Below are 144,179 nucleotides of genomic sequence, written 5' to 3' on the forward strand. Positions count from 1 at the left end.
AAATTAGGGGCAAATCTGCAGATGGATATGTCTTATGCTACTATTCTTGTATATGGGGGTGAACATCTTAGGTTATACAGAGAGGTAATATTCATTAATACTGTTATAAGGTTACTCAAGCAATAAATCATCCAATTTATGTTGTTGATAAGGATTTTGGATGTTTCACATTATCATCTAATGATCTCCAAAATTCCCAACTTAGCATTGATCATATCGTGAATAAACCTAAATGTATAAAAAAATTGTATGGAAGTTATAGTTTGATGGGGTTTTTCTAAAGATGGGGTTGGAGCAGGAATTATATTAATTTCTCAAGATATAAAACATAACCTAATCCTTTAAGTTAGACGTCGATGTTACTAATAATGTAGCAAAATATGAAGCCTTACTTTTAGGCCTTGAGTTAGGTAAAAGTACGAAAGTTCAAAACTTAAGTGTTTTCAATGACTCAAAATTGATTGTAAAACAAGTAAGAAATCTATGCCAAGCAAAACATCCTAGGCTTAGATCTTACCGAAATGAGGTATGGGATTCTGTAGAGAACTATTTTCTAGCCTTCAACATTACAACAATCCCAAGAGATGAGAACATTTATGCAGACTCTTTAGCAGTTTCTGCCAGCTCCTTTAAAACTCCTGATCCAATGCAGCTACAATATCAAATTCAGGTAAAATATAGGCCTTCAATCCCTGACAATACATTGGCAAGTGTTTGAAGATGATGAACAATTGAAGATTTTCCTGTAGGCAATTGGTGAATTTTCAGCCTTACAAATTGAGGAAGAACAAATTATTGATCATAAGTCAACTCATGAAAATGAAGCTTCACAGTTGAATAATAAGATAGCTGATCATAATATCCTCCAATTGCCAAATAATTACATTCCCAAGGGTCTAATTCCTCTTGAAAATATTTTTGACAATAATGATGTTCTAAAAACTTGGTTATTTAATACACAACAAGAGGATGTAGAAGACTGTAACATTGGAATTCATGAAGAAATTAAGAATGTGAAAATTTCAGCATCATTACCTAAGGGCATAAAATACAAGTGTATCAATCTTCTAAAGCATTATAAATATGTCTTTGCTTGGTCCTATGAAGAACTCAAAACTTATGACACAAATATTATTGAGCATAAAATACCTCTAGAACCAGAAACTAAACCATTCCAACAGAAATTAAGAAGAATAAATCCAATTTTGCTTCCAACCATTGAGAAAGAACTAAAGAACTTGTTGGATGCCAAGATTAATGTTCCTGTTAGATATTCTAGGTAGATTGCAAATTTAGTTCCTATAAGAAAGAAAAATGGTGAAATTAGAATGTTTGTGAATTTTAGAAATCTAAACACATTATCCTTAAAAGACAATTATCCATTGCCTAAAATGGATCAATTACTCCAAATAGTTTCAGGTTCTAATAGAATATCCATGCTAGATGGTTTTTCTGGATATAACCAGATTTTGGTAAGTCTAGAAGACAGAGAAAAAACAACATTCACAACTCCCTGGGGTACATTTATGTATGCTAGGATGCCATTTGGCTTAACCAATGCAGGAGCAACATTTCAAAGAGCAATGGATTTAGCTTTTGTTGGTAAAATTAATAAGTTTATTGTGATTTATCTGGATGATCTAACTATGTTTTCAAACTCTGATGAAAAGCACTTAAAGCACTTGAGAAAGGTTTTTGACAGGTGCAAAAAATTCAGAATCTCACTCAACCCAAAGAAATATTTGTTTTCCATAAAGGAAGGAAAGTTACTTGGCCAGATCATCTCAAAAGGAGTGGTAATTGATCCAAAACGAGTCTCATCCATTGAGGTAATTAGCCTACCCAAAAATAGAAAATAAATTCAAGCCTTTTTAGGAAAAAATAAATTTATAAGGAGATTTATACCAAACTATGTTGAGATTATTAAAGATATTATTGATATGTTGAAAAAAAGATCATGAGGTTAAATGAACAGTGCAAGCTAGATATGCATTTACACAAATCAAAAAAGTTATTTCTGAAGCCTCAGTACTAGCCGGTCTTGATTATACAAATCCCTTTAGCATTTTCTCTTTTCCCTCTAATACCACTTTAACTATTGTTTTACTGCAAAATAATGGTAACCAAGATGACCTACCAATTGCCTTTTTTAGTAAAGTTATGAGAGATGCGGAGCTAAAATATGACATCATTGAAAAACAAGCCTATGCCCTTCTACAAGCTCTAAAAGCTTTCAAAACTTATGTCCTTAATTCCCCTATTATTGCCTATGTCCCAAATAATGTTTTCAAAACCATTTTGACCCAACTTGATACAGACAGTAGGAGAGGGAGATGTATATCTAAAATTCTTGAATTTGATCTAGACATCAAATCTACTAAGCTTGTAAAAGGACAAGTTTTAGCCAAGCTATTGGATGAATTTAACTATAAAGTTATGGGAATAAGCACTACCATTCAAGTATCAGGAGGAAAGAATCCACAAGAACCTTCCTCTACTTCAACAGAGAAGAATCCACAAGAACCTTCCTCTAGTTCAACAGAGAAGAATCCACAAGAAACCTCCTCTAGTTCAACAGAGAAGAATCCACAAAAACCTTCTTCTTCTACAGACTTAGCTCATCTTACACATCATATTGAGCAAAAGTTCATGTTATCTAAATGGTATGTTGATATTGTGCACTTTCTTCGTGATTTTGAGTACCCTCCTAATTTCACAAAAAATCAATGCAAAAATCTTAGATTAAAGGCTATGAAGTATTGTATCATCAATGCTAACCTATATTGGAAATATCCATTAAATATCTTACTTCTATGTCTGACTGAGAGTGAAACAAAAGGTGTTATTGATCAGTTTCCTGAAGGAATATGTGAGGGTCATTATTGCTTGGAGAGCAACAACACAAGATATTGAGAGCAGGTTTCTATCGGCCAAAGTTTTTTTCACAGGTTGGAGTAAAAGGCAGAAGTTGTATTCCATGTCGGATTTTTGCTAGCAAGAAAAGATTAGCAGCACTCCCCCCTGTTCCAATTTTGATTGAGGCACCCTTTTTACAATGGGGACTAGATTTCATTGGAGAGATACATCCAGCATCCAACAATCAACACAGATGGATCTTAACTGCCAGAAATTACTTTACAAAGTGGGTAGAAGCTATCCCAGTAAAAAATGCTACAGATATTGTTGTCATTACGTTTATTAAGGAAAATATATTATCTAGATTTGGTTGTCCTCAACAGATAGTCACAAATAATGCACAGCCATTTAGTAGTGTTAAAATGATAGAATTTTTCCAAAAATATCAAATTTTATTGCATCTTTCTACTCCATACTACCCTCAAGGGAATGGATTGGTAGAGTCATCTAATAAGAGTGTCGAGTCTTGAAAATGTCATTCATTTCCATTACACTTTCACTATTATGTCCATTATATCACCTCCATTTCACCTCTATTTCACTATTATGTCACCACATTCATCCCACTTTTATTATCATTGGGCCACATTTATGTTTTTCCAAACTTTATTAATTCTAAGCTTTTTAAGTGAATTTGTGGTTAAAAATTAGAAAATAATGTGCATATGCTTATACCTAACAAATGGGTTGAGATTGTTGACATGTGTAGGTTGAAAGGAGGCTTTTGGAAGACCCTTGTGTGGTACTCTAAGGCCAAATTCGAATTTGAGTGAAAAGAATCATGGGATCATGAGGATATGTGTCACATCTCCTAATTATATTGTAACTCTAAGAAGACATGTGTCTTATCAGTTCTTATTTTGATTAGGACTCTAGAGGTAGAGGGAGAGATTCATGGACTCTCATTAATGAGATGGCTTCTCATCTTTTTGTATAAATAGGAGATCTTTCTCCTTCATTTGTTAGTTCTTAAGTCTTAGCTTGTTAGTTCTTAAACTTGTTAGCTTGTGAGATGGCTTTGGAAAGCTTTAGAAAGCTTTGTTGTACTTTGTAATTTTGAAGAATTTGAATAAAGCTTTGATGTTCTCAACATGGAAGGAGATGTGAAGTAGATGTCATGGAGCATATTAGAATGTAAGGTAGAGTAGATTTCATTTTGTAATTTTGCTTTGATTTCATTATGTCATTTGATTGCTTTCAAGTTTGATAAATTAGATGTTTCCATTCATGCAATTTTAATTCATGTAAGTGTGTTCAACCGGTTGATTGTAGATTAGTTTTTCTTTACATGTTTTTGCATCAACTAGTGACATGAGATTAACCTCTCTGCTGACTTTTCTTTTCTTAGTCTTTTTAATTCCAATTCTGTTTTGATTTCAGTCTTCTTTACTTGCTTTGTTAGTAAGTTTAGAAATCAACTTGCTCATGTCATTGACGGTTACCTCCGAAAGCCATAGCTTGACTACTGGCGAGGGATCGAATTATGAATGTGTAATTTGATTTTAGTTTTACTTTTCTGCGATTAGATATTAAATTGCTCATATCATTGACGGTTACCTCCGAAAGCCATAGCTGGACTACTGGCGAGGGATTGAATTATGAATGTGTAATTTGATTTTAGTTTTACTTTTATGCAATTAGATATTAAATTGCTCATATCATTGACGGTTACCTCCGAAAGCCATAGCTGGACTACTGGAGAGGGATCGAATTATAAATGTATAATTTGATTTTAGTTTTACTTTTCTGCAATTAGATATCAGATTGTTCATGACATTTATGATTACCTCCGAAAGCCATAGCTGGACTACTGGCAAGGGATCGAATTATGAATGTATAATTTGATTTTAGTTTTATAAAGGACATAATTGCCTTAAAATCTGTATCCATACTTGTCTTCTAGAGACTTAGGAATAGGATTTCCATTTACATTAAACACTTTAGGAGATCAACAAGAACAAAACCCCAGAACAAAATAAAATCTATAAAACAACGAAGTAAGAAAAAGGTTAACTAAGCACATATGGTGCACCACACTTCATCAGTGTACAATACCAGGATTGATAGTTTATGTAGAGCAATTTAAGACGTTAACTTGACTAAACATTTTGGCACCGTTGTCGGGGAAGTGTAATTAGGAGACCTTATTTTTTACATCTAAAAAAATTAATAATTCTTGAGTATGCTCTCCTCTTGCACTTTGTGTGATCTGGAGGATCAAAAAAAGGATTGTTATGTAAAAAAAAATAAAAAATTAATAATTCTTGAGTATGCTCTCCTCCTACACTTTGTGTGATCTAGAGGATCAGAAAAAGAATTGTTATGTTAACAAAAAAAAAAGGAGACAAAATAAACTTCATCATTTCAATTTATTCAAAAAAAAAAAACCCCAACTGCTTTGATAGGTTCAACTATCCAAGATTGACCGGTTATGGTTTGTAGTGGTCCTCAAAACACTGTATCATGTTTTAATAAGGTTTTGAAACTTAGCTACGGATGTAGCCTGATTCCACAACTAGTTGAGAATTCCGCAGCTGATTTCAAGGTTTAGCAAGTTACAGGCGTCCAATGAAGAAACCGACCACATGAGCATCTCTAGAATTGTTCCGACATGGATCCTATCCTAGTCACCCAGCTCAGATCGATAAAAAACCAGCCTAAGACCTCAGTCAAAGTCCTGTTTTTAGCATATTTTCCTTGAAGCCTTTACTGCCTGAAATTGAAAATCATTAATCCTTTTTATAAAATTTCACAATTTCAGAGAAAAAAAGGGGAAAACAATCTATGGTTATCTTGAATCCTAGCTTTCACTGTGGCCTCAGTAGAAAAATTTGCATTCTTGTTTGAGCTTTGGCCTTGAAATAAACCTGCAATATGAACGCAGAACAGGTTTAAAAAATAAAAAAATAAAAATTGTTCTAACTGTTTTGACCGGTACCTACTCAAAACTCTCGTGATCCAAGAGAAAATAGACCTAGGAAACTTGTTCGTGATAATGCTAAGGCACCAAGACATGTGCCATTTGTTGATTAGATTCCCCAAGTCCCATTATATCGACCTGACATAGTATGCACCATTGCTTGATGCTTATGCTTTGCAAGCATCAAATCTGTATGCTTTTGTGTATTAGAGACAAGCCTTACTGTGAGAAATGTGTTGTGATTATCATGGGGTAGATCCAGGGGTTGAATATTTACACTGTCGGAGAATAAGAGAATGTGTTTTAAGAGCATAATTATCTCAATGAGATTAACAGGCCTTATGTGCCAAGAAAGATTGACTACACTGATGTTGCCCTTTGTAGAGCTGACTTCACACCTCCTGGACGTTCATATCCTTCACTCTTAGAGTCATCTTCAGTGCTCGGGTCATCTTCACTGTATTGGTACTGATTCGAAACTTTACAGCGGAATGCAACAATTAAAAAAAAAAAACGCAGAATAGAGAAAAACTTCAAACTTTGAGAGCACGATTTAGCCAAACGGAGACGAATTTGAAAAAAATAAAACATGGGCTTTTTCGCCATTACGGTCAATTAGATAACCCAGAAATCGTTTTAAGATATTTGTGGCGGTCTGTGAGAATTTCTCGGTTATTTGGAGCCCATTTTTCCCTACCGCGTGTAGAAAAACGGATCTTAACGAACATGTTCTGATTTAATTCGGCGTGCCTGAGGAAGGGAGTCCTAATTAGGAATCAACTGTGTGTTGGCATCTAAAACTTGATTACACGCCTCCCATCTTTAATCAACTCATACTTCATCACACCTGTCAGACGTGTCCGAATCCACAAAGACTTCCATAACCGTTCCACAACCTTTATATGATTCCTCCACAACTCTTGCATTTATTTTCAAACGGCTTCATGATCAACCACCGGATTTAATTCATGTTGGTTATACTTTGACACTCCACCTGTAATTATGGGGACGTAATTGATTTTATCACGGCTCTTCTCTGCCGCACCAACTCCACAGCCGTCCAGTTTAAAACTCTATCAGGCTCACTTTACTCCCCTACTATTCTATTGAAGTTACATTTGCATTTCTACCCTGTTCACATAAGCCTCCACTCCGCTCCGTGAATTCATTCCTGCCAATTGTTCTCTATTTCTCCATTTACCATCACTGGATTTTTCTCCATAAAACCGTGTCAATTCCCCGCTAACACATAATGGATTTTTCTTCATCCATTATTCACACAGACGTATTTTAAAATACACTTAAAGGCTCAATAAGTATTATCTTACATTTGTTTTTCAAGTGAGATTTTGGGACTGTTTGCATGCTAATTGTGGGCTGATCTGAATCATATCAAAGTCTGGTGCATTATAATGGTATTCTGGAAATCATTGGTTTTCGTTTGATCTTGAAAATAATCTATCATTTCTGCATACTAGCTCTTGCATATTTGCACTCTTACGTAAACATCTTTTTGATAGTCGAAATGCTCTAAAATTGTTCCCATGCCTAATTATTAAGTAACCAAAAGATTGAATTCATCTTCAAGGTTTATGATTCAGAAGGCAGTAGGAAAGTGACACTTCGGGTATATCTTAAAAAAAAAAAAATTTAGCAACACAAGAGTAGGTACCCTGGTATTCCATTTCCATCGCTGAAACTGTTTTGCTTCATATGCCACTACCATTCACAGAGTTCCTACATGCAGACAATGAAGAAAATAACTAAATCAGAAAACTAATGGTTGATTGTCTTTTAGCTGCGGAATGCAGCCACTTTCCGCAGCTGATTCAACTTTCCGCAGTTGTTTTTGTTAAACTCTAGGTTGCAGGTGTCATCAAGCAAAACAAGCCACATGGGTAGTTGGGAAAATTCCAGTATATGGATGGTGTCCTATTCATTTGATCCAATTCGATGAAAAAGACCCCGGTCAAAGGGAAGTCAAGTTGTGTGTTATCACTCAGTCGCCACACTAAGTCGTTGCATGTCAAGAAAAAATAATAATTTTGAATCAATGAAATGAATAAGTTATTTGCTCACTTTTCTGAAGGTATTGATTAATTTTGGACTGATGATGAAAGATGAATGGCTAACTTTGTATTCAAGATTTTTAGCTACATAAACCGTGCACATTCTGCAGTTGAAATCCAATTCCGCAACCAGAAAAACCTCATTGTTCAAATCAGCCTATCATTCTCATACAAAATCAGATTTTGATGATTTAAGTACCGTTGGAAAGATCTCAAAAAAATCTACACAATGAAAAATCCATCATTACAGTTTGAAATGGAAAATAATGAAATAAATTGCTGAAAAAAAACAACATTCAACTTGGAGCACCTATTCCAAAGCAAGTATAAATTCTTTTGATTTTTCCTTTGAAGACTTGTTTCATTAATACAAATTCTTAGTTTTGTGTGTAAATATCATAACTAGAGAGATTGATCACCTCTCTCCTTTGATAACCTTACATTCCATTGCAGAAGAAGTATTAGTTTTTTTGCAGGTTCCAGGAGGAAGGACAAATGACTACAAGAGAATGGTGTCTCTCTAAGAGACCAATTTGTTTCATAAGAGGATGATCAGCAACAAAGAGAAAATATGTTGATGTAAAATCAGATCTAAACACTTGAAAAGCTTTCAGATTCTATTGTCTCCATCACATCCATACCTCACAATAAACCATTCATCTCATTTTCCTCCATATTTCCCATTTACATTCACATACACTTTCCATCTCTTTTTGTCCATTCATAACCCACAAATAAAAGCAAGAGGTTCATTCACATGTTTATTGCCCATTGTCATTTCTGCTCTCCATTGCCATCTTCCATTTTCATCTTCCATTTCTTGTCATTTTCATTCCGCAAATAAGCCTTGCTTCAATGTAAATTATTGAGTCCATAGTCCTTTGAGTCTAAGTTCCTTGTAAAGACACCTTGAGGCTTGCATGCCTTAATGGCAAGTCCTCATGCTGACAAACAATGGGAATACATTAATGTCTCTTGTTCATCAGATCTTCTACGTGATTCGACATCGGCAAAATCATTCGAACCTAGCAAGATGTGTTTGGGCATCTTGACTCTCATTGTCATCAATGGTGAGAGTTCTCGTGTTGACTAGTGGCATCCATTAATGGACACTAAGTCAACAATTTCCTACTATGTTCGACATCAGAACATCTTTTCACATAGTAGGAGTTGTGCCAATGAGTTTTGAAGACATGAAGACTATTGTTTTCAGCATTTTGGAGCAAATTCAGCAAGTTTTAGTAGAAGCAATAAAAATTCATCTTAACTCTTTATCCATGAATCCTCTTGTTCAGCCACTTGAAGAAGAATATGATAAGAATTTTGCAGCCACCACACATACAACTCATCCATTCCAAAGGGTAAGTTAAGGTATGTCATTTTCTAACTTTTGACCATATAATTCCATAAAAAGCTAGAATGATAATTGTTGGAAAAACATTTCTCTTCCTCATTTCATAAAATTGCTAATACCATCAGTTTGGGGGGGGAATACATTCATATTCATATCTTGTCATGTCCATACCATACTCAGAAGCCCACATACTTCCAACATATATTAACTATTACATTGTTATTCTGAGCATACAATGGCTTTTGAAAAAGTGCTTAAAAGATAAATTGGATATAAACAAAATCATGGTTGTCACACAAGAACCAACCATCATGCAATCCAACAAAGATATACTTTGCAACAATAATCAAAATATCATTATGCAAAGTTCAAAGATCAAAATAAAATGCAACAAAAAAAAAAATTGGTTGTAACACAAGAACCAACCATGTTGCAATTCAAGTAAAACACTTTGCAAAAATATGAAATTATCAAATGAATCATGCAAAGTTAAGCCAAAGCTCAAGGATCAAAAGAGTTAATGTAATATATATTGCATGAGGACATGCAATAGCTTTAGTTGGGGGGTATGTTGAGTCTTGAAAATGTCATTCATTTCCATTACACTTTCACTATTATGTCCATTATATCACCTCCATTTCACTACTATGTCACCACATTCATCCCACTTTCATTATCATTGGCCACATTTATGTTTTTCCAAACTTTATTAATTCTAAGCTTTTTAAGTGAATTTGCGATTAAAAATTAGAAAATAATGTGCATATGCTTATACCTAACAAATGCGTTGAGATTGTTGACATGTGTAGGTTGAAAGGAAGCTTCTAGAAGACCCTTATGTGGCACTCTAAGGCCAAATTCGAATTTGAGTGGAAAGAATCATGGGATCATGAGGATATGTGTCACATCTACTAATTATATTGTAACTCTAAGAAAACGTGTCTTATCAGTTCCTATTTTGATTAGGACTCTAGAGGTAGAGGGAGAGATTCATGGACTCTCATTAATGAGATGACTTCTCATCTTTTTGTATAAATAGGAGATCTTTCTCCTTCATTTGTTAGTTCTTAAGTCTTAGCTTGTTAATTCTTAAACTTGTTAGCTTGTGAGATGGCTTTGGAAAGCTTTAGAAAACTTTGTTGTACTTTGTAATTTTGAAGAATTTGAATAAAGCTTTGATGTTCTCAACATGGAAGGAGATGTGAAGTAGATGTCATGGAGCATATTAGAATGTAAGGTAGAGTAGATTTCATTTTGTAATTTTGCTTTGATTTCATTATGTCATTTGATTGCTTTCAAGTTTGATAGATTAGATTATTCCATTCATGCAATGTTAATTCATGTAAGTGTGTTCAACCGATTGATTGTAAATTAGTTTTACTTTACATGTTTTTGCATCAACTAGTGACATGAGATTAACCTCTCTGCTGACTTTGCTTTTCTTAGTTTTTTAATTCCAATTCTGTTTTGATTTCAGTCTTGTTTACTTGTTTTGTTAGTTAGTTTAGAAATCAAATTTCTCATGTTATTGACGGTTACCTTCGAAAGCCATAGTTGGACTACTGGCGAGGGATCGAATTATGAATGTGTAATTTGATTTTCGTTTTACTTTTCTACAATTAGATATTAAATTGCTCATATCATTGACAGTTACCTCTGAAATCCATAGCTGGACTACTAGCGAGGGATCGAATTATGAATGTGTAATTTGATTTTAGTTTTACTTTTCTGCAATTAGATGTTAAATTTCTCATATCATTGACGGTTACCTCCGAAAGCCATAACTGGACTACTGGCGAGGAATCGAATTATGAATGTGTAATTTGATTTTAGTTTTACTTTTATGCAATTAGATATCGGATTGTTCATGACATTGATGATTACCTCCAAAAGCCATAGCTAGACTAATGGCGAGGGATCGAATTATGAATGTATAATTTGATTTTAGTTTTACTTTCCTTGCAATTTTTAATTTCTTTGAGTGCAGTAGCTTAAATCATTTTTATGTATTTAGACAGCAGCAGAGACAATAGTTTGATGTTCAGTAGTACATTATTTACTTGTTTTGATAGCATCGCATTTTCATTCTTATTCTAGTATTACTTTCATCACTAGTATGTTCTAAGACCTTCTGAAGTGTTAAGTTTTGGGAACCATTATAAAGGACATAATTGCCTTAAAATCTGTATCCATACTTGCCTTCTAGAGACTTAGGAATAGGATTTCCATTTACATTAGACACTTTAAGAGATCAACAAGAAAAAAACCCCAAAACAAAATAAAATCTATAAAACAAGGAAGTAAGAAAAAGGTTAACTAAGCACATATGGTGCACCACATTTCATCAGTTTACGATACTCGGATTGATAATTTATGTAGAGCAATTTAAGACGTTAAATTGACTAAACATTTTGGCGCCGTTGTCAGGGAAGTGTAATTAGCAGACCTTATTTCTTACATCTAAAAAAATTAATAATTCTTGAGTATGCTCTCCTCCTGCACTTTGTGTGATCTGGAGGATCAGAAAAAGGATTGTTATGTATAATAAAAAATAAAAATTAATAATTAATAATTCTTGATTATGCTCTCCTCCTGCACTTTGTGTGATCTAGAGGATCAGAAAAAGAATTTTTATGTTAAAAAAAAAAGAGGAGACAAAATAAACTTCAACATTTCAATTGATTCAAAAAAAAAACCCAACTGCTTTGATAGGTTCAACTATCCAAGATTCACTGGTTATGGTTTGTAGTGGTCCTCAAAACATTGTATCATGTTTTAATAAGGTTTTGCAACTTAGCTGCGGAATGTAGCCTGATTCCGCAACTAGTTGAGAATTCCGCAGTTGATTTCAAGGTTTAGAAGGTTACAGGCGTCCAATGAAGAAACCGACCACATGGGTATCTCCAAAATTTTCCCGACATGGATCCTATCCTAGTCACCCAGCTCAGATCGATAAAAAACCATCCTAAGACCTCAGTCAAAGTCCTGTTTTTAGCATATTTTCATTGAAACCTTTGCTGCCTAAAATTGAAAATCATTAATCCTTTTTATAAAATTTCACAATTTCAGAGAAAAAAAGGGGAAAACAATCTATGGCTATCTTGAATCCTAGCTTTCACTGTGGCCTCAGTAGAAAAATCTGCATTCCTGTTTGAGCTTTGGCCTTGAAATAAACCTGCAATATGAACGCAGAACAAGTTAAAAAAAAATAAAAAAATAAAAATTGTTCCAACTGTTTTGACCGGTACCTGCTCAGAACTCTCGTGATCCAAGAGAAAATAGACCTAGGGAACTTGTTCGTGATAATGCTAAAGCACCAAGATGTGTGCCATTTCTTGATCAGATTCCCCAAGTCTCATTATATCGACCTGACACAGTATGCACCATTGCTTGATGCTTAGGCTTTGCAAGCATCAAAACGTATGCCTCTGTGCATCAGAGGCAAGACTTACTATGAGAAATGGGTTGTGATTATCGTGGGGTAGATCCAGGGCTTGAATATTTACACCGTCGGAGAATAAGAGAATGTGTTTTAAGAGCAGAATTATCTCAATGAGATTAACAGGCCTTATGTGCCAAGAAAGGTTGACTACGCTGATGTTGCCCTTTGTAGAGCTGACTTCACACCTCCTGGACATTCATATCCTTCACTCTTAGAGTCATCTTCAGTGCTAGGGTCATCTTCACTGTATTGGTACTGATTCGACTCTTTACAGTCGAATGCAACAATTTAACAAAAAAAAAAAATGTTAAACTTTGAAAGCACGATTTGGCCAAACGGAGGCGAATTTGAAAAAAATAAAACATAGGTTTTTTTGCCAGTAGGGTCAATTAGATAACCCAGAAATCGTTTTAAGATATTTGTGGCAGTATGTGAGAATTTCTCGGTTCTTTGGAGCCCATTTTTGCCTGCCGCGTGTAGAAAAATGGATCTTAACGAACAGGTTGTGATTTAATTCGGCGTGCCTGAGGAAGGGAGTTCTAATTAGGAATCAACTGTGTGTTGGCATCTAAAACTTGATTACACGCCTCCCATCTTTAATCAACTCATACTTCATCACACCTGTCAGCGGTGTCCGAATCCACGAAGACTTCCATAACCGTTCCACAACCTTTATATGATTCCTCCACAACTCTTGCATTTATTTTCAAACGGCTTCATGAACAGCCTCCAGATTTAACTCATGTTGGCTGTACTTTGACACTCCACCTGTAATTATGGGGACGTAATTGATTTGATCACGGCTCTTCTCCACCGCACCAACTCCATAGCCATCCAGTTTAAAACTTTGTCGGGCTCATTTTACTCCCCTACTGTTCTATTGAAGTTACATTTGCATTTCTACCCTGTTCACATAAGCCTCCTCTCCGCTCCGTGAATTCATTCCTGCCACTTGTTCTCTGTTTCTCCATTTACCATCACTGGATTTTTCTCCATAAAACCGTGTCAATTCCCCGCTAACAAATAATGGATTTTTCATCATCCATTATTCACGCAGACGTATTTTAAAATACACTTAAAGGCTCAATAAGTATTATCTTACATTTGATTTTCAAGTGAGATTTTGGGACTGTTTGCATGCTAATTGTGGGCTGATCTGAATCATATCAAAGTCTGGTGCATTATAATGGTATTCTTGAAATCATTGGTTTTTGTTTGATCTTGAAAATAATCTATCATTTCTGCATACTAGCTCTTGCATAAGCATCTTTTTGATAGTCGAAGTGCTCTAAAAGTGCTCTCGTGCCTAATTACAAAGTAACCAAAAGATTGAATTCATATTCAAGGTTTATGATTCAGAAGGCAGTAGGAAAGTGACACTTCGGGTAGGTACCCAGGTATTCCATTTCCATCGCTGAAACTGTTTTTATTCATATGCCACTACCATTCACAGAGTTCCTACATGAAGACAATGAAGAAAATAACTAAATTAGAAAAAAAATGGTTGACTGTCTTTTCGCTGCGGAATGCAACCACTTTCTGCAGTTGATTAAACTTTCCGCAGATGTTTTTGTTAAACTCTAGGTTGCAGGTGTCATCAAGAAAAATAAGCCACATGGGTAGCTGGGAAAATGTCAGTATATGGATGGTGTCCTATTCATTTGATCCAATTCGATAAAAAAGACCCCGGTCATAGGGAAGTCAAGTTGTGTGTTATCACTAAGTCGCCACACTAAGTCGTTTCATGTCAAGAAAAAATAATAATTTTGAATCAATGAAATGAATAAGTTATTTGCTCACTTTTCTGAAGGTATTGATTAATTTTGGACTGACAATGAAAGATGAATGGCTAACTTTGTATTCAAGATTTTTAGCTACAGAAACTGTGCACATTCTGCAGCTGAAGTCCAATTCCGCAGCCAGAAAAACCTCATTGTTCAAATCAGCCTATCTTTCTCATACAAAATCAGATTTTGATGATTTAAGTACCGTTGGAAAGATCTCAACAAGATCTACACAATGAGAAATCCATCATTAGAGTTTGAAATGGAAAATAATGAAATAAATTGCTAAAAAGAAGCAACATTCAACTTGGGGCACCAATTCCAAAGCAGGTATAAATTCTTTTGATTTTTCCTTTGAAGACTTGTTTCATTAATACAAATTCTTAGTTTTGTGTGTAAATATCATAACTAGAGAGATTGATCACCTCTCTCCTTTGATAACCTTACATTCCATTGCAGAAGAAGTATTAGTTTTTTTGCAAGTTCCAGGAGGAAGGACAATTGACTACAAGAGAATGGTGTCTCTCTAAGAGACCAATTTGTTTCATAAGAGAATGATCAGCAACAAAAAGAAAATATGCTGATGTAAAATCAGATCCAAACACTTGAAAAACTTTCAGATACTATTGTCTCCATCACATCCATATCTCACAATAAACCATTCATCTCATTTTCCTCCATATTTTCCATTTACATTCACATACACTTTCCATCTCTTTTTGTCCATTCATAACCCAAAAATAAAAGCAAGAGGCTCATTCACATGCTTATTGCCCATTGTCATTTTTTCTCTCCATTGCCATCTTCCATTTCTTATCATTTTCATTCCGCAAATAAGCCCTGCTTCAATGCAAATTATTGAGTCCATAGTCCTTTGAGTCTAAGTTCCTTGTAAAGACACCTTGAAGCTTGCATGCCTTAATGGCAAGTCCTTATGCTGACAAACAATAGGAATACATTAATGTCCCTTATTTGTCAGATCTTCTAGGTGACTCGACATCGGAAAAATCATTCGTACCTAGCAAGATGTGTTTGGGCATCTTGACTCTCATTGTCAACAATGGTGAGAGTTCTCGTGTTGACTAGTGGCATCCATTAATGGCCACTAAGTCAACAATTTCCTACTATGTTCGACATCAGAACATCTTTTCACATAGTAGGAATTGTGCCAATGAGTTTTGAAGACATGAAGACTATTATTTTCGGCATTTTGGAGTAGATTTAGTAAGTTTTAGTAGAAGCAATAAAAAGTCATCTTAACTCTTTATCCATGACTCCTCTTGTTCAGACACTTGAAGAAGAATATGATAAGAATTTTGCAGCCACCACACATACAACTCATCCATTCCAAAGGGTAAGTTCAGGTACGTCATTTTCTAACTTTTGACCATATAATTCCATAAAAAGCTAGAATGATAATTGTTGGAAAAACATTTCTCGTCCTCGTTTCATAAAATTCCCAATACCATCAGTTTGGGGGTGGGAATACATTCATATTCATATCTTGTCATGTCCATACCATATTCAGGAGCCCACATACTTCCAACATATATTAACTATTATATTGTTATTATGAGCATACAATGGCTTTTGAAAAAGTGCTTAAAAGATAAATTGGACACAAACAAAATCATGGTTGTCACACAAGAACCAACCATCATGCAATCCAATAAAGATATACTTTGCAACAATAATCAAAATATCATTATGAAAAGTTCAAAGATCAAAATAAAATGCAACAACAACAACAAAAATTGGTTGTAACACAAGAACCAACCATGTTGCAATTCAAGTAAAACACTTTGCAAAAATATGAAGGTATCAAATGATATCATGCAAAGTTAAGCCAAAACTCAAGGATCAAAAGAGTTAATGTAATATATATTGCATGAGGACATGCAATAACTTTAGTTGGGGGTATGTTAAGTCTTGAAAATGTCATTCATTTCCATTACACTTTCACTATTATGTCTATTATATCACCTCTATTTCACTACTGTGTCACCATATTCATCCCACTTTCATTATCATTGGGTCACATTTATGTTTTTCCAAACTTTATTAATTCTAGGCTTTTTAAGTGAATTTGTGATTAAAAATTAGAAAATAATGTACATATGCTTATACCTAACAAATGGGTTGAGATTGTTAACATGTGTAGGTTGAAAGAAGCTTCTAGAAGACCCTTATGTGGCACTCTAAGGCCAAATTCGAATTTGAGTGGAAAGAATCATGGGATCATGAAGATATGTGTCACATCTACTAATTATATTGTAACTCTAAGAAGACATGTGTCTTATCAGTTCCTATTTTGATTAGGACTCTAGAGGTAGAAGGAGAGATTCATGGGCTCTCATTAATGAGATGGCTTCTCATATTTTTGTATAAATAGAAGATCTTTCTCCTTCATTTGTTAGTTCTTATTTCTTAGCTTGTTAGCTTGTGAGATGGCTTTAGAAAGCTTTGTTGTACTTTGTAATTGTGAAGAATTTGAATAAAGCTTTGATGTTCTCAACATGGAAGGAGATGTGAAGTAGATATCATGGAGCATATTAGAATGTAAGGTAGAGTAGATTTCATTTTGTAATTTTGCTTTGATTTCATTATGTCATTTGATTGATTTCAAGTTTGATAGATTAGATTTTTGCATTCATGCAATTTTAATTCATGTAAGTGTGTTCAACCAGTTGATTGTAGATTAGTTTTTCTTTACATGCTTTTGTATCAACTAGTGACATGAGATTAACCTCTCTGCTGACTTTGCTTTTCTTAGTTTTTTTAATTCCAATTCTGTTTTGATTTGAGTCTTCTTTACTTGCTTTGTTAGTTAGTTTAGAAATCAACTTGCTCATGTCATTGACGGTTACCTCCGAAATCCATAGCTGGACTACTAGCGAGGGATTGAATTATGAATGTGTAATTTGATTTTAGTTTTACTTTTCTGCAATTAGATATTAAATTGCTCATATCATTGACAGTTACCTCCGAAAGCCATAGCTGGACTACTGGCGAGGGATCGAATTATGAATGTGTAATTTGATTTTAGTTTTACTTTTCTGTAATTAGATTTTAAATTGCTCATATCATTGACGGTTACCTCCGAAAGCCATAACTGGACTACTGGCGAGGGATCAAATTATGAATGTGTAATTTGGTTTTAATTTTACTTTTCTGCAATTAGATATCAGATTGTTCATGACATTGATGATTACCTCCAAAAGCCATAACTGGACCACTGGCGAGGGATCGAATTATGAATGTATAATTTGATTTTAATTTTACTTTTCTTGCAATTTTTTATTTCTTTGAGTGCAGTAGCTTAAATCATTTTTCTGTATTTAGACAGTAGCAGAGACAATAGTTTCATGTTCAGTAGTACATTATTTACTTGTTTTGAATAGCATCGCATTTTCATTCTTATTCTAGTATTACTTTCATCACTAGTATGTTCTAAGACCTTCTGAAGTGTTAAGTTTTGGGAACCATTATAAAGGACATAATTGCCTTAAAATATGTATCCATACTTGTCTTCTAGAGACTTAGGAATAGGATTTCCATTTGCATTAGACACTTTAAGAGATCAACAAGAAAAAAACCCCAAAACAAAATAAAATCTATAAAACAAAGAAGTAAGAAAAAGGTTAACTAAGCACATATGATGCACCACACTTCATCAGTTTACGATACCCTGATTGATAATTTATGTGGAGCAATTTAAGACGTTAAATTGACTAAACATTTTGGCGCCGTTGCCGGGGAAGTGTAGTTAGAAGACCTTATTTCTTACATCTAAAAAAATTAATAATTCTTGAGTATGCTCTCTTCCTGCACTTCGTGTGATCTAGAGGATCAGAAAAATGATTGTTATGTAAAAAAAAAAAATTAATAATTCTTGAATATACTCTCCTCTTGCACTTTGTGTGATCTAGAGGATCAGAAAAAGAATTGTTATGTTAAAAAAAAAAAAGAGACAAAATAAACTTCAACATTTCAATTGATTCAAAAAAAAACCCCAACTGCTTTGATAGGTTCAACTGTCCAAGATTGATTGGTTATGGTTTGTAGTGGTCGTCAAAACATTGTATCCTATTTTAATAAGGTTTTGCAACTTAGCTGCGGAATGTAGCCTGATTCCGCAGCTAGTTGAGAATTCCACAATTGATTTCAAGGTTTAGCAGGTTACAGGCGTCCAGTAAAGAAACCGACCACATGGGCATGTCCAGAATTGTCCCGACATGGATCTTATCCTAGTCACCCAGCTCAGATCGATAAAAAACCAGCCTAAGACCTCAGTCAAAGTCTTGTTTTTAGCATATTTTCCATGAAGCCTTTGCTGCCTGAAATTGAAAATCATTAATCCTTTTTATAAAATTTCACAAGTTCATAGAAAAAAAGGGGAAAACAATCTATGTCTATCTTGAATCCTAGCTTTAACTGTGGCCTTAGTAGAAAAATCTACATTCCTGTTTGAGCTTTAGCCTTGAAATAAACCTGCAATATGAACGCAGAACAGTTTAAAAAAATAAAAAATAAAAAATTGTTCCAGCTGTTTTGACCGGTACCTTCTCAGAACTCTCGTGATCCAAAAGAAAATAGACCTATGAAACTTGTTCGTGATAATGCTAAGGCACCAAGACATGTACCATTTTTTGATCAGATTCCCCAAGTCCCATTATATCGACCTGACACGGTATGCACCATTGCTTGATGCTTATGCTTTGCAAGTATCAGATCTCTATGCTTCTATGTATTAGAGGCAAGCCTTACTGTGAGAAATGGGTTGTGATTATCGTGGGGTAGATCCAGGGCTTGAATATTTACACCGTCGGAGAATAAGAGAATGTGTTTTAAGAGCAGAATTATCTCAATGAGATTACCAGGCCTTATGTGCCAAGAAAAGTTGACTACGCTGATGTTGCCCTTTGTAGAGCTGACTTCACACCTCCTGGATGTTCATATCCTTCACTCTTAGATTCATCTTCAGTGCTAGGGTCATCTTCACTGTATTGGTACTGATTCGAAACTTTACAGCCAAATGCAACAATTAAAAAAAAAAACGCAGAACAGAGAAAAACGTCAAACTTTGAGAGCGCGATTTGGCCAAACAGAGGTGACTTTGAAAAAAATGAAACATGGGTTTTTTTCGCCAGTTGGGTCAATTAGAGAACCCAGAAATCATTTTAAGATATTTGTGGCGGTCTCTGAGAATTTCTCGGTTCATTGGAGCCCATTTTTCCCTGCCGCGTGTAAAAAAACGGATCTTAACGAACAGGTTGTGATTTAATTCAGCGTACCTGAGGAAGGGAGTCCTAATTATGAATCGACTATGTCCTGGCATATAAAACTTGATTACATGTCTCCCATCTTTAATCAACTCATACTTCATCACACCTGTCAGATGTGTCCGAATCCACGAAGACTTCCATAACCATTCCACGACCTTTATATGATTCCTCCACAACTCTTGCATTTATTTTCAAACGGCTTCATGATCAGCCTCCGGATTTAACTCATGTTGGCTGTACTTTGACACTCCACCTGTAATTATGGGGACGTAATTGATTTGATCACGGCTCTTTTCCGCCGCACCAACTCCACAGTCGTCCAGTTTAAAACTCTGCCGGGCTCACTTTACTCCCCTACTGTTCTATTGAAGTTACATTTGCATTTCTACCCTGTTCACATAAGCCTCCACTCCGCTCCGTGAATTCATTCCCGCCACTTGTTCTCTGTTTCTCCATTTACCATCACTGGATTTTTCTCCATAAAACCGTGTCAATTCCCCGCTAACACATAATGGATTTTTCTTCATCCATTATTCACGCAGACGTATTTTAAAATACACTTAAAGGCTCAATAAGTATTATCTTGTTTGTTTTTCAAGTGAGATTTTGGGACTGTTTGCATGCTAATTGTGGGCTGATCTGAATCATATCAAAGTCTGGTGCATTATAATGGTATTCTTGAAATCATTGGTTTTCGTTTGATCTTGAAAATAATCTATCATTTTTGCATACTAGCTCTTGCATAAGCATCTTTTTGATAGTCGAAGTGCTCTAAAATTGCTCTCGTGACTAATTACTAAGTAACCAAAATATTGAATTCATCTTCAAGGTTTATGATTCAGAAGGCAGTAGGAAAGTGACACTTCGGGTATATCTTAAAAAAAAAAATGAGCAGCACAAGAGTAGGTACCCTGGTATTCCATTTCCATCGCTGAAACTGTTTTGCTTCATATGCCACTACCATTCATAGAGTTCCTACATGTAGACAATAAAGAAAATAACTAAATCAAAAAACTAATGGTTGACTGTCTTTTCGTTGCGGAATGCAGCCACTTTCCGCAGTTGATTAAACTTTCCGCAGTTGTTTTTGTTAAACTCTAGGTTGCAGATGTCATCAAGCAAAACAAGCCACATGGGTAGTTGGGAAAATGTCAGTATATGGATGGTGTCCTATTCATTTGATCCAATTCGATGAAAAAGACCCCGATCAAAGGGAAGTCAAGTTGTGTGTTATCACTAAGTCGCCACACTAAGTTGCTGCATGTCAAGAAAAAATAATAATTTTGAATCAATGAAATGAATAAGTTATTTACTCATTTTTTTGGAGGGATTGATTAATTTTGGACTGATGATGAAATATGAATGGCTAACTTTGTATTCAAGATTTTTAGCTACAGAAAACGTGCACATTATAGAGCTGAAGTCCAATTCCGCAGCCAGAAAAACCTCATTGTTCAAATCAACCTATCTTTCTCATACAAAATCAAATTTTGATGATTTAAGTACCGTTGAAAATATCTCAACAAGATCTACACAATGAGAAATCCATCATTAGAGTTTGAAATGGAAAATAATGAAATAAATTGCTGAAAAGAAGCAACATTAAACTTGGGGCACCAATTCCAAAGCAAGTATAAATTCTTTTGATTTTTCCTTTGAAGACTTGTTTCATTAATACAAATTCTTAGTTTTGTGTGTAAATATCATAACTAGAGAGATTGATCACCTCTCTCCTTTGATAACCTTACATTCCATTGCAGAAGAAGTATTAATTTTTTTGCAGGTTCCAGGAGGAAGGACAAATGACTACAAGAGAATGGTGTCTTTCTAAGAGACCAATTTGTTTCATAAGAAGATGATCAGCAACAAAAAGAAACTATGCTAATGTAAAATCATATCCAAACACTTGAAAAACTTTCAGATACTATTGTCTCCATCACATCCATCCATCACATCCATACCTCACAATAAACCATTCATCTCATTTTCCTCCATATTTTCCATTTACATTCATATACACTTTCCATCTCTTTTTGTCCATTCATAACCCACAAATAAAATAAAGAGGCTCATTTACATGCTTATTGACCATTGTCATTTCTGCTCTCCATTGCCATCTTCCATTTCTTTTCATTTTCATTCCGCAAATAAGCCCTGCTTCAATGCAAATTATTGAGTCCATGGTCCTTTGAGTCTAAGTTCCTTGTAAAAACACCTTGAGCCTTGCATGCCTTAATGGAAAGTCCTCATGCTGACAAACAATGGGAATACATTAATTTCCCTTATTCGTCAGATCTTCTAGGTGACTCGACATCGGCAAAAGCATTCGTACCTAGCAAGATGTGTTTGGGCATCTTGACTCTCATTGTCAACAATGGTGAGAGTTCCCATGTTGACTAGTGGAATCCATTAATGGCCACTAAGTCAACAATTTCCTACTATGTTCGACATCAGAACATCTTTTCACATAGTAGGAATTGTGCCAATGAGTTTTGAAGACATGAAGACTATTATTTTCGGCATTTTGGAGCAGATTCAGCAAGTTTTAGTAGAAGCAATAAAAAGTCATCTTAACTCTCTATCCACAACTCCTCTTGTTCAACCACTTCAAGAAGAATATGATAAGAATTTTGCAGCCACTACACATACAACTCATCCATTCCAAAGGGTAAGTTAAGGTACGTCATTTTCTAACTTTTGACCATATAATTCAATAAAAAGCTAGAATGATAATTGTTGGAAAAACATTTCTCTTCCTCATTTCATAAAATTGCTAACCATCAGTTTGGGGGGGGGAATACATTCATATTCATATCTTGTCATGTCCATACCATACTCAGGAGCCCACATACTTCCAACATATATTAACTATTACATTGTTATTATGAGCATACAATGGCTTCTGAAAAAGTGCTTAAAAGATAAATTAGATACAAACAAAATCATGGTTGTCACACAAGAACCAACCATCATGCAATCCAATAAAGATATACTTTGCAACAATAATCAAAATATCATTATGCAAAGTTCAAATATCAAAATAAAATGCAACAAAAACAACAAAAATTGGTTGTAACACAAGAACCAACCATGTTGCAATTCAAGTAAAACACTTTGCAAGAATATGAAGTTATCAAATGATATCATGCAAAGTTAAGCCAAAACTCAAGGATCAAAAGAGTTAATATAATATATATTGCATGAGGACATGCAATAACTTCAGTTGGGGGGTATGTTGAGTCTTGAAAATGTCATTCATTTCCATTACACTTTCACTATTATGTCCATTATATCACCTCCATTTCACTACTATGTCACCACATTCATCCCACTTTCATTATCATTGGGCCACATTTATGTTTTTCCAAACTTTATTAATTCTAAGCTTTTTAAGTGAATTTGTGATTAAAAATTAGAAAATAATGTGCATATGCTTATACCTAGCAAATGAGTTGAGATTTTTGACATGTGTAGGTTGAAAGGAGGCTTCTAGAAGACCCTTATGTGGCACTCTAAGGCCAAATTCGAATTTGAGTGGAAAGAATCATGGGATCATGAGGATATGTGTCACATCTACTAATTATATTGTAACTCTAAGAAGACATGTGTCTTATCAGTTCCTATTTTGATTAGGACTCTAGAGGTAAAGGGAGAGATTCATGGGTTCTCATTAATGAGATGGCTTCTCATCTTTTTTCATAAATAGGAGATCTTTCTCCTTCATTTGTTAGTTCTTAAGTCTTAACTTGTTAGTTCTTAAGCTTGTTAGCTTGTGAGATGGCTTTGGAAAGCTTTAGAAAGCTTTGTTGTACTTTGTAATTTTGAAGAATTTGAATAAAGCTTTGATGTTCTCAACATGGAAGGAGATGTGAAGTAAATGTCATGGAGCATATTAGAATGTAAGGTAGAGTAGATTTCATTTTGAAATTTTGCTTTGATTTCATTATGTCATTTGATTGATTTCAAGTTTGACAGATTAGATTATTCTATTCATGCAATTTTAATTCATGTAAGTGTGTTCAACCGGTTGATTGTAGATTAGTTTTTCTTTACATGTTTTTGCATCAACTAGTGACATGAGATTAACCTCTCTGCTGACTTTGCTTTTCTTAGTTTTTTTAATTCCAATTCTATTTTGATTTCAGTCTTCTTTACTTGCTTTGTTAGTTAGTTTAGAAATCAACTTGCTCATGTCATTGACGGTTACCTCCGAAAGCCATAGCTGGACTACTAGCGAGGGATCGAATTATGAATGTGTAATTTGATTTTAGTTTTACTTTTATGCAATTAGATATTAAATTGCTCATATCATTGACAGTTACCTCCGAAAGCCATAATTGGACTACTAGCGAGGGATTGAATTATGAATGTGTAATTTGAATTTAGTTTTACTTTTCTGCAATTAGATATTAAATTGCTCATATCATTCACGGTTACCTTCGAAAGCCATAACTGGACTACTGGCGAGGGATCGAATTATGAATGTGTAATTTGATTTTAGTTTTACTTTTCTGCAATTAGATATCAGATTGTTCATGACATTGATGATTATCTCCGAAAGCCATAGCTGGACTACTGGCGAGGGATCGAATTATGAATGTATAATTTGATTTTAATTTTACTTTCCTTGCAATTTTTAATTTCTTTGAGTGCAGTGGCTTAAATCATTTTTCTGTATTTACACAGCAGCAGAGACAATAGTTTAATGTTTAGTAGTACATTATTTACTTGTTTTGAATAGCAGCACATTTTCATTCTTATTCTAGTATTACTTTCATCACTGGTATGTTCTAGAACCTTCTGAAGTGTTAAGTTTTGAGAACCATTATAAAGGACATCATTGCCTTAAAATCTGTATCCATGCTTGCTTTCTAGAGACTTAGGAATAGGATTTCCATTTACATTAGACACTTTTGGAGATCAACAAGAAAAAAACCCCAAAACAAAATAAAATCTATAAAACAACGAAGAAAAAGGTTAACTAAGCACATATGGTGCACCACACTTCATCAGTTTACGATACCCAGATTGATAATTTATGCAGTGCAATTTAAGACGTTAAATTGACTAAACATTTTGGCGCCATTGTCGGGGAAGTGTAATTAGGAGACCTTATTTCTTACATCTAAAAAATTTAATAATTCTTGAGTATGCTCTCCTCCTGCACTTTGTGTGATTTGGAGGATCAGAATAAGGATTGTTATGTAAAAAAATTAATTAATAATTCTTGAGTATGCTCTCCTCTTGCACTTTGTGTGATCTAGAGGATCAGAAAAAGAATTGTTATGTTAAAAAAAAAAGAGAAAAAAAAGGAAACAAAATAAACTTCAACATTTCAATTTATTAAATAAAAAAAACCCAACTGCTTTGGTAGGTTCAACTGTCCAAGATTGACTGGTTATGGTTTGTAGTGGTCCTCAAAACACTGTATCCTGTTTTAATAAGGTTTTGCAACTTAGCTGTGGAATGTAGCCTGATTCCGCAGCTAGTTGAGAATTCTGCAGCTGATTTCAAGGTTTAGCAGGTTACAGGCGTCCAATGAAGAAACTGACCACATGGGCATCTCCAGAATTGTCCCGACATGGATCCTATCCTAGTCACCCATCTCATATCGATAAAAAACCAGCCTAAAACCTTAGTCAAAGTCTTGTTTTTAGCATATTTTCCTTGAAGCCTTTGCTGCCTGAAATTGAAAATCATTAATCATTTTTATAAAATTTCACAATTTGAGAGAAAAAAAGGGGAACTGTGGCCTCAGTAGAAAAATCTGCATTCTTGTTTGAACTTTGGCCTTGAAATAAACCTGCAATATGAACGCAGAACAGGTTAAAAAAAATAAAAAAATAAAAATTGTTCCAGCTGTTTTAACATGTACCTGCTCAGAACTCTCGTGATCCAAATGAAAATAGACCTAAGAAGCTTGTTCGTGATAATGCTAAGGCACCAAGACGTGTGTCATTTGTTGATCAGATTCCCCAAGTCCCATTATATCGACCTGACACAGTATGCACCATTGCTTGATGCTTATGCTTTGCAAGCATCAGATCCGTATGATTCTGTGTATCAGAGACAAGCCTTACTGTGAGAAATGGGCTGCGATTATCATGGAGTAGATCCAGGGCTTGAATATTTACACCATCGGAGAATAAGAAAATGTGTTTGAAGAGCAGAATTATCTCAATGAGATTAACAGGCCTTATGTGCCAAGAAAGGATGACTACGCTGATGTTGCCCTTTGTAGAGATGACTTCACACCTCGTGGACGTTCATATCCTTCACTCTTAGAGTCATCTTCAGTGCTAGGGTCATCTTCACTGTATTGGTACTGATTCGAAACTTTACAGTTGAATGCAACAATTTAAAAAAAAAACGCAGAACAGAGAAAAAAGCCAAACTTTGAAAGCAATATTTGGCCAAACGGAGGCGAATTTGAAAAAAATAAAACATGGGTTTTTTCGCCAGTAGGGTCAATTAGATAATTCAAAAATCGTTTTAAGATATTTGTGGCGGTCTGTGAGAATTTATCGGTTCTTTGGAGCCCATTTTTGCCTGCCGCGTGTAGAAAAACGGATCTTAACTAACAGGTTGTGATTTAATTCGGCGTGCCTGAGTAAGGGAGTCCTAATTAGGAATCAACTGTGTGCTGGCATCTAAAACTTGATTACACGCCTCCCATATTTAATCAACTCATACTTCATCACACTTGTCAGACGTGTCTGAATCCACGAAGACTTCCATAACCGTTCCACGACCTTTATATGATTCCTCCACAACTCTTGCATTTATTTTCAAACGGCTTCATGATCAGCCTCCAGATTTAACTCATGTTGGCTGTACTTTGACACTCCACCTGTAATTATGGGGACGTAATTGATTTGATCACGGCTCTTCTCCGCCGCACAAACTCCACAGTCGTCCAGTTTAAAACTCTGTTGGGCTCACTTTACTCCCCTACTGTTCTATTGAAGTTACATTTGTATTTCTACCCTGTTCACATAAGCCTCCACTCCGCTCTGTGAATTCATTCCCGCCACTTGTTCTCTGTTTCTCCATTTACCATCACTGGATTTTTCTCCATAAAACCGTGTCAATTCCCCGCTAACACATAATGGATTTTTCTTCATCCATTATTCACGCAGACGTATTTTAAAATACACTTAAAGGCTCAATAAGTATTATCTTGTTTGTTTTTCAAGTGAGATTTTGGGACTGTTTGCATGCTAATTGTGGGCTGATCTGAATCATATCAAAGTCTGGTGCATTATAATGGTATTCTTGAAATCATTGGTTTTCGTTTGATCTTGAAAATAATCTATCATTTTTGCATACTAGCTCTTGCATAAGCATATTTTTGATAGTCGAAGTGCTCTAAAATTGTTCCCGTGCCTAATTACTAAGTAACCAAAAGATTGAATTCATCTTCAAGGTTTATGATTCAGAAGGCAGTAGGAAAGTGACACTTCGGGTATATCTTAAAAAAAAATGAGCAGCACAAGAGTAGGTACCCTGGTATTCCATTTCCATCGCTAAAACTGTTTTGCTTCATATGCCACTACCATTCATAGAGTTCCTACATGCAGACAATAAAGAAAATAACTAAATCAGAAAACTAATGGTTGACTGTCTTTTCGCTGCGGAATGCAGCCACTTTCCGCAGTTGATTAAACTTTCCGCAGTTGTTTTTGTTAAACTCTAGGTTGCAGGTGTCATCAAGCAAAACAAGCCACATGGGTAGCTGATAAAATGTCAGTATATGGATGGTGTCCTATTCATTTGATCCAATTCGATGAAAAAAACCCCGGTCAAATGGAAGCTAAGTTGTATGTTATCACTTAGTCGCCACACTAAGTCGTTGCATGTCAAGAAAAAATAATAATTTTGAATCAATGAAATGAATAAGTTATTTGCTCACTTTTTTGAACGTATTGATTAATTTTGGACTGATGATGAAATATGAATAGCTAACTTTGTATTCAAGATTTTTAGCTACAGAAATCGTGCACATTCTGTAACTGAAGTCCAATTCCGCAGCCAGAAAAACCTCGTTGTTCAAATCAGCCTATCTTTCTCATACAAAATCAGATTTTGATGATTTAAGTACCATTGGAAAGATCTCAACAAGATCTACACAATGAGAAATCCATCATTAGAGTTTGAAATGAAAAATAATGAAATAAATTGCTGAAAAGAAGCAACATTAAACTTGAGGCACCAATTCCAAAGCAGGTATAAATTCTTTTGATTTTTCCTTTGAAGACTTGTTTCATTAATACAAATTCTTAGTTTTGTGTGTAAATATCATAACTAGAGAGATTGATCACCTCTCTCCTTTGATAACCTTACATTCCATTGCAGAAGAAGTAATAGTTTTTTTGCAGGTTCCAGGAGGAAGGACAAATGACTACAAGATAATGGTGTCTCTCTAAGAGACCAATTTGTTTCATAATAGGATGATCAGCAACAAAGAGAAAATATGCTGATGTAAAATTAGATCCAAACACTTGAAAAAATTTCAGATACTATTATCTCCATCACATACATCCATCACATCCATACCTCACAATAAACCATTCATCTCATTTTCCTCCATATTTTCCATTTACATTCACATACACTTTCCATCTCTTTTTGTCCATTCATAACCCACAAATAAAAGCAAGAAGCTCATTCACATGCTTATTGCCCATTGTCATTTCTACTCTCCATTGCCATCTTCCATTTTCATCTTCAATTTCTTGTCATTTTTATTCCGCAAATAAGCCCTGCTTCAATGCAAATTATTGAGTCCATAGTCCTTTAAGTCTAAGTTCCTTGTAAAGACACCTTGAGGCTTGCATGCCTTAATGGCAAGTCCTCATGCTGACAAACAATGAAAATACATTAATGTCCCTTGTTCGTCAGATCTTCTAGGTGACTCGACATCGGCAAAATCATTCGTACCTAGCAAGATGTGTTTGGGTATCTTGACTCTCATTGTCATCAATGGTGAAAGTTCTCGTGTTGACTAGTGGCATCCATTAATGGCCACTAAGTCAACAATTTCCTACTATGTTCGAAATCAGAACATCTTTTCACATAGTAGGAATTGTGTCAATGAGTTTTGAAGACATGAAGACTATTATTTTCAGCATTTTGGAGCATATTCAGCAAGTTTTAGTAGAAGCAATAAAAAGTCATCTTAACTCTTTATCCATAACTCCTCTTTTTCAGCCACTTCAAGAAGAATATGATAAGAATTTTGCAGCCACTACACATACAACTCATCCATTCCAAAGGGTAAGTTAAGGTACGTCATTTTCTAACTTTTGACCATATAATTCCATAAAAATCTAGAATGATAATTGTTGCAAAAACATTTATCTTCCTCATTTCATAAAATTGCCAATACCATCAGTTGGGGGGGGGGAATACATTCATATTCATATATTGTCATGTCCATATCATACTCAGGAGCCCACATACTTCCAACATATATTAACTATTACATTGTTATTATGAGCATACAATGGCTTCTGAAAAAGTGCTTAAAAGATAAATTAGATACAAACAAAATCATGGTTGTCACACAAGAACCAACCATCATGCAATCCAATAAAGATATACTTTGCAACAATAATCAAAATATCATTATGCAAAGTTCAAAGATCAAAATAAAATGCAACAACAACAAAAAATTGGTTGTAACACAAGAACCAACCATGTTGCAATTCAAGTAAAACACTTTGCAAATATATGAAGTTATCAAATGATATCATGCAAAGTTAAGCCAAAGCTCAAGGATCAAAAGAGTTAATGTGATATATATTGCATGAGGACATGCAATAGCTTCAGTTGGGGGTATGTTGAGTCTTGAAAATGTCATTCATTTCCATTACACTTTCACTATTATGTCCATCATATCACCTCCATTTCACTACTAAGTCACCACATTCATCCCACTTTCATTATCATTGGGCCACATTTATGTTTTTCCAAACTTTATTAATTATAATCTTTTTAAATGAATTTGTGGTTAAAAATTAGAAAATAATGTGCATATGCTTATACCTAACAAATGGGTTGAGATTGTTGACATGTGTAGGTTGAAAGGAGGCTTCTAGAAGACCCTTATGTGGCACTCTAAGGCCAAATTCGAATTTGAGTGGAAAGAATCATGGGATTTTAAGGATATGTGTCAATCTCCTAATTATATTGTAACTCTAAGAAGACATGTGCCTTATCAGTTCCTTTTTTGATTAGGACTCTAGAGGTAGAGGGAGAGATTCATGGACTCTCATTAATGAGATGGCTTCTCATCTTTTTGTATAAATAGGAGATATTTCTCCTTCATTTGTTAGTTTTTAAGTCTTAGCTTGTTAGTTCTTAAGCTTGTTAGCTTGTGAGATGGCTTTGGAAAGCTTTAGAAAGCTTTGTTGTACTTTGTAATTTTGAAGAATTTGAATAAAGCTTTGATGTTCTCAACATGGAAGGAGATGTGAAGTAGATGCCATGGAGCATATTAGAATGTAAGGTAGAGTAGATTTCATTTTGTAATTTTGCTTTGATTTCATTATGTCATTTGATTGCTTTCAAGTTTGATGGATTAGATTTTTCCATTCATGCAATTTTAATTCATGTAAGTGTGTTCAACCGGTTGATTATAGATTAGTTTTTCTTTACATGTTTTTGCATCAACTAGTGACATGAGATTAACCTCTCTGTTGACTTTGCTTTTCTTAGTTTTTTTAATTCCAATTCTGTTTTGATTTCAGCCTCCTTTACTTGCTTTGTTATTTAGTTTAGAAATTAACTTTCTCATGTCATTGACGGTTACCTCCAAAAGCCATAGCTGGACTACTAGCGAGGGATAGAATTATGAATGTGTAATTTGATTTTAGTTTTACTTTTCTGCAATTAGATATTAAATTGCTCATATCATTGACAGTTACCTCCGAAAGCCATAGCTGAACTACTGGCGAGGGATCGAATTATGAATGTGTAATTTGATTTTAGTTTTACTTTTCCGCAATTAGATATTAAATTGCTCATATCATTGACGATTACCTCCGAAAGCCATAACTGGACTACTGGCGAGGGATCGAATTATGAATGTGTAATTTGATTTTAGTTTTACTTTTCTGAAATTAGATATCAGATTGTTCATGACATTGATGATTACCTCCGAAAGCCATAGCTGGACTACTGGCGAGGGATCGAATTATGAATGTATAATTTGATTTTAGTTTTACTTTCCTTGCAATTTTTAATTTCTTTGAGTGCAGTAGCTTAAATCATTTTTCTGTATTTAGACAGCAGCAGAGACAATAGTTTCATGTTCAGTAGTACATTATTTACTTGTTTTGAATAGCAGCACATTTTCATTCTTATTCTAGTATTACTTTCATCACTAGTATGTTCTAAGACCTTCTGAAGTGTTAAGTTTTGGGAACCATTATAAAGGACATAATTGCCTTAAATTCTATATCCATACTTGCCTTCTAGAGACTTAGGAATAGGATTTCCATTTACATTATACACTTTAGGAGATCAACAAGAACAAAACCCCAAAACAAAATAAAATCTATAAAACAACGAAGTAAGAAAAATGTTAACTAAGCACATATGGTGCACCACACTTCATCAGTTTACGATACCCAGATTGATAATTTATGTAGAGCAATTTAAGACGCTAAATTGACTAAACAAAGAGTTTGGTAAAAGTGATCAAAAAGTTACTTGCAGATCATAAAAGAAATTGGGGCAATCATATCAAGTATGCAGTTTGGGCCAACAAGATTTCACCCAAAAGATCAACAGGTAAATCCCTTTTCAGCTTGTCTATGGCACTGAGGCCATTTTTCCTACATAGCTAGCTTTTCCTGTCATGAAGTTTTTACAAGAGTCAAATGAAGAGCCTGATGATTTTTCTAGAAGAATCAATCAGATTATAGAATTAAATGAAGATAGAGATGAAGTTCAGTACAAACTTCGTCAATATCAAAACAAGATGAAAAGTTTGTTTGATAGGAAAGCTAGAGAAAGAGATTTCAGGGAAGGAGATTTGGTTTTGAAATGGGATGCCCGAAGAGAAGAAAAAGGGAAACATGGTAAATTTGATAATCTCTGGTTGGGGCCATTCAACATTGCAGAGGTCAAAGGAAACAATACTTTTATTTTGCAGAACCTAGAGGGAAGATATCCTTCATTCCTTTGTCAATGGACAGTATCTCAAGCACTATATTCAGTACTGAAAGATGTTACAATGATAGTTCATTGTATATTACCAGTTTTATTTACATTTTCATGGAAAGTGTGATTTTCACAGCAAAGACTCCATAGCCTGAGGAGAAGGCACATGGATCTGCATGTTCTCTACATCTCACAGGGAAACACAGTCCCTAGATGGAGCTAATGTTGTAACATTCTTTTGTATTTTACATTTACATGTCAAAAGGAAAAGAAAGAAATAAAAAAAATAAAAATATATAAAGAAAAGAAAATGAAAAATAAAAAGGGATATAAAAAAATGAATATGACAAAAATGACAAAAATATGAAATGAATCCCTAGAAAAATAAAACTAGCGAGCAAGTTGAAATACCGCTTTCAAAATTTAAAAATGCTAATTTTTCAGTTTTAAAACTTAGTTATTTGATTTTTATTATGTATTTGGTAAATTTATAATATGATAAAATTATTTTTTCGTTTGCAAATAAAGGTTGCGCTAAAATTAACAGTGGTGATTTGTCCTGCCAAGATATACAACGGACAAGGCATTTCAGCGCGCCCCCGCACTCTCGACAGTTAACATGGGGACCGTGAGGGGGCGGGGCGAAAAGTGGTTTCTCCTAAAACTACCAACAAAGAAGTGGCAGCCATTGGGCCATTTCGGGGGGGTTACCTCCCAATACTTCTTACTGCTAGCACACCACCCCCCCCTGAAAAACTACCTACGTCTCTCGCCAACGAATCATCCTTCCACGACTTCGCTTATGCCACATGTCTTCCCCTTCGCCACTCCTTCCCCGCCATATAGACCATTACCCCTCGCCATTCTTCTTCTACCATTTTTCCTACCACATCACTCCCTCCACGTCATCCCCTGTTCAACGTTCAAAACTACTGCCAATTACTAATTGAACGTTATGTCGTTAAATCCCCACACCTTACCCATTTTACAAATAAATCTTCTCTGCTCCATAGTCATTAATGAAGCCATTATGCAGCTAAATCCATCGTTATAAAATATCCTTGGGGCCAGTACTTCATTTCATTTTGCTTTTTGTTCATCTCGAAGAACGAAGGATGAAACTACTACCATCTGCCAACTTTCAACAACTACTTCCTTGCATCAGATAATAATTTTAAGGGTAACCTTGTCCTCCAAGATTTCTTCGATCCGACTTTATTTTATCTAGTATTGTCTTTCTGTTCCCTATTTTCATTTTACAAGATGTCAAACCGCAAAGGGAAAGGGAAGGCTACAGAGTCAAATCCCCTTATTCCCCCAGTATCAGATTTTGACAAGGCTCCCCTAATAGACACCCTATACAAAATTGCAGAAACTTTATCAGAATTTGACCTCTACGAGCTCCATAACTAGGCAAAGCAAAAATACTTGGATAAAAGCGATGAATTAAGTATATGTGAATCCTTTCTCCCATAATTTATTTTCCCTCAGACTCCTTTCCTGATTTCTTTTTCTGGTGCCACCTTAGATATTTGCCAAGTCAAAGGGCAGTCATTGCCCAGAACAATGAAGTCATCTTTTCTATTTCCCCTGAAAGCATCTGCAAAGCCCTGCAAATTGAATATCAGGCCTCCCATCATCCTTTTTCTCTTGATATTTTAATGGAATTATATAACAAGCCGACATTCCCTCAGAGAGCCCAGATTTTTGAGTATTTTCTTCCTGAAAATGTTGAATTACCCAGGACTAATCCCCCATACCCAGGTTCAATTTTCCCTTAAATGTCCAAGAAAGTAATTTCTATGGTAACCCTACTGCTTAGGTACCATAATGATCAGTGGGTAAATGAGATAGTATTAGGATTTTTATCTACTTTTGCAGTTGGCAAACAACCCTCCCTCCTTTTCAATTACAATCAGTTTCTGGCTAACTCAATCCATGACCAGTTTGTCAACTTTAAAGTAGAAGGTGTGATCTAGGTGGCCCTATAGACACACAGGACAAAGAGGGTTTATGAACGCTAGAAAATCAAAGTGTTCAGAATGATGTCGACCCAAGACCAGAGTGTAGATCTCGTCATCCTGATCACGGAGGTACGAACAGTTCGTCAATCCGAGCTCGTATGAGGGAGAACGAGCTAGTTAAAGTTTTGGTCAAAGTTGCGCTATGGGCCAGGTTTAAGTGTCCTACAATTTGACCGACCACGAGGCATGAAACCTAGCTCCCGAAATCGGTCAAAATTGTGGCCTCGTTAATTTTCCCAATATCCCTTATTTTCTAAAACTTTGAAAATTACCCCCTCTTTATAAAAGTAAAAAAAAAATTATAAATAAGGTGGCGGGCCACCACCCCCGCCACCCCAAACACTACATTACATAACTTTTTATAAGGGGGTCGATGGGCCATGACCCCCGTCGGCCTAACCCCCAAAACTTTGCATAAATGTTAATTAAAATTTTGGCTCGGCGGCCATCACCCCACCGAGCCCTCCACCCACGGATAAACATTAAAACAATGTATTAAGGGGGTGGGTAGGCCACCTCCAGTGGACCCGGCCCACACCCCAACGAACCTCACATAAAATGTGACGATGATGGTTAAGGGTGCCAGCGGGGGTCGAACCCACCCAGCCCACATGGCCGGCCCCCAAGCGGGCGACCCCATATAATACGCAACCACCAAACAGTACCAACGTACCAGCCTCCGGTCCAAACTTAATGCGGCAGTGCGGGATTTAGGGGGCGGGCCGCCCAATGCGGACCCGACACACCCCGTATTTTTTTAAAATGGATTTTGTTTAAAAAAATATATTTCGTGCAAAAAATAGGAGGGGGGGTTTGACCACCCAACCCCTCCTCAACTAATATGCCAACATTACCACGACACCAAACGAATTTCTTGGGTAATCTGCCCGAGAACTTTTAAAAGAACCCAATTTTCTCAGTGCACGGACAGATGGAGGAACCAGGAGTGGGCACGAATTTCAAAACAGAGGAGGCAGAATCTTGGCACGCAGTTCGAGGCAGCGTTTTGCAAGAGGGGTGAAAATTCACTTTGTCAAATTTTGACAAATTTTATATGGTTTCAACACTTCTCGACGCCACGAACACAATGGCGATGTCTGTGTCTCCATCAAAGTTCTGCATTTTTCGGCCATTTTCAGTATGAGGATGGAACCATGATCGCTGCAAAAATAGGGAGCGGAACCATGATCCTTGCAATTTCCCTGAGGAGGTAATTTTTCTCCATGTCGGAATATAGTTAAGTTTACAATCGATTTTCATGGTTTTCCGCAGGGATCGCAATGGCAAAGTCAGATTCTCCTTTGGAGTTGCATATTTCCAGTCCACCCATGGAGCAGAATCTTCAAGGAATCTAGGGGAAATCTAAAAGATTCCTTGAGCCCCAGATTCTCAACTTCTCGGAATTCAAAGATTGGATAGTCGATTTTTCACTATTTGACGTCACAAATCTGATGGTGCATTCATATTTCTCATTCTCTCATTCTATTCTTTAGCCACTTTTCTAAGTGGAATGCAGGTGTCAACATCCATGTGCGAGCAGTCATGCGATTGATGTTGTGAGATCGATAGTCTGAACAACTTCAACAGTTTTACATCCGCTTCTTTAGATGGCCCTTGGTTGTGAGGTATATGTAGTGTTCATGTACTTATTTTGCTATGCATTGTGCTGCACAGGTCCTTGATTGATGTTTGATGTGGGATCCTATTTCTTACTCATTTTTATGATTCTTGCTTGATGTGACGCGGAATTGCCTATGTGATGTACTTGTTGTCATGATTCATCATGTTGTGTTTTAAGATCCCTTTGTTGTATGTTGATGGGATACTCATGTATCACCATGCATGTTTGCTTTGAGATCCCTTTTATGCCATGTTGGCAGGATGCTCATCGTGCATGAGTTTTGTGTCATACTGATAGGAGTCTTTTGACTGAGAGTTCCTATAGTGGAACATCTCTTAGAGCCACTCCTGCGTGAGGGCATTTTCCTTGTATGATCGCGACATCATCTCTTGTGTACATCATCACTATTGACAACACTTAATGCAGCGACCTACACCATCTTGACACCGGGGCCCGGAGATATAGTCCCTCCTGGACGAACTCCGTTATCAACGTCTTATGTTTTCATGTGCTGATGATTGTCATGTTCCTCTTCTTTACAGCATGCACTTGTATTCATTTATTTTCTTTTAAAAATTCAATTTAACACATCACGAAAGTAAAAGGTCTTGGAAGGGTCCTTCGTCACACCCGGACCTGGATCAAGGTGTCTTTAAGTATCAGTCACTTCTAGTTTACCTTATGTTATTTTATCAATAAGACAAATTTAAATTCCCTTTACAGAAGACAAATAGCGAAAGTAAACCCTGGTTAGTCATTCACTGGACTTCTCTGGTTAGAAATAACTCATAGGAGTATTCTTATACTGATTATGTTGATAAATTTTTATACACCTCACTATGTTTTCTAAGCAGTGATGTAATCCCAAGGATTTCACCAAAGATAATGAAATTCTTACAATTGTCAGAGCAAGCCAAAGTTGGAGACTAGTATTTATACCAAAACTACACCGAGATTAAAGTTTATGGATCAAAAGTGCCTCCTTATAAGTTGCCAGTTTTGTACCTATTAGGATATTTTCATTAGAATACTCTAGGAAAATGTTAAATATGGATGAAGTGCATTTTATCTCTTACAAGAAGAAAGCACAATTCAGTCTGAAAACTCACATAGGGCCCTTCATCATCAGCACTAGAGAAGTAGCAAAGGAAATAGATGCAATCTTGAGTCAAATGAAATTCAAACTCAGTTTTTCTTGGTCTTATGATCCTCAGGGCATCATTTCCAAGCTTAGATTGGAACAAAAAAGTACTTCCTATGCACACACACCAAGGCCTGAGATTGAACAATATGCTAATCAGGAAGAATGGACACATGGTACTTTACAGGAAGCTGAAGAACAACTGGTCAACCAATCATCCATACAGACACCTATTGCTAAAGAAGAGATATTCAAAAGGGATAGAGAAGATATGTCCCCAACTGACTCTAAAGCTACACAATTTCTTGTTTTCAAAAGGAAAAAGACCAAGGACCATAATAATACTCAGAAGTCAGATTCTCAAGTGATTACTATTAAAGATGAAACTCCGGAGGAAGGGGACACAGAGCATCCAACCACAGTGATTTTATCTGGGACCCTATCATTCCTTCTACTCAAGTATAGGAAGTAGTACAATCACCTACTATAAAAGCAACAATTCAATCTCCAGTATCATCCAGTTCATAGGTTTCTACTCAGCAGAATATCTTTTCAAGATACAAGGAAATAAAACTAAAGAATGAATCTTTGAAGGCTTCCACCTACTCTGATTTTTGGAAGAAGACAACTAAGAATCAACACAGACTACTTTCTGCATTTGATTAAGAAAAGGGACAGTTTTAGATGGCCTTCATGGAACTGTAGTGCCAACCCCCTAGAGAGTTGAAGACTATAAAACCTCCATTTTTTCAATTGATACCAAGAAAATACATGAAATCGATTAGATCGATTTACATAAACAAACAAGGGAGCTGATCTTTTCATCACTTACTAGTTCAACAATGATTGTGTCCAAATTACAATCATCTTTAAATAACATGAATTCTCAACTAAAGATTGAAAATATGCCATCATTTTCTAAGGATAATGTTATAGCCTAAATCTACCTCAGGCTGAAGGAAGGCAGGTCTAGGGTAACATCAAACCACGCTTAACCTGGTAGCTAGCCCTACCAAGTCGGGAGAGGGCTCTTTCCTTGTCAATCTCAGGAAAATACGACAAATAATGCAAGAGATGACTGATGTAAATACTAATTTTAGGCTAGGTATATGCTCAGAGGAGTTTGATTGATTTTGTAGGTTGGTTGCTGGATCAGATGAGGAAGACAGTTTTGAGTCCGGGAAATGAACTCAGATTTGCAGAGTTTTTTGTGGGGCGAGGTAGGCAAGTGTTTTAGCACTTTGAATTAGGTGTAATGGTGAGTCTAAATACTGGTGAGGAGTTGGAGAGGGCATGCAAGTGTCATGAGTCCTCTTCAAACAACAAAAAACATGTAAAACTAAATAAACCCCAAGGCAAAGCACTGAAACATCAATGAATTCCACCTTTTACACTTGATTAATTTAGTTATGCAGAAAAAGAGAGAGATGATGGCACATGTAAACATATGATAAACTGAATAACAGAGGAGAAAACAATACTAATTCACCTTGCCACAAGAATCCCACAAAATGCTGCAAAACCTTGGTTTATTTCCTTGCCAAACTGCAGAAGTGATGTACAATAGTGCTCAATGCATCCACAAAAGTCCAACCTTGACAAATGACTAAGAGAGTACAAGATATAGGCATCAAACCACCTATGCTAGCCATTAGGGGTCGAATCCATGAGTCAAGGAGCTGTTTCAACAAGATCTAAACTAGGAACTGAAAAATAGGCAGTGGAACAGCTTGCCTCTAAAACTATGGAAACTAATTCATTCAGCTCAAAACCACCTATAACTGATGTATCTACCTCCTTAATTCATTTTTAATCATTTTTACATCATAGTACATCAAGTTACAACATATTACATCATGAATTTAACCATGAGAGAAGAAAAAGTAAAACTAGTAGAAAACTAGGCAAAATTCTGAGTTTCTGAGCAAAATTGGCAAAATTTTGCCTGATGCGCAACGCCACTTCAAGGTTGATTTTGGAGGCCTTCCACTTCACCAAATCAGGCCCAAGATATCTTGTTGGAAAGCCCTACCTGTCTAGTTTCTGGAAAACTTTGAATTTTCTGATTTGGAGGTCATTTGCCCCTTCAAAAGTGGATTCTCCCAAGACTGCTTCCTGTGGGTCCAAAAAGTGGCAGAGAGGGCATTTTTTAGGTGTTTTTTTGCCCTTTAGGTGACCCAGATCTCCTCCAAATTTCATGAAACTTTCTGGGTTTCAGTATTTTTCCATGAGGAATCCAAAAATGTAAGCCATTTGTCAAAATTCCAAGCCAGCTCAATGCGTAGCGCCGGTGGCGCTGCGCATCAGCTGAAAATTCCTGTGTTTTAAAATTTCAAAAATTGAAAATGACAAAAATTTCCCAAAATTTCTCCAAATTTGGCACAAGGGTCCCTCATTGATTGCTTTGTTGGGCTAAAGTAACATCAACCAAAATGTTGAGATTTTCATCCTTCTTTTTGCCTTTTGTTCCATTTTTCCCCTACATCTAGCATTCTAGTTGCTTCTGCAATAATCGCTGGTGAAAGAGTGAAATTGATGCCAGCAAGGTTTACCATATTGTCCTCCATGTTGATGACAAATTGCCTTGCCAATTCATGATGATACTTAACCCTCTCAACCATCTCACAAAACTCAAAGCAAGTGGTAGCAATGGGGCAAGCAAGGAGTTCAACAATGCTAATAGGTTCCTCTCTGATAATTTTCCCACCCTTGTGATGTCTCCAAGGTTGTACATTCCTTTCTCTTGAACTGTCACTTAATGTCTCCTCTTCATAACTTGACTCACTATTTCTTGCCATGGTGTTGGTGCTTATTTTAGGAAAGTGATATGATGATGATGTGGTAAAAAATGGTAATGAGGGACGACAACAATGATGAGTATGAAGAGATTTTACTTTTGGGAAATGGAATTTGGGAATGAAGGGATTCGTTTTGAGAAACTAGGGTTTAGTGAGGGATTTAGGGTTTGGTGAAGGGAATTATTTGTTTTAGGGGAGTGGGATATGGAGAATGGGATAAATGGAGTGATTTAGGGTAATGGAAGAGGGAAACGGGTTTAATAATGTTTTTTATGATGGTGGAGTAAAAATTGCACAATGAAATGGAAAACAGTGAAGACAAGCTAGGGTTTCACTTTCAACATGCAAGATTCATGAAGAACACAAGTATGACCTCAAATTCAGCTTTAGGATGATGATTACTTACTTGTAGCATGGAAATGTAGCAATTTTGAGGGTTATTGGACGATTTGGAATGATTTAGGAAGTTCTGGACTGATGCACAGTGCACTGGGCCCAATGCGCAGCACCCTTCTGATGCGCAGCACCCGTGCAAATTTACACTGTAAGACAACCATTGATGCGCAGCGCCAGCCTGATGCATAGCGCACTACCTCTGATGCGTAGCGCCAGGCAAGTTTCCTTGAAAAACAGGGTTTTTGATCTCCTTTGCTCCAAATCGCAATTTTTTGCTCTCCAATGGTCTTTTGCACAATGAAATGATGAATGGCTCCTCTTTTACTTTATATATGGATGACCTTTAATTTTTACTTATTTCAAAACCCATTTTTCTAATGTCAAAGTCACTTTTGGTCATAAGCTCTATTTTTCATTTGAATTGACTTTTCTTAGTCACTTGGTAAACTGATGCATTGATGCTTGTGTTTTTGTCTGCAGTGGCTGGAGTTGGCAAGGTGACCAAGGGCAGCAACTTTAAACTTATTACATATAGAAAATATTGAAATTACATAAAATTTTACATAGGAAATAAAAACTCTGTTTTCACCTCAAAACAGAGTTTTGAGGTAAAAATCACTTATTGAGCATATCATTAGTGAAATTTTGATTTTGTGAACTTATAAGACCTCCTCATGTGCCTGCTGACCGTTTATTGAGTTTTTGATGACCATGGTGACAAACCCTAGACCTAGTGAGACCTAAAACCCTAAAAATGATTTTGGTAAATGGAATGAAATAAAATAACAGTAAATGACCTGAACATGTGAAAACAGGCCAGCAGGTAAATGCCATGAGGGAAAATGACTATGAACCACTACCATCAGTTGATCCATGACCTAATGGAATGCAGTTGATCAGATGGGACACCTAATATGCATGCAAAAAGAGAAATTTGATCACTGATGGAGGGATGAAGATACCGACACTAACAGATAACATAATCAAATCTCTCAAAGATTTGATCATAAAGCTAGGACATGATCTTAAGGATATCAAAGTAGTAGAAGAGCTCATCAAAAACGAGGAAGAAGACATTCAAGCATTGAGGAAGCAACTGAAGCTACTTGCTAAAGAGATTTCTAATATAGAAATAGAGAAAGAGAAACTCTTTACTATAATGGTTGAACAAAATGCACAAATACAAAAGATGGAGCAAGGCATGGAAGCATTGTTGAAAGAAAAATAACATTGGGAAGAAGCAGGAGCATCTACATCAGGCACATGTACAATGGCATAAACTTCAACAAAGACTACAGTTTCAAAATCCACATAAGAGCTTACTAGATCTCTTAATGAATTATCAGCAGTCCAGCCAGAAAAAGAAAAATTGTCAGCAAAATTGGCTAAGATGGAGGAGAGTAAACTTAAAATGGACAATGTATATTTGTCAGAACTCCATAAAAACTAAAAACTCATCCAACAAGTACAAAAATATGAAGACCAATCCTTTGTCATTCAAATGTTAGTATAGGCTAAGAACAATATTTGGAAGAATATAAATCCCAACATAACAGACATGCGACCTTTAATACAAATCATTTTTGAACAGGAAGAACTTATGCACAGAGTTAAGACAACAATAGAAACTACAAAGGTAGATCTGGAGCACAAGATAGAAAAAAAAGCATAAAGGATCATCAAGTTCCTGAATTCCAAAACCAAGGAGGAACTAAAAGACTTGAACATTCCAGACAGAACAACAACAGTCATGGAGATTAAGAGGATCTTGACTAAGAAGAATTTGATGATACAGTTGGAAAATAAATGCAAAGATCTTCAGTTGTAAGTCAGAAGGTTCAATAGAAAATTCACATTGCTATAGGAAAAAGGCATACCTACTCTCAAGAATTCTAATGGCAAATTGATCCCATTAGAAAACTACCAACAACAACTATGCAACATAGGTGTTGATGCTTCGCAGTTTGCAAAATCTAAAGGAATTATCTATGGGGAAGCATTCATACAGGGAATCAAGTTTGATTTGAATATCCAGCACGAGGTCCACCACCTTTTTGTAAATAAACCAACTTTTGACACTTACACCAAGGTGGTTGAAAGATTCAGAAATATGGTTAGTTTTTATATCCCAAGTGAAGAAAGGTGGGACAGGTTGCTAGAATTGATTGAGTGAAGTGTAATTAAAGGAACAACATTTCCAACAAAGTAGCAATAGTCATCGCTGGACTCCTACATAGCGTCAAGAGTGCAACAAATTTCCAACTGATTTTCCTATTTTTCCATCTATATCTAGAATTATCTGTGTCTTTAAACAGATATTATTTTGTAAATGTATTTTATTTGAAATCCAATCTGAGATGTAAAGGTTTATATAAATACTTAGAATAGAGAGTTAGAAATGGTTGAACCATTGTGATAGAATTTTGAGTAGACTTGTATCCTTCGAAGTTATTTATGAAATAATAAAAGGATTCTCGATTCATTTCAAAACAACTTGTGTCCTTGTAAGTTCTTCTTTGTTATTATATTTTCATTCTGTTTTAATCTGCATATGCTTGAAGTTTGTGGGAATTTTAGGTATGATAATATTGATGTTAAAGAGTGACTCCATACAGGTTGGTTGAATTTCAAAATTTATGGAAGAACCTGTTATTGTTTTATAACCAACGTTTCAGACTAACTAAGTGAGTCCATCATTAGGGTTTTAAACTGCAAGTTTGAGAAGAGAGAGCGTGAATGCTTGGAGCAATTAATAGTTAATGGTTGATAGTTTAATGATAAGAATATTATTGTCGACTTTTTATCTGTTTAATTGCCTAATTTTAATGATTAATTTAAGTCTGTTTGATTTTCTAATTTATTAATCAGAAATATATAAAGGTCTAGTATATTATTAATATTATATACCTGTGTGTTGTTTAATGATGAGTTTAAAACATTTTGTTTTAATTAATGTAGGTTTATTTATGAAGGTTATTTTTAGTGTTTAGTGTAGTTTTATGTTTATGTAGGTTATTTATAGGTTAGTGTATTATAATGAGTGAACTAAAAGAAAAAAGAAAAGGGTCTTGATTAAGATTAGGATGGTATTAATATTTATATATGAAATGCTTATATCTCAAATATTTATATGTTTGTTGTTAGATGTTTAGTTTAAAAACACTATAGGTTAATATTTATATGTTTGTTGTTAGATGTTTAGTTTAAAAACACTATAGGTTATTTATTAATGTTTGATGTAGGTTATTATATGTAGGATATTTTTAATGTTATTTATAGGTTATTTATTAATGTTTAATGTAGGTTTATATATGTAAGTTATTTTTAATGTATTATGTAGGTTTATTTATGTAGGTTATTTTTAGGTAACTTTATTAAAAAGAGTGAGCTAAAAAAGGATAGGGTCTTGAATAAGATTAGGATATTATTAATATTTATATATGAATGTTTAAAGATAACTAATTATATTTTATTTAATTCTCAGTAAGGGTTTCGAAGAACTACTTAGCTTAATACCATCATCTCTGTTCATGTTGTTTGATGATTTCTCTATTTCAATGGCTTCTTTCACCCTTCTTTTTAGATAATGGTCTTCTTTGTGAATTAATTTAGCATGTTCCATGCAAATGTAGTGTGAGGAGGAATATGCATGCTCTGCCAGGGCTGATTTTTCCGACCTATTCTTTGCAATGTCATTTATGTGTTCTTTTAGCCTTATGCTCACTGATCTCCTTGTTTCACCTATATATACCTTTCCACATGAACAGGGAATAGAGTATACTCCTTTGTGATTTTTCGGGTCAATTGAATCTTTGGCAGAATCAAGCATGTTTTTTATGGTGTTAGGGGGAGTGAACGCAACCATGATGTTATGCTTGGTGAGGATTCCAACAATTTTGTCGGTGGTTCCTTTTATATAGGGTAAGGAGATTTTAGGGTTTTCAGGAGGTTTTCTTTTTTGAGTTTTGTTTGTGGAATTTTTAATAGTTTTTTGGATTATGTTTTCTTGATAACCATTATTTTTGAATACTTTGACGAGGTAGTTAAGTTCTTCCTCTAAGTGTTCGAGGTCATAGATTCTAGATGCTCTAGTAGCTAGGGTTTTAATGACACCTACTTTTTGTTTTGGATGGTGGTGGGAATTTGAGTGTAGATATTTGTCGGTGTGAGTTTGTTTTCTGAAAACTTGGTGGCTCAGTTTACCATTTTCCTTGGTGAGGAGGACGTCTAAGAAAGGGAGTTGGTTGTCCTTTTCAATTTCAATTGTGAATTTAATGTGTTTAGAGAGGTTGTTGATGTGAGTTAAGAGATCATTAAGTTTATCCATACCATGATAATATTGAGTTTTAACTTATATAAAATCCCCCATGAAGTTATAATTTTTTACAGAGATTAGTTAATTAAACTCTCTGTTTGATTTAACTCTTCTACATCACTAAATTGTCATCTTCATTTGGCTGTAAAAGTATTTTACACGCATCCACTCTATATGAATAGTTAAATAATATGTTTGATGTTTAACAAATCATATAGTTTCTAAAGTTTCAACCTTACATATCTCATCAAAGCTAAATTACTATTAGAGGTGAAGAATAAACCCTTCTAATAAATGATAAGTAATTAAGAAATTGCACCTGTTTAAACAGTTTAGAGCTTTGGTCATCCAAAAAATTTAAAAACCAATAAAAATATATAGATGCTCTGGCATAATTCCTGACCTAGAATTATCATTAGAGGTACAACATGTTCCATAAGAGCCCCACTCACAAAAAATTGAGTGTCACGCCAAGTAGTCACTGGTGCCAAAGTTGAAGGCTTCAGATTCAGATGTGTGTTCTGACTCTAAGTCAGGACCTGACAAGGGGAATGAAAAATGGAAGCATATTATTGATTCAAAGCCCAACATCATTGTTGCCACCACCAAGGTCCAGAAGATTGAGCCCGAAGATCTAGAGGAAGGGGAGTGTCTCTTCCACTCACAGATGTGGGTGAAGGGGTCTCCACTGCAGTTCATTTTTGACAATAAGAGCCAAAAGAACCTCATCTCAGTATAGGTCGTTAAGTGATTGGTCCTACTGACCACGCCACACTCGCAACCATACACCATCGGGTGGCTCCACCAAGGACGAGACCTTTGTGTTAACCAATAGTGTTGCATTCTCTACAACATCAAGCCCTTCATGAATGAGGTATTGTGTCATGTTGCTCCTCTTGAAGTCTCTGATGTGTTATTAGGCCAACCATACTTGTGGAAGCGACATGTTGTGTATGAATCCAAACCTCACACTGTTATTATTACTTTGGGTAGTAAGTTGTACAGGATACTGGAGGTAGCCCTTTCTACCACCATCTCTTTGATATATGCTAAGCAATGAAGTAAGATCATCTCCCAGATCGAGAAATTTGTTTTCTTTTTTATTTTTTATCAAATTAATGGGAAGATCATGGCCACATCCATATCCCTCGAGAAGTGTTCCACCATGCAACAGAAGCAAGTGGATAAGGTCGTGGAAGAATACAAGGACATCTTCTCCTCACCCACATGGGTAACTTTACACTATCAGGTCAAGCATTTGATCAATCTGACTCTCGGAGCACCTCTACCCAAAGGGAAGATATACTGCCGCTCTACTATGGAAAATGAAGAAATCAAGTGGTATATCCAGGAGTTGTTGCAAAAGGGCACATCCAACTAAGTTGCTCACCTTGTGGGAGCTTGATTGTACTTGTAAAGAAGATGAATGAGACTTGGAGACTTTACATTAATTATCAGGCACTAAATAAAATCATTTTCAGGAATAGGTATCCAATCCCACGAGTTGACGACCTTCTTGACCATCTCAAAGGGGCCAAGTACTTTAGCAAGATCGATTTAAAGTTTGGTGATCACTAGGTTCCAATAGAACCCACAGATTTATGGAAGATCACCTTCAAATCTAAGGAGGGTCTGTTTGAGAGGTTGGTCATGCCTTTCAGGTTGACAAATTCCCTTGAAACTTTTATGAGGCCGATGGATGGCATCTTGCAACCCTTTACCAACTTGTTCATGATATCTAGACGACATCCTCATCTTCAACAAAAATTGGGAAGAACACTTGCAACACATTCGGCAGGTCCTTCAAACCCTATGGCAGCACAAACTATGTGCCAACTTGGAGAAATGAACCTTTGGCATGAGTCAAGTCCAATATCTGAGTTACATCATTGATGAGCAAGATGTGCATGTGGATTTGACTAAGATCCAATTCATTCAGGATTGGCCAGCCCTAACCACTCTAACAGAGCTTCACAACTTTTTGGGTCTTTCCAATTTTTATCAGATGTTCATGTTGGGATTCTCTCATATCACTTGGCCTTTAAGTCAAGTTACCAACGACGGAGTGAAAGCAATTTTTTTTTGGTCTGAGTCCCAACAAACTATATCCATTGAGTTGAACCACCACCTTTGCTCTGCATCAGTGCTCACATAACTAGACCCACAATAACCTCTGACTATGTTATTGGTGTAGTTCTCAACCAGTAGGGGAATTTAGTGATCTATCACAATGAGACACTTTCCAATACAATTTGGAAATACCCCACCTACAATAAAGTGATATATTCCATTGTGTAGGCTTACCGACAATGAAAAAATTACATTACAGGGAAGGAGACAACCATCCACATAGATCACCAAACTCTTCAGTTTATACAGACACAATGGAAGTCACTGAACAATTGCCATCAGAAGTGGTCCACATATCTTCAACGATTCCATTTGAACATTAAATATAAGAAGGGAAACACCAATCATGTTGCAAAATGCCTTAATCAACCGTCGGTTGCATCACTGACCAATGTTCTCAAATCTTGTGGCCATGAGACCTCTGGATGGCCACAACTATACAAAAATGATCCATATTTCACCGCCACATAGCAAACATTAGTGGATGGCAAACAAGTTCGAGACTTCAACCTCCAAGACACATTATTATGCTACTTGGGCCACCTTTGTGCTCCTTCAAGCGAGTGTGCAAAGTTGATTTGGGAGACACACTATAGTTGAGTCGCAGGACACTTTGGTGTGGAGAAAATTGTGGTGGTACTACAAAATTATTTTTATTGGACAAAACTTTGACATGATGTTGGAAAAGACATCAGGTCCTACACTGCTATGTCATCGCCAAGCTAACCATTAAGAAGCAAGGCATGTACACTCCTCTGCCTACTCCCAACCAACCTTGGGATCCATCTTCATGGACTATATGTTTGGCCTCCCTTCTATGTCCAAGCATGGTAATGACTATGTATTTGTAGCCGTGGATATATTTTCTAAGATGGTTATATTGGCGACTCGCAAGAAGAGTATCACAGTAGAGAACATTGCCAAACTCTTCTTTGAACGAGTGTGGTTACATTTTGGGATCCCGCAAACAAATATATCATATCGGGATAACAAGTTCTTAAGCACATTTTGGTCGAGCCTCTGGTCATTATTGGGCACCAAGCTCACTGAGTTGACTGCAAGCCATCCCCAGACTGATGGCCAGACAAAGGTCATCAACATGATGATTGTGCACATACTATGTATGTACAACTCCAAGCATCCACAAACATGGGATGAGAGTCTTCCCTATGTGCAACACAATTATAACAGAGCTCTCCATAGCTCGACAAGCTGCAATTCCTTTCAAGTGGGTATAAGATTTCAACCATTGTGTCCAATTGATGTTTCCATGCCTCATACAACTACACGGGAAAAATCCACAGATGTACAATTTGAGTTTGATCAAGCAACCAGGTTTATAACGCATCCAGCACATCTGCTTGTAGGTTCATGACATCCTGGATAAATCCAATTCCAAGTACAAACAACGACATGATCAACATCGGGTGCCACATAAGTTTCAGGTGGGTGACAAAGTTTGGTTGCATTTGCAGAAAGAATGTCTCGTCGGAGCCCATCGAAAGCTCCAACCACTCTAATATGGGCCTTACACCATCACCAAGGTTGTGGGAGACAACACTTTCGAGCTCAAAATTCTCCCATTCCTTGGCATGTACCCAATGTTCAATGTGGATCACTTTTAGCCATACTTTCCACCATTGTTGGAGACATCAGACATTTCCGTACAACTAACACCAATAGAGCTCAATCTAGATTGCATGGAACATGCCACAACTGATCGAATCATGGGCACACATATCAAGAACACTCACAAACAAAGGATCCAATTGTATTGAGTTGTCAAAGTTGGCCAATTCCTACACCAAGGCAAGTGGCTTACCAAGGACCAAGTTCAACAAAGGTTTCCCCATCTCATGGAGACACTCAATGTAATGAGGACCATTGCTTCCTAAGGGGAGAGGACTGATCCAGGTGGATATTCGTGGCCACCCGCCTATTCCACTTGGACCCTCAACATTGTTTCTTTCAATTTCCTTAATTGTAGCACACTTTACTATTTTGGCAGTTTTTCTGGTCCTAAACTTCTGGAGTTGTTTTAAGGCCCTAAATGACGTTTTTTTGGAAAACGGGCAAACCCATAGCCTGTGATAAGGTATGCAGTTGAAAGTTGTTGTCCTCGGATAAATCTTCTAATGAGGTATTCTACGCATCAAATGGAGAAAGTATGCCAAAGCTATGACCCCGGGAAGTTGATGTATCAACTAACCCCAACGGGGCCCACAAATTTTTGGCGCTTCATATCTTAGGGTTAGGTTTTTGGATGTTTAGGGTTTCCCATTGTTTCTCAATAATAAAAAGGCCTTTGAGTCTCATTGTAACATAGTTCAGAAGGCATGTAGCTATCACATCTATTCTCAGAGATAAGCTACCATCACCCGAGCTAGTTTATTTCCATTTTGCATGTAAACAATTTTCAGTATTTGTTATTAATGAATTGAAGTTCAATTTTCGTTGTAGTTATATGTTTATGTTTAAATCTATATTTCATTTCGTTCCTGCATAAATCTAGATCAGATGTCTATTTTAGAATAAGGCTTTCAAAATTTTAACTTATTATCAATAGTTATGCATTTTTTGTTCTTTTAATTAAATTCATTAATTAAGAAAAATGTCATATCATCAAGTGTCATATGAAATGAATTATGGTTTTTTGAGTATGTGGTATTGATAAGCCATGGTATTGTAACAAAGCCTATTTACTTTAGAATCTCCATGATAAAATGGGGGTGAGTCTCTATGGTTTTTTTTTTTTTTTTTTTTTTTTTTTTTTTTTTTTTTTTTTTTTTTTTTTTTCTGAATTTGACTAATTCTATTATCATACAAAACAAGTATACAAAATAGAGTACAAAGGGCAAGGCTTAAGAAGATTTGCTTGTACGCCCTGGCCTTGCCCACTTTTCAGCGCCCAAATTGAAGAGATTCAAAATTGGGTATGTTGCTGTACCACTGCTGACACTGTTACATAACATAGATAGACTGAACATAGATGGACACCAAAACACCAGGGCCGTAGGATGACCCGGACAAAGACACAGACAACTGGACAAAGACAATTGACACTTGGACAATTACATGTGACACTTGAACAATAGAGCCGACACATTGACAATATAGCCGAGTTACACCTGAAAATCCCAACAAAAACAGAAATTACCAGGACGATTTCATTCTTCATCTGTAGACTGGAGCGCCTCTGCAATTTGGCACCCGAAATGGAGCGTATTCTCCGAATCAGAGAGCTGAATGATCTTATTTGGGCTGCCCTTTTGGGCTGGCTTGCTCGGACCAGCCAGAGTAGCAGCCGCGCGCACCGAGGGGCCAACATCAGGATCAAGATTGGTAGCAGGGCGTTCCAGGCCCAGCCCATAAGCATGACGAGGCTCCGACCATCCCGGCCCCGGATTACGCTCAGGCGGAGCCCAACCAATCCCTGCTCCGACCGGAAGGCAAGCAATTGGAGAGTCTTCTCTACTGGAGCGCTGCCCTTCTGGCAGAGGCTCGACCTCCTTGTTCGGAACAACACCAGGTTCAACAGTAATGGACACAATCAAAGTGGAATTGACTTGTGGGCAGGGGAGTCGATACCTGAGCATGGGGAGCTCCCTTTGGCTTTCTTCAGCAATTGGGCTGCTTTCCTTATGCCCCCCCTCCTCATCGTTGCTGTCCTGAAACCATTGAGGCCGCGAGGTAACCTCAATGGAGGAAGAGGGGGAATAATGGTCATCTTTCGGTGGAGCTCGGCCCTGAATACCACCCCTCCGGCTGCCCATTCTCGGCCTATCCCTCGGCATCGTTATCCTCCGTCCAATTCCAATACTCTGCGCTTCAACAATGGCTAGTGCAACCCCCAGTGACAGGAACGAACTCCAGCACCAGGCCCTGACTCCAGCCCCAAGAACCAACCTCGGCAATAAGAACCAGCTCCAAGAACCAACCCCTGCAACACGAACCAGCTCCAAGAACCAGCCCCAGCAACAAGAATCCGCCCCTCGAGCCAATTCCAGCAAAAAGAACCAGCACCCACTCCCGAGACGAACAGCAGTCTCACGAACCCGGCTCCTGAAACCCACAGCCTTCTCGCAATCCCAGCTCCTGGAGCTTACACCCCTCAGCTCTGCAATCGCATTGCTGTCTGAGCGGAGTAGGGTCTCCTTACTATGCTCACGAGTTTCCCTCCGTCGCGCCATCCTCCGCAGTTTAACCTCCCTCACCACCCCGTCTCCCAACTGCCTCCCTCGAGCCGAGTAGACAGGCATTAATGCCTTCTCCTCGTCGCATTCAGCTGTTTTAATGCCGCCCAACGCGTGGTACCACCAGGTCCTGTGAGCTTGACACCCGCCCACGTGATGGCGCGTGCCATTCCCTCTTCCCTTATGCACCCGCATCCGGGAGTGAGTCTCTATGGTTAAAAATCATGTTTTTTTTAAATGCATATATGTTTAATTTAATTTAATTATCAATATTTATTAGGTGCATGTTAGGGATTTAACTTCCATAGAATATTTTAGAATATTCTTAATAGAATACACAAATCAAAGGCTGGAATTTATTCCCAAAGTAGTTATGCATTTTTTATTCTCTTAATTTAAAAATCATTAATTAAAAAATTGTCATATCAACAAGTTTCATATGAAATAAATTATGGTTTTTTAGGCATGTGGTATTGATAAACCATGGTATTGTATCAAAGTCTATTTACAGATTAAGAATCTTCATGATAAAGTGGGGGTGAGTCTCCATGGCTAAGAATCATATTTTTTTAAATGCATGTGTTTAACTTATATATTAACTCCATTTATCATCAATAATAATAATAATTTTAAATAATATTATAATATAGTTAATGCTTATGATTTTTTTTTTAACAACTTGAGATGTATGATTAAGTAACCTTGTTGATGCTTATTAGTGATTGATGCCTATTAACATTTACCAACCCTTTCATTTATATGGTTGCCATAGTTATATTTCAATTTTAAAAATCTTTTATATAATTTACTTTCATAAAATTTAAATATCATTATAAAAAATAATAAAAAATAAAATTAAATATTTTCTTAATTATATGTTGTCATTATTATTATAATAAGCAACCTAGATATATCTTAACTCCGACTATCAAGTGTAGAGATATCAAATTTCTTGATACAAAAACCTCTTATAGAGCGAAAAATATTTGATCCATCTCGGTACTTGGTAGATCCATACTAGTTTAATTATTAATTAGAATTATAATTATTAATTTTATGTTTTTTTTAATTTTATTTTTATTTTTATGTAATTTAACCAAGTCAAAATTCTTAACAAACATTACATTACAACATCTTTAACATATTGGGGTGGAGGGCACCTCTTGGCCCAAAAAATAAACCAGCCTAGATCCATTTTAACTTTGGATCTACCAAGTGCCAAGAGGGATCAAATCCATTTTCACTTTAAAAGAGGTTTTGATCTCCCCTCAAGCTGGGTAGATCCAAGTTAAGATGGATCTAGGTTAGTTTAATCTCCCCTTTAAATGGGTTATATTCCACATAAATGCCATGGGTCAATACCATGGATTCTCATAACCTGGAACTCAAACCACTCATAATAATGTAAAAGAAAATTAATAATAATAATAATTTTATTTTATTTTGACTGGGTTAAAATATTTACTAGACATTACATTACAACATCTTTGTCATATGGGTTGGCACAATAAATAAACAACATTTAGCATTTAAGGAAAAACACCAATGATTCAAAGGACCCTCTGCTTGAATATTTTAAGGTGCATTGAAAAAATATAATATATTAAAATTTACAAATTAAGATTTACTAATTCTCACATATTTTTTTAAAACCAGAATGAGAATTTTGTATTTATATACAAGTCGCAACAAATACATCATGTAGTATATAGCTATATCTTCAAAAAAAATCATGAGCCCTCTTATCTAGTGAAACTACAAATTTTTCCGGAGGGACTCCAAAATAGACAACAAAAACAAGGTTTTGTAGGTATAGACCTTACAAAATTGAACCACTAATAAACAAAATTTATGTCATACTTTCACTGATTGATAATGCAATCCTTCATAACTGTGCAATTCCAATCCATGCAATCCTTCATAACTGTGCAATTCCAATCCATTTAGCTCTAAGAAATAGGGGCCATTGATTTTTAATTCTCTCAATCTTAATTTACACCCTTCATTAGGGCATAAGTGCACATCTTTATTGAGATCATGGAAATATGCTATTGAAGAGAACCCTCTTGCTACTTTCCTAATTCTTTTCATAAGAATTTTTTATGTTTTGTCCATCAAGAATAGCTCTTCACCAAACATAGAATAAGTTGGAGAGAATCTCCCAAAACAATGAGAGAAACGAGAGAAACTACCTAATTTTCTTTAGCTAATCCTTGGTAGAGGGCATAAGCTTGACCTTGGTCATTTGTCATGCATCCTAAGCCCCGTACCATAGAGCATTCCTCCCCTTCCCGCCACCCCTCTAATCCTCGTAATTAATATGGGAAAACAAAAACACAATTAATAGAAATAGGGAAAAAAAAATACCATCAATTCATCATTAATATATATTTTTTTACATAAAAACACTTTGTTAATTTGAAAATTATTATGTTATTATTATTATTTTTCCAACTAGATTGAGTTATTGTTAGTGCCCATATTAGATGCATGAATTATTTACCTACTTATAAAATGATGTTACCAGAATTGTAGCCTTAATATCCTTTGGCCCAATTGTGATTTTTTAGATGAGTTTCTCATCCCAAGTCTTTTTAATGAAATTTAAATGAGAACTAAACTCCATACAAATTAACTAATCTACACTTCATATTGTAAATATTATAATTAACCATTCCATTCAAAGAGAACCCATAAATCAAAATTTAATTATAATTGGCCATTTCTCTCATAGAAAAAAATTTGGATGTAACAAAATAACAAATGGTTTGGTAAATGGGGTATTTGCTTGAACATGTGTCCCATAAACAACAAAGAGATAAAAACTTTCGTTATGGATAAGTTCCACAAACGTATTTGGGATAAGGAGCTAAGAAGAAAGAAAAAATATTATATTGAAGTGTTTAATCCTACTCATAGTTATCAACCAAAAATATAAATAGAAGCCAATATCTATTGGAAAGCCAAAATTCTTACTGGTCAAGTAAGGACTAATTCTCATCAATTCCATTGTGAAACTAGGTGGTGGAAAATGCCAAAGGAAGCGTGGGAGGAAAGAGTATGCATTAGTATGCATTTTTTGTTCTTCTGAAAAATGGAAACGAAAAAACATTTCATTTTAGAATGTGAGGCTTTCAAAGACAACAGGGAAAGTTATGCAGATACGCTGACAACTAGCTCTTGGGATAATCTATTTCGCTAGGGGTTTGTCCAGACACCGGAGCAATTATTGTGAAACTTCAAAAATGGTTGAATACATCAAACACATGAAGAAGCAATATGTCCCATAGACTATCTTTAACCTGGTAAACATTAAAATAATTTCTTTCTTTCTAAACAACTCATAAACCAGAATCTATGTGATATGGATGTAACCCTAAACTAGAATCTAAGTGAGTAATATGGATGTAGATATTCTTTGAATGCAGAGCAAACTAAAGTAATGCTGGTCCCTTCTTATTCCAAAAACAGCAACTTTCAGTAAAAGGAAAAGTTATAGAATTGTTCATGTATGTTTGAATGCAAGATATGATTCTGCCTTGGAAACTAAGGCTGCGATCACTGTGGTGATCATGTCGGCAAAGGGAATGCCGTTTTCAACACACGATGCGATATGCCTTGTGCTAAAGTGAATACTGCAACAATTCAATTCGATAATCGAGAAAAATTTCATCTTTAGCAATTTGATACTCTCCAGTTGTCTGGTAGATTCCTGTTAATCAACATCCTTTCACACGGTGGACTGGTAACTTGGACATTATATAAGCTAGCACTGCTGATAACTGGTTTTAGCTAAAGTTAGGCGTTCAAGTTTTTATCTTTAAATGCATTGTTGAACGTTTTATTTCATGTAAACCTTGAATTTTTATGTAACTGTCACTGTAATATAAATTATTGGTTCTGTCTTTCCTTTGCTTTTAGCGAGCAATCCTGAAGTTTTGCTTGCAGTTAACGCCATTAGCAAGAGGAAAAGTGGCAAAAGGTCAAGAACTTAATGGAAAGAATCGAATCCAAGATCAACCACTTTCAGGATGCCACAGGGGTGGAAGACCCATCAGTATGCTATGAGATATTACAGTCTCATGGCTGGGATTTGGAAGCTGCAGTGCATTTCATACTGAATGAAACTGTTGTACAGACACCTAGTAGTTCTGTAAGTAGAACTAGTGATTGGGTTCCAACTGTAGAATCCGCTCCTTGTACAGACTGGTTTCCACATAATCAAGGCAGTGGATTGAGTTTCACAGAGGGTGTTTATAATTGGGACAGAGAGGATTTCAATTCATCTACAGGCCAAACAATAGAGAACACCATGAACAGTCATGGATTCAGAGACCCAATTGTGGATAATGGTGAAAACAATCATGAATACTTGAATTCTTCTTATAGGGATAATAGGACTCGGAGTCATGGTCATCTGGGTCCGGGTTCAGAATCAAGATCCAGGGCTAGGCAATCAGGTATGATGTCAAGAATAGTATCCTTGCCTTCTTGTATTGTTGGAGGAGTGTCCAGAGCAGTAGGTTATGGAATGACAATGGCAGGGGAAATGCTTTCTCATATGGGCATGGGTAGAAGAAATGAAGCTCGGGTCGGGATCCAGCAGCAGCCTGCCTATCTCGATCCTTTTTCGGATCAGCAAAGCTCTGATCCCCTGATCCCAATTGAGTCCGAGTCCATGGTTTTCTTGAGGAGGTTTGAGCAACAATATGGGCAATACCATCCTCTGTTCTTTGGATCAAGTTTCATGGATGCTTTGAGAATAGCAAAGGAGGACTACAAGTTTCTCTTTGTGTATCTACATAATCCGGATGATCCATATACCAGTGGCTTTTGTGCGAATACTCTTTGTTCAGAACTCGTGGTAGAGTACTTGGATGCCAACTTTATCTGTTGGGGGGCTTTGGTGAATGGTAGCGAGGGGTCTCCTTTAAGCAATGCCTTAAGAGCAACCATATTTCCTTTCTGTGCACTTGTCATGTCTGCCCCGAATGAAAGCATTGCAGTGTTGCAACAGGTCTGACTCTGATGCTCAAGTTCTCTTTTAAGCAAACAGTTTCATTATGTGTTATTTAGATTGAAGTCTAACACTGTTAACGGGATCAATTATTCCTCACAGTGGCTACAAGGCTTTTTAATGTTTGTACTCTTAACTATTGATGATTGAAATCATGAGCGGCCAGTCCGTGAGGATTGAAATTTCATCAAGGAGCCAATGCAGACCTTGCAGTCCATGCTAAGGATGCCAATGCCCATTAAGCACGGAGTTATGTTGATCGATAAACTTTACCAACTCAATATCAAAAGCTCTACATGCTATCCACGTGAGTATAGAAAGAATCATTGAATACAGGCCCTGCTGAGCCTGTATATAGAAAGCCTGTCCTTGACTATATTACTACAAATTTTGAGATGAGACTGATAATAGAAACTACACTCTCGAATATTGTAACAAAATGTCCACTAGTGTCTGTTACAACCAACTCTAGCACCCCCCAATGATGTAAGGTCCTAAGCATCAAGGAGGTAGTCTTGTGCAACTGAGGAAGGCTATCTTTTTCACCACAGTAGCTCTTTCTCTCAGTTTTTGTTGGATCTTCTCCAATTCAAGGGGAGGCTTTCCTAAGGCTAGGATTGCTAAGGCCATGCAGATGGGGTACAAGGCGATTTATAAAGAGTGAGCCTAGGCAAAACAGATGCTTGTAGTGTAATGAAAGGAAATGGACATAGGGAAGGGGACGTGGAAGAAAAAGAGATTGGAGGACGAGGGAAACAAGGGAATGAAATGATGAGGGACCAGTGCCTCTCAATCTAATAGCTAATGCAGTGATGGGACATTGCAAAATGAATGGACTTGTTTGTCACCATCAAATACTTTAAGGTAGGCTATGAGGTAAAAGGAATAACTTGACACCTTCCACCAACTTAGATAAAAGGTCTAGTTTGATACCTTCATCAATTAATTGTGTGCTGAACGTAAATTGAACTCATTTGATACATTGAGCCTTAATATGCTTGCTGGAATTATGATATGGTAATGAGGCTTGGAGGGCTTAATTTACCACACATCAACTCAACATAGAGGTGGTGTTTATCAGCTGAATTATTTCCCAATCAACAACTAGATATGATAGAAGGTAAGAAGGTCAGAAATAAAACAGCAAATAAGATGAGGGAAAATTCCTCTCACATTGCTTATTCCTAGACGAGTAATGTTTTCATTACTAGGCCTCTATGTTAGAGTGAAAGCAAGAAACTCCTATATTAGATCAACAACAAATAAATAGCGTAAAGATTAGCTATACTATAAAGCAGCAATAACTTGTCTTTGGTTAATCTTCAAAAGTTTGAGGCACAAGGGAAGCATATTATCATCATACCTAAGCTCCTATGATCTCCTTCATGTCACTCTCTAACGCCAAATTGCCAATTACCCCAGAAATGGAGTGTTCCATCAAAATCCCTCAAATAACATCCAAAAAACCCTTCTAAGTGTGAACAACTTCCAAGTGAAGTAGGGTGCTCAAGCTATTAACCTTCAAGGTAATAAAATGGATAAATTTAGCCATTAATGGTTAAATCAACCTCAACATGTTTGCACAAAGGTTAATGCTGAAATAAAACCTTAGTCCAACCTCCCATTGAGTTTTCCACGACATTCAAAAATCTGGTTTGAGTCTAACATATCGAACACAAACACACTCAAATTCCACAACACTTCTACTTTGCATAGTGAAATAACAAACATCAGTGAATCAACTAGTGCACATGACAATTTTTAACTTTTTAAACCCACTACTTGTTATATTACAATCTAGAATACAACAATCTTAGGGCTCCCGTACCAGGGATCATGGCCCTTACATACAACCCTGATACAAGGAGACAACTAGGGCTTGGTGTCAACCACTATGACCACCAATCTACCCTAAACAAAGTACACTTGACCTACTTGTTGATGTGGCGCCCCACAACGCTTTCAGTCTACGTACCTTGCACACATCTGGCGGGTCTTCTTGCCTCCCAATCCGCTGATCTCTCCAGTGTGTCACTCTCAATGACCACAACTCCTTTTGGGTCATTGAACTTTGGATCACCCATCTGCCCACTGGCAACCTTCTAGCTCCATTAAGAAGTCTACTCATTGGGTCTTCTGGATCTGCCCTCTTATCAACCATATGGCTCCTTTTGTCAGCTGAACTAGGGCTCCATAAGTCTGCCTCCTAACAACCCAATGGTTCCTTTCATGAACATTGTACTTGAGGTCTTCATGCCACTGCATACTTCATTCGAAAATCACTATTCACAACTTTGTTTGTGAACAATGCTCAACTGTCTTCACACAGTGTTTTAGGTTCTCTAAGATCACTGTCATAAGACCTTTTAGATCTGCTAACTTGTCAACCTTCTTGCCACTTCAGAAAGCTGATCCTAGAGCATCCAAATCTGCCCTACCTCTGTGACACATCAGCTACTTCTATCACTCTTCTTAGGGCATACAAATCTGCCCACACACAGTGAAAACCTTGACTAATCTAGGGCTTGTAAGACTGCCCACTATCTGGCTCCTTCTACTCGGAACTTAGGGCACTATTGTACAACCACTAATAGTCAACACCCTAATTGTTCGTAGGTCTTCCTCCTCATCACTTTAAACACAATCTTCTTCTCTTCAAGTCAGACCCAACACATCTGTCATATTCGCACTTTTGTCCAACATGGTTTGCGGCCTCATTCATTTGGATACATCTACACAACTCTAGAGGAATGTATCTCCACAAACTGAGATAGATTAACCTCTCCTTAAGGCCTGATCCCTCCTACTTGTGCACAAAAGCAGGCCACTTAGGAACATAACTAGGGGACTAATCTTGACATTGAAGAAGGCCTCAACTAGGGCATAACCTTTGTTGTCCTAAATTCTTTAGGAACAACTCCTCCATCTCCTAGCAAACACCACTTAGAAAGGTCAATCCATCACTCTTCAAGGCGTCCTTTTCTGTCCTGAAACCACTCAAATCTAAGCACACCTTCTTGATGTTTTGACCTACCTTTTAGGGTTCTTGAACAACTACAGGAATACCCTATTTTCAGCGTTTGAAACAACCCTCAAATCCTACGCTATTCTCCTCATACAAACCCTTACCTTCTGCGTTGGTCCACTAGGGTATGCAACCACACTTTCTTGCAAGACACTAGGCCTTATGACCCTCCGACACACTGCTCACAGGGGTCTCGACCCTCTCCTTGAACCAAAACTTTTGTGGCCTACAACATAGATGAAATCTGCTCATAACTTGTGCTCAGACCTCCAAACCAACTCGGCAAGAATCCGCTCCTACTTGGCCAAACTAGACCTTAGGAGAACGAAATCCACTTTGCCCTTCTCCATACTTTATGCGTGGCTCCTTAGGTCTACAGCCTCATAGATTGCCTCCTTTCACTTGGCCGAATGCCCTTGACATGGTGACCATAACCTCCCTTGCAACCCTTCTTGGCCTTCTAGCTCGACCGCTCCTAGGGCTACATTTTCTTAGCCTCCATGATCAAATGATTTCCCTCACACTTGATTGACTAGGTTTGATCCTTAGGCCTCTTTAAACAATTTTTCCTTTAGCCTCTTAGGAACCCTCTAGATCTAGGGTTTTAGTCCTCTTTACCTTAGGAAATAATAACAATTTCTTTTTAGATTTTAAACCCCTTCTTGAGTCCAAAACCCCAATGCTTAGGTATTTCGCCCACAAAATCTTTGTGGTCTGTTCTTCCCAAACCCAATGCCCTAGGGTTGTGGGAATACCTCCCAGGCTACATAAATCAACACTCCCTCTTAGCAAGGGAGGTACTTCCACTTCTATGAAGTATCCATCATCATCACCGACGACACTAGATCATCTGGCATCCACCACTGCAACATACTTTGTAGAATGGACCATGCTACCTCGGTAGTGTCTCTGCCTCATCTCATCAGAACCTAAAGATCTCAAACTTCCATAGGGTTGCTCCATCTAAAGCTAGACTCCCTCTGAGTCTACACGATCTCCATTGGCTGACATTGGTTCCACTGTGCACACTCTGATCCACTAGCCCTTCAAAGTAGCTATCATACTATGTTGAGTTTGCCATGGCATTCAAGAATTTGGTTTGATTTTAAAATCTTGAACACAAACACACTCAAATGCCACAACACTTCTACTTTGCACAACAAAATAACAAACATTAGTGAATCAACTAGTGCATATGACAATTTTTAACTTTTTAAATCCACTACTTGTTATATTACAATCTAGAATACAACAGATTTAGGGTTCCGGTACCAGGGATCATGGCCCTTGCATACAACCCTAATACAAGGACACAACTAGGGCTTGGTGTCAACCACTATGACCACCAATCTACCCTAAACAAAGTACACTTGACCTACTTACTGATGTGGTGCCCCATAGCCCTTTCAGTCCACGCACCTTCAACACATTTGGTGGGTCCTCTTGCCTCCCAATCTGCTGATCTCTCTAGCCTTCTACTCTCAATGATCACAACTCCTTTTGTGTCACTGAACTTTGGCTCACTGATCTGCCCACTAACAACCTTCTAGCTCCATTAAGAAGTCTACTCATTGGGCCTTCTGGATTTGCCCTCTTATCAACCATATGGCTCCTTTCATTAGGTTAACTAGGCTCCATAAGTCTGCATCCTAACAACCCAATGGTTCCTTTCATGAACACTGTACTTGAGGTCTTCATGCCACTGCATACTTCATTCAGAAATCATTGTTCACAACTTCGTTTGTGAACAGTGCTCAGCTGCCTCTACATAGTGTCTTAGCTGCTCTAAGATCACTTTCATAAAGCCTTCCAGATCTGCCCACTTGTTAACCTTCTTGCCACTTCAGAAAGCTGATCCTGGAGCATCCAAATCTGCCCTACCTCTGTGACACATCAACTATTTATGTCCCTCTTCTTAGGGCGTACAAATCTGCCCACACAGTCAAAAACTTGACTGATCTAGGGCTTGTAAGACTGCCCATTATCTGGCTCATTTTACTCAGAACCTAGGGCACTATTGTACAACCACTAACAGTCAACACCCTAACTGTTCTTAGGTCGTCCTCCTCATCCCTTTAAACACACTCTTCTTCTCTTCAAGTTAGACCCAACACATTCTGTCCAACATGGTTTGCAGCCCCATTCATTCTGATACATCTGCACAACCCCAAAGGAATGCATCCCCATAAACTGAGATAGATTAACCTCTCCTTAGGGTCTGTTCTCTCATACTTGTGCACAGAGGCTGGCTGCTTAGGAACAGAACTAGGGGACTGATCTTGACCTTGAAGAAGCCCTCAATTAGGGCATAACATTTGTTGTCTTAAATTCTCTAGGAATAACTCCTCGATCTCCTAGCAAATGCCACTTAGAAAGGCCAATCCATCACTCTATAAGACGTCCTTTTCTATCCTGAAACCACTCGGATCTGAAAACACCATCTTGAGGTTTCATCCTATCTTTTAGGGTTCTTGAATAGCTACAGGAATATCCTATTTTCGGCCTTTGAAACAACCCTCCATTCCTACGCTATTCTCCTCATACAGACCCTTACCTTTTGCACTGGTCCACTAGAGTATGTGGCAACATTTTCTTGCAAGACACTAGGCTTTACAGCCCTCCAACATACTGCTCACAAGGGTCTTGACCCTCTCTTTGAACCAGAACTTTTGCGGCTTGCAACATAGAATAAATATTCCCATAACTTGTGCCTAGACCTCCAAACCAACTCGGCCAACATCTGCTCCTACTCAGCCAAACCAGATCTTAGGAGAACATAATCCAGCTTGTCCTTCTCCATACTTTAGGCGTGGCTCCTTAGGTTTGCGGCTTCATAGTTTGCCTCCTTTCACTTGGTCGAATGTCATTGAGATGGTGACCACGACCTCCCTTGCAACCCTTCTTGGCCTTCTAGCTCAGCCACTCCTAGGGCTACATTTTCTTAGCCTCCACAATCAAATGATTTCCCTCACACTTGATTGATTAGGCTTGATCCTTAGGCCTCTTTAAATAGCTCTTCCTTTAGTCTCTTAGGAACCCTCGAGATCTAGGGTTTTAGTCCTCTTGACCTTAGGAAATAATAATAATTTCTTTTTAGATTTTAAACCCCTTTTTGGGTCTTGTTGCACCTATTTTGTCACAAGTCCAAGGAAGCAGTTATACAAAATTTTTCAAAGTTTAGAATCATCAGCCAACAGTCTGTCATGTCATTGTAAACCCATTCTGCAAATTTGTAATGTAAATGATGCTAGTATGACCGTTAATTATGTAACAACCTAGGTAAGCCTATGATTTTGGTGACAAATTTCATCCTAGGAGGTTTTTTGTCTCACTGATTATCTATGTTTCTAAACACGGATGATTGACAGAGTTTTTCCCTCCAGCCTCAACCCCAAAGCTAGGGTGGAATTTATCGTCGAAGTCTTAGGTGAGTCCTAGTGTTTTAGTCGAGTCAAGTGATTTGGGAATGATTTAAGCTAATTGGCTAAATTATTTTATTACAAATCACTTGGTCTACTAAATCATATTGTGTCGCAGAATTGGGTAAATGTTATGGGGGTTTATAACGAACGGGTATTCCCCCTTTGACGATTGAATTTGTAAAACCTTATGTAAAGAATATTTTAGTGCATGGTTCCTTATACTTAGACACCATGGCTAAAATATTTGAGGGTAAAAAAATAATTAATCCCCTAATGAGTCAATTAATTAATTTTTCTGGCAAAAATAAAATTAATTCTAAGCCGGAAAATTAATTAATTTAGAGTCAAAATTAAAATGTTAGAGAAATTAATTTCTTCAAATGGAAAAATTTGTGGATCTAAAAGAAGTTAATTTTTGGAGGTCTCCCACCAAGGGAATATTGGAAATTTCAAGAAAAATTGGACCCTTGGACCTTGGTGGTTAAGTCAAAGTCAATTTTTTGAGGAAATTAGTTCAAAATAATTATTTTTGAACTAATAAAAAATGGTTTTAATGAGAAATTCGAAAATTCCTCAAAAATAAGTATTTTCAACGGTAGAGATTAAAAGTTGATTAAGTATTTATTGACGGTCGAGATTATTTTGACGGGGATCAAACCAACTAGCCGTTATTTTCCACTTGGAGGGATTTCTCTATAAATAGAAGGCTATTGAGCTTCTATTGATCATGATGATCTTTGGTCTGATGTAATTTTGTAAACGCTGGTGTGAAGCCACTGTTCTGCTGGGAACGTTTGAATCTCATAATAAAAGACTTTGGGGTACAGTTCATGGTGTCTTTGTCTCATTGATCTGTGGTATGTGCTTTCCTATATTGTGCTTCAATATCATATAAATTGTTATTTCATTTGTAGATGATAGGAACACTCTATTGGTAAGTTTTGGGCTTATCTTAGGTGATCGATCCCATTGTATGATCTAACAATTTTTCTTAAGAAATATATATAGAGTTTGCAGGTTCCCCAGCCAAGTTCATAGACTGTGTGCACAAGTTGACCTTGTTTGGACTTTGAATATTTTATGTGATTTTCCTACTTCGCTAAAGCTGTTGTTAACATATATTTTCGAAATACATCTAGCCATTGTCCAAAAATCTTTCAAGCCATTGTATATTTGTATATTTTGTAAATTGATCTTGTAAATATATTTTTTGTAGAATAAATTTTTTTAACCTTGTTTTGCAGCTGGGGTTTTGGAGTTTTGAATTTTTTGTATATATTGGGGTTTTGGGCACTTGTATTTTCATTTGTGCATGTGATATTCAAGGAGATTTGTTGGGTTAGAGCTAGATCTAGACCCTCGAGGGTAAGATCTAGTCTCTAGTAATTTTGCAAGGCCAACACCAGTGAAATTTGGGTGAAATATTGAAGATCTGAAGCAAATTCAATTCTTTGGCGAGGGTTTCAGATTTTCTTTGGCCCTTAGGCCCAACATGGTCCTCTCACCTTAACAACTTCCCTTCTATCCCTAGCCTTAGGCCATTTTGGCCTTGTTCCCTAATGTCGGCTCCCTGCCTTAGCCGTCAGCCTTCCTAGGCTAGGCCGCAAGCCTCTAAGGCCTCGACCTTCCCTCCTTCCCCTTGTCATCGTGTTTTTTGGCCCTTGTAGGCCTGGTCGTAAGGCCTAAGGCCCTCGGTCGGCCTCCTTTGTCCTTGCCGTAGGCCTGAAGAGGCCTTCCTTGCCCTCCTCTAGCCCTTCATCTGACCTCCGTCTAGCTCCCTCGACCCTCTCTCCTCCCTTATCCTCCTTCGCTAACCTTCCTCTCCTCTCGGCTACCTATTCTTCCTTGGCCGCAGTCCCTCTAGGGCTCATGGCAACCCCTTGTGGGGCTTCTCCCTCAACGCAAACCCTTTTGGGCTCTCCTTGCCTTAACGCAAGCCCTACAAACCTTGCGTCCTCTCTTCCATCTTTCTTTCTTGCCCTCATTACCTCTTTTAGTCACTGTTAGTTTATCATTTAACTTCTGAGGCTAACTCTGGGTTTGTTGTAGTGATTTGGAGTCAAATTGTTTGTATTTCAGGTGGTATAACTCTTGGAAATTGGGCAAGTGGACTTCAAGGCCCAAGGGTTTGATCTCTTAACCCTTTTTTCCTCACTGTTTACCTACAACAATCCTATCATCTCCTAACAGTGATAAAATACTTATGAAAATGCTTTAAAAAAAAATCATTCACAAGTTGCTTCACACATTAAGGAACTAATTAGATAAATTTGGCATTTTTGTTTGAATAAGATTTCAAGTTCTGGTGACTGTCACATATGCATCATAAGGTTTGAAATTATATCAACGACATAAGTGCCTCCTCCTTATTTGCATTTTGTACTAAAAGAGATTGAAAGTTTAGGACTATTTCTGGCATTTGGCACTAATTAGCTCACTGATTTCACAAGTAATTCTCTGTTGTCATATTGCTCACTGAATATCGTTAAATCACAAGTAACTTAAAGTGCTTGCTCGAGCTCATGCTTTGTTATTGTGAAGAAGATCATTGGCATTGGTAATCTTGGATAAGACTACTAACATTTGCTTGTCTCTTGTGAGTTTGTTCATAATCTCCAAAGATCGTTAACTTTGCACTAAATTCACTCACACAAGCACTAAATCAAGAATCGAATATCATTGAATATCTCTTAAGCAGATTTGTGAATTTGCCAAATTGAAGATCTAATAATCATTGTATGTTCTTAGCTAGAAGATTGGTGAACCTAAATTGTATATCTCTCAATAATTGTCCTGTTAACATTGAAGACGTTGATTGGAGAATATTGGCTAATAACATTTGCAATCTCATTGTCGCTTTTGGATAATTGGCATTGGCATCTCATGTTGAATCATTAGGTGGATAAGTGCTCTAATTGTCATTGTCATTTATGGTTCATGTTTTAAGTTGATATCTAATTGTGAACTCCATATTGGTAAATCATTGTGAAGAGCATCTTTATTATAATTGAGCAAGTGTATCGTGGATATCTTTTGTCTCTTGTTGGCACTTTTATCATTGAGCACTTAGTCTTGTTTAAGATTGTCTTTCAATATATTGTTAAGTACTCTTGTTATAAGATAATCAACATCAAGTACTTGAATCGCATAAACAATAACTCAAGACTCAGTCATAACCTTGCACATCATTCTAAGCTAGTCTTGCACTTAATAACCTACCTCCAAGCATAAGCTTGGTTGATAGAAATAATAGGACCACCTTTCTCAATTTTAGCTTGAGGAATTTAGCACCTCTTTAGTGGTTAACACGGTGACCTTGCAGTCGTCAAAGCCACAATCTCTCTGGTGTCAGAGGCATTAGGTGGTTAGAACATAGGGTGAGGTATTGTTAATCAAGCCTTGCTTGCTTCCCATTGGCTTCTATCCCACAACCTACTCTAGAGACTAGTTCCAAAATAGTTAAGAGGAAGGGATCATCTAGAATAGACATATAATTAAAAGTAATCAAGATTCTTTCATTTCACCTAAGTCTTTGGATTTGCATAGCATATAGGTTAGTAAAACATTTAAGCAACGATTTTTCATTTGGTTACTTGGTCTTTAATTGATCTAAAAGCAAGTTAGTTGACTCCATAAGGCATTGGTCTCATTGATAATTAAATCTAATCCTTTGAAACTTGCTAAAATCAACCAAGTGGCTAGGTCATTCAATTGTGTCTCCTGGACTCATTGGTTGCCAACTTGTCTTTCATTTACATCTTCCATAGGGACTACCCCCCATAGCCTATTGTTGGGAGACAACCAGAACGAAGAGGTCGGGGATCAGGGTGACAGCCCCCGAACTGAGTTGTTGTCGCACCGTTCTAGTACAACCTGAGCGACAACAGGTCCAACGCCCCACTACTTGGATATTTCACCCAAAAAAAATTTGTGGTCCATTTTCTCCCAAACCCAATGCCCTAGGGTTGTGGGAGTACCTCCAATAGTTACCAACAGACTAAATCAACATGAACATGTGTGCTAATATTGGGGGGGGGGAGGGGAGTGCGGTGCACTCCAATAAGTGTTGTACGATAGAAATAAGATGTGTCTCCTAGCAAAAACCACCATGATTATAACATAATAACAAAATAGAAGCTCCACCTAGTTTGAACCTAGGGAGCTCCACTAAAGGACTGTGGTATGACTAATACTCCATCAAATCTTAGGAAAAGGCTTGATGATTAAAGATGTATGTAGTACCCCCCACATATGACTCAAACTTAGGAAAAAAAAGTACATCAGTAAGGGTACTAACATCATCTAACACATTCCATCTAGGTGATGTTTAACAATGTCACAATTTCAAGTCATACCACTTGGAGAAATGCCACCAAAGTAAAATGCACAACCACAATGCATCCATCATCTAACCACATCAGCATCATAAGAGAAAGGGACAATATAAATGCTAATAATCCAATCATCAAATATGTCCTCACCACACATCCAATGCAAAAGGGCCATGTAGAACACCCTTCCTAGTAACAACCAACATCATTACATCAAAATACCATGCAAAAGTCACTAGGAAACTCCAACAATGTCATGAAACATCTACCTCCTAACACCATCATCTAACCCCTTGGGGGGCTAAAACCATCATCCATATCCAAGAAAAGTATATCAACAACACCAAAATGAGATAGCATGCTCCACAACCATCAAATATGCAACCATTGAGTGATCAACAAGGCAAGCACATATGAAAAGACCACCAAGCTAGCAAGCATAATCATCCAACCAAGGAGAAGTGAGACTCCTCTAGGCCAAAAACCTCAAAGATAAGGAGAAGAAGCTCAATGAAAGTGTATCACCCCAAGTTAGTCCAGTGCTTCAAGAAACAACAACAAATCGCCATTAATGTGATGATAATCACAATGTGGAACCTCATACAATATGAGGTGTAACATTGTCAATTATACTTAACAACACACACACACATATATATGAACTTGCTATTTGAATCCTTTTAATGAATCATGCTACTTGCCAACAATTGCATCGAAGAAGGATTTTAGTCTTCCTGCATCAGATCAATCACAATTCTTAGAGTAATCCATTCTATTGTTGGTGCCAATCGAAACTTATTATTGACAGTGAGCATGTCCCTTTGATTATAGCTATGTAAAAGTGGAGCAGACCTGCGCTATATTATTATGAATATATCAACGTCTCAATCCATACTCTTGGATCATTCTTAGGAGTTTTTTATGCTTGAAGGTTAATGTTATCATGTGGCCTCATAAATATAAAAATGTGGAGTAACTAACACCAACTCTGGCTTATTTAAAAAACCTTTTCAGCTTTTAAGAATTAACTCCATCATTTATATATTTATGCTATTCATTCTAAAGAAAATGTAAGATAGGCTTCTAGGTTCCACTCATCTTAGTGCCCTCATCCCTATTGAGACTTTTAGGGTTCACTTCAATTTCCACTTTTTTGTGAACTTTCCTCTTACATGGTGTTCCACTTTATTTGTGATCCCAACATTCTCAAGATAGATTTGGTGGCCAGTTTTATGAGAATGCTCAGCGAAGGCCAATTTTTAAAATTTGTCATGACTTAAATGCCCACTATGTTCTTTTCATTTTACCTCTAGTGATCTACTTGTCTCCCCTATATAAATTTGATTTCATGAGCAAGGAATGGAATATACTCCTTTTTATGAACCTAATTTGGTTGGATCCTTTAAAGAGTCCACCATCCTTCTGATGGTGTTGGGAGGGGAAAAAGTGACCCTAATATCTCTTCTCCTTAGGATTTTTACTATCTTGTATGTAGTTCCTTTTATATAAGGAAATGAAGCCTTCCTCCCATCCCTAGATCATTCTTCCTGTTTTCTTTCCACACGAGGTCTTTTGGATTTTTCAACAATCTTATCAAATTTGTCTTCCATCATAACCATTCTCTGTAAAAACCTTTGACAAGTGTTCAATTTCTTGCTCCAAAGTTCTTTTTATCTAATATCCTTAAGACACAAGTCACTAAAGTGTTAACTACACCAATATTTTAAGGAGGGTAGTGATGAGAGTTTGCATGTAGATATATGTCTATATGCGTATTTTTATGATAAACCTAGTGAGAGATTGAGCCATCGTCTTTCTTGGATATTAGAACATCAAGGAAAGTTATGATTTCTTCTTTCTCCATTTCCATGGAGAATTTGATGCTTTCATTTTGATTATTGAAGTGGTTAAAGAACTACTCTAGGTTCTCTCTTCCATGTTGCCAAACCACTATCATCAACAAATTGTTTGTGTCTTTCTAATTTCATAAAAAATGAATGCAAGGCTTGTTTCTCAAATTTCTCCATGTATAGCTATGTAGCCCACTTATATCTTTCATCATGGCATCTCTTAATTCTTCGTAAATATGCTATGTAACCGGATACGTCCAAATGGACTGTGTGTCACGTATTGTGCATGTTGGAGCAAATACACGAGGACACGTGTTTGGCATGTGTCCTATTCACAAGACACATGCCAAACATGTGTCCAACTTGTGCTCTCAACGTGTCCCAAAATTTGAACACATGTCCTATGCAAAAGTGGCCTATGACTCATAAAATCACACGTTTCCCCTCATTCAAACTCGTTTCACTCACAAGTTGGACGTCTAAGAGGTTTTGTAGTGCAACTAAGGGTTATTAATCAGTGTTAGAAGGGATTCCAAGTGTTGGGTGTTACCACACATTCAACGTTTGGACCTTGTTACCGCTCAAACTAGCAGGGGTCCTAGGAGGGGATCCTATAGAGAAACTACTAGGTCAAGGGCAACAATGGAGCGATAGCCCACTGTCACCTCACCTAAGGCGCCCTACTCTTTACGAACTTTCACCAATGGGAGGAGACCTAGTATAAGGGGGATCCGTAGATGAATAGATCAATAAGAGGATAAGGAGTGATTCTTGTTACCACACAAACCAGCAGGGGACCTAAAGGGGGTTCCTAAGAGGGCAACTGCTAGGTCAAGGGCAATGGTGGAGGCTTAGCCCACTATCACCATAGCTAACTCTCCCTGATTTTTACGAACTTTCACCAATGGGAGGAGTCCCGATAGTGTAAGGATCACTTTATAAAGTAGATGTCAATGGATAGGTAAGAAGGGACCCTGAAAACCCTTTCCTAAGGATGGAAAGAAAAATGGAACTTGCTTGCTCTTTAAGCAAGGGACTTGGTCCACCAGGGGTAAGGGGTGAGGATTGGAGGGTTGAGGGAGAAAGAATAGGCTTATAGAGGAGTTTCTTGATCCCTATAATCCTTGGAAACTTGGACTCCCAAATGGTCTTTGACAAATAGTCTTTATTGAGAAGTGGGACCACACGGGGCCAAGTGGACTTAGCCCAGGTTCAGGGATGGAATGCAGCAACCAATGATGCTCCTATCCTGGATGAGGTGAGGGGAAAGGACCAAACAAGAATATTTACTTCAGAAGGTTGAATTGATCATATTAGTGTCTAGCCTTGGAGATGCCTAGGAAAAATTCAGTCTATGGCTAGGGCTTGTGATTCCAGAGATTCCACCGTTAGAATGGCCTCAAATTTGGAGGAGAGGGAGGGGACCCACCAGCGCAGTAGTCTAGAGAAGATAAAATTTTTTCCTTATGCCAATTGCCATAAATTGATGCCCGAGTTGACCCACTGGGGCTAGACTTCGGGAAAAGGGGGAAAAATGGTGAAAAGAAGGTTAAGGTGATCACCCTTTTTATGGAACCAGTGCCTAGTTCACTTGGGGATATGGATTCAAGGATGGTAATGAGTAAGAACTTGGATTCTTGGTGCCCAAAAAGTCAACTTCATCCAATGTAGATAGTAAGAAAATAAAAGCGACTTTCAAGCATTTATACTTTAAATCAAATGATGCAAGATTTTCGAGATAAATAATCTCTAGGACATTTCATTCATATAACATTGGCCCATACATCTAAAAACTAAAACATTGCTCAATTCCACATTACAATAATGCAACAACTAGCCCTAATTTTAGCAGTATGCAACAACAAGAATAACAACGATAAAAATAACTTACAACGTTATAGAGTATATCCAACCAACAATTCGTTTGCATAACAAATCTCCAAGATAAGAGAAATAGGCCAAATCCATACATAAAAATTCATCCATCTCCAAAAATATCCTCCAAGGAAAAAAGTGCGAAAATTCTCTAAGACTAGAGAGATCCCAAGTCAAGTGATGATACAAATGAATGTATTTAACATCAATATATAGCCTCCTAAGGAGTTCGAATTAGCCTATGGGCCCCTAAAGATAAAATAATGTGCAAATAATAATGCCCCAGCAGATGCCACAGGTACCAATGCCGGAGGATCAGAGTAATGCTCAGTGTGGAGTATTACTACAGCACAGTCCTCGCTAAGAGGGAGTGTTGATTTGGGGTAGCATCGGATGTGCTTTAGCCATAAAAATTGGTGGAGAGGCTAAAGCACATGAGATCTCCAAGACTCAGAAATGGTTTGGGCAGATTCCACCCGGTTGGAGAGATATTGAAATAATTAATATTTTTAATGGAGTTCCTAAGTCTAAACTTAGGAAAATTAAAATATTAATTTTAATTTTAAACGGATGCAGCTCCCTCTGCATCCGTGCTACTGATGGTCCATCCTCCCAGCGTTGCATTTGCATTGCAACTCCCTCTGCATCCGTGCTGTTGCTGGTCCTTCTTCCCAACACTGCATCCTCTTCTCATCATGCTGCATCATGCTACCACTGACTACTACTGCACTGCAACATCACCCCCATTTCTGCTACTGAAATGGATTCTTTATCATCCCCATCTTTTCCCTGAAGTACTCGAACTCTATTCTTCCAAGGGCCTTGGTGAGGATATCTGCCACCTGTTCTCCTGTAGGAGTGTAGCTCAACTATACAACTCCTCGTTGGACACAGTGTTTGACAAAGTGACATCGAATATCAATATGCTTTGACCTATCATGAAACACTGGATTCTCAGAGAGCTTGATGCAACTTTGATTATCGCACATGATCCTGGTCGCCTTCATCTTTCTTCTAAATAGGTTCACAAGCAATTTTCTAAGCTATATGGCCTCACACGAAGCTGTGCTCGCAGACATATATTCTGTCTCAAGTGAGCTTAAAGCCACGGATTTCTGTTTCCTATTGCACTAGGAGGTCATTCCTGATCCAATGTTGAAACAGTACCCAGAGGTACTTTTCCGATCCACTGAACTTCCTGCCCAATCTGCATCAGTAAATCCACTCAATCTGATATCCTTACTCCTGGTGTACAAGAGTCCATAATCGACTGTTCCCTGTAAATACCTGAGAACATGTTTGGCTGTTGCCCAGTGCGCCCTCTTCGGCTCCACCATGAACTGACTGAGGGTGTTGACAGCGTAGCAAATGTCTGGCCTGGTATTGACCAGATACATTAGGGACCCTATGAGCTGCCTATATAAGGTGGGATCAACATCCTTGTCTTCTGATGCATCAATATTCTTCCAGTTGGTGATCATTGGAGTAGCCATGTGTCTATAGTCCTCCATTCTGAATCTCTTCAGGATTTCTGTAGCATACCTCCCTTGCCCAAGGAAGATCTCCTCCTTTTGTTGCCAAACTTCCAACCCCAGGAAATAATGCATTTGTCCCAAATCCTTCATGTCGAATTCCGTGGCTAGATTCTTCTTGCAATCCCCGATGAGCCTGGACGACCCTGTCAGGAAGTGATCATCCACATATAATACTAAGATTAGAGGCTCATTCTCTACAACCAAATAGTGGAGATTTGGATCTACGTCATTTTTGAAAAATTCCATTTTCTGCAGACTGCAAGTAGCTATCGATTCGGCCATACCGTGCTCTAAGTCCCTATTTCGACCCACATAAGTCTTTCTTCAATCTGCATACATGAGACTTCTTCTCATGTGTCTCAAAGTGTAATGGCCCATTTATAGTAAATTAAAATTTATGAAATTAAATAAAATTAATAAAATTATAAATTATAAATTAAATAAATTAAAATTAAATCATTAAAATAAATAAATAAACTTTATTTCAAATTAAGATATTCAAATAAAATAAAATCAGATTTTGTTTATAAAAATCAACACGTATCATAATTTGGACACGGAGATGGAGGAAGTCGGTAAATGGAGACTTATAAGAAGGAAGGGACGGTTGGAGGAAGGGGGGAGAAACAGGAGGAAAATTTGTACACAGAGTTTATCATCAGGAACAATTGAGCCTTGTTGTTCTGAGGTTTCTGGGCACGGGGGAACAATCTGCTTCAATTGAGAAGCTTACTGGACTGAGTAGCGAGGTTCTGCTCAGTTTGGCTGGGTGGTTTCGGTCTTTTTGGTAATAGAAGCGGGAGCAGCTTGAGGCATCATCAAACGCAGGAATACAGGTAGGTACTCTCATCAATTCTGTCAGTTAGATTTGTAAAATTTTATGTAATTTTATCACAGGTTCATGATGTTTATTTCAGAAATATTTTACTGTCTTTACAATGGCTGTTAAATTCTGTACAGTCCTTAAATCAAATTTTGTGAAGTCTTTACACAAAGCCCTCTGGTTATTCAATGTATACCTCTTCTTCTATCACTCCGTTCAGAAATGTTGTCTTGACATCCATTTGATGAATCTACCACCCCATTTGTGCTGCAAGAGATATCACGGTTCTAATAGATGTATACCTGGCTACCGGGGCGACGATCTCTTCGTAGTCAGTTCCTTCCTTCTGAGCATACCCCTTAGCCACAAACCCGGTTTTGTATTTCTCAACGCTGCCGTCTGCAGCGTATTTGATCTTGTAGATCCATCTCGAACCTACCACTGATCTGTCTTGAGGCCTTGGCACTACCTCCCAGACATCGTTCACCATTATGGATTTGTACTCCTCTACCATCGCATCCAGCCAAACCTTATGTTGAGTTGCCTCCTGAAAACTGGCAGGCTCCCCATCCTGAGCTACTAATGCTTGATATCTATCTAGCTTTTTTCGCTCCCTCTTATTGTTCCTTGGCGCATCGATGAAGTCCTCTGCATCTCGCAGAATCTGATGAAGTTCCCTGCTCGTTCTTCCTCTACCAGTAGGTGCTTCTGTTAGCTCCTCATCCTGTGATTCTTCTTGAACCGAGGAAGAATTCTTTTCTTCCGTTGGTTGAAGAGGTTTGACCAATGGTTCCTCTTTTCACTGCTCCTCGGAAGGCATTTCTCGAGATTTTCTGAAAGCCCTGTCCTCCATGAACTTCACATCTCGTCGAACTACTACCTTCCTACTCCCTAGAAGATAGATTCTATATGCCTTAGCGTTCTCGCTATATCCCACTAGATATCCTTTCTCTGCAGTTTGATCCAGCTTCTTCCTCTTTTCCTTGAGTATGCGGCAATATGTCAAGCTCCCAAATATCCTGAAATGACTGACTTCAGGTGTCTTCCCTGTGAAGACTTTCTCTGCAGTAATCTTGCCCAATGCCCGATGAGGAGTTCTATTCTGAACATAGACTGCTGCGTTGCATGCTTTTTCCCATAGGAATTTTGGCATATCCTGATCATACATCATGGCCCTAGCTGCTTCTACAATAGCCCTGTTCTTTCCTTCTGCTACTCCATTCTGCTTCGGATTGTAAGGAGTTGTCCACTCTTTTCTGATGCCCTCCTTAGCGCAAAAATCAGTGAAGTCCTTATCGACATACTCTCCACCATTATCTGAGTGCAAAACTTTTATTTTCTTCCCAGTCAGATTCTCCACCAGAGCCTTGAACTCTTTGAATCGACAAAAAACCTCGTCCTTGGTTTTCAGAAAATAAATCCAAGTTTTCCTTGAGTGGTCATCAATGAAGGTGAGGAAGTACTTGGCACCACTAAGAGCTTTAGTGGACATGGGTCCGCAGATATCTGAGTGTATCAATCCTAGTACACTCTTGGCCCTGTTTTACTTCTAGGAAATGCTGCTTTGGCATACTTTCCTAGAGCACATCCTCTGCATACATCATCTCGTTCCGTACTAAGATCTGGAACTCCTGTTACAGTGCTCCTGAGAATTCTCAGAGCCCCATGGTGCAAATGTCCCATTCTTTTGTGCCATAGTTCGTTCAAATCCTTGTCTCCATGACTGCCTATTAGTGCCATTGGTGATTCTAGTTGTAGTCTGTACAACCTGTTACTTTTGATCCCGATTTGCACTTTCTTTTTCCAGCTCGGGTGTTTGACGTATACTTTCTCCTTGATGAAGAAAACGTCATAGCCTTTGCCTTGAAGTTGCGACACGGAAAGTAAGTTCATCCCCAATCCTGGTACATGTAGCACAGAATCACTCTCCCATTTATGTTTGAAAAACTATGGTACCCCTCCCTACTGGAGTACACTTTGCCTTGTTCCCCATGGTGATCTGAAAGTTCATCTTCTCCTCCTGATAATTTGAGAAACATTCTCGATTCCTGTCATATGCCAAGAGGCTCCACTGTCTATATACCATACCTCTGATGATGCAGAGCTAGTCACACAAGCCACTTCTTCTTCTAGCGTGGAAGCCAACATAGAGAAATCGAAATCACTTTCTCTTGTGCAATTTTCTGAAAATCTGTGCGCGTCTCCTGACATAGATGCCTCTACATCATGGTCTCGACCCATAATTGATTTTCCCTTCCTGTCTTTGATTACTTGCTTTGATGCCATGTGAAAATTCTATCACTGCAACAACTAATTTATTTTACCTACTTATTTCCCAATAAGTTATTTATGAAAATCCTTCAGTAAACATTAAAATAAATTCTGCTGCAGTTATCACACCATAATACAGAAACAAACACATGCACAAGAATCGACACATTGACACAGATATTTTGGACAACAGTGCCCAGAAAACCCAATGTGGGAAAATCGGTGCAGCAAGGGAGGATTTTATTATTTAGCAATTCTTCAGTACAACTGGGTGCCAAACTGGCTTACCCAACAGAGAGAAAATTCTCCAACACTTCTCCCAGTCTCAGCGTCAAGCTAACTGACCTCTGCGTAGCTCCCAGACCCTCTGCGTCAACTCCTGCCTCTTTGCGTCAGCACTAGGCCTCTCTGCGTCACCCACGCAGGCCCTCCAGTGACTGCGCAGTCTGTTACCTCTGCGCCTACTTGAGAGGCTCTGTGTTTGCCTCTCCAACCTCTGCGCTGGTCTTCTGTTGTTGTTCCCGACTCTCTGTTCCGTAATTGCTGCCTGTTGCTGCTCTCTAGACCACTGGTTCGAATTTCTCAGCTAACTTCACTCCAAAAATCGAACTAACTGGTCTCCCTCAGTGTGTTCTTCAACTGACTTTTAAGTCTCTTCTTATACTTTTCTCATTGGTCCATCAACGACCGAGATTAAATCTCTAATCAACAGTTAAGATTAGATTTGGCTTGATCCATGACTTTTGAAACCTTCTAACCCAACTTTATATTAATACCCATTAATATTTTAATTTTCCTAATTTTAGACTTAGGAACCCTATTAAAAATATTAATTATTTTAATATCTCTCCAACTGGGTGGAATTTGCCTAAACCATTGTTGGATCTTGGAGATGTCATGTGCTTTAGACTCTCCACCAATTTTCATGGCTAGAGCACATCCGATGCTACCCCAAATTAACAGATAACAAAGTGGGCACTTCATAATGGCATGCCCTTCCATAGTGGGCTTTGGCATGTGCTAGTGTCTCCAAACTCCAAAGGGGGTTAGCCAAGTACCTTATTAGGTGGTTTCATCCCTTAGAGGGGTCCAAGGTACACCCTTCTACTAGGGGGTGGCAAGTGACAAATAGGTGAGATGGAATAGGGAATGAGGGGGGGCAGCCTTGGGCCACATAATGGGGCAAAGGGGAAGCCCACACCTGGGTATATAATGTATAGGAGGGAGCAGTGGTGGTACATGAGGTGCTTCGGCCTTGATTTTTCCACCCTTCTTTATATGCCTTTTGCCTTTTATGAATTTTCTTTAATTAATTGCTCGGGGCTCAAGGGACAAGAGTAGGATGTGTATAATATAGTAGTGATTACCCCTTTTGATGTAGGGCTGTTCATTGCCCTCCAGGGGTTGGGACAATCATGGGTTCCTGAACGATAGAGGAGGCTAATCTAGAGTCTATGGAACTAGGGTGATGGCCATGGATGGGGTAGAGCTCATTTGTCGGCTTTTGCTCACGTGCTAATTATTTTTGCCTCGGCCATTTTTTGCATTTTGTGGTACAATTTCCTGTTAAATGTGGCCATTTATGCTTTTCAATTTTTCTTTTAATTGCTTCAACTTCCGGGGCGTCATTGTAGGCATGACCCAAGGTGGGGGCAAGGGGATAGGGAGGCTAGCCCTATGTGGACCCAGAATGGGAATGTGGACCCAGGTGGGAGAAAAGATGAATGGGGGTATAGTGAGTGGAAAGGGAGTAATATGTGTAGATAAAGTGTTGATTTTTGGTAGCATCAGATGTGCTCTAGCCATGAAAATTGGTGGAGAGGCTATGGCATGTGAGATCTCCAAGACCCAGAAATCGTTTGGGGAAATTCCAACCGGATGGAGAGATATTAAAATAATTAATATTTTTAATGACACCCTAAGTCTAAATTTAGGAAAATTAAAATATTAATGTGTATTAATATAATATGGGTGAGAAAGTTCTAAATAACGAGGATCAAGCCAAATCTAATTGTAATCGTTGATTAGGGACTTAATCTCAGCTGTTGAATCGTCAACAAGAAAAGTATAAGAGAAGGCTTGAGGGTCAGTTGGAGATACACTAAGTTGATCAAGAATTCGATTTTCTGGGGCAGGGTTTGCTGAGAAATTGAGTTAATGATCTGTTGCAGCGAGGGGCAGTTCGGCAAAAGGTCGAGAATACATAGTAGAGAGGCAGAGACAGTGCAAACCCTTGGAAGGCTGACGCAGAAGCAACTAGGACTGGTGCGGAGGCCAGCACAGAGGACGCAGAGGGCCAAGAGGTTGACGTAGGTAACGCAGAGGGCTATAGAGCTGACGCTGGGCTGAAGAGGCAGCGCTGAGGAATTTTTGTGGGGTAGGCTGAGAGCTGGTTAGCTGACGCAAAGCCGTAGAGGGTGACGCAGTTCCTGAGGTTAGCTTGGAGCAGCTTTCGCTGCCCAGCTAAGGGAGCAGTCGAAGTCACTGTGAGGCTATTCATCTAGTTGCTGATTAGCCAGAATATCTATCTCCGAAGAAAGGTACTTCTGCCAAGGAAAATCTCTGAAGGGTGAGCCATTTTTGGCACCCTAGTTGTATTCATAAAACTGCATAATAATAAAACCCTCATATCTACTGCACCGATTTTCTCGCATTGGGTTTTTCTGGGGACGATTGTCCAAAAATAACGGTGTCCCTTGTGTTGTCTCAGTTATTTTAGTTGTTGATCTATATATGTGTGAAGGATGCATTTGTGTTTATTTTCGTATTTATATTAATAAATAACTTGTTAATGGAATGAACAAGGAGATAATAAACTAGATAATGCAGTAGGGATTTATGTGTGTAAGAATTCAGAAATTTCCATATGGTATCAGAGCATTGCAGATCACAGGGGGACTGAAGGCACCCGTAGAAATTTGAAATTTGCAGCAGTAGTAGTTGTCCTGAGAGACAACGTTGTTCCAGAGTAGAAGCAGCTAGAGAAGAAGTGATGCAGAGCCTGCGTCATCATTTCGAGCCAAGGGAAAGGCTAGTGCAGAGGCAGAAGAGGCTCATGAAGAGCCACGTCATCCTACTCATCTAGGTAGGATTGACGCAGTTGGCCGAAGGGGCAGATTCAGCCTTTGTCGGGATTGCGCAGAGCCTGAGAGGCTCAGTTTCTTCAATTGTCGGGGCTTGGGGAGCTGTGGGCAGATTGTGATTTGAGGAGTTGGTGGGACGTTGTTTCTATCGATACATAACAATGTTTAAGGAGACAGAACCAAGGTAGAGGGAGTCACTACCTCGATGGATTTGTAGCCAAGGAACCCAGATCCAAGTTGCAGTTGCAAGGAGGATTAGAGAGGAACGGTTCGACAGCTGGCCAGAGGATTTTCAGGAGGGAAATCAGGACTTAGAGGGAGATTTCCAGGAGGGGAGTCGAGACTCAAAGGGAGTCCAAAAGAGGAGCTGAAATGGTAGTGAACGGACTGAGGGATCAGGATAGGTTGGACGTGGGCTTCCAACTTTGTCATCTGGAAGGCCAGGATCCTGGTAGTTCTAGATTGACATCACATCAAGGATTTTGCCTTGAAAGTAGTGGCTATCCCAGTCGATCCAGCTAAGAATGAGAAATATGAGGAGGCAATGGCGAGGGCGAAGTGCATGATCCTAGACGGGGTCAAAGATCATGTCATACCACATATTGCTGAGAAGAACACAGCAAAGCAGATGTGGGACACCCTAACCACCTTATACCAGGGCTCTTCTGTGCAGCTAAAGATGCTATTGGAGAATCAGCTGAGATCATATCAGATGTAGAAGGGAGAGCAGATAGATCCATTCCATCTCAGGTTGCAGGAGATTCGCGACTTGCTTACTTTCGTTGGGTCTACACTGGATCCAGAGTTTATGGTCAGGACTGCCCTGAATGAAGTCTCCGAGGAGTGGGAGACATTTGTCCAAAGTATTTTGGGTAGGGCTACTCTTCCTGGTTGGAAGGAGATGTGGGCAACCCTTCGACAGGAAGAGATCGGGAGGATGACCAAGGCGGGGAGTGGTGGTAAGGGAGCTCGAGTCAAGAAAGAGGAGGAGGACGATGCGGCTCTAGAATCTGCGGGAAAGCAAGGGAAGAGGAAGAAAAAGGACATCTCCAAGGTTAAGTGCTTCCATTGTGGGGAGTTGGGACATTATGCATCCTAGTGTCCCAAGAAGAAAAACAAGGGAGAGGCTTCTGATTCAAAGGAAGCCCCGCTAAGGTAGAGAAAGAGGTCGAGACTGATGACGATTGTGCCATGAGTGCTCATGCACCTCTAGAGCAGAGGTGGGGAGACATCTAGTTGTAGTCAGGAGGACTACACACTAGGGGCATGATCCTTAAGGTGCCCAAACTCTTGGATCACATCCTACTACTGGAGCCCTTAACGATAGTAGCATGATGACGGATGTCAGGTGGAGCAAAGTGTGGTGGAGCTTTAAGGCAGGGTTAGAGTGCAGAGTTCTATAGCAACGCAGTAGAGGTTGCAGCAGTGCAGGAGGCACAGAGGTGTTTGCAGCAGCGCAGTGGCAGCAAAGGAGCACGAGTTAGCAGCAGAGGCAGCTTCAGCATCATGAGGCTTCCAGACTGATTGGGATGTCAACATTTGGGGGAATTTAGTTACTTACTTCTCGGTAACTAAGTTGCAGTGCAACAGTTAGCAATGATAGTGTTAGGGGCAACATGGGCAACATGTTGAGAGGGAGCTGCAGTACAGATGCAGTAGTGGCAGTGGTAGTGTCATGGGTAGCAGTACAAGAAGTAGTAGCACAAAGGATGTGAGGCAGCAGGCCAAGCATCATCACAGGTACTGATGTGGAGGATCAGTGTGATGTTTTATGTGGTGAAGCATTATTAGAGCACATTCCTCGCTAAGAAGGAGTGTTGTCTTTTGGTAGCATCGGATGTGCTCTAGCCATGAAAATTGGTGGAGAGGCTAAGGCACATGAGATCTCGAAGACCTAGAAATCGTTTGGGGGAATTCCACCCGGATGAAGAGATATTAAAATAATTAATATTTTAATGACACCCTAAGTCTAAACTTAGGAAAATTAAAATATTAATGTGTATTAATATAATATGGGTGAGAAAGTTCTAAATAACGAGGATCAAGCCAAATCTAATCTTAGCCGTTGAATTGTCAATAGGAAAAGTATAAGAGGAGGCTTGAGGGTCAGTTGGAGATACACTAAGTTGATCAAGAATTCTATTTTCTGGGGCAGGGTTTGCTGAGAAATCGAGTTAGTGATTTGTTGCAGCGAGGGGCAGTTCGGCAAAAAGCCGAGAATACATAGCAGAGAGGCAGAGAGAGTGCCAGAGAGACAGCGCAGAGCCTTGGAAGGTTGACACAGAAGCAGCCAGGACTGACGCAGAGGCTGAGGAGGCCAGCGCAAAGGACGTAGAGGGCCAAGAGGCTGACGTAGGCAGCGCAGAGGGCTGTAGAGCTGACGTTGGGCTGAAGAGGCAGCGTTGAGGAATTTTCATGGGGTAGACTGAGAGTTGGTTAGCTGACGCAGAGCCGTAGAGGGTGACGCAGTTCCTGAGGGTAGCTTGGAGCAGCTTTCACTGTCCAGCTAAGGGAGCAGTTGAAGTCACTGTGAGGCTATTCATCTGGTTGCTGATTAGCCGGAATATCTGTCTCCGAAGAAAGGTACTTCTGCCAAGGAAAATCTCTGAAGGGTGAGCCATTTTTGGCACCCTAGTTGTATTCAGAAAACTGCATAATAATAAAACCCTGATATCTGTTGCACTGGTTTTCTCGCATTTGGTTTTTTCGGGGACGATTGTCCAAAAATAACGGTGTCCCTTGTGTTGTCTTAGTTATTTCAGTTGTTGATCTGTATATGTGTGAAGGCTGTATTTGTGTTTATTTCGGTATTTATATTAATAAATAATTTGTTAATGGAATGAACAATTAGGAGATAATAAACCAGATAATGCAGTAGGGATTTATGTGTGTAAGAATTCAAAAATTTCCACATAAAGGAGCAGGACCACGCACCCAAAATCGGGGTTTCCCAAGTAGTACCGCCCTAGAACCAAATGGTCAATAAATGATATCCCACGGGACTAAGATCCAAGGGTGACAACCAAAAGAGATCAAGGGGACAAGAGCACAAACTAAGCCCACTCTTTCCGCCAAATCCCCACATCAATCCATGCCCAGAAGTATCCATGATAAGTAAACCCAATACTCAATTACCAAATGACAAGACATACCTTTAGATTCAGGAGGTCCACCTTCAAACATACGATCAATACAGGTGGGTGAGGGACCACATGGCTGGCTCAAGTGGCAGAGAAATGGCACAATGAGCTAGTAGGAGACATCAAGGGGTTTGGCTGTCGACTGAGGCTCATCATGGAGAAAATTTCTCTTGGGGATATTACTCACAAAGTGGTGGTAACAATTCCTAAGGCCTATTCACAAGAGAGACTCAATTGTACGGATTTCCTACTTTGAAAGCAAGGTGATAGGCTCTCTAGGAAGGGCTAAGAGGATTATCGAGGCTAGGGTTTGGGAGCGTATCTTGTAAAGATGATTCCTAGGCCTAGAAATCCTTATGGAGACTTGGTCTTTATGTGATCTTTGTGGAATTAGAGTTGTAAGGTTGCGGGACCACATGGGACCAAATGAACCTACAATTAGGCCAAGGGTATGGAGTTGATCAACCAAGAATGTGCTTGACCTAATTAGGGAAGGGAAGAGGATCAAAGAAAGAATATTCTTTCGATAATTAAATTCTATGATCCTAATGAGGTCACTAGCCAATGGGGAACCAAGGGCAAGAATCGATCTTCGAGCTAGGGCTTGAAATATCTTAAGATCCTACTGTCGGAATTTCATGAAATTTGGAGGGCTTCTAGAGGACACACCAAAGCATTTGTGGGCAAGAGATCGAATTCTTTGGATGGTTAAATTCTGAAAAAAAAGTGATGCCCTAGGTGACCTATGATGGCTAGGCCTAGAAAAAGAAGGAAAGGTGAAAGAAATAAGCTTTAAAAGTGATCAACTATGTAGGATTAGTGCCTTGTCCTTTGGGAGAGATGGAGTCAAGGAGAATTTATGGTTTGGAAAGAGTTCACCCAATCAAGGAGGCCTTCAAACAACTTTGCATGGCATTAGGGCATGAGAGCAGTTGCTTCAAGGTCTTTATACTTCAATTTGCAATAAATGATGACTTTTTGAGATTTATTTAACAAAACATATCTCTAAGAACATTCACCCATTCATACATGGCCCATTTCATGATGCAACGCTATAAAAGATCACAATTTCCACCAATTCGTATAGAAAAGTAGTAAATTTTAGACTTGTATAGCGAAAATCCCAACAACATTCATGTGACAAAAGTAAATAACAAGAATAAGCATGAAAATAGCACTTACATGTATAAAAGAGTATATCCAACCATCATATTATGCCAATAATGAAGCTCCAAGACAAAGAGAGATATCCAAATATCAAAATTCATCCTTATCATCCAAACTCGTCCTCCAAAAGGTATAGCGAAAATCTCACAAGAGCTAATAACCCAATCCAAGTGATTATGGATGAGAGAGAGTGCCTCTCTTCTATTTATACAGTTCTCTAAGGGATTCAAATGGCCTAATTTGGACTAATAATGCCCCTAAAATAAAATAATGTGCATAATAACAATATTTTTGGTGACAAGCCCATCAAATAGCTCAAGAATACAAGAATAAGCCTCTCAAGAGGGTCGAATGATCAACAAAGTGAGTCGTTGGGCCTTTGAGGAGGCCTAATGAAGTCCAGGGGGTGCCATGGTGTAAAAATGGACTCCAAACATAGTGGACAAGGGGTTGGTCCCTTGTTTTCCAAGCAAGAACTTGTCGTGCTCCCAAGTGGGTGTGGGGGCACAAGGACAATCTCATGGATCTCCAAGTGGATCGAAAATTCTTGTAGACCATCTATAAGGGCTAGGATGATGATATAAGCCCTCCCCCTGTAGCGGGAGACATCCTTTGGACCCTGGAACATCTGTCGGGTGTATGGTGCAAGTGTGGAGCCGACTGGGCATGGTGAACCAGGTGCATCATCCTCATCCAAAAGGTGTAACACAAGCAATCAATGAGCGTTGTTGGGGATCCATGAAGTAATCTCTACTATGCTGGAGGCTCATGGCTCTCAATGTTCTCCCTACAAGTGCCAATGTGGTCCTCTGGAGGGCTAAGACTTCGTATAGGGAGACCAAACCCCAAATGGAGACCCACTTGCAATCCTGCATAAGATCCAATGTGTCCCTTGCCCTCTAATACAACAAGTCATCAGAATAATCAAGTAAAAGAGCTTACAAGTCATGGAACCAATGGGGCACTTCATGGTGGCATGCCCTTCTATAGTGGGCTTTGGCATGTACAAGTGTCTCCAAGCTCAATAAGGGTTAATCAAGGGCCCTATTAGGTGATTTCAACCTTTAAACGGGGTGGCATATCCATGGTACATCCTTAAAGTGGTAGGTGACAAATGATATAATAATGGAGCAGAGTGGGGATCAGGGAAATCATCTAGACCACATGTTATGGTGCAAGGGTAGGTATAATGAGGGAAGCTCACACCTGGGTATATGATGGTAGGATGGAGCAAATCGTGGTACACGATTTACCCCGGCCTTTGTTTTTCACCCTTCATCATATGCCTTTTGCCTTTGATTGATTTTTCTTCATAACTGCTCGAGGCTTCAGGGGATGAGCGCATGTTGTGTAATATATAGCAGTGGATACCCCCTTGAGGTGGTAGTTCATCGCCCACCAGGGGTTGGGACAATCATGGGTTCCTTAATGATGGATGGGGTTCACTAGGGCCCATAGGAACCAGGGTGATGGCCATGGATTAGGGGTAGAGCTCATGTTTGGCTTTTTCCCATGTGCTAAATTCGTGTGTCCCAGCCATCTTTTGCATTTTATGGTATATATCCTGTTGAGAGTGGCCAAATTATGCTTTTTCTTTTATTTTTAGCTGCATCAACCTTCGAGGTATCGTTCTAGGCCCGACCCAAGGTGTGGACAAGGGGAGGGGGAGGCTAACCCTATGTGGACCCGGATGGGAAAAAGATGAATGGGGCTAAATTGAGTGGAAGGGGAGTGATGTAGATGGTGTCGGGAAGCAGGACTGTGCAACCAAAATCGGGATTTCCCATGTAGTGCCAACGCTAAAGCTAATGGCCAGTAAAGGAGATCTCACGGGACTTAGATACAGGGGTAACCACGAAATCGGGCAGTGGAGACAAGAATACAGACCTAACCCACTCTTTCCGCCAAATCCCCCCACCAATCCATGCCCAAAAGTGCCCATGACAAGTAAGGAAAATTACTCAACTATACCAATGAAAAGCCATACCTTTGAGGTCGGGTGGCCCACCTTCAAACATATGTTCATGGCAAGTGGTTGAGGGACCACATGGCTGGCTCAAGTGGCGAAACAATGGCATATTGAGCTATCTGGTGGCTGCAAGGGGTTTATGGCTGCCGATTGAGGGCCATCTAGGAGAAAACTTTTATACACTACCCACGGGTGGTGGGTAACATCTAGCTCCAACTGGGACATGATCTCTCAGTAAGGGTGCGAAGCTATTCGAACAGGAGGTCATGAGAACATCAACAATCTCTTGGTATCGCAGACCTGTTACCTTCACATATCAATGACCAAGCACACGGGGCAACATGTTTTCGTGGTGTCTTATGATCACCCATGCTTAGTATTAGGCCGTAAAAATCAACTGGAAAGTAAGATACAAATTTAATCAAAATGCAACTAATCTATCATGATAAATATCATATGATGTTAGTTCTAATGAGAAAGTCATTATGAAACGCATCGTACCCTAACATGCGTATGGTACAAAGCTAATACTAAGCATAATCATAAAGCCAATGTAACCAATGTATCATCACATCAATATAAATAAATGTGGAAAAAGTCGAAGTCAGGATTAATTCGGCAAGGGTCCAAAAGTTGAAAAACTCGTCAAAGTCGGGAGTTTTTTGAAAAAGTTGGCAAAATGTTGGCAAAATTAAAAAACACAAAATTATTCATTTTTAATTTTTTTTTAACATCTAGAGTATCCACAACATCAAATAAATTCATTTCCACATAAACATGTAAAAAAAGCTAATATATAATATGTATATGAAGTCTAATGCTACATCACATATCAAAATAGCGAATCAACTCCTGAATTTTGAGTCCTGTCCGAGTCTCAACTCTCAAGAGTCAAAATATCAACAAAAATTATAATAAATGTATATCATGAATCATTTAAAAGTCATCAAGTAATCAGTCACTGAGATCCTCTTCCCCTTTTAATTTTTGTTTCTGCTAATTGTATTAAGAAATAAGTCATGCATTTATTCAAGAGATTGTAATCTGCTTGGGTAATAAGGTGTTAGGTAGTAGGTCCAATGAAAATTAACAGTGAGTATCACAGTAGATGTGAAAATTAATGCTTGGTGAATCCAAGCTGCTTATTTTCTGAGAAAATAGTAGATGTCAGATTATTAACCTAGCCTTGGCATCTATTATTCAAAAACTCTTGGAGGTAAGATCCACTTTTGATACATAACCTTTCCCCACATTTACAGGGAATTCACCACTAAAGAAGATTCTCTTTCAAAACGTGCTCACATTGCAGGAAGGATCTTCGTTGTCACAAGATTTCACAGGTACTTTGTTGCTGTCTGAAAATGGGTTCTTTTTTGAGGCACTGGTCTTGTTTTTTTTGGACAGGTTGTTGCTATTTGATCTTCATGACCTCCTCTTTGTTGTTTCTCTTGGAAGCATTCAACAACCGTAACAATGTTTTTGATGGTGTGGGGTTCTTTCTACGGAAGACTGTTGTATGCTTGTCCTTTTGGTACTTTTGTAATCTTTTGAAGGGGCAGTCGCTGTTAGAGTCTGGATCACTGAAAGCCTGGAGGCTTAGCCAATGTATACTTTGCTTTCTAACTAGAAATATGAAGTATAAAGATTTGTTTTTCCTTGGAAAACAAAAACATATCTTAACCTCAAAACTAACAGATTACAAATGAGACTGCTATGCTCGCAAGAAGTATGACAAACAATACAATGCAATAACTTGAAAATGCATGGATGGAAGCTTCAATTTATAGTTTTTTCACCTTTGCGGCCTCTTTATCCGCGGCCTGGGAAGGGAGGAAGACCTTTTGGGTCGATTCCCGATTAAATCGGGAGTATAAGGAAAAAATTACGATTTTTTCCTTTGTGAAAAAGTCGCCAAAAAGTCGGGGGATTAAATCGTTTAGTTCAAAAAATCGCGTTTTTAGGATTAAATTGGGATTTTTTGCAGACTTTTTCTACACTGATATAAATATGTCAGCCTATATGATTATTCATGTAGCAAGTCCCAAAGTGAATGCAGACACAATCAAGCGGGTGGGGGGGAAGAAAATATGATTTCCATGCGAGGTAGGAGGAAGCCCCAAGAGAAGGAAAATAAGTCAATCTAGAAGTGCGGGGCATTCCCTCTAAGTACACAATGGTGGAATGAATGATCGCTCTCAAGAAATCCCTATTATTTCTCATAATATTATGCTTTGTAGATGTCGGAAGGTCGTGACGGGATGAGAAAGGAGACCTGGAACACAGAAGGGGACAACATATTGGTTGCTCAATTGAGTGATTGTATTCACAATCCTGAGGGTATGAGGGGCAAAGAGGGATGCATCTAGTGGATGGTTTTTCCTCAACATCATACCTAGGAAGGTAAAGTGGCCCATGGTCACTGGACAATGGAGATCATATCAAAAGGGGTGAGGAAATCACTTGGGGAAGACTCAAGATGATGAACAAGAGAAAAAGGAATAGGGGAGAGTGAAGTTTTATATTCAATGGGTTTTTCTTTCTTAAAATCACAATCTAAAGGTTCAAGTGATATAGAATCATAGGAAGGATAGCTAGGCACATTATTGATTTTATCATCATCGGTATCAGAGATAGGGTCTTCCCTAAAAGGGGAATCAATTACTTCCAACTCCCCACTTTTGTGCAAGGGAAAATAATAAGTTTCCTTCCCAAGGGTATCAATGGATATGTCATCATAATTAGTGCTCGAGGGAAAGGGAAGACCAACCTCAACCCCATATTCCTTGTCGGTGTCATAAATGGGAGCATAATCAAATTGAGGACCAACAATTTCCCATTTCTCCTTTTCAACGTAGAAGTAATCTCCAATGTCATCTTTTAAGGAGTTAATGGGATTACCTTCCTCAAGGTTCTCAAAAAGAGAATCATCGAGAGTAGTGTCCTTGGGAAAGGTAAGGATAGTCTCAACTTTACTTTCCATAGACTCATCCTTCCCAACACGCATGTTGTCAGAATCATCCTTTTCATCATGTGTATCCAACGAGGACTCATCTTCTGCTCATCACTTTGATCCTCAAGGTTGTCTCCAACCCTTTAGCGAGACCTTCCTTTGGGGTTTTATCATATATAATGAAAGGAGGGTTCTCTTCAACAATTAAAGGGGGACCCGTAACCTCACCTTGGAAGACATATTCTTTATTGACATTTTCATCGAGATCTCTTTCAAGATTACTTGTCCCATTACCTGGCTCATGCATAGAGGGGTTCCCTTGACTTGTTAGCAAGGGAGCTTCCCTTTGGTCATGAATGGTATTATCTTTACTTGGGATGCCACCCCATCTTTCTAAAAAGATATCTTCGAAACTATCATAATTAGTGGCAATTTCATGAGGGAGGCTATCATACTAATCTTTAACTTGACCTTCAAGTGATAAAGCCAATAACCTCATAATCGTATCATCATTGTTAATCCTTAATGGGGTTAAGGGCCAAAAGAAGTCATCAATATGGTCATTGGCATCTTGATCAGGACTCCCTTTGAACCTAGGCATCCAACTTTTCATCCATGCCTTGATTTTCGGACGCTCTAGAACTTGTTGAATTGAGGCTTTTGTGATCCATATCAAGTTTACGATAGATTTTTCGGCGTAAATCACATGGTATTTCATTTGTCGACGCGTTTCGAACCAACCAGTGTGGTTCATCGTCAGGACAAGTTGAGGAGCAGATCAAGCTATGCATGTTAAATAGACAGAGCAGACCTCCAACAGCTATAATTCAAGATCAGGCAACGACTATAACGGCTAAATTTGACTGGGGAGTAGTTAGATGGACTAGGACCAGGGGGATAAAAATAAGTTAATTTAATTTATCAAATCGAAAGTTATATTATCATAAAAAGTCAAAGGGGCATATGAATTTTAATATATATATATATATATATATATATATATATATATATATATATATAAAGTAATGATTATTAAGTTATTAGTTAGTTATAAAAGGTATTAAATAAATAACTATATAAAATATAAAAGTCAGGTGTTAGGATCATATTTTAATAAAAATAATTATTTATCTAATTAACCTAGAGGTTGACCTATTCAATCAATTATTGAGATTTAATCCAATGTTTATATGAATTTACATAAAGGTTTTAACTACTTTACAATGAAATTTTATTCAGATAATAGTTGTTCTAAAAGGAATTGAATATTTTAAATATCCAGAAATAATTAATCGTATATCTAAATGTTAAATTAATAATAACAGTATAGGTAATAAAAACTATCTATTACATAAAATTTAACCGTTATAGCCGTTGGAGGTTTGCTCTGTCTATTTAACATGCATACCTTGATCTGCTCCTCAACTTGTCCTGACGATGAACCACACTGGTTGGTTCGAAATGCGTTGACAAATGAAATACCATGTGATTTACACCGAAAAATCTATCGTAAGCTCTAGAAATTCTTCAAGATCAAGGTTATTATAGGGATAGGGAGGGAAACCAATCCACTTGAGATAGTCCATTTTTTCATGATTTTACACATTAGGATTAAACGGAGTCGCTTGGGTGAATATAAATGCCTTAATAGATGCTTGCTTCACACTACAAGCATTAACTTTGGAATTTAATGAAGAACTAGGGTTTCGTTCTTCCAATGGAGTCACCAATAATGATATGTCAGTATGTCATATGGGGAATAAAACACATGTCTTGTGTCCCTGGCAATGGCGCCAAAATGTTACCGCTCAAACTAGCAGGGGTCCTAGGAGGGGATCCTATAGAGCAACTACTAGGTCAAGGGCAACGATGGAGAGATAGCCCATTGTCACCTCAGCGAAGGCTCCCGGCTCTTTACAGACTTTCACCGATGGGAGGAGACCTGGTCTAAGGGGGATCAGTAGATGAATAGATCAATAAGAGGATAAGGAGTGATTCCTAATGCCTATTCACAAGAGAGACTCAATTATATGGCTTTCTTGCTTTGAAGTAAGGTGATAGGCTCTTTAGGAAGGGCGAAGAGGATTCTCGAGGCTAGGGCATGGGAATGTATCTTGTAAAGATGATTCCTAGGCCTAGAAATCGTTATGGAGACTTGGTCTTTATGTGATCTTTGTGTAATTAGAGTTGTAAGGTTGCGGGACCACACAGGACCAAGTGAACCTACATTTAGGTCAGGTTATGGAGTTGATCAACCAAGCATGTACTTGACCTAATCAGGGAAGGAAAGAGGATCAAAGCAAGAATATTCTTTTGATAATTTAATGCTATGATCCTAATGAGGTCACTAGTCAATGGGGAACCAAGGGTAAGAATCGATCTTTGAGCTAGGGCTTGAAATATCTCAAGATCCCAATGTTGGAATTTCATGAAATTTGGAGGGATTTTAGAGGACACACCAACACAGTTGTGGGCAAGAGATCGAATTCTTTTGATGGTTAAATCGTGAGAAAAGTGATGCCCTAGGTGACCTATGATGGCTAGGCCTAGAAAAAGAAGGAAAGGTGAAAGAAATAAGCTTTAAAAGTGATCACCTATGGAGGATTAGTGCCTTGTCCTTTGGGAGAGATGGAGTCAAGGAGAATTTATGGTTTGGAAAGAGTTCACCCAATCAAGGAGGCCTTCAAACAACTTCGCATGGCATTAGGGCATGAGAGCAGCTTCAATTTGAAATAAATGATGACTTTTTGAGATGTATTTAACATAAAATATCTCTAGGAACATTCACCCATTCATACATGGCCCATGACATGATGCAATGCTATAAAAGATCACAATTTCCACCAATTCATATAGAAAAGCAGTAAATTTTAGACTTGTATAGTGAAAATCCCAACAACATTCATGTGACAAAAGTAAATAACAAGAATAAGCATGAAAATAGCACTTACATGTATAAAAGAATATATCCAACCATCATATTATGCCAATAATGAAGCTCCAAGATAAAAGAGAGATATCCAAACATCAAAATTCATCCATATCATCCAAACTCGTCCTACAAAAGGTATAGCGAAAATCTCACAAGAGCTAATAACCCAATCCAAGTGATGATGAATGAGAGAGAATGCCTCTCTTCTATTTATACAATCCTCTAAGGGATTCAAATGGCCTAATTTGGACTAATAATGCCCCTAAAATAAAATAATGTGCATAATAAAAATACTTTTGGTGACAAGCCCACCAAATAGCTCAATAATACAAGAATAAGCCTCTCAAGAGGGTTGAATGATCAACAAAGTGAGTCGGTTTGCCTTTGAGGAGGCCTAATGAAATCCAAGGGATTCCATGGTGTGGAAATGGACTCCAAACATAGTGGACAAGGGGTTGGCCCCTTATTTTCCAAGCAAGAACCTGTGGTGCTCCCAAGTGGGTGTGGGAGCACAAGGACAATCTCATGGATCTCCAAGTGGATCGAAAATGCATGTATGCCATCTGTAAGGACTAGGATGATGATATAAACCCTCCCCCTGCAGCGGGAGACATCCTCTAGACCCTGGAACATCTGTCGGGTGTATGGTGCAAGTGTGGAGCCGACTGGACATGGTGAACCAGGTGCATCATCCTCATCCAAAAGGTGGAACACGAGAAATCAATGAGCGTTGTTGGGGATCCATGAAGTAATCTCTATTATGGTGGAGGCCCATGGCTCTCAATGCTCACCCTACAAGTGCCAATGTGGCCCATTGGAGAGCTAGACCCCGTATAGGGAGACCAAGCCCCAAATGGAAACCCACTTGCAATCTTGCATAAGATCCAATGCATCCCCTTGCCCTCCAATACAACAAGTCATCATAATAATCAAGTAAAATAGCTTACAATTCGTGGAACCAATGGGGCACTTCATGGTGGCATGCCCTTCCATAGTGGGCTTTGGCATGTACAAGTGTCTCCATGCTCAATAGGGGTTTAATAAAGCACCCTATTAGGCGGTTTTAGCCTTTAAAGGGGGTGGCATATCCATGATACATCCTTAAAGTGGTAGGTGGAAAATGATATAATAATGGAATGGAGTGGGGATCAGGGAAATCATCCAAATCACATGTCATGGTGCAGGGTAGCTATAATGAGGGAAGCCCACACCTGGGTATATGAGTGTAGGAGGGAGCAAATCGTGGTACATGGGTTACCCTGACCTTTGCTTTTCCACCCTTCATCATATGCCTTTTGCCTTTGGTTGATTTTTCTTCATAACTACTCGGGGCTCCAGGGGATGAGAACATGTTGTGTAATATATAGTAGTGGATACCCCCTTGAGGTGGGGCAACTCATCGCCCACTAGGTGTTGGGACAATCATGGGTTCCTTAACGATGGAGGGGCTCATCTAGGACCCATTAAAACCAGGGTGATGGCCATGGATAAGGGGTAGAGCTCATGTTTGGCTTTTTCCCACGTGCTAAATTTGTGTGTCCCAGCCATCTTTTTCTTTTTGTGGTACATTTCCTGTTCAGAGTGGCCAAATTATGCTTTTTCTTTTCTTTTTAGTTGCATCAACCTCCGGGGCATCGTTCCAGACCCGACCCAAGGTGTGGACAAGGGGAGGGGGAGGCTAACCCTATGTGGACTCGGATGGGAAAAAGATGAATGGGGCTAAAATGAGTGGAAGGGGAGTGATGTAGATGGTATCGAGAAGCAGCATCGCGCAACCAAAATCAAGATTTCCCATGTAGTGCCAACCCTAAAGCTAATGGCTAGTAAAGGATATCCACGGGACTAGGATACAAGGTTAACCACGAAATCAGGCAGTGGAAACAAGAATACAGACCTATCCCACTCTTTCCTCCAAATCCCCCCACCAATCCATGCCCATAAGTGCCCATGAAAAGTAAGGAAAATTACTCAACTATACCAATGAAAAGCCATACCTTTGGGGTCGGGAGGCCCACCTTCAAACATACAGTCATGGCAAGTAGTTGAGGGACCACATGGCTAGCTCTAGTGGCAGAGACAATGGCACATTGAGCTATATGGTGGTTGCAAGGGGCTGCTGGCTGTCGGCTGAGGACCATCTAGGAGAAAAAGTTTCTCCTATATATACTACCCACGAGTGGTGGGTAATAGGCCTACAACATCATATTTGTGTGATTAGTTCACGAAGTCAAAGAAACCTCTCCTAAAGCTTATATTATGCATATTATAAAATGTTTTTTAACCATAATATCCAAGGAGTGTGCAAAGGCCCCACAAGGAGTATTTCAATGGAATGTTGTCCCACTGAGCTAACAAGGGGCACCCATCTCATCGGGGCCCACCAAAGGTTATATCATGCTTATTATAAATTGTATTTTTAGCCATAATAGCCAAGGAGGATGCAAGGGCCCAACAAGGAGCATTCCAATATAATGTTGTCTACTTGAGCTAAGAAAGGGCACCCATCTCATTGGGGCCTACCAACATTATTTATTTTATTTTATTTTTGTCACCCAAGAAGAACAGGTGTAGTTATTTTTAGGCCTCGTAAAGAATGTGTTTAATGTAATATCTTTAGCTTTAGAAGCCATACTTTCTAGTGAGCCCAACCTCTAGAAAAAGCTAGGCCCCTTTTTCCATGAATATAGTTGTTAGAAATGGATTGTTGGAGGGTTAAACTTGGGCTTTTTTATTTAGCTCGCCCTACCATTGTTTCTGAGAAAATTGCTTGTGGCTGGTTGGTGTGCCATAGAGGATGGTGAGTGCCCTATTTCTTGGTCAAGTCACTCGGGGATTTCTTCACCAAATATATTGTAGCTGATTTCTCATGGTACTGTTAGGATATTCCAACACATAGGAAATAGTTAAGTGTAACTTGGTCTAATATAGAGTTAGGTAAAATGTGTTTATTTACTATGTACTTTTGTAACTTACAATCTGACGGTCACGATATGTTCTAGACATGAAGTGATCTGATGGTTCATTCTCTCCTTGGTATTACCGACACTTGATCCGTGGCTTAACACCCGATTGGTCCATGATCTCTATTTAAAGAGCATGGAGGGTCATTTGTAGGGTAACCGTTCATGAGAGAAGCTTATGTAAATTTTCATTCTTTTATTAATAAATTGCCTGAAGTGGCCGCGTTGGCTCAGGGCGTGGACTGTTTCCCTCTTTGAGGGTTTTAACCACGTCAACAATACTGGTGTATTGATCTGTGATCTGTTTGTGAGCGGTGTCCTTTGGTGTTTTGTCCGAGGAACTTACCCTGTAAATTCCTATAGGTACTATTCTTCTATCTTCATGGAAATTTATCATTTGCAATCTTAGCTTTAGATTTATCATTTTCCACAATTTTTGTTAAAAACACTATGAAGTATTTCATGGTATATTTCAGCTGCGATACATCCATTTTTGTCTACATTTGAAAAATGTATTGGTGAAATTATTTGGTCATTTGGAAAATCGAATGTAGGTTGGCATTCAGTCTGGATATTCTACCTAGTGCACCCTTTCCTTTTAAATAAGGTGATTTCCCCTCTTTGGACCATGGACTCCATATACCCAATGGACTTCAAGGCATTGGTATAGATTTCTTTCAGCCACCCATTTTTCTCAATCTCAAGACTTTTCTTGAGCAGCAGAGCCAAGACTCATCCAAACATACTTTGAAAATCTGTTGCTCTTTTTTGTTTCGAACCTGAAGGTTTTAACCCTAAACAAAAAATACTTACAAACAAATTCTTAAAAAAACAGAAAATATACAGTGGCGAGAACAAAAAATATACACAGATATTTTTCCCCTGTAACTCAAAACCGAGAAAACCAAATTGATTTTGCATTACATTCCTTTCAATGTTACAATGTATTATATACATGATGAAACATTCATAAAACCCCCAATCCTTTAACCTTATATTAGAACATAATCGTAGTTCCCATGACCGAGTGTACAAAATACCATGGGCGGGTATACCCTCCCTGTGACCCCCCGTTGCGTCGGGCATAATGTAACCATGCCTCCAACTAGTCATACAAAGAATATGACGCATTCCATTCTTCACAACCTTATTCATTGGGCACTACTTGTAACATTTATCCCTTGCTCTGCTGCTGCCAATTGAGGCTAAATACCCTAGAACACAAACTTTGTATGAGGGATAAAAAGAAAAAACAGAGCATATGATTGTTCATGACATGATTATTGAAACTATTCCAAAGGGGGTTGACATATAGCCATTGAAGAAACAATTTGCATGCAAATGTTTGCTTAAATATCTCTATGAAAATATCTCATATTTAAACAACAATCTTTAGTAATTTTCATTGTATTCTAGTTCGAAGTTTTCTTGGTAAACGATTGATGCTTGGAAAAATCACATTTAGTGTTCTATAAACAATTTTAAAGATTGAAATTTGAATTTTATATTCTTTGCCATGTCATTGGAGTTAGAGAGAGCAACTTGTATAGGCTAAAGGACCAGCCTATTTGAGGAACTACAAGAAGTAGAGCAGTGACAAAATAGGGATCAGGTAGCTCTGAAGGTTGTGCAACTCAGTGGGAGTTAGCCTTTAGGTTCAGGAGGGGAGGAGAAATTGACAGATTCCTCTAAATCTATCAAGAAGGTCTCTTGGTATGAGATGACCTTACAAGATGTTCAGGAGCAAGAGGCTTCTAGGAACAAGTTCACAAGGAGTAGGTCTTCGAGGATGATGGTAGGGCAGTGTTCTAGTTTAGAGGGAGCAACCATGGCAACAAATACAAGTTTAGGATCAAGGCTAGTTCCAAGTGGCAAAAGTACCTCCCTTGCTAAGAGGGAGTGTTGATGTTCGTAGCTCCGACAAGTACTTTTGCACAAGAGAAACACTTGACCTTATTCAAGTCCTTCTTCTTCGACTATGAGGCTGAGTCCCCAGTCTCACTCAAGCTCTTTCCTTTTCCTTTTGCAATAAAAGCAACGCTCTTATCATCTCTTTGCTTGCTAATTTTTCCCTTTGACTATAACCTGATTTCCTCTTGTATGCAGTCATCCCTGAGCCTACCTAATGTTGATAATTTATCTTGAGCATAGACCCCTCTAATGAACGAATCCCATGCCTCTGAGAATCTATTCAAGGCCACATTTACTAGTTTTGAGTCTTCTACCTTTTCTCCCATTTCTACAAGCTTATCACAAATATGCACAATCTTCATAAGATAACTCTTCACTGAGTTAGATTTGGTCATCTACATAGTCTAGAGCATATCTTTCAATATCATTTTCTTGTTTATTCTCTTGCTTTGATATAATCCTACCAGCGCTTCAAACATCTCCTTGGTTGTCTTCTCGATTAAGTGAGAGATCAAAGGATCCTTCATGGCATCCATAAGTACCTTCTGTGCCTTTATCTCCTTCTTTGCTACGAGGGCCTTTTATCAAGGATTTGGCGGCTCCAAGATCTTAGTCTCAACAATCTCCCCTAGAGATCATTTTCATTAAGTCCCAAAGTGACCCTAGCCTTCCAAGGTAGGAATTTTGACACCTTGCCCAACCTGTCTTCATACCGAAGACCCACTGCATTCATTTTTAACCAAATCTTGTCGAAGACATTTTGAAGAATATTCTTCCTAGTCCTTTAGGCACCCAAATCTAAAATTCAACTTCTTGTCACTCTGGCGACTTAATCCACGTTGATTCAGCTTGGAGCCCTGCGGCTCATTGTCTCAACAACCAATCTCATCAATAACCATTGTCTCTATCCATCGTTATCCTTGAACCTCTGCAACCTCTGGTTTCGACCTCCTCTCGACCTCAGTCCCACAGGACCACCCTACTCCAGTGGCCCTCACACTTGTTCCTTTTGTTGTTGCTTATGGATGCTCGACAACAACCCTATCAGCCCCTTTGTGGTTGTCAAAGGTGCTCTTAGCCGAAGGCTCTCCTTCGTAACCTTGCATTTGCCAATGCTAATTGGCAGCCCCGCTGCACAATTGTTGTTTTCCACATCCACAGTCGTTGTGTTTGATAGGGATATGCCCACTCCTGCTAGCTCAAGTTGTTGGCTAGTCTTCATGTTGCTAGTTCTTAGTCGCTGAGCTTTTCCTGTTTCATCGAGCCCTGTACTCGCTGGCAGCTATCGACGGACTATTTCTCCCCCATCATTGCAAACCCCAACTGAATTTCTATGCACCACGAGCCTACCTGTCGGCCACCTCTCTTGTTGTTACAGTTGCCTACTCGGTAGCGCTCGAACACTTCACTACCTACAACTAGTGTGACGGTTGGGTAGGTCGTCAGACCTATCGGCCACCTAGTCGGCCCTCCCATTCTTTTTTATTTTATTTATTTTTTATTTTTATCTCGAAAAATCAACCCCTACGCTATGAACTTGTGCGGCATAAAAAAGAAAATTCAAACTCAGTGTTGTACAACCAATTTCTTTAGCCATAAAAAAAAATTGCCTTTGTATCATCGCAGTTGAACCTGGTTCAAATGATCCTGTATAAACTTGGCTTCATGTAATTCTGAGATCAATTTTTAGAGATTGGGCTTTGGTACCATGTTAGATTTCATTAAACTTGGCACCTGGTAAATTATTGACATAACATATGACAGAGCTAATGAATAACTTACACAACTACGTTCTTAACATTCATCGGAAGAAAAAATAAAATAACTAATCTCCTAAAAACGACGCAGATTTTGCGCAATCAAAGTTTTCCATTAATAATCCAAACTTGGGTTCCTATCTTGGGATAATGGCGCAACTAAGGAATAACTTAGAACCATGGATATGGTCCAACTGATCAACCCTCCTTGGCTGATCCAGATTTCCTTGAAGCCCTTCCTCGGACCCAACACACATTGAGAGGACTCTCTCAATCTTGTGATGTCGCAGTGTGTCTTTCCCATCTCCCTAGCCTTGCTTTTATAACTTGACATTGAGCGAAATCCCTAACCCTAATCTCCTAAGTGATTGAGACTAAGATTAAATCTTGCGTCACTTGAGATCAACGGTTGAGATTAAAATATATTCACTAAAGTAATTTACTTTACTTTTCCAAAGTTTCTTTAGCTCGATAAACCAACATAATAATATTTGTTTTTTCCCTTAGTTAAAAACTTAGGCTAAGTTACATTAGCAACTTGCTCACACTAGATCAAGTACCTAAAGAGATTGTGGGTGACTTTTGCACGCCTAGACATATAGGCCTGTGCAAAGTACTTGCCTGAGATACAAACGTCAATTCTTTCTGCTACTAGAAATCCTGGAATATTATATTCGTGAATTGAAGATTAGGGTTTGTACTTGTAGGCAAATATGATGCATTTACATATAATGATATATATGTACCAAGTTCAAAAAGGTGATACCCTTGATCTGATTGGATCACCCTCACTCTTTGCATGATGATAAAGCAAGCTTTAACAGAAGGTAGAAAAGGTGCAAAAGAAACTATCAAGTGCTTTATAATAGAACAAGAGAACAAGGAACTATGCTGTGCTCATATGTATACTTTTGTCGATGAAGTAGAACAATTTGATTAGTTGAATTGCACTATTGTGGAGGAGGAATTAAATATGCATGGAAGATAAACTATAACATGTATAGAAACTTGAGTAATGTATGAAAAAGGTTGCTAATCTCTATACCCATATAATGTCCACATTGGAGATCCATATATTGCATGTATTTTCTATTTATCTATTGATGTGTTTACTAAATCTCTGTTATTGTTACTGTCATCCCTGGTTAAAACATGTCTTCATTTGATCGCTTGAATATACTATGAATAAGAATAAGTGCTTTTCCTTTATTGGATGTAATCTCTCTAACTCCCCTTACAGCATGTCTAGTCCCTGTATACATCAAAACCTTGTATTTCCTCTTATTTGAAAGGCATGCATGACCTTTACCTGTACACCTATTCTATAAGCATTACACCTCTGTAAATACTAAATATTTTTCTGCTTACATGATTCACTCACCAAGGCAATTTGAAGAACATCCGCAAATATTTTTCTGCTTCTGTGATGTTTTACAGTCCAGTTCAACTCCGTTGCATAGGCAATTTGAAGAACGTTGTCACTACCATTATTAGTCATCAAGTCATCTGTGTTTCCTTCTTTAAGGCATTCTTTCTTCTTTGTACTAGATTGAAGGCCCAGTATCTCCACAAGAACTGGTTGAGATCTTACAGAAAGCAGTAGAGGAACAGGGCTAAGCTTTGATAAATGCAAGGCTGGAAGAAGAAGAGAAAAGGTTATCAAACCAGCGGCTAAGAGAGGAGCAGGATGCAGCATATCAAGTAGCACTAAGAACAGAACAGGTTCTACTCTTACAACTCCTTTGCTCAACTGTTCATTCTCTTTCCCACTTAGTTATCCTGCAAAGTTAAAGAGAAGGCTACACACTTAAATGTTTAAAAGTTCTCTAGTTTGGTAGTATTTGGTGGAGAAAATAGAATTCGCAATCTACGCAACGCAGACTTGCAGACATGTATGAAAAGTTCCCTTCTTCCATTTTGTTGCTGAGAAATAAGCATATCTTGAGAACTTGTTTCTTCTTGTGCCACTTATAAAGGAGTATTTCATTGTGGCTGCTCCCTCTTCATTTTGTTGCACTTCGTATCCAATTCTTCAATTGTTCATTTTCATCATGCCTTTTTGAATTGCAATCTTGTCTTTGGAAGATCAATAAAAAAGGCACCATGTACATTATTGAGCCATATCAACTGCCCTCTGTTTTTCCTTCTGTTCACACGCACATGATTACCAAAAAAACAAAATTGTCACTAACATACGGCACTTGGGACCACTGAAATACTCTATATATTCCAACGTTGACACTATGAGACAACATTTTGCAGAGCATTTCTGTGGCTACTGGCAATTTTATCTCTACTAGAACAAAAAGGTGGTTATTAACACAACCTGATTCAGAAACCAATTGTGTAAAAACCAACTCTACTGCTTTAAAATTTCAGAAGCTTATTGGGTTTGGAACTGGAAATTAAATGCTTAAAAGGCCTCTGATTTGGTAGTATTTGGCAGAGAAAATCAAATCCTCAATTTACCCAATGCAGCCTTTCAGAGATGTATAAATAGCTTCCCTTTTTTCATTATGTTGCTGAGAAATAAGCACATCTTGAGAACTTGTTTCTTCTTGTGCCACTGATAAAGTAGTGTTTCGTCATGGCTGCTCCCTGTTCATTTTGTTGCACTACATGTTCAATATTTCAAATTTGTTGGACACCTAATCCTAAATGGGTTAGTGTGGAAGCCGAATAGACCAAAGCAGTCCCAGAGACCTTGGAATCTGAAACCCAAGAGTCACATAATGTACTATAAATGTAAATCTCTTGTTAATAAAATTGTATTGCATGTTTTATCTTTCATATCTCTCTTGCTGTCCATGTGTGTTTGACATGGTATCAGAGCAGGCGTATTCCTGCCCTGTATAATTAATTTGAGTCATTTGTTTATGGCCTTTCTGTGCAGTGTATTTCTGCCATATTCCTTTATACAGACCTGTGCCTTGTCTGCCATATACCATTTATAAAACCTGCGCCTTGCTCTTCTGTTGCGCTGTCATCCTGACCTGATTTGAAACGTTTGCACTGTCCTTGTACCTGCGCTCTGGGCCTGACACGGTATCTCTGCGCTTGTCAGCTATGAGTTTTATATATTCTCCCATGCAAAAACGCTTCTGCCATTATTCTTTGTGGTATCAGTTCATCGAATCACTGCTCCTCTCTACCATGCAATAATAGTTTTATTACATGCGTTTTCGGCTTTGCTCCAGTGGTGTGATTTCCCATACCACCATTGGCTTGATGTTAATTAATACCACTCGGCCCCTCGACTATCATGCTCTGCAGCTCCAGTCTATTGTAATACTCGATACCACTCATACTGCGTTGTCGTTACCGTTTGTGTTGCAAGGCTCTCATATACCACTGTTATATATATAGTGCGTCCTAGCCATTGTAGATTTGTGCGATAAAGTTTTTGATTTGTGTAGATAAACCTCAAGGTGGAAAAGCTTATTGCCTGGTGTTGTTAGAATAGTCGAACAAAGGTGCATGGGATGGTGGCCTATGTGAATGTTGGTTGTGGTGCGGCGAGCATGGAGATGCTGCGTGAATGGAAGAACAAAGCGAAGAACACCTGAAGGAAGGAGAGCAGACCCTCAGCCATACATTGTGTCGGTTCGTGCGTCAAAACATTTGGCCGGTCATCGATCGGCCGACTCCGAGGTTGCTGCAGATCAACGGAGGAGCTCGAGGCCTTCAATTTGAGCCTTTAATTGACTGTTGCCGTTGCAGATTTTCCATTTTTTTTTGTTTTCTGAAGAGGAGGTCGAAGTTGCTGGCACTCAATTGCGCCTTTGGTAGCTGGATTTTAATGCATATTTTTATGTCCAGGACTCATTTCATATTCGGCTGAGCTTTCACGTTTTCCAGGGTTTATTGAACAGGATTCGATCTTTAAGCCGATAAAAGGCTTGAATGTAACAGAGAATTGTCTTCTTGGATTGGCTTTAACGGGAAGCCCGCTATAAGTTCGTTATAAAAGTTTTATTCGAAGCCCTAGATGAGAATTATCAGGTCAGGGCCGCCATCTATGCTGCGAGTTTTGTTAATGCTGTACTAGAACCGAAGCTGAGGCTGGACAGTCAGGCAAAGCGCAGGAGATATACAATTCAAGGAGAATAATAATACGCAGCAGTTGGAAGGAATTTGATACCTTGAAACTTGGATTTTTATTTGCATCATTAATTTATCATTTCCAGGGTGGGCCTTGGAGTGTTGTAGCACTACATTCTTTTTGTTGAGGATTTGTTTCGGGGCTCTGAGTTCTTTTCTCTATGCCTCTCTTCAAGAGGAAACCGTTTCCTCTTGCTGAACCTCCGGAAGACATTAAGCCCAATGAGTAGGTGTTTCAAATTCGATTTACGAAAGAAATCTTCAGGGATTATCAAGTGTAGTTGTCACTATGAGTTGGTATAGAGGTGGGCGTATGTATATCAACATCTTAGCGTGTGGAGGCGTATTAGTGTGTAGAGGCGTATCAATCTATGGAGCATGTTTCTATTTCGTTGAATAAGATAAGGACCAGCGTACAACGCAAATACCGATATACATGTGGAATCTCGCCCTGAAGTCTTGCCCGATCGGAAGATGAGCGGTCAATCACTCGGCCGTCGTGGTTTCAGAAGGTGAAGCGATTGAATTGCAGTGTGGATTTTGTGAACGTGCACTCTTAGAATTGTTGACTCAAGGTCTGGAACAACATCAAAGGCTCATTTGATCAACATGTAATAACTTATTTGGTTCGGCGCAATTACAATCAACATCGTTGCTCCGTTCTTCCTATTTCGACCTCAGTGGTGTGAATTCTATGTGCATTAATTAAGTCATGGGATCAAAATGTTAAAATCCATTGATTGCAGTACATGGCTTATGTGGTATGGTAACATCATAGTGGAATGTTCTTTTGCTGGAAGTTGATGGAGCGTTGGCAAGAATACCGATTAGACTCAAGCCCGAATTGAAAGCATGTGTGTTTGGACTGGTGCGCATCGAGGCATGGTGGAAAGACGAACCAGGATTAAGGAAAGCTGCCGTCCGTTGGTATACACGCGCATTGCTCCTCCCATCAAAGTCTGTTGAAACAAGGAACGAGGAATGATTAAATCGATGCGCTGTCCATTGAATGTTTTGCATTATTTTTGTGCTGTCCTTATGTGTTGTATAAAACTCTGGTGAATATTTGCGCTGTCTTGCATTGCGGTCTTACACTCAGAGCGCTGTCCATTAACACTCAGAGCGCTGCCCATATATTTATATGTGTTCTTTAACGCTGATCAGTTTTGAGTATTACGTTGAATGTGTTGAATGCCTGTCTAACATGGCAGCTTGAAAGCTCGTGCGAGAATCGAACTGGTGGTAGCTGAATACTCTTCACTTGTGTGAGCATCCCTAGCACTGTGTGTTGCGCTGGTCACAATTTTGTGGAAGGCTATTCTGGGTGGTTCGAACTTGTTACTGCTCGCTGGTTGGACGTGTGGCTATATTGGAGTCTAAACTGATTGCTTCAGACCTGAGTATCACATCCCTGTACAACGAGATGGAGTATCACACCTATGTGTGACATCTATTGTATATGAGGTGAATTAGTTAAAGTTCTGGGGTATGGTCATCTTGGAGATGGTAACCTACATCCGTGATCAATCTGGTATGTGCATTTGAGCATCAATTCATTTGCAATGAGATCCCTGTAGAGTGCTTCACTAGTTTTCCATCACACTACACCAACTCACAATGTGGATTCACTCTTGCAATGAGATCCTTGTAAAGTGATTCGTTAGTTTTTCTTCATGCTACACCATCTCGCAGCATCGATTTTCTCTTGATATATATTTCTTCCATTAGGAAGGCCGAGTATCCCATTTATTTTCTAAACAGGTTCACATAATAGATTAAGCTATCTGTCTTTAAAAGAGAAAGCCAAGCATTCTGAGTCTGAAAGTCCTTGCTGGAATTTACTCTCATTGCTTCTCTTCATTGCAAGAAAGTGGTAAGATCAGAGAATATTAATTTGTGCCCTAGTTAAAGCATATGAATATTCAAATCCTGCCCATGACATGGTGTTATTGAAGTTTTGATAGTCATCATTTCTGATTTGAAAGTGAAGGAGTACTTGAAGGATCCAAGCAAGTTTGCAGTTGCTTTTGCCCCAATTGTGGCATTGTATTTAAAACCCATTATAGTGTCTGTCTACATATATTGATTCTCTGATTCATTTGCTGCACATTTATACAAGATATTGCTGTGTACTATTACTTTTCTGCATAAAGTAATAATTGTGATCAGTTTTTAAGGTGTAAATCTGACATTGAAGAAAAATGGTCAGAATCAGTGAAGTATTAGAGTTCATGAATCTTATACAATCTACTGTTGATGACACATTACAGATCAGCATAGGATCTCTCTCAAAAATTCAGACATGTCTACAAAATGCACAGGAAAAGATTGATTTTTTGCAGCTTGAATCATAGCTACAACAAGAAGAGCTACATCAAAATAGACATCATTCTGAACCTGTTTCTATTCAGAACGTTGAGACTGCAACCCATCAACAACAAGACAATAATATTACAGTTCATTCAGATTTAGTACCCCATAAAGCAGCAGTTGTCCATGCAGATGCAGAAACTCAGCCTGCACTTCCCAAGCCCATCATCAGACCTTGGGAACAGCTTGTCCACAACAAGCACAAAGCTGGTCTTGGATATAACAAGGACTTGTCCTTTCATATTCCAGACTATGCCAAGCCCATTTAATTTCAGAGTGTTGGATTCATTCATGACAGTTCACTTGCTCCTCATGACAGTTCACCTCCAGCTGTTCCAGATTCTGCCCCTCTTCCACAGCAACAACAACAACAAAAACAACACATCGTGAAATGCCAACACTGTGACCGAGTTGGCCATTTGAAAGATCACTGTTTTGATCTTCATCCATGTAAGCACTGTCATAAAACCAGCCATTCTTCACACAGATGCTTCAAAAACAAATGTCCTGCAAGAACAAAGATTCATCTTGGATGGATCGCTTCTTGGCAATGGGCATCAACAGCCAAGAAGATATTCCAAACACATGTCAGAACTTGTTCCAGAATATTGAACAGTCTTGCAGTCGAGTTTCCTCCATCATCTCACCTTGTATCTGACAGGGGGGAAATGATGGTCATCTACAAGCTTCAAAGTCACATCAAGCGAGCCTGAGCCACAACCTGCCACACCAGTTTCAGAGTTGTAGCCAGAGACAAAGATGCCCCTGAACATGCCTTCAGTTGGCAATCTGGGACACTTCCTCTTGCCAGCTTTGGAGGAATTCCAGGAACACAATTGAGAACACTTCCTCTAGCAGAAGACACCAGCTTCTTGCCAGCTTTGGAAGAGTTCCAGGAATTGCATTAAGCATTCCAGAGTTGTTGGTCATCCTTAAACCATCACAGGTTGAGACTTCCCTTTTCAGGTTGAAGTTTTACCTTTTATGCGGGGTGAGACCTCCCTTTTATGGTTGAAGGTTTCCCTCTTTAAAACAATAGGATCACTTCCTCTAGCAGAAAACTTCAGTTTCTTGCCAGTTTTGGAAGAGTTCCAGGAACTGCACTAAGCGTTCCAGTGTTGGTGGTCATCCTTAAACCACCGCCCTTTATACCAACATTTCAGAGAGCACATTCAGCCTAGTGTTGCCATGCATTTTTTTGCACATTTTGTATTACAGCTCTCTTCTTGGACTCATACATAACCCTTCGGATTAAGGGGGGAATGTTGGACACCTAATCCTAAATGGGTTAGTGTGGAAGCCGAATAGACCAAAGCAGTCCAAGAGACCTTGGGATCTGAAACCCAAGAGTCACATAATGTACTATAAATGTAAATCTCTTGTTAATAAAATTGTATTGCATGTTTTATCTTTCATATCTCTCTTGCTGTCCATGTGTGTTTGACAAAATTGTTCATTTTCATTGTGCTTTTTTGAATTGCAATCGTGTCTTTAGAAGATTTATAAAAAAGCACCATGTACATTGTCGGCCCATATCAACTTCCCACTGTTTTCCTCTCGGTTCACATGCACATGATTACAAAATAATGAAAAGTGTCACTAACATATCTTTGAATGCACTGTGGACCAATGAAAAACTCATATATTCCAACATTGACACTATGAGGCAACATTTTGCGGACCATTTATGTGGCTACTGGAAATTTGATCTCTAATAAAACAAGAAATGCAGTTACTAACACGGTTTGCATCAGAAGCCAATTATGTGTAAAAACCAACTCTATCACTTTAAAATTTTAGAAGCTTATTGGGTTTGGAACTGGAAATTTTATCTGCACTTGGAGACCACCTGTTGAAAATCTGCCTTGATATGCTTCACTTCCATGCTTTTGTTCAAGGTCAGTAGTTGCTATCAGTCATTGTCTTGTTTAGGATTTACAACTTTTTGACTGATCCGATGTGGTTCATATCTGCATTGTCTCTTTGCCCCATTTTTGACTTGTTAATTGGATGGTTGATGCTCATGTTTTGTGCTTGAGAGCAAATCCCTTTTTCCCTAGTTTTGCTTTCCAATGTATGAAACAATTTATAGGCTCTACACACGTTGCTTATGAAACTAGATATTGAAGCATATTATGGCATTCGCACAGGCTCGGTTCCTTAGATTCTATGACTAAATATTCACCTTAATCTAATGTGCACTCTGATTGCATAAATTCTGTGTAAAATTAGATGAAGTTTGCACAAAGATTGTCTGCTTTATTGGGTCGATAGTGGAAAATGATTTTAACCTATACGAAAGGATGATCAAAAAGATATGTCAACTGTGTAGGTGATATTACAGAACATAACAAACCCATTTTTCAAAAACAAAGGTGTAATTAATCATTTTTTTTTCTTTTAAATATATTCCACTTATCTTACTTCATAATGGTACTGTGATTTGTGAAACTGGCTATGATACTACAAGTCATACCTTGATATGTAGCAAGCTATGAAACTAACTCCAAATTATTGCAGTTCCACCTCAAATTGGGTAGGGGTTTGAACCTGGGTTATTTGCATGTTGACACCCTTTCTTAACCACTAGACGACTATCCAATAGACTGTCTACATCTGAACTTTAAATTAATATAATGCAATATTGGCCAACAGGAGAGAGACCAACGTAGATATTTGGAAGTTGAACATGATACAAGAGAGGGGACAGAGAAGACAAGACAGGAAGATCGAGCTATAATAGAAGCCATACCTCAGTTTCAAGGCAGAGAAAGTGCATGTCCAGGTTATATTTAGCATGAAAAGGATCTTAATGTCACCCAGGAAATGCCTTGTAATTGTCTTATTATTGCCCATTCTATTAATTATAGTCTATAAATATCATTCAGTTGTCCATGCTATCATTTAGTTTTGTTATTTCTATTAATATTCCCTGTTACAACAATATCTAGCACCCATATATGATGTAAAGTCCTAAGCATCAGGGGGCTAGTTTTGTTCACTCATGAAGGCTATCTATTGTCACCACAATAGCTCTTCGTCACACTTTCAGTTGGCTCTTTTCCAACTCAAGGGGGCTTCCCTAAAGATATGATTGCTAAGGCTATAGAGTGGAGGCTCAAGGTGATTTTATGAAGAGTTAGCCTTAACAAAACATAGGTTGTAGCATATGGAAAAAAAGGAAACGGGGAAAGGAGATGGAAATGAAAAGAAAGGAAAAAGAGGGAACAAGGAAATGGGCTGACATGGGACCGTTGCCTATCAATCTATGGGCCAATGGAGTCATTAAATATTGCATGAATAAAGGAATTAGTGTGTCACAATCAACTACTTTGGATGGCTATATGGTAGAAAGGGCTAGTTTGCCACATTCAACCTTTGGGATGAAAGAACTTGTTGATGCATTCATCATTTGGGTGTGTACTTAAGGTAAAAGGAACTAATCTGATGCAGTTCAACCTTAAGTGTTTTCTGGAAATTAATGTGTGAAACTTAATCTTGGAGAGCTAGGGGTGCTACTCATCGAATAAATTTGAAAGTGCTGTCATATTGGGCTGAATTATAATTCCATTTCAACAACTAGTTTATTAGATGAAGGAAATAAAACAGAATTGTAACAGCAAGGAAAGCAAGAGCGTGAGTCTCCTCACATTGCTTTACTTCTAAATGAAAAAGGTTTCATTAATAGGCGTTCATATCAAAATGATAGCAAGTGGTTTTCTACACATAATTAACAACGAAATTGAAGAGCATGTACATAACCGTACAACGATATAGATCAATACCTCAGTTCTTCATCAGTATTCAATCATCCTCCAATCTCTACAATCTCCCACCACTTCTCTTTTTCACAATCCTCCAATTTCCAAATTCAAATGAAATGGAGAGAAACTCCTCTTTATATAAAGGGAAATTCATCTCTTTTACAATAAAATACGATATTTGCTAACTAACTTTGTGAAAAGTAAAACAAATATTATAATCTCTCTACAATCCATGATTAACTATGTTACAACATGTCGATAGCAGCCTCTCTCTAACACAATTTTCCCTCGTCCAAAAATAGTAGTAGTAGTGTTCCATAGGGATGCATCCCCCAGGGTGGGGGAACACCCCCATGTTTCCAATGCTTCTAGGAAAAAGGGGTGTCTGGGGAAACATTTTCCCACGTCCCCCTCTAGGGAAACTCGAAAAAATGCATAGGGAAACATTTCCACAAAGTGGAGGATGCATTTCCCCAAAAGCAAAGATGTCTGGGTGCCCCCCTTCGAGAAGGGGGATACTTGTATGCCCCCCCTCAAAATATTTATTCCAACAAGCCATGAAGATAGAACAAAGGTAGGGGACAAAACTTTGAGGAGTCTATGACCTTGTTAATTAATGGTATTATTAAATTCATAAGGTAAAAGCAACATTATCGTTTATCTTACACTTTCTACCATTTTACTTCAATTTTTAACATTACCATTAATTTCTTTTAGGATGTTTGAGAGTGGTTCCAACCTCATTGTACTTAGGAAAAAGTAGAATTTCATATCCCATTCATAATTCAATAGACTTAATAGTTTTCTAGATTTCAGGATTGGTTGGATTATAGTGTTTCTACTAGATTGCACAATGATGAATTTGCATGGGATGAATTATTATTTTTGTGATATTATTATTATTATTTTAGAGATGGGGATCCTTATGCTAGGGATTCTAACATCCCCCATCCAAGAATGTGCATGCATGTAACCACTCCACACGTGTGAATTCTGAGGTAAAAAACTCCATGGATGAATGTGCAAGGTGCCAAGTGGATGGAGCACTCCACACGAAAAGGTGTTGTCAACTCCCCAAAATAGAAAGTATATCATCTCTTGACAAGTGTGCCCTCTAAGAGAATCCAAAAAAGTAAGAAGAAACCTTGCACAAGTGCACCTTCCAAGAATAAACTCCAAAGATAGAAAGGAGGCCAAGTACAAGAGCATGTTAAACCACACATGTGACTCTCCTCATGTGCCACAAGCATCCCAATAACAACCTTCATAACCACCCTACATATAATAACATATACATGACAAGTCAAAAAAGTGAGGGTGCTCTCCAATGAAGGTCAAAGATGGCAAGTGTTTTTGAAATTTCCATGCAATAATGATGAGAGAGCACCTAGGACAGGTGTGTCCTAGAAAAATTTGTCATATAACTACCTCAAACCACCCAACAAATCATAAAATATTCTCCATGTGAAGTGAGCACTAGGAGAATGTGCCAAGGTGGTTATAACTCAGCAATAAATAACAGTGTTCCACGGGGACTTGCCCCCACCCCTAGGGGTCTAGTTTCCTAGTTGTAACTTTGTTGAACTCTTGAGTTTTAATGTAAGACTGAAGTTTGAAACCTAAGGCACAAGAAGAATGCAAGTTAAACAAATGAAATTAAAATTTACATACAACATTTTGAATTTTTGACAAAAAAAACCCTCTACTCAATGCAACAATAATGGCAAAAAAATACATTCAAACCAAAGCAAAAATCATGGAAAAAAACTAGGGCACAAGAAGAATTTAAACAAATAAAATTAACAATCAAGATTTTGCATTTTTGACAAAAAAAACCTTTGCACTAAATGCAACAAAAATGACAAAAAAAAACACTCAAATCCAAACAAAAATCATGGAAAATATATGGGTGACTGAAACCCAAGGAAAAACAAAAAGAATAGGGCCAAATTTGATGCCCATACCTGAAAACCTCGCCCTGCTGAAGAAACTTGGTATTCTTTGCTTGGGATGCTAAATTCCTTCACTTTTATCCTCTCTTGCCCTTGTAGATGACTTCTCCTCCTCCTTAGCTCTCATCCTTGCCCTTTGTTTGCAAAATTAATAAAAAAAACCCCAAAAAAACTTTTAAAAACTCATTGTCGTGCGCCCTGATGATTTTTTCAGGTGGGATCGCGATTTTTTCCAAAAATTGCAATAAAATCACGATTTTTTCAGATCGAAAAAATCGTCGATTTAATTGCCGCCACGGAAAAATCGCGAATTTTTGAAAAAATCGAGATTTTATCACGATGTTCGCAACATTGGTATCATCTTAGGGGTTTGAGTTTTGTTGAACAATGGGACGTGTTTGTGTCCACTAATAGATGTCAAGAACCATCTCCTTCATTGGCCGAGCTTCCTTTGTTTGTTGGCTGAATACACTTGTGGAAGAAGAGGGGTCAAACTGTTGTCATTTAGGGGTCGAGCTCTTCTTTTGTGGACATTGTGAGGCCCTACAACCATCATTGCTAAGAGGGCCGAGTTCCTTGTTGTTGGAATGACTGCTGGGTATATATATGTGGGCTGAATATTGAAGGTTGTTGCTACTATCAAAGGAGGCCAAAATCAACACTCTGATAGAACACACTCATGTTCTTTGTTTTGTTATTTGTGTGTGCTCCAGATAGTGGTCTATATAATTTTTGAGTATTACATGAATGATGTATTGCAAATATGAAGTGTTCCCATGAGCATTTACTTCGTACGATGTGTGTTATATTGAATAAATTTAATAAAAGTGCACCTATAGCCATGTGTTTACGAACTTTTTGACAAAATTTATAAAGACCATATCAAGTAAAACTCAGAAATTTGGTGGGAAACTAAGGCACTTCCAGGAGGGTATCTTACACAAAATTACCATCTAACTTAGGAAAATGGTTAGGCCACCATCAAATCATAATGTGATATCCCCTTTGTAACTCAAACTTAGGAAATAACATATCAATAAGGGTACTATCATGAAACACATCACCCCTTAAGTGATGTCTAACAAATCTGACATAGCATAATTAAATCACATAAGAAAATTTGTGTTTACGAACTATTTGACGAAATTTCACAAAGACCATATCAAGTAAAACTCAAAAATTTGGTAGGAAACTTAAGGTACTTCTAGGAGGGTATCTTACAGTGGTATCAGAGCATGGTCTTGGATAGTTGTGTGGTTTAAAGGGCAGTGTATATCAACATTTTGATGAATCTGGAAGACCATAAATACATCACCTACAAGAGAAGCTACCAATTCAGAGCATGATTTTGGCCGGTTGTGGGTCTAAATTAAGGTGATACCAAGAAGAAAATCCCAAGACTAGAGTCAAAGGAGAAAGTTGAGGGTTTAATTGAAAAAATGCCTTAGAATCAGTTGTTGCAAGAAGAATTCATAGAAGTCCTTCCAAAATTTGAAGAATATAATGAAAATTTCACAAAGATGATAGAGCAAATTGTAGCATGGATGGCAAAGAAAAAAGGAAGGTGTTGATCTATAAATGATGAAAATAAAAAGAGCACAACTGTTGAACAAAACCCCAATGTAAATGTTGCGAGTGCAAGAGAAACAATGATTAAATGTGAGGACTATTTTCAAACCTCCCTGGACAACTTGGGAGAAATCATACCCGTTGAAGGTGAAGCTAGCCCAAGTTCACTCCAGTAGGTTGGTACAAGGGTTTGGGATGGAGGAGAGTCAGAAAATGCTATGGAATGTCTGTCATCACTTGACGAGATTGTTGAGTAAGATTATGAGTACAAAGAAAATCATGAGGCTACGACAATTGATGATGATTCCCAAGAGTGCAAAAATGATGACACACAAGTAGTCAGCGGTGCGAACCCAGACCCATCAGTTGACTTCTTTTATGAAGTAGATGTTTCTCACAATCCTACTTGTGCCCACAACTTGGAAAACCAGTTCAAGGTGAGCATAGACAATATTATGGCAACCATGAGGCATTATGACGATACAAGCATTGGTGGCAAATTATTGTTGGAGAAGTGCGGTGACACATGACTGTTTGGGAGGAGAGACTTCACTTGCAGATTTTCAGACGCTTAGAAAGGCATTGTTAGAGATGAAATCTAACTCCCTACACCTCCTTTTAGACATAAATCACCTACTCATGCTTGTTGAATTATATCATGATGTGCTAATAGAGAAAGAGGAGGAAGTTGACAAGCTTACTCATGAGCTTGAGATTTCCCAGGAGTCCTTGAAGAGCACTCAAATGGCCCTTCAAGAATTAGAGTTGTAGGTTGAGCAACTTTGTATGGAGTTGAGTTATGTGTGTTCTTCATCCTCCATAGCAAACAGTCAGTTAACTATGGAAACCATCACACAAGAGGATGTTAGGGGCACTCATGATTTGATAGAGGTGCCTCTTGTGATAGTTGAGCACAAGGAGCACCTAGATGAACTAGCACTTGCAGAGAGGTATGTCCCAGAGGTTTTTGATTATGCACCCATGGGATGTGGAGATAGGTATATTTTAGACGAGGATACATCCATCTGGGATCCAAGTTTAGTGGACATGAGTGGAATGGGTATTGGAAGCCCAGGTTGGCATTGGGATCCAGGTGGGGATTTCCATCATATACCAAAGATTCGGGATGATTATGGCATTGGTGGGATGGTTAACCCAGTGACCAAGGGCACACATTCTTTAGGGGAGTTCCAGTCAGCACTAGTGGCCAGTCAGTTTATGAACGGACTCCAAAAGATGTCTTGGCACATCATCTATGTGCAAGTTTGCAGGCAAGAGTTATTAGAATGGGAGGACATTGGTATGCCAGGCGGGGCATTGTATGGAGACGATGCTCCTCCATTGATGTATTGGGCATAGGAGCCACTGAGGATTGACACAGTAATGACATTCCCCTTAGCATGTGAGGAGTTATGCCACTTAGGTCTACCAAGACAGATGAGGAGATATGCCTCACATCATATTGGGTTCACTAGCAAAGTGGTAGATACATTGGCACATGCAGGATACCAAACGATACAGGGTGGTATGACAATATGCAGTGTAATCTAGTGGTGCACAAAGATATGCTGCGGAGTATAGTGTTATGCAGAGGAGTGCGAGGATACATGGTTGTATGCAGTAGTGTATGATGTTACACAACAGGATTTTGGAGCATTGCCTTTAAAGAGATTTATTGACAGGGACGTCAGGCATACCATTCGGTTTAGCTTACCCAAGATCGATGAGGCCACAGATGAACATCTCTTGATCATATCCCTAGGGATTCACATGCCTATCTCTCGTCCATATTTCTTACAATCATAGAGGATTTGGTTGTTGTCCCTTGATGAGTAGCAGGACACATGGGGCTCACCTGAGATAGTTGGATGGTACAGTGCATCAGGAGAGAGACTTCCTAGTCGTGGCATATGGTTAAGGCACAAGTTGGCAGATGCAAGCTTGGGGATGGCTCGATCTACTGTAGAGATAACATATGTTTTGCCCTTGAGCTCACACTTAGGGAGATGCATGACACACTTTTGGCAGGACATTCTGAGGTATTGCATGAGCATGAGCAAGTGGTAGACCTCTCTTACATGAGGGTATTTAGACTCTAGACAATATTAGGGTGCATCATCAGGAGACAGGATAGGAGATTTATCTACGTGATTTGGAAGGAGCAGGTAGGTTTAGAATGTACCCGACTGATTATCGATACATGGCATTCATCTATTGGTTGCATAGATGGATCAGAGATGAGGCATAGAGGGTTCCAACAATTCTCTGTACTACACAACAATAGCCAGTAGGGGTTGGGTGTTGTGAACTCTCGACTTGGCTAGGAGATCCAGGGATCTAGTTGATTGATGGATCACTCCACTTCTTGATGAGTAGTGTTGGGTGATCCAGTTCATTCTCAGGTTGACACGTGGAGGATTGCAGAGACCTTCACCATGTGGCGATACAAATTTTCCCTGTTGTTGCTCAGGATCAGATCGAGTTGTAGACCAGTAGAATCTAACCTCGCTGAGATGCAATGGCAGGATGTGCTTCATGGTTGTGGGTTCAGACCTTACAGATATTTTGTCATGAGCTTCTAAGCAAGAAGGATTCAATATGAGCGCAATGGGCAGTTATTTATGATTAGAGTGGCGCAACGACAACATGGCAGTCCCTTTTCCAGATTAGCATGCGACCCTGCATTACGGGGCTTGGCAGTTTAGCTACCATTATGGATGAGTTGGTTTTTACAGGGGGAGATCACTCAAATCTTCCATTGGACCTCAGTTTCATGGAGAGTGTTTCACTCCTCAGTGATTCGTTGATATTTTGGAGTGCCTCACTAGTATGGGAGAGTGATTTGTAGGAGGAGGCCATGGTTAGTTCATGTGGAGGAGGACCCTTCTCAGTAAGAGTTGACTGTTGGACTGTATCTTCAGGAGTCACTCTTGAGGTACATGAGATTGGCCTTCCAATAGAGCAGTTTCTCAAGGAGATGGCCGATATTTTGTATTTTTGAGATGCTCTACTTATCGGCAGTATGCAAAGGGCTTCTTGTGTTTATGTCTTGTTGGGGAGTGAGTGGAGGGAGGAATGCTTCACAATGATCAAGATGGTTTGGACTCTGGTATTAGTTTGGATCAGCTTGTGGAGCGGAAGCATGCAATGACATTACCTGAGGAGAAGAAATTTTGGCGAGGGCATGTTGTAATGTCCCCAATTTTTGGATTTCCATATGGTGAGATTAGGAGGGATTTACAAATCTTATGTCAACCTGGTCACAGGAGCAGGATTATATTATTGGTGGGTCCAGAGGGTTTTTATGAGTTTTATGGGGCCCGACTAGGATTGGTTGCCTTTTTTCATATTCGGGATTAGTTCTGCATAGTTCGATCTTGGTTCCACTACATTCCGACAATTTTTGTAAAATGGAGTTATTAACGAGCATAGTTTAATTAATTATGCTTAAGGTGTTGTTCGGGTTGATTACTTGGAGTAACACCTTGGTGTAATAGCTCATTGGAATCATGGTGAAAAGATCTACATGGCAGGATCATGAAAAGGGGCTTTGGGTGGCCGATGTGATCATGGAGGTGAATTAAGCATTTTCCGGGGTTAAAAGTGGCTTTAATTAGTTAATAAAAGTCACTTTATTAAATAAAGAAAGGAAAATAGTTTTTATTATTTAATTGGAGAGAAAAGGTAAAAAGGGTGGCAAAAGAGTCAAGTGAGTTATAAAAAAGGGAAATGAGGGGGTCTCTCCTCATTCTTGCATTTGCTTACTTGAGAAAATGAAACTTGGAGAACTCTTAAGGAAGAGTCTAGGGTTTTTGGAAACCTTAATTTTGGTTGTTGGTTTCAGTGTTCAAACTATACATCCTAACTAGTGTGGGACCAAGATCACTCAGATTTCGTCATTGGGCTTCGATGTTTTCGATGTAGAAGAAGATAGTGGTAGAGAGGAGGTGAATACAAGGTGTTATTAGTTTATTTTATCTTATGTTATTTAATACTCTATAATCTCTTTTGAATTTTCACAACCAGATTTGCAACGATATTGGGAGGCTGATCTCATATGTTTATGGGAGGTCGAAGTTCCTTTTAGTTGGCTGAGTCTGCTACTTTAGTGCTGGAATATTTGGGTCAAGTTTATTCCTACCCTTTGTTGGTTGAGTTTTGTGGGCAAGGGACTGAGCTTTCACATTGTTAAAGGGACCGAGTTTTCCATTTAATGAAGGGTCAAGTTGTATCATTTCAGGGGTGTGAGTTTTGCTGAACAATGGGACATATTTGGGTCTGCTAACATAGGTTAAGAACCATCTCCTTCATTGGCTGAGTTTCCTTTGTTTACTAGCTGAACGCACTTGTGGAAGAAGAGGGGTCGAACTGTTGTCATCTAGGGGTCGAGCTCTTCTTTTTGGACAGCATGAGTCCCTACAACCATGATTGCTAAGAGGCTGAGTTCCCTGTTGTTGGAATGACTGCTAGGTATATATATTTGGGCTGAATATTGCAGGTTGTTGCTACTGTTATAAAGGAGGCCAAAATCATCACTCTGCTAGAACACACTCAGGTTCTCTGTTCTTTTATTTGTGTGTACAATCTTCATATCAATTTATAAATATGGAGTATATCTCTTTATTTTCTCCAGACAGTGGTCTATATAATTTATGAGTATTACATGAATGATGTAGTGCAAATCTGAAGTGTTCCCATGAGCATTTAATTGATACTATGTGTGGTATATTGAATAAATTTAATAAAAGTGCACCTACAGCCATGTATTTACAAATTGATTGACGAAACTTACGAAGATCATATCAACTAAAACTCAGAAATCTGGTGGGAAACTTAAGGCACTTCCAGGGGTATCTTACACAAAATTACCATCTAACTTAGGAAAAGGGTCAGGCCACCATCAAATCATAATGTGATATCCCCTTTCTAACTCAAACTTAGGAAATAACATATCTAGTGACATAGCAAAATTAAATCACATAAAAAAATCTTACAAAGACTACATAAACTATCCCATCATAGCACATCATAAGAGAAAGGGACATAATGGAAGGGCTTACCCATCAAACCATAAACGGTGTTCCCCATCCACGTGCAGAACTTGTAGAACATCCCTCCTAGTGACATCAAAGAATACCACATCATCTTTACCAAAATACATGTATCTCCTCAGCACCATCATCTAACTTCATGGGGGCTAGAACCATGATACATATCCAAAACAAACATATACAACAAACCACCATAATAAAATAAGATGCCACATACATCAAAAATGCAACCAAGAGGTGATAACAAGACAAGCACTTGTGAAAAGACCACCAAGAAGCATAATCACAATCCAGCCAAGGAGAAGTGAGACTCCCGCAACCAAAGATCTTCATCAATAATATAATGCCATGAAGACAAGGGGCTCCATGAAGATGAATCATCCCAAGTCTGTCCAATAGATCCAAGGAACCAACAACGAATTTCCATCAATGTGCGATGAAAAGCACCAAATGAAACCTCATACAATATGAGGTGTAACATGCCTCAATATGCTTCACTTTTATACTTTTGATCAAGCCTAGTAATTGCCATCAATTCTTGTGTTGTTTAGGATTTTCAACTTTTTCACTTATTTCATGCGGTTCTTTTTGCATTGGATCTCTGCCCCATCTTTGATATGTTGATTGGATTGTTGATGCTCATGTTTTGTGCTTCAAAGCACTTCCCTTTTTCCTAGCTTTTCTTTCCAAATGTACGAAACAAATTAGAGGCTCGGTATGCATTGCATATGAAACCAGATATTGAAACATATATTGACATTTGCATAGAGATTCATATTAATCGAAGTTATACCGTGATTGCTAAAATTTTGTGTACAATCAGATGAAGTTTGTGCAATGATTATCTACTTTCATTGAATCGCAATGGAAAATATTTTTCCAATGTTTTTATTTGTGCTTAGAGGCGCTTTATAGTTAACATGAGGAAGATGTCTCATAACATTACATTTAAAACTAATAAATAATACTTACAATAACAAATTTAAAATCACTAATAACAAAAAAATCAATCTCAGCCATAAATAAAATATTTCAATTTCCACCTTAAATTTACATCAAGCTTTACAAAGAGAGACAAAATAATTGAAATAAAAAGAAAATTATTTTTTAGTATGAGGAGATATGTAATTCCTTCACTACTTAATATGGAGTTGACAAATGACTTGTAAAAATAATATTATTGATACCACATCATGTGTAAATCATTCTTTGTTAAGTTCACATGTAATATTTAAAACAAAAATATATTAATAACACAAAAATATATTACTATTAGATATAAATAACATAAGTTTATAACAACTTTATATAAAGATAAATAAAGTAATTTAAATTAAACATTTTCTTATATTATCACTTTCCATTGTGAGGCAGATATGTAATTTATTCCATTCCTAATATGGAATTTATCTATAATATTTAAAAAATATTACTAACCCAAAAAATGAATGTAGGTTATAATTCAAATATTTCAATATGTTGAGTAAAATATTTAATATCGTGTGTTTTTATTCCATAAATAGGTTCTTTTTAATTCAAGGTACCATAAAATAATTATATATATATATATATATATATATATATATATATAAACAAATAGAGAGGAGACATACATGTAACATTGGGAGATTGTATCTTATGGATATATGTTTTCCGCTTATGAATATGAGAGATGTATTAATATTTTAATATGGAAAATGTGAATTATAAATAAAATATTTCAACCTCAACTATGTATTCCACTATGTGCATGTTAAAACATTTTATTAGTGTGTTGTTCAAAACCAGCGTAGATCTACCAAGATTAAGGAGAAATCAAATCTCTCTGAGCTTCAAACATTTTCTCAAATTTTACACTTGAAAAGAGGTTCACATCTTGAGAGATTTGATGTCTCTCAATGCTATATAAATCCAAAGTTAAAATAAATCTATGCTAATTTATACCAAAACATAATTTAAAAAATATTACCCATATAAATTATAAAACAGAACAGTCCATTTTAAAAGGTGGTATAATTAATCGTTTTATTTTAAATGCATACTACTCCTAATTCCATAACAGTTCAACAGTCCATTTTAAAAGGTGGTGTAATTAATCGTTTTATTTTAAATGCATACTATTCCTAATTCCATAACAGTACTGTGAGTTGTCAACATTGATATGACTTTATAATTCATTCCTTGATCTGTGATGACCCATGAACCCTACCCTCACATTATTGCAGTTCCACTTCAATTAGGGCAGAGGTTTGAACCTGGGTCATTTGTATGGCTACATCTTGTGTCAACCATGAGAACACTGTTCGACCAGCTCTCTTAAATCTGATCTTTAAATTAATATTTTGATAAGGCAATGTTGGCAAAAACAGGAAAGAGGCAGCCGTAGACGTTTGGAAACTGAACGTGCTACAAGAGAAGGAAAAGAGAAGACAAAACAAGAAAATCGACCTATAACAGAAGCCGCACCTCGGTTTGAAGGCAGAGAAACTGCGCGTGCAGGCGATATTCAGCCTGAAAAGGGTCCGAATGTCACCCAGGTAATGCCTTGTAATTGTCTTGCTATTGTCCATTTTAATATCATAAATAAATTTCACTTACCCATTCAATTATCTATAAATATCTTTCAGTTGTCAATTCTATCATTTAGTTTTGTTGTTTCTCAGAGAATTGGTTGAATATGATCAATGCACATGGATTTTCCTTTTGCCAGATTCTTATACGATTTCCTAACGGGGATCGGAAGGAGCGGAGATTCTTGTGCACAGAGAGGGTAAAATCCATTTATAACTATGTTGATTCCTTGGGTTTAGTGGGCGTTGGAAGGTATAGGTTAATAGCAACTTTTCCAAGAAGAGTGTATGGTTCTGATAAAATGCACATGACGTTGAAAGAAGCAGGGCTTCATCCACAAGCCAGTTTATATTTGGAGCTTCTTTAATGAAGAATGATTGTAAATATATATTTACATAGGCAGTTTTGCTATCTAAGCAGACATATTAAGACCTTTCCTTGTAAATATATATTTACATAGGCAGTTTTGCTATCTAAGCAGACATATTAAGACCTTTCCTTGTAAATATATATTTACATAGGCAGTTTTGCTATCTAAGCAGACATATTAAGACCTTTCCTATTGGCGGAGTATTATTTTGAGAATAATTCTCTTAAATTTGCATTTTATATATAAATTTTACTGGCTTAGAAGTAAAAAATGTAAATATCATGAGTGGTTCAGGATAGAATTCATACATTTTGGTAGCAGATATCCTGCTGCATGTGTCACTCTGTGTATGACACAAGTAGTTCACTGCTATGCTTTTCTGAGTTTGTTGTAAAAAGTCTTTCTTTACAGGTCACCATTATTATGATATTCTAAGAAGTTGCCTAAATGTGATCACTTTGCACTGTTGCAGTATAGTTTGAACCGCAGAACATGATCTCATAATTGAAATAGTAATGACTTTTTATATCAACATACCTGTTATCATGGAATCACTCTCGATGATATGTAAATTTTATTATCATCGTTTCGAGTTTATTTTATTTTATTCTTAGATTAGTTTGTTGGATTTCATTGGAGACACGTTTGGTGCTCCGTCTTGAATATTTTAAGCTGGTTGTACTTTTAAGTTTTAACAATCCTATTGACCTATTTTGGTCATTTCTGGATATTAATTACAATACTTCAATTTCTTTCTTTTATTTAGGAAAACTCCAAGAATCAGGCAACACAAACTGCAAAAGCTTTGTCATCATTTCTTCTATGAAATTTTGTAATGTTTACTGTCTCTATCATTTCATCCGAAGCTATGGTGAACTCATTTCAGTACTACTGTGCCAATGGTGTATTCTTGACAAAATTAGGATTAGTTTTGTTCATCTATGTCAGCTATTGGAGTAGCTTTTGGATTTGGTGGAATTGGGATGCTCTCAATTAAGCAATACTGACTCCAAATCTTGGTTGGGGACAAATTAACAGTTAGTTCATGGGTTTAGAGTTGAGAAGTCAAAGATGGATCAGAATAAATAGTCCTTATCACACTTGGTAAATGCAGCATGGGATCCTTTGTTCAGCTGGCCTCATGCATAACTTCAAGAGATTTGTCCATCTCGAACTAGACATACAAATCTACCAAGCTTGAATGGGCCAAAATTTGGCTCTAATTTTTGTTCAAACTGTTTATTTTAGTGCCTTTGCCGTAGGGCTTATTATATTCAAAGCCTGCAAGTTGTAACCATGTATGAATTCCTTTATAATAGCTTCAGCCATCCAAGGATAGCATGGCCTTTCATATTCTCTACATTTCTGCTTTGATACAAATTACAATTAAGCATGTTTGCACATGTCTGGACCTGGATTAAGTTTAGCCACTAGAGTGTACGATCCCAAATGGCAAAATTATTAACAGATCTGGCGTGTTCTAATTAAAATGTTTGCAATAAAAAAAAAACAGCAAACACCAAAGGGATCTGAAAATGCAGCCTCTTATTTTTACTGATAACTGAAAACAAGATACATGCTCATACAAGACATACTGGAGCCCCTACCAATAGCATGTACGGCTGCTCAACAATGACTAATCTAAGACACTGAAGCCCACTTGTGAATCCTGAATGGATCCACCACACAATGTCACCGCGGGGTTTTTGTCCCGGGATCAAACTGGAACTGGCCAAGCGAAGTTCTCAACAAAAGACAAATAGATAGACAACTCTGGATGGTCCCTCTGTCAGGCTCTTATCTCCTTTTATAGGCTTGATGGACTCTTTAGAAACTTTATTTTATTGTTTTCCCTCGAAAAATGAAGGAAAATATCATGGGTTGATAAAATGGGCAAATACCACGGTAAATACCATGGGCAGATTCCGTCCACTTGACCATATCAAGAAAAGGGAATATTACAAATCCTCCCGCCCAAAGATTGCTTTCCCTCAAGCAATCCAATTCTATCCACAGTAGAAGCATTTGTACATTGATACTAGGATCCCATACAAACGAGTGTGCTATCCCATGCCTCCATACTAAATGATCATGAATAGATTCTTCGATACTTGGATCCCAAACAATCCTACAGCCAATCATGCCCTCAATAGATCCACCTGGATCTGAATGCCACCTAAGTCTTGGGACCTGTGGGTTATGATACCACCTCAACCCTCCATCATTGCTCGTGCCTAAGGGCCTTAGCTGCAATATGCCCTTGGCTAAGGGTGTCCTCCTGGGAATCATCCCATCGATAGAGTTCCAACTCATAATCTCTCGCCAATCCATCTTGCAGGAATGTCTGCACATGGAATAAATCTACTAAGTTGATGTTCCTTGATGCTCAACTCATGTTGCTCCACTTGGTCACCCAACATGATCCATTTGGAGAACTCTGCACTGCTCTCCCCAATGTATAAAGGTGATTTGTTAGTGCTCCAGTCTTATCTATGTACTCTTGTAGAGGGCTGCTTTGGAACTCCCAACTATACTCCTCTTGTTGCCTTGTGAGGGACATGAGTCATTCCTCAACACTAGACAGCTTGGCCATTGATTTGGCACTTACCCCTGTGAGCTCCTCAATTTTCCTATTCTCCTGTAAGACAATGTCTCAGACTGTCCAAACTCTCTGCTTCAACATCATAAGATCTGTCTTGAAATGCATGATATTTTCTCGAAAGTCCTCTACTAGCAATTCTGATGTCCTATTGAATGCCTCTATATTTGTCTGCATCGGGTGCTCAACTATCATAGCTCCAACTTGAACCTTTGACCAACTCTCTAGAAATGGCTCATCTTGCATACTATATTTGTCATGTTGCCCTTCATGATCATGTTCATCATGTCGGTTTATTAATACTGGCTCCTCACTTGAGTCTCCTAGAATACTTTCTTCCTGGCCTTTTTCACGTGTGGGGACAATATGTTGTTCACCTTCTCTAGTTGTCAAACATGGATGTACTAGTGGACTGTTATCTACACCTAATTGCTCATACTCTTCATGGACGTCCTCCTGGATATCTATGGACTCAACTGTACCAGAGTCTACCACATCGTTAGGAGGAATTACCTCCTTCCTTTCCCCATGTACTTTGTCAAGTTGATTGATTATCATCAGCTTGTCCTACAAGTCTCTTTGAAAAACATTGTGTTGTTGCTCACCATCTGTACTTGACTGCTCGGATCCTTCATGGGTGCTCTCCTGAAAACCGGTGAACCCAACTATGGATGAATCCCCATGATCTGAAGGAGTCTCCAATTGTTCTTCCCTTGTTGCCTCCTTATCACCTGGACATGAATGGTTAAGTGCCCAAGGTCCCTTGCAGATAAAACATAGTCCTCTCCTTCTTAGTTCATTCTTGTTACAGGTTTTACTACCTTTGTTCTTGCTTCCTCCATCAATCATTTTAAGCTCCTTCTTAGTCAACACCCTTCTGAGCAATTTTATGTTTTGCATGACCAACTTCTCCACTAGATCATAGGCAGCTGGTGATACAATTAGTTCCTTCCTCCAAATGGTCAACAGTTTGGATCTCAGTATCTTGCAGATGTTGGCATCTCCTTCTAAAAACGACATAATCTTTTGCATGCTTATTTTGATATTGTCTGGATGAGCTGATGTAATGCTAGTGTAAAAGTTCTGGAACACTTGAAAGATCAAGTCCTCACATTCCAGATTCAACATGAATGTGCCAAAGCTAAACTCTGCCATGAGTTCTAAGATTTTGTGCCGCTTCTGAAAGGTAGGAAGCATGATGTTGTTCAACCCCTGAAGGGATTCTACTATCAACTGCAATATCTCTCTCATGATATCATTATTGTAATAGTGGTGATGTTAAAGCTATGATCTTGCTGAGACAAGAAGCAACTGTGAGCTTGACCTCTTCACAAGGATGCTCCCAAAGTTTGGGTTGTATTAATGCAAGCATGGATGGCTTGAGAGCCCAACTGAGTTTCTTCCATTCTGGCTACCCCACCCTGGACAAACATGTGTCTAATTCCTCCAACTTATGAAGGTCTATGTTTGACTTTGTTTGTTGCAATTCAGATCCAAGTGTGAAGAGCTTAGCCCCTCTTCCCTGTCCTTCCTTCACTTCCCATGGGTGCTTTGACTGCAGAATGACATGGACTCTTTTCGAGAATGGTTTGTTGCTTTGACCATCATTTTGGTTTAAGGAGGTATTGTTGCGTAAAGGACTATATATTCTCACTAATTCATCAAGAAGTTTTTGGGTGTTTTCCAAGGTCTCTTCAAGACAATCCATCTTGTCCCATACCAAAGCAAGAAAATATGCAGGAATGCTAATTCTTCAAACATGCCAGAAAAACCCTTATATCTCCATTTTTTTTTTGTAACTTAAAAATTACGTAAGTCACCCCAGAAATAATAAACACAACCATGCAGTTAATTTGGACACATGCACGCGCCCACACACACAAAATGATCACAACAGAATAAGGAGAACCGGGTGTATATCAGCAAAATTAGATGGTTCCTCACAGGTAAAGCGATCAAATGAGTTTAATAAGCACATGATACACCTTTACAACAATAGTAGGTTCAACCACCAAAATGACGAGATCTGTCACCTTTTTCCAACAAATGCAGTCACCACGCAGAGAGGGTAATTTGTGCTCCTAGCTGAAGGAAATACGACCTAGAATAGCTTATGGTTCAGTCTCCTTATGGTGTATTCTCCAGTGTCTAACCTCATTTGATTTAGCCCATAAATCGTTCTAGAATGAAGGTGAACATGATATTGAAGAACAACCAGATTCAATTTTTAAAGAGGAAAGGTCGGCCTTTCTCCAAACCGTTAAAAGCCTTTAAATTTTCCCTAGAACTGATGTTTATTTCTGCCGGTGTATTGATCTCATATATGATATTTAGCTTGGAAAGTGTGGACCTCCTAAGGCAAATCGTTCTCCTTATAATGGCAGACTTGTGATAACAATTTTTGCTTATAGAAACTCGACCCTTGGGTCTGAGCGAATAGCCAAAGATTGGATAACTCGGCCTCTATAGGTCAGTCTCTGAGATTAATTGGATTTGGCCATCTTAATCTGATTGTAATTTCTAGAAGGGCTCAGCGGGTATAGCTGTGCAAATTTCCCTTGGAATATTAATTCGACCCCTACTCTGAATTCAGGATTGGCCTCTCGACCTCCTGCTGCGATAGTGACCTGCACTCCTTGAGGTTCTAATCTGGGTCGACTTCCAAAATTTTGCACCCTGATTCAAAGAAAATTGATAGTGTTGTGGTTGCTTGGCCAGCACGACAACTGGTATTGCTTCTCGATTATAACTGAGTTGTGAGTAGCGATCGGTGAATCTGTCGAGGTAGCAACCGCGCGAGATCCTAATCGGTTCCAGTAAAGAAAAGAACGGGGGTAGCTTTCCCCAGCATGCCAATGAAAAGGCTCCCAAACTCTATCCTGCATAAGATGTGACCAAGCCCCTAATTAACAAGAGGAAGCCCAAGCCTACCAATCTCAGGTCCAACATTACTTCCTGGAACTGTCCAGGCACTGTATTGATCCTTCTGGCTAGACGCTTTAACGGCAAACGTGTTGTTTTCCTCAAGCAGCTGAGTCTGGACTCTGTGGCTGAGCCGATGTTCTCTACAGATCGAGTGTTGACTCAACGTGTCCCTCCATAGTCAACCATGTTGTTCTAATCTCATATACCCTGCTCTGGAAGGAGGGATTGTGATGTTTGGGGGACCATTGCAAATAATCAGGGCCACGATATTCTCGCATGAAGGTTGGGAGGTATGTTGGTTGAGCAGTTAATTAATCAAGAAGTATATAACTGAAATGAAACTGAATGCAAAGGCACAAGTAAAACAAGATTTACATGGTAAAAACTTTGACAGGGTGTCAAGGAAACATCCACGGGGCAAGGGATTGGAATTTCTATTCAATCAATAAATGATTCTCCTTACAATATTTCGGTATTCATCAATTTTATATGAGCCTCCTCAGTTACATAATTGTTGATTGGTATGAAACTAACTTGTCAATAACTAATACAATTTTACCCAAATTTACATTAATTAGTTGTCAATTACCAACAAACTCCACCTTGACAACAATTTTCCTAATCCCTTGCCCATGCCCATTTATCATCTCTTCTGCAAGCCAAGAGAAGCTAAACACCATCGCAGTTTCTCTACTGTAATTGGCTTTGTGAATAGTCTGCACAATTCTCCCGTGTATGGACCTTTTAAAGAGCTACTTTTCCGCCATCGATCACATGTCTCAGAAAATGATACCTTACATCAATGTGCTTGGTTCTGTTGTGATAAGCAGGATTTGTAGTCAAGTGAATAACACTCTGACTGTCACAAAGTACATTCACTTTCTCCTGCGTCCTTCCAATCTCATCAAGTAGACCCTTTAACCAGATTGCTTCTTTACTGACACCTAAAGCAGCTATATATACTGCGTCGGTAGTGGACAACGCAATTGTTTCTTGAAGCTTTGACATCCAACTAATTGCTCCACCTGCAAGAGTAAAGACATAACCTGTAGTAGATCTTCTTTTGTCCAAATCCCCTGCATAATCAGCATCTACATATCCGCAGACTAATCCTTCACTACCATTAAAGATGATGCAATGGTCACTTGTGCCTCTTAGATATTGAAGCACCCATTTCACTGCTCGCCAGTGTTCTTCACCTAGATTTGCCATGAACCTGTTGACAACTCCAACTGCATGTGAAATGTCAGGTCTTGTAGATACCATCGCATACATTAAGTTTCCTACAACATTTGCATATGGTACATGAGACGTACACTGCTTTTCTTCATCAGTTTTAGGACTCAAAACCGAAGAAAGCTTAAAATGGGAAGCTAATGGAACATTAACAGGTTTCACATTGTTCATATAGAACTTTTCAAGTACTTTCTCCACATAATTCTGCTGTGATAACCAAAGCTTACCATTTTTCCTGTCTCTGTGTATCTCCATGCTCAAGATATGTTTTGTTGCTCCAAGATCCTTCATATCAAATGTCCTAGAGAGCTGAGCCTTTAACCTTTTGATCTCTTCCATGCTTTTGCTTGCAATAAGCATATCGTCAACATACAAAGCTAAGATAATGAATATGCCATTGAAACTCTTAAAGCATACACAATGATCATACTCACTTCTAATAAAGTTCTGGCTCACCATGAAGGAGTCAAACTTTTTGTACCATTGTCTGGGAGACTGCCTCAGATCATACAATGATTTTTTGAGCTTGCAAACTAATCTTCTGTTGCGACCTTGTACAAAACCTTCTGGTTGTTCCATATATAACTCTTCATTCAAATCACCATGTAGAAAAGTTGTTTTAACATCTAATTGTTCTAACTCAAGGTTAAGTAATGCAGTTAGTGCCAACACAGTAAGAATAGAAACAAGTTTTACAATTGGTGAAAAAATCTCATGAAAGTCGATACCTTCAACCTGATAATACCCTTTTGCTGCCAGTCTCGCCTTATACCTTTCGATACTTCCATCAACTTTCTGTTTCAGTTTGAAGACCCATTTGCAACCAACAACACTTCTCCCTTCAGGAAGTTCTATAAGATCCCAGGTATTGTTCTTGGCTAAGGAATCCATTTTTTCTTCCATGGCCGTTTTCCATTTTTCGCTATCTGTATCATCTACTGCTTCCTGATAACAAGAAGGTTCCCCATCTTCAGTAATCAAAGCAAAAGATGAAGCAGAATCTTCATACCTTTTGGGAGTTTTTCTTTCCCTTGTAGACCTTCTTAGAGTGACTGGTTGTTGAACTGGTTCAAAAACTTCAACAGTATCTTCAACACCTTTTTCTCCAGAAGTCTCACCTTCCTTTTGACTTTCACAGAAAGGTCTAGCCTCCAACTGAATTTGTTGATTTGGCGATACCTGTTCCTATTCAATTCTTTCAACATTTGATTTTAACAGAGAAGATTCATCAAATGTTACATCTCTGCTAATGACTATCTTCTGCGATGTAGGATCCCACAACCTGTATCCTTTCACCGCATAGTCATACCCAACAAAGACATAACATTTCGATTTTGGATCTAATTTTGAACGCTGATTTTTAGGAATAAGAGCATAAGCATCACAACCAAATATCCTTAAATGTGAATAAACACAAGACTAACCTGACCAAACTTCTTCAGGAATTTTACATTTGATTGCTACTGAAGGTGATCTGTTAACTAAGTAACAAGTAGTGGATATTGCTTCTGCCCACAACTCCTTTTACATGTTAGCATTGTTGATCATGCTTCTGGCTCTTTCCATAAGAGTCTGATTCATACGTTCAGCGACACCATTTTGTTGAGGAGTATAAACAACAGTTTTGTGTCTAACAATTCCTTCATCCTTACAGTGTTGTTCAAATTCTATTGAAGTAAACTCACCACCATTGTCAGTTCTTAAACATTTAATTGATTTGCATGTTCTTTTCTCTACCATCACTTTAAATTGTTTAAAGACATTGAATACATCAGCTTTCTTTTTCAGCATAAAGACCCAAACTTTTCGGGAGAAATCATCAATAAATGTTAAAAAATATAGAGCACCTCCATATGATACAACAGGAAATGGCCCCCACAGATCATAATGAATATAGTCTAAAATATCTTTACTATTATGATTTCCAGTTTTAAATCTCTATTTACACTGTTTTCCATACACACAATGTTTACAGAAATCCAACTTCAAAGATTTCAGATCAGGAAGAGATTTACGTTTCATCAGTATCTGAAGACCTTTCTCGCTCATGTGACCCAATCGTTGATGCCATAGGCGAGTACCTTCTTCTTCTTTTTCTGACACAATCGCTGCTTCACTGACCTGAGTACTTCCTTTGAGTCTGTAAAGATTTCCGACCTTTTCTGCTTTCATAACAACTAGGGCGCCTTTAGAGACTTTCAGCACTCCATTCTGACCTGTAAACTTATAACCATTCGAATCCAACACTCCCAAAGAAATCAAATTTTTCTTCAATTCAGGTACATGTCTAACACTAGTTAATGTTCTAACTGTGTTATCATACATTTTAATCCTGATATTTCCCATCCCAATAGTCTGACATGATACATTATTACCCATAAACACAGAACTACCATTTACATCTTCATATGAAGTAAACCAATTTCTGTGTGGACACATGTGATGAAAAGCACCAAAATCTAACAGCCAGCTTTCAAAATCCTGAGAGACATTACATACAGGGGAAGTTTCATCTATCATACATAATTCTTCAGCAGATAAAACTTCGTCTGTCATACCTAAATCAATCTGATTTGCTTTCTTCTTCGAGTTATCAGATTCTTTTCGTTTCCAACAGTGTTTCTTAAGGTGTCCAATTTTATTGCAGTGCCAACATTTTGCCTTACACTTCTTTCCCTTTGATTTAGATCTGGAAGACCCCCTTGTTTTTTCTCCTCTTTCCTTTGACCATCCTCTAGCTATCATGGCTTCTGGTGCAGTTGTTTCAGTACTGGATTTCCTTCGTACTTCTTCAGACAAGAGAGCTCCCACAACTGATTCAAATTTCAAAGAATCAGTGGTGCTCAAACTGATTGAAGTTACGAAGTGGTCCCATGACTCGGGCAGAGAACACAACAAGGTTATAGCTTTGTCTTCTTCCTGAATTTTAACTTCCATATCTGATAATTGGCATATAAGTGTATTAAAAACATTTAAATGCTCTGCAACTTTTGAACCCTCCTTCATTCGAAGACTGTACAATTGTCTTTTCAAATAAATTCTATTGGTTAATGACTTTGTCATATATAGTTTTTCCAGTTTTTCCCATAAGCTTGAAGCTGTACTCTCTTCAACAATGTTGAAGAGAACTTCATCCGCCAAGCATAACCTGATGGTACTGAGAGCTCGAGCATCCAAGTCCTCCCAGTCCGAATCTTTCATGCTAGCAGGTTTCTTATTTGCCCCATCCAAAGCTTTGTGCAACCCTTGTTGCACCAGCAAATCCCTAACTTTCAGTTTCCAAAGAGCAAAGTTGTTCTGGCCGGTGAATTTCTCCACCTCGAACTTTGTATTCATCATCTTGGCCATTTCTTTCCTCCTAGGGTTTCGTTCTTTCAACTAGGGTTTCTTTCAAAAAAAAAAAAATTGATTGTCTTCTTCCAAAAAAGATTTTCCAAGTTTTTAATTTTTCCTACTTCAATTTTCTTGAAAATTTTCACAAATTCCTCAACAAAAAATTCAGAATTTTGACTTAGAAAACCTACAACATTTTTCTGAAAATTCCTTTTGTTTAATTTCAGTTTCCTGAAAGAAAAAATTAAAGAAAACCCTTTAACAAACCCTGAATTTATTCACCAATTTTGCTGGAAAAAAAATACCCGACCTTCCAAGATGATCACTCTTCGACGGGTAGTTTTCACGCAGCTTTCACTAGCGTCTTCTTTCTTGCAAACTTCTCTTCGAGCTCTGGACAACGCACATGCAGAGAGCAGAAATACGGGCAGCGGCTCTGGCTTCTTCGACCAACACGCAGAGTGGACAGCCTCTTCATAAGCAGCAAATGGGCCTCCTTGCCAGTCCACGCAGAGAGCAGTGGTCCACGCAGCGTCTCAATAGTCAGGCAGAGGGTCCACGCAGTTCTCAGATACAACTCTTCCTCTGGCGGCAAGCTCTTCCTCTGGACAGCGGCAGGCTTCCTCGACCAGCATGTAGAGGGCACAGGCTCTGGCCTTGCAAACCGTTACTCTGGACAGGGCCTCCACGTAGGTTCTGGGACACAAAGAACACTAGTCCACACAGAGAACACCAGTCCACGCAAAGAGCAAGGGACAAGCTAGCAAGCGGCTCTTCGACGATAACACTAGCAGTCGACGGTCCTCCGGTTCTGGTCCACGTAGGTTCTGGACAACGCCTGTGATAACACGCAGAGACAGAAAACAGCTCCTTGCTCCTCGCTCCGGTTCTGGACAGGTGGTTCCTCGCTCCTCAACAGTTATGCACAAAGTGGTAACACGCAACAACTGTTCCACTGAAACAAATGACCCAGCCAGCCTTCCTTTGATACCATGCAACGATTCTTTCACTTTTCCTTATGCAATGTCTCCTCAACTCAACTCAACTGCTCTGATACTACTTGTTGGTTGAGCAGTAAATTAATCAAGAAGTATATAACTGAAAACTAAATGCAAAGGCACAAGTAAAACAAGATTTACATGGTAAAAACTTTGACAGGGTGTCAAGGAAACATCCACGGGGCAAGGGATTGGAATTTCTATTCAATCAATAAATGATTCTCCTTACGATAGTTCGGGAATTCATCAATTTTATATGAGCCTCCTTAGTTGCATAACTGCTGATTCGGTATGAAACTAACTTGTCAATAACTAATACAATTTTACCCAAATTTACATTAATTAGTTGTCAATTACCAACAAGGTCAAAGTAACGTCCCTTGCTAATGCCTTGGATTGTTCACATATCGTGCAGACGGTAATCACAGTGGAGAACACCAAGTCGAGGGTGGATATACACTTGTTTGCCGATATTGTAAGATTGTGTGGCCATCCAGGTCATGCAGTGGACCGATGAAATGGAAAACATAGTATTCCTGTCTTCAGGAAAAATAACATCGCACTGGTTTTGTTCATAAGTGTATGCCTCCTTTTATCTTGACAACGTCTAAGTCGGCTTAGTTCTTGTTCAAATTTGAGTTGTCACCTACGCGAAATCTTGAGTGTGAAACCCCTTCACTATATGATCAGTGCGTTGATGAGTATGGCTTTATGGTCTTGAAGCTCCTCGGATTGGTCCTGCTGCAATACAAATGGTTCTCTCACTCGACACACCTTTTTATAACTATTGTAGCTGAGTAGATCTGTAGGATACCAAATGACAGGGAGAAGATTTCTTGATTTGTTGAGTAGATCTGTAGGATACCAAACGACAAGGAGAAGATTTCTTGATTCGATGCCTATGGCAACCAAGACTAACCTTAAGTGATATATAGATGAGATCGGATCTCCTTAGATAACGGCTCAATCTCTGCTGAAGATTTAGATCTCGACCTTCTGAACTTGAATATGAATGGGAAAATTTGCAGATCTAGTACAACGGATCCAATTTAATAAAGCCCTGCAAAATAATAAACTCTCGAATTTGTTGCAAGACACTTCTAAAAATAATGAAGTGAGAAGTAATAGACCAACTAGGGTGATATCGAGTACCACCGAAGATGGAAAAATGCCAACCGGGGTGAGGATAAATCCCACCAAAGTTTCATGCATGAAACCCTCAGGCTGGCAAGATACACAACTTCGGTACCACTATAAAATCCCAAATGTCAAAATTATTAATAGGGCTAGTACACTCGAGTGTTCTAATTAAAATGCTTGCAATAAAAATAAAAATAAACGAATACGAAATGGATTTGAAAATATAGCCTCTTATTTTTTTAATAACTGAAAACAATATACGTGCTCATATAAGACATACTAAATCCCCTACCAATAGCATGTACGACTGCTCAACAATGACTAATCTAAGACATTGAAGCCCACTTGTGAATCCTGAATGGATCCACCACACAATGTCACCACGGGGTTTTCGTCCTGGGATCAAACTGGAACTAGCTAAGCTGAGTTCTCAACAAAACACAAATAGATAGACAACTCAGGATGATCCCTCTGTCAAGCTCCTATCTCCTTTTATAGGCTTGATGGACTCTCTAGAAACTTTATTTTATTGTTTTCCCTAGAAGAACGAAAGAAAATACCATGGGTCGATAGCATGGGCAAATACCATGGTATATACCATGGGAAGATTTTGTCCACTTGACCATATCAAGAAAATGAAATATTAGATAGATAGACATTCAAATGTATAAGGTATGGAGGAGAGGACTGCAAGTGTTGAATTTAAATTGGAATTCCCAATTTTGGATCCGGTGCAAGAGTTATGTTGTTTGTTTGTTTGCATACCCTTTTGGAATTGTATTACGTAGCTTTAAGAAAAGTCCAAAGTTGCATGGCATAAAGACAGAAGCGCTTTTAGAAAACAAAATTGTTATTTGCACTAAGTCATAGTCTATCTATGTTTTGGAGAGTTTTCTAGCATATTTTCAAGTCTAATTTGCTCCAAATATGATATGGATTTCTTGGAATCACAAGTTTGAGTTGTAAGTCTCCACAATTTGAGTGTCACGGGATTTTTTAGGGTGTTGAATCTATATATGCAGTCAAAAACCCATTTTAAACCATAGAAAATAAGATTTGGCCAAAAGAAATTTAGTCGAATTCCAGCGAAAAACTCCAAAACATAGCATGTTTAGACAATGCCTTTGCAATAATACTCAGAAATCAAATGCAAAATTGTAATCCTGAAGTTGGATCATGACTGAACTGGTAATGTTTCGTTGGTATCATAAAATCCCATGTGAGGATGGTTGTAGCAAAACCTAATATTTGTTGCTTCCATTTTTGCAACATCCTTTATACTACCATTTATGTAATACTCTTTGTACTAATAAAATCCCAAGTGATGATGGATGTAGATAAGATAGATAAGATAAGATAATTATATTTATGTCCAACTAATGACCACAAAGTAGGTCAAAGGGACTGTTGAATACATTGATGTATATACAAAGCGGGAGAACCAAACGGTCTCCTATAAAAGATACAATGCATGAAGTAAATCAAAGATACAATGCATGAAGTAAATCAACATCTAACTCTAGCGGAGAAGATCCAGGACCTAATAGGTCTGAGGATCATACCCATCTCTCCTAACATCTGAGGCTGAATGAATAACGCTGAAGAAACTCAATAATGTTTGTTGGCCGATGAAGAGCTGATGGCAAGTGCAGACTGTCCACTAAATCGTGTCTTGGGGGGGTTCACATGCTGCTGAATGCTGGAGGACCTAGTTTGTCTCCCAGGAACGGATCTGAGACGGAACTGCTGATGAGATCTTGTGTAGCAAGGTGAGGTCCCACGGATCCTCACTGATATGGATTCTGCATACGTACTAGTATCAATCGATCTCTTGGTGCCCCTGTCTGAAGGTAGTACCCTGAAAAATGTCGTGATCCTCTGTGTGGGGTCTAGTCTGATGGGAGTCTGAAGAATATGCGCTCAAAACCTAAGAGCCTCCTGCATATATAGGGCCAAACATTTCTGATCGGGGTACCTGAAAAAGTCGGCGAGGGTCCGAGAATCTCTGAACAAGCAATGAAACCTTCCTCTGATCTCGTAGTAGACAAGGCATCCAAGGATGAAGTGCACCTCGGTCTCCACTTCCTGTAAATGACATACCTGGCAGAGTCTGTCTAATCTATCCACTTGGTGGTTTGTCTCTACCTGGCCTAGAGGAATGCGAAGAGCATGGCACAGTGGTGAAATGTATACTGGGGTCGAACAATGAGCCTGTCTCTCAACTCCAAGAAGTGCTCAGCATAGAAGGCCATCTTTGGGCGCAACCCTCCTGGAGGATTGACCCAAGTGACCTGGACGAATTGCCTGTAGATGTCCTCCCTGATGATCTTGTTTAGCTCTTGTTTAGTAGGTAAAAGGTGACCGAGAGCATCTATGGAATATCGGAAAGAAGGGAGACGATCCAACTGAATTCCCACTGACTCTAAGAGGTTTGAAACTCCTATAAACCAACATCTGGCTCGGCCTAAGGGGGTATAATGGGAAATAGTCTCAGAAGAGCAATATTTCAAGTAAGGATAACGATCCCTACTCTTTATCGAGTCTGCCAAGCCTTAGACATGCTGCAAGAATGAAACCAATCTGAAGACCGTCTCAAGCCGAAAGCGCTGAGCTCCAAACTTTGCCAGGATGATGTGTTGTGGCACTGTCAGTTTGCACCTAATGATGTGGCGGAGAAGAAGAATCTGGACTCCCTCAGCTGAAGCCCAGTCTAACTCAAGTAAATACGGTCCCCAAATCTCTTGAGCCATATAGAACAGTGGAATGAATCAAGGTGTCCATGAGGCTAATCTTGGACGAGATGTCCTGGAAGTGATGTCGAAAGCACTGTCTCTCGAGAAGGGCTAAGGATCCATATCCTTTTTTGATCCGAGGCTGAAGCGCTGGTCGCAAACTGAAGTGGGGACCTGAAAATTGCACCCCCAAGTAAGTATACGTGCTCATGACCTCAATCTCCTCCCCTCTTAATAGAAAGTGAAGGTTTGAGGTTTTCTTCACCCCATTTAAGATCATCACCTTGGTTTTACCCAAGTTGACCGTCCACTGTCGATGGTCACAGAACAGAGCTAAGGCATCCAGTTGCCTCTGTAATCCTTCTAGGGATGAGGAGAGGAGGACCATGTCATCAGCAAAGAGTGGAATAGATTTCAGAACCTGGTGAAGAAGGCAACCATCAGTGTCCTGGATATGCTCGTGTAGAAATGCTTCCAACTCATCAATATAGATCCCAAACAGGGTAGGGGACAGTGGACAACTCTTTTTAACCCCAACAGTGCTTCGAATGAAATCAGACATCCCATGGGCTGCGTGAAGACGACCAAGAACGAACTCATATAGGCGCATAATAATGGTCAATAGGGTTGCAGAAATGCCAATATCTCTGAGTCTCTGGAGCAAGGCCTCCCTCGGAATAGAGTCAAAAGATTTCCAAAAATCTACGAAACAACAATAGAATTTCAAAGAGTGGTGTCGTGCCTCCTCAATCACAGCGCGAAGGGTGAAAATGTGGTCAATGGTCTGATGATTCGGTCGAAAACTTGCCTGTCCCTTAGCTCTGAGTTGTATCTGCTCAAGGTCAGTGGAGAGCTTCCTATGTAGAACAGTAGCATACAACTTCGAGAACATGTGACCCACCATGATCGTTCTGTAGTTATTGGGATTTGAGATGGAACTTGATTTGTGGATCGGATGGATGATGTGGTGTGCCCATGTTGGTGGAAAACCTTCACGAATTACATGGTTGAAGAGATCAGCCAAGTAGCTAACCAAAGCATGGAAACTGTGCTTAAAGAACTCTACTTGGTAGCCTTCCTCATCAGCTGCTTTGTTTTTATTCATCACCCAAATGGCCTCTCTAATATCTCTGTCTGAGAATAGATAACAGGAAGAGGGTGGGGAGGTAACATGAATTTGGGCCTGCCCGGGAATATCATAAAGGTTGGAAGTGTGAGAGAACATGGAAGTAGGGTCGAGGTCAGGTGGAATAGGGGATCATCGGGGAAGGATGGTACGCCAGAATTGTTCAGGGGAATGGACAAGGAGAGCAGAAAGTTTTCGTCTTCTATTGGAGACAAAGATTCGTTTCTTGTGATGAAGAAGACGACGATAAGAGGCTTTGAGTTTGGAGTAGGAGGGTTGAGAGTGGGTGAAATCATATCGAAGTTCTCGATGTAGAGTCTTGCATTCATCATCGTACCATTTGTTCATGGGGCAAGATCCAACTTTAGGGGAGATGGAAGTGGAACGAACAGAGTGGGGGAAGGATTTGAGTGTTGCTTCCCAAATGCCAGCTGAAAGACAGGTGTATTTAGTGGAAGCAGAGTCAAGCAATGGGGAACTGGGTTTTCGATGGGAGTATCTTGCGTAAGGTAGAGGAGAAAATGTCAGGGTCTCCTTCATCAAATCGGAAGGTAGTTCAGAGTGGGCCCCGAGGGGAGGGATGGGGTGGAAGGGGAAGGTTAAACCGGAGAGAGAAGGAAATAAGTGCATGATTAGCAAGGGGGATGGGGGAGACTGAGAGATGGCGAATAAAAGGGAGCAAGTTATGGCTAGCAAGTACATAATCAACTACACTCGCACCCCTGCCATATGGCCGGCAAGTGAAAAAGTGAGAGTCTGGGAAACAGGGGAGACCATTTAGAATTAACAACTCCTAAGATTCCCCCAACTGCAATAGATGTTTACCATAAGCTGTAATGGGCCCTAAAGCATCATTTGACATCTGGTGAAGCCCTATTGAATCTGGGTCTGTTCCCTGAGTACAAAATACATCCTCTGATCGGTCCTGGAGAGGTATCTGGAGATCTCTAGCGCGAGCATTGAAGTCACCTAGGAGGATGACTTCCCCAACAGCAGAGTACCGGGTGATGTCGGTGTACAAGTCTATAAAGGGATCCCCATTTGAGCCATTATGGACAGAAAATGGTGAAGAGGCTGGGGGAAGTAACAAACTGCAATGTAGATGTCCCTCAGAGGAGAGACTCCGACGCTAATCCGAATCCACATAAACCTGGCAAACTCATCTTCGGCTACCAAAGATACCCTGTTCCGGAGTGAGTCACTAGCCAAACAAGCAACTCCACTTGATCCTCTGACCCCTCCTGAGCTCCTCGTCTCCTGCCTGCAAACTGAGATCCAATGGTAACCTACAATATCTGGGAGGGGTCGAACAGGGCTCGCATGAGTCTCGGTCACGAAGAGGATGTTCGTTGATTCGAGAGCATCATACAAGAGTCCCGGCGATGACCAGAAAGATCCATTGTCATTCCAACAACGGATAGAAATACCTATACCCTGTTGCCTCCCCAAGCGGGCCCGTCATTTGGAACCTCCAGTTCGGGGTTTCCACCCAGGTGGGAAGGAGTCCGAATGATTGCCCGGAGATTCCTGATAACCGCCCATTTCCCTGCCTGTCGTGCTGCCATAACTTGTTCTCTGGATACAACCTATGCTCGAGTGAGGTCCTCATCCAAGAAAAACCTATTGGGAAGAGAAAACAACTTTCGCTTAGCCATGAGGGCGTAGAGTCGGTCAGAGGCAGTCTGAAACCTGAGAAGGAGAGTGGAGTCGTAGCCCAGCCAAGCTCTGTCCAAAGCTATATCGGGAAGGCTAAGGGTGTCTCGAAGGAACCTAGCCCCCACTTCCATAGGATCCGGTGAGGGGTGGGGTAAAGGGAGACCTTTCACCTTGAGATTCAATTCTCTTGCCCGTCTGTTGCATTCTTCCCCAAGTTTTGCTTGCATCACCTCCTCAACTGCTGTAAGAGAAGTAGGAATTTTATCCTTCCCTTGAACCACCTGTACCCAAGAATTGATGTGTGTCCCTGTTTCTTGTTTGAAAGTGGCTTGTTGGGATAGAAAAACCTAACATTTGTTTCTGACATTTCCCCTTTAGGCGTAGTTTAACTCTTTAAAGTTTTGGCATTTTTTGCTAGAATCTGACGATAATTTTTTTGGCAAATTTGTAGATTTGTGTTCTTTAAAATGTGTTTTTTACTGCATGAATGGATTCAACGCCCTAAAATACAACTTGAGCACTTGGATTATGTGGATTTAATAGCTCAAACTTGTGATTCCAACGAATCATTGCTGGATTTTAGGCAAAATTGACAGAAAAATATGCCCCAAAAAAGGCCAAAACGTAGAATATTTAGACTAAGGCCACCCTTTATACTTCCTTGACACGATATCATGTCAAGAGCAGTTTTTATCTAATGCTTCCTTAAAATGGGCTTGTTGGTGTGCCTTCAGAGAATCAAACCTTGGTGATTGCGATAACTCACCTCCATTCGCATGGTTAGATCAATATCGCACTAGACATCTCTAAAGTAGTTTGAGAAACATATATATAAGATAATATTAGTATCCATTGGAATAATTATATCTTTTATTTTAAAGAAAATATCGTTCAAACTATATATGAAAAATTAGAAATGTCCATAATGATTTGCTAGGTTGTGTAATTGTTACAGATCCATTTGGGCACATCAACCCCAACTTACAAATCGATGCTATTATGGTCCATCAACTCCTAATGTAGTTGTTACATGCCCTAAAGAAATTGGTCATTAGAATGCCTCACTTCCCAAGAAGTTCCATCACTGAAAACATCCAAAAACTACCTCTAAGAAGATCAGCGCAGGTAGGCCTTCATTAGGGTGCGCTGCAATGCAAACCATACACTGACAGGGTGTTATGCAGCGCACTTGGTCCCTCTTTGGCCTGCGCTGAGTGAATTTGAGTGAACTTCCGTGAGGGTTTGAAGATTCCTTATCCATTGGAAGCCTCTAGAAGTTTCTCAATGCCACCTACTCCTTTGAGTTCGCATTTGGATGAGGAAGGGAGTTAGGAAACATCAATCCCCTATCCCTTCTTCCATGGAACTGATTTCTAAATTTAGAAAGGCATTCATTATCACCATTGATGGCATAACCTCCTTCATTCACCTATAAAAGGATCACTCATCTAAGAGATCAGGGGCTGGAAATGATTGAATTGTAGGGAGATGCTGGTGATATGAGATTAGAGCTAATTGCAAGTATTGTAATAGTGTTGAAGTGTCTTGCTTGTCATGAGGTGAAGAGGATGGGATTGAATTGGAAGAGTGTCACTGGATCGAGCACATATGGGTTGTAATTCTTCCTCTTATCAATAAAGTCTTCGAAACATTTTCCTTATGCTTGTGTTATATGTTGATGCTTTCATAAGTCTATCATGTTCTCAATTCCATGTTATTTATAAGCAATAGATCGTTATCATTTGCTTTGATGGGTTCTTGTTTTTGTCTGTGTGCAGATACTTCTCAAGCGATTTAAATACAAGAAGGAGCAACGGAATCGGTTAAAGGAGATAAGGAACAAGCGGAAGCTACAAGTAGGTTCTTTGTTCTCTTATTTTATCTATTGTTTATAGGAAAGGTAGAGATTACTTTGTCTGTTGTTTCTAGACCTGCTACTAAGTCTAGACGGTTAGGCGTTTGTCCAAAAACTAAATTTTCCCAAAACAAATTGGCGACTCCGCTGGGGACCAGATTATCCATCTTAGTAGCTTATCAGCCTCTTAAGACATTTCTACATATTGTACTTATGGTCGTTCATTGAATTTCTGTCCTTTTTCATTGAAAATCAAGTCAAAATTGCCTTTAGAATTGCTCACTGTCATCAGCGCACTGTCTCTAACTGTTGTCTGCGCTGCAGTGCACTTCTTGCATAGATACAGAGCGATTCAGCGCACTGTCTCTAACTGCAACCTGCGCTGATCCCTTGAGATTCAATTTCCCATCTAGGAACTGAAAGTTTTTGTCAATTCTCTCTTGTTTGAATTAGTTGTTGAATGTCAATGGTCTTTTATCTCTAAAAACAATATTTTCATCTCCTTAGAGAACCCTACTTTGATTGGATTGATTAACGTTTCTTTAATGTTTTCTTTGTCATTATCTATCTATAGTCAAAGTTAGTTTTTGGTCGATTGATCTTTGTCGAAAGAAAGTGTCGTAAAGTCATCTTTTCCTTTGAAAATTGAATTGTCGTATATTCTTCATTCATAAAAGATTGATTGATTTATATGTGCATATGGTTTGTCTTTTCGTCGAAAGTGTCGTACCTCCTCATTGCTTTGAAATCAAAAGTGTCGTAAATTCTTCATTTCCTTGAAAAGAAATTGTCGCAAAATCGTCATTTTTATGAAAAGAGATTTTTGATCAATTGTTCATATTTCCTTTTTGTTCATCATAACATTAAGGGATTTGAAAAGAAAAACATGCATTGTGCATATTAAAGTTTGTGAATGCTTGAAAGGAATGGTTTAGGGAATTGCATCTAGTTTGTGCTCTTTGTTGATTGATAAAAAAGTACTTGTTTGCTCTATCCCTAGTAGCTAGGATTTTTATTGTTAAATTAAATGGAAAGAATGCTTATCATATTAGTTGCATTTTAGAAAGTGCAAACATACATCACGTGGTGAACCTTGAAAGGCAAATTCTAAAGAAGATCAACTTAAAATTTATCCGAATTTATCTAATGGAGCATTGTCATCTAACATAAAACATTTAGAGGTCTAGGCTAGAGACGTGTTCTGATGTCGTAAAACAAAGTAGCTGTCACTAACTTATCTGCAATACATCCTGAGTGTGATACCTCATTCCACGTACGTGAGTATATCGTAGCTCGTCCACGTACCTTCGGGTATATAGGGCGGTGTTACAGTATGTAAAGTATATGGGAATGCTCTCACTGTGCGGTTTTGCATTAGACAGCGCTTATACGGATTGGGCCTCCACGTACTTTTGGGTATATATGGGAGGACAACACTAGGTTGCTATCCATCCTTAGGTAACCGAGTCAGCCGCCTTGTACACTGTGATACACCGAACACAACATTCGGGAGATTGTCTGCCCGTACTTCTTGGTTCGCCAGGAGGTATTCTGCAGTTCACAGTTGCTTGGTAAACCTTTTTGCCTAGATTATCCCTCTTTTGTTTTGTTATGTTACTTTGATTAAAATAAAATTAATTGACCGCAGATAACATCCTCCTCACTTGCTCCTTAGTTGATCTTAGGTTGAAACATATGGCGACAAATCCGGAGTCCACCGATCAAGGAATTCCTTTTGATGGGAATCCTAGTATTTTTCCTTCTTTCGGAAATATTGGTGCTCCTTATATGGCTACATTGTCCCTTCTAGAATTTACCATTGGCTTGCCAGTATGGTTGTTTTCAACCTCCTTGGTTCAAAATATTGTGATTTCTCTGCAATCGAGTACACCTCCAACTGGACAAAATCAACCTCCAGTTGATCCTACAGTTGACCCTTTGCCTTCTTCCTCGTTTGTTTCTTCCTCCCCTTCTTCCTCTTCGCCTGGTGAAAGTATTGCTACTAGTAACCAGGTGGCTAAGAAGAAGAAGAAGAAGAAGCAAATTCAGCAAAGGGGCAACCAAGCAACCATTGCTTTGAATGCAACATCTAATGAGAAAGCGTCCATCAAGCCTCACAAAGTTCGATATCCATGCAAACTTTGTGCGGGAGACCATCTTCTTCGAATTTGTCTTGATATTCCCGAGATCTTAGAAGAATGGTCTTCCTTCTCACATCATCTTGTGTCATCAACTTCTGGAGATCATGTTGGTGACACACCATCAACTAGTGGTAGTAAAATTCATGGAAAGAAGGGAAAAGTTAAGTTTCCATGCAGGTTATGTGAAGGGAAATATGGCTCCTAGTCAACCATCTTCCCTAAATGGTCCTTTTGTACCAATGGTGTCATCCCCGCCACGGGTTAATTATGTGGCAACCCGTTCCATACCTACATCCACTGACAATCAATTCAGTGATGTTGTACATCATGTACTGGGGGCATTAGAACCAGATCTATCCTTCCTGACCTCTTATGAGTTGTGATTGAATTGGAGGATAGTTCCTTGTCTTGTGTCATCCTTGTTAAAAAATGAAACCAAGGGAATGAGGATAGTTCCTGGTCTTGTGTCGACCTCATTAAAAAAGAAACAAGGAATATGAGGATAGTTCTTTTATTGTGTCAACCTCGTTAAAAAATGAAATAGGCCCATGAGGATAGTTCCTAGTCTTGTGTCAACCTCGTTAAAAAATGAAACCAAGGAATACGAGGAGAGTTCCTTGTCTTGTGTCAACTTCGTTAAAAAATGAAACAAAGGGTATGAGCATAGTTCCTTGTCTTGTGTCAAGCTCATTAAAAAATGAAACAAGGTCCCTTGGAGAAAAGTTCCAAGTCGAGTCTTTGATTAGATCTCATAAAATCCCAGTCGAGTCTTTCACTTAATCTCGTAAAAGAACCTTCATTCCATCCACCTGATAGCCACGAGTAGTCTACTTAGGTGAATGTTATGAAACTTGAGGGTGTTGTGGCTAGCAACAACTCCCCCCCCCCCCCCCTTTTTCATTTAAGTGTTGTCCAAAATACAAAATGAATGAGGACCCTTAGTTAAAATTTAGGAAAAGCAAGAGTTTCCTTTCTTCAAAATAAGGTTATCATCGTAAGCTTAGGAAGATCTTTTGAATATTTTAAAACCTAAGTCTATGATAAGGGAAAAATATTTAAAATCCGCGTTACATAAAGTGATAGGAAAACACTTCCATTTGAGTATAATCCCAGTATGTACAAGACCCTCATGCTAAGCAATATATCGCATCGCAATAAAGTAATACTCATAACGGAAAAACTTCAAGATTTACCGATCTGCGATAACACCGATCGCAAGATCGCATATCGCAGAAAATGAGCTGACAAGATTTGGCAAGCATAAAACTTCTGCGATCTGCGATGTTATATTCGTGTGTTTGCGCGATCTGCGATGGTGCGATTTGCGATGGCGCAATCTGCGATGTTACGTAAGCAAATCATAAAATCACTTCATCACGAATCCTTCGGGCACGCTATTTAAGAAAAGCCACTTACCATAATCTGACTCAAGATCATGCGCTTTTAATGATAGTAAAGGGATTAGTTGTCAGGTATTAAATGAAATGTAGACGTGTGCTTTTGTAAAGAATTACTTCACGTAAGGTGGCATATTTGATATATTTGTTGCACTTAAAACTCTCCCATCACCTTTCTGGATCAGTCATTTCCATTTCACTTGTGAGCTGCATGAACGGAGAGTGAAAGACGATACACAGCCATACGCAGGAAGAAATGGGAAAGAAAAATAGAGCTCAGGGCTCTGAGACTAAGGAGAAGACGAAGGAAATGGCGCATTTGTATACAGACACAGCCTGTAACAAAGACGCAGGGATATCGACGTGGGAAAGCATGTACAGACTGCTTGAAGAAGAGAATCCCAGAATAATGAAGGTTACTGTTGTCGCGGGCTCACAACGCTCTTCCGAAGCGTCCTTAGAAGATCTAGCATGCTCATTTCTTCATCGGATAGCAGCAAGGCCCAAAATTCTATCCTATACGGATATGATCAAGTGGATACTTGACAATGCAGACATGAACGACAGACAATTCAAGATTCAAGGACAAGGGCTCATCGGATCATTCGCTGCACAAGATTTAAAGCTTATGTATCATTTTCCTGAACTGCAGGCGACTTACAATGCACAATTCGTTAAGAAATTTGTGGCAGAGAACCCAGACCTATCAGAGACCACCAAAGATTGGTCCAGAAAAGAGGAACCGCTCAAGAAAGACAAAAACGATATGTACAACACTGGTTCCCTCACCTCTCCGTATTGTTTTGCTGCGGCCATGCTCTGTAGATTATTTGGGATGCCAGATATCAATAAGTTTTTGTCTGAATGGTTACCATTAATAGATGCTGCCACAAATGCCGATATTATGGATTGGGCCAAGATCTTTTCTGATAATCTATACACGGCTATTATCAATTACCGGTCTAAAAGATCCTTGTCTCAAAGGATCTATCCTCCTTTTTATCTATCCGCATATGTTATGGATTCTATTTGTTATGTGTCTAAATTTCCCATTATGGGTTGGAAATGGACTACCCAGGACCCATTACCTATCCATGTTTATCATAAGATACTGTGGGATTCTCAGTTCATCCCACATTTCTACCAGATTTGTCACGGGCTTATCTTACCCTTGTATAAAATGATGTATGATGAAGATCCCCCAAGGTGCTCACCCGAGGCACGGATATATATCATCCCCATCGCAAGATGGTTCGAGGAAGAATGGTTCACCTATATTAGAGTATTTGGAAGCACCGTCCCTCCTCATGTCCTACCCTTGTATATTCCTGACAAACTGTTGGCTCGAGAAATTGCTTATCAAACATGTTCAGAAGGCGGCCTAACTAAAGACCTAAAAGACAAAAAGAAGGCCATATGGCCTCAGTTTCCTGTAGCTTGTGGGGCCTTTTCATTGTTCGATGTAGGTCACGCGTTCACCGAAGTGGAGAATGTGACGTGTCTACAATTATTTAAATTCCGGCAAGGCCATTCGACCCTAATGAAGTTGCTCAAGATTTCACAACGAATGTCAAAATAAAAGTATTCGTTGGAAAGAAAGATTTATTTGATGATTTATTTCAGAATAAAAGCTCATTCCAGGAAATTTTGCGGGAAGCTTAGTCAAAATTGTCTCCAGATGACCTCCAAAGATTCATGGTATACAGCGAAAGAAGACTAGCCAGTGTTCCTTTAGAAAAGCTGCGACTGCCTGCCAGAGAACCGACTCCAAGCGTTAGCCTCAGTGGGAACTCAAGCACTTCCAGATCTAAATCTAACACTGCGCAAGGAGTACCTGAACATTCTAAAGGTCTAAAAGCGAGCAAGGCAAGAACGAAGAAACAACTAAGGACACAGCTCAGTCAAGTGCAATGTCGCAACAGCATGTTATCGCCTCCCCGCCAAGAGATGTCCCCCCTCTCATCATTAAAACACCACCCGTCACGACAAAATTAGACAAAGAATGGGAAACCTTCAACGAGCTAATCAATCTTGAAGGGAAAGCCCCAAGAACGCCTGTGAGAAATACACAGGTAGCACAAGAAGTGGTTTCGACCATAGTCAGCAGTGTCACAAAAACGGAGCACATTCCTATCGCTCCACCTTCCGAGCTTCTATTTAATGTAGAAGAAATTCCCCCACTAGATGTATTCTATAGTCCCCAACATAAAGCAGTTGTAAGAAGGCAGCGAAAGAAAAGAAAACTAGAAAATACACTGTCACAAGATGCTGAACAATTGGACGTCTTATGGAAAGACCCCAACAATAACCCAACTGAAAATCTCACTAAGTTGTCTCAGATCGCAGGAGCATATGCTTCTGCAACTATTGACAAGGCATTGGAAGTTCAGCAACTGTTGAAAGAACAAGAAGATCAAATACAGCTACTACAACGACAATTGCAACAAACCAATGCTAATATTGAAGCTAACAAACAGCTCGAGAAGTTGCAAGAAGACTTTCACCAGATGTAGATAGGTTATCAAAGAAGTCTAGACGAGAAAGGAAAATAATTACAAATTTTCCAAGAAATGCATAAAGATGAGCCTAAGCTTACATAATTTATTTCAGAGTCTATTGGCCTAAATGAACAACTACTGCAGCAACAGGAAGAGTTGGGACGTAAGATATCACAGTGGAGTCATTATTACGAACTGAATGATAAAATCACCAATCAAGT

The 144,179-nt window shown here is 38.6% G+C and overlaps 1 pseudogene across 1 annotated transcript; it reads left to right on the forward strand.

Annotated features, from left to right (window-relative positions):
* The first annotated feature begins 53,972 nt into the window (after positions 1–53,972).
* Positions 53,973–118,770, forward strand: LOC149173700 (plant UBX domain-containing protein 10-like; annotated as a pseudogene). Its single transcript, XR_016259151.1, has 5 exons — positions 53,973–54,301; positions 54,478–55,573; positions 98,123–98,296; positions 117,751–117,918; positions 118,092–118,770. The product of XR_016259151.1 is annotated as a plant UBX domain-containing protein 10-like (transcript).
* The last annotated feature ends 25,409 nt before the right edge of the window (positions 118,771–144,179 follow it).

Source organism: Pinus tabuliformis, chromosome 4_2, assembly GCF_031772625.1.
Source record: "Pinus tabuliformis cultivar Carrire ecotype Pingquan chromosome 4_2, CPIR1, whole genome shotgun sequence".
Taxonomy (NCBI): domain Eukaryota; kingdom Viridiplantae; phylum Streptophyta; class Pinopsida; order Pinales; family Pinaceae; genus Pinus; species Pinus tabuliformis.